Source organism: Sorex fumeus, unplaced genomic scaffold (assembly GCF_029834395.1).
Source record: "Sorex fumeus unplaced genomic scaffold, SorFum_2.1 ptg000007l, whole genome shotgun sequence".
Lineage (NCBI taxonomy): Eukaryota > Metazoa > Chordata > Mammalia > Eulipotyphla > Soricidae > Sorex > Sorex fumeus.
The window spans coordinates 49,105,355-49,244,374 of NW_026606064.1; the positions used below are offsets into that span (position 1 = coordinate 49,105,355).

At 50.4% G+C, this 139,020-nt stretch overlaps 3 protein-coding genes across 5 annotated transcripts; 2 read left to right on the top strand and 1 right to left on the bottom strand.

Annotated features, from left to right (window-relative positions):
- The first annotated feature begins 23,641 nt into the window (after positions 1-23,641).
- On the top strand, positions 23,642-27,225 carry LOC130045509 (left-right determination factor 1-like). The gene is made up of 4 exons (XM_056138443.1): positions 23,642-23,885; positions 25,220-25,466; positions 25,607-25,849; positions 26,671-27,225. Exons 1-4 carry the CDS (start codon positions 23,642-23,644, stop codon positions 27,035-27,037), a joined length of 1,101 nt encoding a protein of 366 aa, XP_055994418.1. The 3' UTR covers positions 27,038-27,225.
- A 5,965-nt stretch (positions 27,226-33,190) lies between these two features.
- TMEM63A (transmembrane protein 63A) lies at positions 33,191-67,873 on the top strand. The gene is made up of 23 exons (XM_056133179.1): positions 33,191-33,323; positions 35,437-35,636; positions 38,479-38,558; positions 41,013-41,079; positions 42,546-42,583; positions 46,261-46,403; positions 47,663-47,714; positions 48,065-48,173; positions 50,417-50,487; positions 53,560-53,640; positions 53,863-53,986; positions 54,083-54,216; positions 55,528-55,665; positions 57,875-58,028; positions 59,363-59,469; positions 59,622-59,708; positions 60,987-61,049; positions 61,790-61,952; positions 63,549-63,654; positions 63,776-63,943; positions 64,930-65,045; positions 65,375-65,437; positions 67,427-67,873. Exons 2-23 carry the CDS (start codon positions 35,442-35,444, stop codon positions 67,592-67,594), a joined length of 2,427 nt encoding a protein of 808 aa, XP_055989154.1. The 5' UTR covers positions 33,191-33,323; positions 35,437-35,441; the 3' UTR covers positions 67,595-67,873.
- A 742-nt stretch (positions 67,874-68,615) lies between these two features.
- On the bottom strand, positions 68,616-105,208 carry EPHX1 (epoxide hydrolase 1). Of its 3 annotated transcripts, none has more exons than XM_056138219.1 (9): positions 105,133-105,208; positions 85,807-85,994; positions 85,316-85,496; positions 75,461-75,688; positions 74,871-75,000; positions 74,284-74,492; positions 72,912-73,020; positions 70,009-70,134; positions 68,616-69,044 (listed from the first exon to the last, which is right to left on the bottom strand). In XM_056138219.1, the coding sequence occupies exons 2-9, from the start codon at positions 85,987-85,989 to the stop codon at positions 68,843-68,845; spliced, it is 1,368 nt and encodes a 455-aa protein (XP_055994194.1). In that variant the 5' UTR covers positions 85,990-85,994; positions 105,133-105,208; the 3' UTR covers positions 68,616-68,842. The 3 variants fall into 3 exon arrangements, with proteins under 3 accessions (XP_055994194.1, XP_055994202.1, XP_055994187.1); XM_056138227.1 differs by lacking the exon at positions 105,133-105,208 and adding an exon at positions 90,786-90,804; XM_056138212.1 differs by lacking the exon at positions 105,133-105,208 and adding an exon at positions 89,542-89,670.
- Positions 105,209-139,020: the final 33,812 nt, after the last annotated feature.

Here is a 139,020-nt window from a genome sequence, read left to right on the forward strand (position 1 = left end):
CATCACTTCCAATGGTACATAGTGGACATTGTGGTCAAGGGATAGAAATAGGGGTTACCTGCATTGTCCCCCAAGTAAGGCAAGCTTCTTTTTGGGAACTAGATGGGAAGGGCCCACATCTGGCAATGCTCAGGGGTTACTCCTGACTGCACTCAGGGATCACTCTTGGAAGACTCTGGGGACCATGTGAGACATTGGGGGTTGAACCATGTGGGATGTTGGGATTGAACCCAGGTCAGCTGTGTGCAAATGCCTTACTGGCTGTACTAAGTCTCTGACCTCAAAGCAAGTTCCTTAACCTCTGTACTTAACCTGGGCTCCTGGCCTATCCTCTTCCATTATTATAGCCAGAGGTCTTTCAGTTTGTTTGTTTTTTTTAAATACCTCACATTCCTTGAATTCCTGGGTGACAAGTTTCAGCAATGCATTGGTTCTCACACCTTGGCCTTCTCTGGTGGAGCAGGCTGGCACTTCCGCTAACCTAAGTCCCTCTCTCTTTGGCTTTCTTTTTGGTTTTTGGGCCACACCCAACTGTGCTCAGGGGTTACTCCTGGCTCTGAATTCAGGGAGCACTTTTGGTGGTGCTTGGGGGACCATCTGGGATGCTGGGATCAAACATGGATCAGCCATGTGCCAGGCAAGCGCCCTCCCCACAGTACTATTGCTCTGGTGTCTGGTTTCTTTTTCTTTATGTGTTCCAGGACAACTCTCTTGGCCCAGCCAGTGCTTCCTGTGCGCTGTGCAAACATTGATTCTCTTGGCAACAATCTTACCCTTCACCCCCCAGTTGCCAGTATGCTGGGTGAATCGGACTCCTTCAGTTCTGACATGGGAGTCAGAGCAGCAGCAGGAGATGTTTGTTAAACTCCTGGTCCATCCGCCTCCTATACTATGTGGCTACTAAACTGAATTCCACTGGAGTAACTTTTGGTGTTAAGGCACCATTATTTATATAAAATTTGGAAGGAGTGTGCCACACCCAGCAGTGCTCTGGGGTTATTCCTGATTCTGTGTTCGTGAGTGACCCTGATATCTCAGGGCACCATATATGGTACCTGGAGTCAGTGGGATGCAAGGTAAAAGCCTTCAACCCTGTAGTATCTCTCTAGCCCTCCACTGCTAGTGTCTTTCTCAGTTAAATCTTACTAAGGATTGCTTCCTGGGGCCAGAGCCATAGTACTCTGGGTAGGACATTTGCCTTGTATGCAGCTGACCTGGGTTCCATCCCTGGCACCATATAAGGTTCCTCCAAGCAGCGCCAGGAGTAATTCCTGAGTGCCAAGCGAAGAATAGCCCTGAGCATTGCCAGGTGTGATCCCAAACAAAACAAAAAGGATTGTTTCCTTGTGTTGGCCAAGTTCAGATGTTTCTGCCATAGGAAGAACAAAGACCTGGATGCTCCTTTCATTGACCAGGAAGATGGGCACTCATTCATGTTCGTTGATTCTTTTTTTTTCTTTTCTTTTTGAGTCACATCCAGCGATGCTCAGGGCTTACTCCTGGCTCTGCACTCAGGAATTACTCCTGGCAGTGCTTGGGGGACCATAATGGGATGCCAGGATTTGAACCCAGGTTGGCCACGTGCAAGGCAAACGCCCTACCCGCCGTACTTGTTCAGGCCCTGTCCATTGATTCTTTTTGTTTCTTTCCTTTTCTTGAGCCACATCTGTCAGTGCGGGGCGGAGGGGGGCTATTTCTGACTCCGTGCTCAGAAATAACCCTGGCGGTACCCATATGTGGTGCAGGGGCTTGGAACTGGGGTGAGCCCTATGCACGTGTGTGCCCCTTACCCCTGTACTATCCTTTCATTGAAACAGGAGCCCAACAGTAGACGGTCCTCCCCCCTCCCCCCAAAGGTCAGTGCACTGGGTAGAGACAGAGCCCCCCAGCAGGTGACCGAGGGGACCTGACAGCACGCCCCTACAAAGAACGGTCCACTTTCCTCTGCCCTGCTCTCTGCCTCACGGTGGGAGATTGTGTTTGCGGAGACTGCCCGGGTGGCTGTAATGCTCACAAGTGCTCGCTAGGGGGCGCTCTGCAGGCCGAGACGTTTACAAGTCGTTTTAGCTTCAGCGCTTGTCCAGGGTCGCTCCCCGCTTTTTGTGCCTGTGGTGTTAACACACACCTGATAATGCAGCTGGCAATGGTTTGTGGCACCAGGCATCAAAGAAAACAGAGCTGCTAGGATCGTGCTCAGAACATGGAATTTGAACTTGCAAGGCAGGTGCCCAGGTCCCAGACGCTCACGGCTCCCCAAGGCTCCTCCCTATCTTGTGTTCTAAGAGAAAAGAAGCAGAAACGCGCTTTCTCTGACTTCCTCTCGCACTGCCACTGCCCATCTCCCCCCAAGGTTTGTGTTTGCTGACCCCCTCACCCCCACCTCCTCTGCGTGTGGCGAGCACCAGCCCCTTACCGCATGCCTCCTCCCCTCCCGACCTCCCCCTGGCGGCGCTCCCCCGCTGCGGCCCTCCACCCCCCGGATTGCCCGTGGCAGTTTCTCAGGAACGGAGAACTTCGCTCTCCGCTAGCACAAGGGGCTGGAACTCGCGAGCGCGGGAAGATCTTGGGAGACGGCTGCGGAAATCCCTATTTGACACACAAAGAACTGAAGGCAAATTGGGGGACCCAGCCCCCGTATGCCTTTGGATTCCAAGTGTCTTTCCTCTCCAACTCCTCTCCGATGGGCTCTCGGGACAGTTAGAGCGTCCTAGAACGTACTTTAGGCGTAAATTCCCGGGCTCCAGACCCGCGCAGCTGAGGGGAGGCTGTTGGGCGCCGCTAGAGGGCGCCAGGTGCCAACCTCCAAGCAACCCCGAGGCCGAACTGGAACCAAGCCCGGGGTCCTTGGCCCTCAGCCTGCTCCCCTCCTGGGTCTGCTGTGGCAGGTGATTCCACATATTTTACAGGCAAAGCAAACTGAGGGTTGGTTCCAAAGGAAAACACTAGGTCAGTGATTGCCAAATATAAACGACCTATGGCCCTCTTTACACACACACACACACACACACACACACACACACACACACATACACACACCATCAATCCCACAGTTGCACCTGATGATACTTCCCGGAAACCACAGACCAGCTGCCATCCTTGGGTCCCTTCCTAGGGGTGGGGCCTCCTGAGTATCCACTGTGTCTACTGTGTCCAGCAGAGAACACATGTGCCACTGAACCCGAGAGATCGTACAGTATGTTGGGCACTTGTTTTGTTCGCAGGTGACCGTGGTTGGACAGTGGCACTGCATATGGTCCCCTGAGCACCGCTGAGAAGGACACAGAACCAGGAGTATGCTCCCCCCACCCCACCCCCGCCAATACCAGCAGGTGTGGCCCAACACCTCCTCCCCAGTGAAGAAACCTAGAATGGCAGATCACTGACTAAGAGGGAGGGGGGGAGAGGAAGGGAGGGAAGAGAAGGGAGGCAGACACTGGGGGAGCCCCCCATAGCCTGGGGGATTGAAGCTAAGAGGTTCAGAACCTTTTCTGAAACCCAGGGTTGGGGGGTGGGGGTGGTGAGGCCTGAAAGATCTGGGTGAAGGTCAGGGAGCCTCTGGGGGAGGGTAAGCCTCAGACTTCAGGAGACCCCTTATCCTAACAAGTCCCCCACATCATAATTGGTCGTTTAAGAATCAATTAGTTTCATTGATAAGTGCGCAGATAAAGGGAGCTCTGGGGATTGTAGAGCTAATGAGGCAAACAAATTCCCAGATCCTGGTCTGGGTGTGGGGGGTCTGGGACCCGTTGCTTGTGAAAGGCCCCAGGAGATTAGGTCTGAAAGAAGTAATAGAAGTAACAGCTGCCGGAGTGCCAAGGGCAGGGCAGGCCCTTTGTCCAGTTCTCTGAGTCCCCACAAAACGCTGTGCATGTCTTGATCCTCACTTTAAAAAAATGTGCCTGTTTTTGGGCTGGAGCAATAGCACAGCGGGTAGGGCATTTGCCTTGCACGTGGCCGACCCGGGTTCGATTCCCAGCATCCCATATAGTCCCCTGAGCACTGCCAGGGGTGATTCCTGAGTACAGAGCCAGGAGTAACCCCTGTGCATCGCCGGATGTGACCCCAAAAGCAAAAAAAAATTGTCTGTTTTTGTTTTCTGGCCACACCTAGTGGTGCTCAGGGCTTATTCCTGGCGCTTCACTCAGCCCCTATGGGGTCCCAAGGATTGAACCTGGGTTAGCCATGTGCAAAGCAAGTCCTTCCAGCCCTAATCCTTCCTTTTGAAAGGCAGGCTGGCTGTTCTACTGAGGGCTGGAATGAGTCTCAGGAGGGGACAGAACCTGCCATCAAGGACCCCCCCCCCCCCCCAGGCAAAGACTACTGTGAGGAGAGGGCCCGGGCAGGGCCTCAGGAGACACCCTCGGTCTGAGGGAGGACAGAGTGGGCAGTCCCAAGGCTGCATTTATTTCTCCTCAGCTTGGAGGCGGCTCTTCTCTGGAGCGGGCAGGGCTGTTTTCCTCTGAAACAGTTTCCTTGGCTTGTCAAGTGCCCACCAGCTTTGTCCTCACAGTGTCACCTCCGTGCAGGGGCCTCACCCCCTCCTCCAGGCCTTGCCTTCACACAGTACCATTCTGAGGTACCACAGGTCAGGGCTTCCACAAATGAATGGGGGGGGGGGCATAAGTCAATTCAAGCCAAGCAGAGAGTTTGAGGGAACCATGAAGATTCAAGAGTCATGGGGGAAGGAGTAGAGAGAGGAGCCCAGGAGACAGGAGGGGCTGTTGGGAGTACAAGCATGAGCAGAAGACCAGAGGTGGGCAAATGGCCTGGGAAGGAGGGTGCGGGCTGAGTTCCTGAGCCCAGAACTTGGGAGCTGGAGGAAGATCTGGTGGGGCTGCCCCTCTATGGGCGGAGGAGCGGAGGAGCGAGGAGCGGGCAGCTGAGAGCTGACAAACTTGCTCTGTATGTGGTAGACCTGGTTCCATCTCCAGGTCATGCACCAAGGGGAATAACTCCGGAGCACAGAGCTAGGGGGGTGCCCCTGAGTGCCGCTCTCTGTGGCTCCGAGTCCAAATGGAAACAAGCATCTGTGCAAGTGTTAGACCTGCTCAGAGTTAGACTGTGTAGCTGAGGGGGCGCCTTGCAGCGCTTCCCTTTTTTTTTTTTTTTTTGCCTTTTGGGTCACACCCAGCGATGCACAGATGTTACTCCTGGCTCTGCACTCAGGAGTCACCTCTGGCGGTGCTTAGGGGACCATATGGGATGCTGGGAATTGAACCCGGGGTCGGCCGCGTGCAAGGCAAACGCCTCACCCACTGTGCTGTCTCTCCAGCCCCTGCAGTGCTTCCCTTTCCATTCAGGTTTTTGTAATTGTGATGTTTGGGGTTACTTCTGGCTCTGTGCTCACTCAGGAGGACCATATGGGGTTCTGGGGATCAAACCTAGATTGGCTGTGTACAAGGCAAGTGTCCTACCTATTGTACTATCTCTCTGGCCTCAGTCTTTCTGGTGGTGCTCAGGGGTTACTCCTGACTCTGTGCTCAGGGATCACCCCGGCATGCTCGGAACTACATGGGATCCTGGAAATTGAACCTGGATCAGCTGAGTGTAAGACAAATGCCCCACTCACTGGACTATCTCTCCGGCCCCATAGATGACATCTATTTGAAAAAGACTTAATTTGGTAGGGGTGCAGGGGCAATGATAAGGGTGAGCCCCAAACCTTTTCCTGACAAGGCAAGTGCTCTTCCCACCCTGCCCTCATCCCCCAAGCCCAGGGCAGACTTTCAATTTTTAGATTTTTATTTATTTTCTTTTGGTTTGGTTGATAGTGCATCGCACCTGGTGTACCAAGTCTCCCACAGCACAAGGTTCACAGGCAGGCAGCAGCCTGGCTTCAGTCCCTGGCAACTCGGGGGCCCCTGAGCATCACTGGGTATGATCCCCCATGATGCTGATCTGTAGCCCCTGAGTACTGCTGGGCGTGGCCCCCCAAAACAAAACAAATAGGCCGAAGATCTAGACATTTTGCCAAATATAATATATAGATGACAAATAAGCTCATGAGAAGATTAGGGCTGGAGAGACAGCCCAGTGGGTAGGGAGCTTGCCTTGCACACAGCTGACTCGGGTTTGATCCCTGCTGCCACCTATGGTATCTCGAGCCTGCCAGTCCCGAGCACAGAGCTAGGAGTAAATCCTAACAACACCAGGCATGACGTACACCCTAAAAAAAAAAGGAAAAGAAAAAATATGCTCAACATCCTGTACGGTCAGCGAAATGCTTTGCACCCTGACAGTACGCCCAGGAGAAGGGCCCAGTTCTGCAAGTCTGCAGCCGGGGTGATAGCACAGTGGGCAGGGCTGGGTTTGATCCCTGGCATCTCATATGGTCCCTTGAACTTGCCAGGAGTGCTCCCTGAGCACAGAGCGGGGAGTAAGCCCCGAACACTGCTGGGTGTGCCCTGTCCCCACCCCGTCTACCCCCAGAGTAAAATAATCTGTGAGACTGACAGGACAAAATGGGGCAGCAGGAATTCTGGCTGATTGCTGGGGGAGCTCAGACCAGTCGAGCCACTCCGAAGACACGTGGCCCAGTTCTCACAAAGTTCAACACACTGACCACACAGTCCAGCAGTAAGGCTCCTTTGTATTTACCCAAAGGAGCTGAAGACATCTGTGCACACAAACACCCGCCTGTAGATGCTGATGGCAGGTTTGTTCATGATTATTCATAACTGCCCAAACGGATCGTCCTTCAGTGGAAGAGTGGAAAAACACAGTGGTTTTCTAGTATTCTAGACGATAGAATACCGTCAACTCAAAAAGGATGGTGAGCATGATGGGTGGGGGGAGGCGTGGAGGGCTGGAGCACAGACTGTGCACGCAGGAGGCCAGACTTCAGAGCTGCACCCCTTCAGAGTCTACCAATCACAACTGGGAACAACTTCCAAGTAGCCACTGAGCACCACAAGATATGGGCCAAAAGAATAAGAACAACAAGAAAAAGAAAGAAAGAAGGAAAGAAAGAGAGAGAGAGAAAGGAGGGAGGGAGGGAGGAAGGAAGGAAGGAAGGAAGGAAGGAAGGAAGGAAGGAAGGAAGGAAGTTAGGAAAGACAGATAGTTCTTTGGTCATGGAAGTCCATGGGATCCTGGAAAGGTACGTCACTAAGTAGAAGGGGATTTGAGAAGGCCTGGGAAAGGTCAGGCTATGGAGAGAAACAGCACATCAGTGTTCCCATAGGCAGGGCTCGGCAGAGGGGGTGCCCAGAGGAATCTGGGGGCAGGAGAATACTCTGAGACCCTAACAAAAGACAGGCCCGTCCATGTTGGTCCAAAGCAGAAATTATAGCAAGAGGGAGCAGCCCTGGGAATGGCGCTGAGCCTGTGTTCCTGCTAACATCCAGGACGGAGGTTTTGCTCTGGGGGCTTATGAGAGAAGCCGTGGGATGGCTGGGGACTACTGGAACTTGGGGCTCAGTACTCTGCTCAGAGGGTTTTTTTTTCTTTTGAGAGGAGGCCACACCCAATGGTGCTCAGGGCTTACTCCTGGCTCTGTGCTCAGGGATCATTCTTGGTGGTTCAGGGGACCACATGGGATTCCAGGGATTGAACCCAGCTCAACTGCATGCAGGGCAAGTGCTCTACCAGTGTCTGCACTATGGGTCTGAGCCCCCACCCCCAGCCCCTTTTGAGTCCTTTTTTGGAGGGTTTTCATGAACACAGAACACACCAACTGATAGTACAGCGGGAAGGGCTTTTGTCTTTCAAGTGGGCGATCAGGATTTGATCCCTGGCACCTCATAGTTCACCCAAGCCCATCAGGAGTGATCCCTGAACTCAAAAGCAGGAGTAAGCCCTGGGCACCTCCAGCTGTGGCCCTCAAACAAAAATAAAACAAAAAGAACACAACTGGTGATCATCTTGCAAAGATTCCTAACTAGGGGTTGAGGGGTGAGCATGGGGAGGGAGGTGGGGGGGGGACCAATGAGACTTGCTGAGCCAGTGGGGTGCTTCCTGCAGGTTTGGTCCAGGTGCTATACAGGTGAGAACAATGACTGAGCATGTGACCTCGCCACATGTGGGCAGCTGTGGAGAAGGTCCTGATGCCCAGGAGTTAGGCTGCAGAGGAAAGCTGGGACTTGGGGGTCATCAGTGAACCGGCAGCTCTCACAACAATCCAGTCACTCAGGAGAACCCAAAAGCGGCTCTTTTGTTTTGTTTTGTTTTGTTTCGGGGCCACACCTGGAGGTGCTCAGGGCTTACTCCTGGCTCTGTACTCAGAGATCACTCTTGGTGGGCTCGGGGAACCATAGGTGGTGTCAAGATTGAATCCAGGTCAGCTGCATGCGCAGCGAGCGCCCTGCCCACTGTGCTATCTCTCCAGTCCCCAAGAGCAGGGTCGTCCCAGGCCTTCCGGCTGTGTGCCACAGATGGGCCCAACTCAAGTCCTTGTGGGCTGAGACAGTGACACAGCACCACGTAGGGGACAGATGTGTGTGGGCCAGCACGGACAGAGGCAGATGGAGGCAAACCCTGCAGACTGATTATCCCTCTGCAAATATCAGCTCTTTCCAGAATGTGGATTCACTGTGGGGTTCAAGAGTTGGGCCTGGGAAATGAAATAATCGGGCCTTCCCCTGAAGAAAAAGGATGTGGATTGGGAACTTTTTACAATGGGCTGATTAGCGGTCCGGAGGGAGCACACCCCCGCCTTTGTCATGCAGAGGAAGGAACCGATGTCCCACAGCGGTGGATCTGAGGGAGAGAGTGGCCTTCCCCAGGTGTGATGGCGCTGAACGGCTCAGAGGTGGCCAGCTCCTCCTGAAGCCAGGAGGACTGGGAGGGGGACAAGAGAGTGGGGATCCCTCAACACGCTCAGAACCGGGCCCTTGGGTGCTGGGTGCCCTGCACTCACCAGTGCAACTTCTCTCCCCTCCAGGGGGCATCAGGAACTCTGGAGCAATTCTCAGCATAGTGGGTGCTCGGTAACTACTCAGACTCATGGTGCTGGCAGACTTGGTTCAGCGCTGGCGATCACACAGGCAGGGCTGGAACACACTTGGTGATGTGGGTGGTGGTGCCAGGGATGGAATCTAGGCCTGATGCTGGCATTCAGGGCAGGGGTTCTAGCACAGAGATGCTTCCTTGGGCCCCACAGCACTTGACTTAAAAAAAAAATTAAGTTAGCAACGTTCCTCAATTATTTTTTAATTTGAAATTTTTATTGTAGGGGCTGGAGAGATAGTTTGTGGGTAGGGTGCTTGCCTTGCACATGTCCAAACTGGGTTTGATCCTTGGCATCCCATAGGGTCCCCTGAACCCACCAGGAGTGATCCCTAAGTATAGAGCCAGGAGTAGACCCCGAGCACTGCTGGATGTGACTCCAAGCCCCCCAAATAAATAAATAACCAAAATAAAAGTTGCAGAGGCTGGAGTGATAGTACAGCAGGTGGGGCGTTTGCCTTGCATGCGGCCAACCCACGTTCGATTCCCAGCATCCCATATGGTCCCCCGAGCACCACCAGGAGTAATTCCTGAGTGCAGAGCCAGGAGTAACCCCTGTGCATTGCTGGGTGTGACACAAAAAGGAAAAAAAAAGAAATAAAAATGTTATTATAGTTTAGGTGACAATAGTTTCAATGTTTATGGTTTTGATGTAGAAATATGCACACTTTAACCACCCCCAAAGTACCCCAGATCCTCCATCACTGTTCTCTGTCATTTCTAAGCCCACTGTTTCTTCCCTCCCCCTCTCACTCTCTCTTCTACTACTGCTACTAGCAAAGTAGTCTTGGTCGTGTAATTCAAGACCAAGGCTTTGTCATTATTTGGTTCTGTCCTTTCCTTTGTTTCATTTCACAGTGTACCACAGATGAATAATAACATCTCATTCTTTGACCTCTGACTTATTCTACTTAACATGATCTTCTCTAGTTACATCCAAGTTGCTGCAAATCGCATGATTTCATCTTTTCTTATAGCTGCATAGTATTCTATGTATACTGACCACAGTTTATTTGCACGTAAGGAGTTTATGAACCACACCCAGTGATGCCTAGGGATTATTCCTGGCTCTGCACTCAGGATTTACTCCTGACAGTGCTCAGGAGTATATAATATGAGTGATCGATCCCAGATCGGTGGCATGCAAGGAAGCACCCTACTGACTGTACTATTGCTCCAGCCTGTTTCTATCACTTCTTTATCCAGTTGTGGTTGGACAGTTGGGTTGTTTCCGTACTCTGCCTATTGTAACTAGCCATAGGTGTGCACAGACCTTTTGAATTAAATGTGTTCTTGGAATAGATGCCAAGAACTGGAATCACTGGGTCCTATGTAAACCTTATTCCTTCTTTTTAAAGAAATCTCTGTTTTCCGTAGAGGCTGAACCAGGTGACATTCTCACCAACAATGAATGTTTGTGTCCCATCTTTTTGATATAATCATTCTCACCAGCGTGAGGTGATATTTCATGGTCATTTCATTTGCATTTCCTTGATAATAATGGACAGTATACTTTTCATATTCCTGTTGACCATCTGCTTATCATCTCAGGGATGTGTCCATTCATCTCCTCCCCACGGTTTTGGACGGGGTTACCGTTTTCCATGTTGTTCTGTTTTTTTTTTTTTTGGGTCACACCCGGGAATGCACAGGGGTTACTCCTGGCTCTGAACTCAGGAATTACTCCTAGCGGTGCTCAGGGGACCATATGGGATGCTGGGAATCGAACCCAGGTCGGTCGCGTGCAAGGCAAACGCCCTACCCACTGTGCTATCTTTCCAGCCCCTGTTGTTCTGTCTTTAAGGTTTTTTGAAGCTTGTTATATATGTGTGTGTGTGTGTGTGTGTGTGTGTGTGTGTGTGTGTGTATACCTGGTGTGTGTGACGCTTACCTACTGGAAGATGGGGGGTTTCTGGGTGGAGAAGGCCCAGTTCCTATCCGAGTAGGCTTGGAGACCTCAGCCCCGGGACCTGCATGCCTGGGTTCTTCTGCCAGTTCTTTCATGCATAAGGCCCGTCCGGATGTGTGGAGAGTGGTCCCAGCACGGCCATGGCTGGCTCCGGAGGTCCTCAGCTGCTGGGGCTCTGTTCGGGGCGGGGGGGGGGGGGAGAAACTCAACCCTCCCCCCTCCAAGGGGCCCCAGTGAGGACAGCCAGGCGCGGGGGCAAAAGACTCTGCGCTGTTCTCCTCCGGGAGCTGGGTTTTATAGTCTCTGCATCTTGGCCGTTGATGGGACCAACCTGGCACTGGCGGCAACTGGTGGGTGTGACACCTACCTACTGGAAGATGGGGGGGTCTGGGTGGAGAAGACCCAGTCCCTATCCAAGTAGGCTTGGAAACCTCAGCCCCGGGACCCACATGCCTGGGTTCCTCTGCCAGTTCTTTCATGCATGAGGCCAGTCCGGACGTGTGGAGAGTGGTCCCGGCATGGCCGTGGCTGGTTCCGGAGGTCCTCAGCTGCTGGGGCTCTCTTCGAGGTGGGGGGGGGGAGAGAAACTCAACCCTCCCACCTCCAAGGGGCCCCAGTGAGGACAGCCAGGTGCAAGGGCAGGAGACTCTGCCGTGTAATCCCATCAACAGCCAAGACCCAGAGACTATAAAACCCAGCTCCTGGAAGAGAACAGCGCAGAGTGTCCTGCCCCCGCGCCTGGCTGTCCTCGTCGGGGCCCCTTGGAGGGGTCAGGTTGAGTTTCCCTCCCCGCCCCGAGCAGAGTTCTGGCAGCCGAAGACCTCCAGAACCAGCCACAACCATGCTGAGACCACTCTCCACACGCATGAAGGTACCAGCAGAGGAACAAAGGCATGCGGGTCCCGGGGCTGAGATCTCCAAGCCTGCTCAGATCGGGGCTGAACAACCTCCACCCAGATCCTCCGTCTTCCAGTAGGCAGGAGTCACACCCACCAACTGGCCCCCTGGCACGGTGTAATCCCATCAACGGCCAAGACCCAGAGATTATTATTTTTTGTATGAAAATACATTTATTATTTTAAGGTTATTTTTAATTAATTAATTAATTTATTTTTATTTATTAGTGAGACACCATGAGACACCCAGCTCCCGGAAGTGTGCAGCTGCATTTGCGGCCACGCGACATCTTATTTTTTTCCTTTGGAGAACTGGCAGGCTACCAAAAGTATCCTGCCCGCACGGCAGAGGTCTGGCAAACTTCCCGTGTCATACTCAATATGCCAAATACCAGTAACAATGATGGGTCTCATTCTCCTAATCCTGAAAGAGCATTGAAATGGCTCTTTTAAAATCTCAGGGCTAGGAAGAAGGAGATGTTACTGGTGCCTGCTCGAGGAAATCGACGAACAACAGTATGATCGTGATCGTGATATATACCTAGGTCGAGAAATCAACATGATGAATAACCTGGCACCTAAGTTACGCAGGAGGAAGAGAGTGGCTTGAAATGCCTTCAAGAGCGTTGACGAAATAACTAAGAGGATAAAGAACCTCCAGTTACGAGCACATCTCTTCGATTCCACTGTTCTTCCTGCATTAACATATACCTCAGAGACCTGGGCCCTATGAAAACAGGATGAGAACGCTATTCAGGTTTCTCAAAGAGGAATCGAAAGAGCTATGCTTTGAATATCACGCTTCACTCAAATGAGAGATAGAATCCGGAGTTCTGATCTTCGTCAACGCTCAAGAATCAGGGACGCTGTCTCATTTGCCAAGGCATCAAAAATCAGATGGGCTGGACATGTAATGAGGTTTACAGACAACCGCTGGACTAGAGCCATTACTGACTGGATTCCACGGGAAATCAAAAGATCGCGTGGACTCCCACCTACAAGATGGTTAGACTTCTTCGTCAAGACTCTGAATAATCGGTTTGAGGCTCTGCATGTTCCTAGGAAGAACAGATGCCATTGGACTACGCTAGCACACACAGGGATGAATGGAGACGTTACTGGCACCCGCTCGAGTAAATCGATGAATAACGGGGGATCAAGTGATCAAGTGATGAAGCTTGTGCTTTATGAAGCTTGACTATTAGCCCTTTATCTGACGTAGGGTGTGTAAATACTTTTTTTTCCCATTCAGCATGGTGTTCTTTTTATTTTAGCCCAAGTGACTTTTGCCAGGTAAAAGTTTATTATTTTTATAATGGTCCAAATAAAACAAAAGGTACAGAAGGGTAGAACAGGAAAAATGTAAGATTCCCCTTTTTGGGAGGTTGCCAGAGACTGGACCCAGGGCCTCTTACAAAGCATGCAGCCTGCCTCCGAATTCCATCACTGACCTTGGAATTCCTTGTTTTATGTTCCATCTTTATTCCACCTCCCTCGAGAATCTGTATATTCTACCTCTTCGTGTTTAAGAGGAAACACATAAATATCTCCCAACAAATTTTACTAATCTACCCACATGATCTCTACCCACTTTTCAAACTTGAAATTTTATCTTTTTATTTTTTTTTTTATTTTATTTTTGCAGTGCCAAGGATTGATCTCAGGGCCTCACACAGACAGACAAGGCATGAGCTCTACCACTGAAGCACATCCCCAGCCCTCACATTTGTCATTTAATTTGTTTATTTATATATACGTATATTTTTGGTTTGGGTTCCACACCTGGTGGTGTTCAGAACTTCCTCCTGGCTCGGCGCTCAGGGATCACTCCTGGCTCTGCTCGGGGGGGCCACATGGAAAGCCTGGGATCAAATCCAGGTTAGCTGCGGGCAAGACAAATGCTGCTCTATTGCTCAGGACTTATTTTATTTTTTTCATATAGTACAACAGATGTCTCTCCCCACACCTCAGCAGTCAGAATGTCTCTCCCCATCACTGTCAGCCAGGGCCCTTGTTTGTGCTACACCCACCTACACACCCTGGCGAGTCTGCCTGCTCTCTCTGCCATATGAAATAACCACGTGCTCTGGGACCTAAAGCACAGTCCTGTGGGCTAGAAGAGCAAGATCAGTGTCCCAGGGGCTGGAGCAATAGCACAGCGGATAGGGCGTTTGCCTTGCAGGCGGCCGACCCGGGTTCGATTCCCAGAATCTCATATGGTCCCCTGAGCACCGCCAGGAGTAACTCCTGAGTGCAGAGCCAGGAGTAACCCCTGTGAATCGCCAGGTGTGACCCAAAAAGCAAAAAAAAAAAAAAAAAAAAAGATCCACTGGGGGGTTCTTGGGTGGGGCTCTCTGCTGGGTAAGTCAGTTGGGCTCCTGAGCTTTTTCTCTTTGCACCATCTCAGCTCTCTGTGTCAGCAGACAGCATTAGCCCATCTACCTATCAGGTAACCTAGTCACCTACTCAGAGATCTTATCTTCTTCTCTTCCGGTGGACTGGGGGAAGGGGGACACATTCATTCAGCTCTGGTGACATGAAGGAATTTCCAGTGGAAAAAAATTTTAAAAAATAAAAAATTTAAAGTAAAAACTATTTTAAAAAATTTAAGAGGCTGCCAAATTTTGGGGGTTCTTAGGAGATTCATTGCAAATGACAGCAAATGCAGTTTTCTTTTTCTTTCTTTTTTAACTCAAAGACTCTCATATCATACACGCTGCTTTATGTATGTTGTCCTTTCACTTAATCTCTCTTGGAGGATCTTCTACATAAAAATATAGCCATTTTTTAAAATTTTTATTTTACTGCTACATATTCATTAGTCTAGATGTAACATCATTTCTGTAACTAGATTTCTTCCAATGAATGTTAAGATTGTTTCTTACAACCATCCTTTCTTATTATAAGAAAAGTTGCAACAAATAGCCTAGTACAAATGTTGCTTTCCACCCATGCAACCTTATCTTTGGATTCCTCCAGTTACTCCAACCAACAGGACCACAGCTTCACCAAAACAGTATTCTTAAAGACCAGCCTTTTAAAATTAAAAAAAAAATAGGTGTCTCAGAGATAGTACAGGGACCAGGCACTTTCCTTGCAATGCAGCTGAGCCCAGTTTGATCCCCAGCACAGCATATGGTCCCAGTAGGGGTCATTTCTGAGCACAGAGCCAGGATAAGTCCTTGAGCATCTCCATGTGTGACCCAATGACCTGCCACAAAACAATAGATCAATCTAAGATACTACAAACGATGGCTGGGACTTTTGTTTGTTCTTGGACCACACCTGGTGGTGCTCAGGGGTCACTCCTCCTGGTACTGGGGGACCATTTTCAGTAGTTGGAATCAAATCCAGGCCTTTTGGATGCAAAGCCACACTCAGTCCCTTGAGTTCTCATCCCAGCCCTAAAAATGGAATTTCACTGATTTTAATTTGCACTAATTTTATTATGAATAAACTGAAGCATTTTCTCATATGTTTGAGGTCATTTCTAGGGCCAAAACAATAGTACAGTGGATACGGCATTTGCCTTGCACATGGCCAACCCGGGTTTGATCTCTGGCATTCCATATGGTCCCCTGAGCACTGCCAGGAGTGATTCTTCAGTGCAGACTCAGGTGTAACCCCTGAACATCGCCTGGATGGTCCCAAAACAAAAATCAAGTGGGAAACTTAAAAGAAGAAAATATAATGAAGTCATTTCTATTTCAGTTTCTGAGAATTGTCTTAACATTGTGTTTATTTTTCCACTGAGTTGTTTCTTCACATTGACTTGTAGATACTCTTTATGTATTTGGACCGTAGCCCTCTGTTGTAAATATCTGGTTACAAATATTTCCCCTGGGTTCATAACTTATTTATGATTTTTTTATATAAGGTGATGTCAACACTCTGTTTATAATGAGTGATGCTAAAGTCACATATTTGTTTGTTTCAGGGCCACATGCAGTGGTGCTCAGGAATTATTTCTGTTCTGTGTGCTTAGGGATCACTCCTAGAGATGCTCAGAGGATCATATGCAGTGTCAGAGATAGAACCTCAGTTGACTGTGCAAGTCTTACCTGCTGTGTTATCTCCAGAACCAAAATTCACTTTTTTTTTGGTTATTTTGGGGGGCTATACCTGGCAGTACTCAGGGTTTATTCCTGTCTATGTAGTCAGAGCGATAGCACAGCAGTAGAGCGTTTGCCTTGTACGCAGCCAACATGGCCGAACCGAGTTCGATTCCTCCGCCCCTCTCGGAGAGCCCGGCAAGCTACCGAGAGTATCTCGCCCGCACGGCAGAGCCTGGCAAGCTCCCCGTGACGTATTCGATATGCCAGACACAGTAACAACAAAGTCTCCAATGGAGACGTTACTGGGCCCGCTCGAGCAAATCGATGATCAATGGGAGGGCCTTTACTTTACTTTACTATGTAGTCAGAGATCACTCCTGTAGGCTCAGGGGACTGAATATGGGTTGTTCTTGTGCAAGGCAAGTGCCTTACCCAATGTACTATCTCTTCAGTCCCATAATTTTATATTTTAATTTAGGAAGTGTTGGCATCTTCCCATCCAAGAGTAAAGTTCGCCTCTTCTTCATTCATTAGGTTATTTTTTTTAGGGGGAACACATCTGGTAGAGCTCAGGGGTTACTCCTGGAGAGCTTGGGGGACTATATCACATAGCAGGGATCAAACCCCAGCAGGCTGCATGCAAGACAAATGCCCTACTTGTTATACTATTGCTCTGCATCCCCTCACCTTTTTAAACAATGTTGTGGCCTAAAGGAATAGTGCAGATACTTAGAACCTTACAGGCATGTGGTGAAGAGTTCAAATTTTCAGTGTCCCACATCTGGCAGCTCTTCCGTCTGTGATTCTGGGCACCCTGGTAGGGTAAGAGATTTTTGGCTGACCCACGGCAAGATGTGTGTGTGTGTGTGTGTGTGTGTGTGTGTACACTACAAAAATGGCTGGGTATGGCCCACAGACAAGCACAGGCATTAGAGAAATGGGTAAGCATCTCGACCAGGAAGTGTGACCCTGACAAGGACATGTGTGAGCACTGCAGTGGCCTCCCGGTGAGCACCACAACCAGAACTTGAGAGCCTTGATTAAGAGTGCAAGCCCTGGGCCAGATAGATGGTCCAGCAGGGCAGTTGTCTTGCTTGTGGCCAAGCTAGGTTTGATCCCCAGAATCCCATATGGTTCCCTGAGTTCTGCTAGGAGTAATTCCTGAGCCCAGAATCAGGAGTAAGCCCTGAGCCCCAATAGGTGGGGCCCAAAAAATGAACAAGCAAACAAAATCATATGAGTCCTGAGTAGCACATGTGTAGGCACCACAATTGAAGGAGCACAGACCTCTGTGAGCACTGTGGGCCAAGAGTCTGGAGACTCCCAATTGAATCCCAAAATAGATTAGTGCCCTACAGAGATGTCTCTGGAACCCAATCATCTACAATCTAGGATCCCAGAAGCATGTGGCCACACGAACTCTCATGATATTCAAAATGAGCAGTGGAAACAAATTATTTAGCATCTGCTCCTGGCAGGCAGGCTTGAATGGCAGTAGGAAAATTTGGGAAAAACATAATGCAGAAAAGTAGAGAGAGAGTATTGGGGAAATTGTCTGCCATAGGGGCAGGGTGAAGACTGGGATGGAGGGGTGGATATTGGGGACATTGGCGGTGGAAAATGTGCACTGGTGGAGGATGGGTGATCCGATCATAGTATGACTAAATCCCAAACATGAAAGCTTTGTAACTGTATCCCACGGTGATTCAATAAAATGATTTAAAAAAAAAAGTAATCCCTGACTGCAGAGTCAGAAACAAATGCTGAATACCATCAGATGTGGCCCCCAAAACCAAAAGAGTAAAGTAAATAAATTGGGCTGGGGAGATATCTCCCAGGGCAGGGTGTGTGCCCATCATGCAAGAGGCCCAGTTCATACTCAGCACTGCTCACTTCCTCACTGGAGTGACCACCCACCCACCCACCCATCGGAGCACTGCTGGGTGTCACCCAGGACAAACACCAAGAGATCAAATAAATAAATGAAAATGATTTTTGTTGCGCTTACACCTTCTTTGGTTTGTTTTTAGGTCATACCAAATGGTGCTTAGGGACTGCCCCTGGATAGGTAGCTGGGGGAGACTGCAGTGGCCAGAATTGGCCCAGAGCCTCACAAAGCCAAGGCCAATGCAATGCCACCGAGTCACGCCCATGGTATGGTCCCACATCTTGCCCAGAAATTGTGTTTTGTTTTCTTTGTTTTTGGTTTATTTTGTTGTTTTGTTCGTGGACCACATCTGGTGTTGCTACTCCAGGCTCAGGGCTCTAGGGTCACTTCCAGTGAGGGACCATGTGGTGTCAGGGATTGAACCTGAGCCTCCCACATGCAAAGTTCAGTCCATTGAACTATCTCCCCTGCCTTATATAGTAAGTTTTAAACCAGTTACCGGTAGTTTATGTTTTTATTGAAAATAGGATCTTTAATTCCATAGTTCTGCCTAATTATTATTTGTTTAATTGAAGACTATGGATTTTTATGGACCATGGGGGGGTATTGATTTGTTTTAGAGTGCTAATCTGTGGGTCAGACCCAGCCATTTTTATAGTGCACAAAAACATCTGACTGTGGGTCAGTCAAAAATCACTTATGCTGCTGGGGATCACAGATGAAAGAGCTGCCAGAAAACTCTAGCACATGTCTGCAAGGTTCTAAGTATCTGCATTATTCCTTTAGCCCATAACATTTAAAAACAAAAAATATCGATTTCCTGAGCAGAGTTAGACATGATTCTTGAGCGCCACCAGGCATAGTCCTTCCCTTTCCCAAAAATATCTGTAACTATAGTTCTTAGAAATTAAGGGACCAGTGAGGGAGTACAGTGAGTAAGGTTCATGCCTCTGCCTCGCATGACCACACAGGTCTTGGGCCCCAGTACCACATGTGGGGGAACCATATGATCCCTGCACAGAGCCAGGAATAAGCCCTAAGAACAGCCAGGTGTGTCCCCAAAACCAGAATCAAAACTACAACAAAATAAAACCACGAAGACTTAGAAATTAAAGCTGGTTGTTGGACCATAACAAATTGATGGGAGTATAAAGCGCTGCAACCACACCGGGGAACTCTGGCAGTATTCTACAGCTTAAGATACCAGTTATCCTAAAGACCCAGAAATTCCATCCAGCCAGAAAGAAGTTCATGCGCCAGATAACAGTAACACTGCATCTAAGAGTTCAAAGAGAAGAAACCCATCAGAAATAACCACCCACAGCAACATCAGTATAGTGCTGTCCTACCCAGGAATATTCTGTAGCTAAAGAAAAAGAAACAATACTGTATTCTTTGCTGGTAAATACCAAAAACTGAACATCAAGTTGAAAGCTGACACAGAAGATAAAGATTTATGTTTAAAAAAATAACTGCATATATGATTCCATTTCTTTAAATTCAAAACCAGAGGCCAGAGGACTGGTACAGGGTTCAAGGTGTTTGCCTTACCTGTGGCCTGTTACAGTTTGATCCCTGGCACTGCACAGTTCCTTGAGCACAGAGCTGGAAGTAGACCCTAAGCAGTGCTGGGGGTGCCCACCTCCCCCCAACAAAAACAATAAAGCCAAAACCATGTCAAACTATACGACATATTCCTATGCTTTCTTGGGAAAAGAAAAAGTGCTATTTTCAAATAATCATTTTGCTCCAGTTTCCAATATTTATATCTTTTGCTTCTTTCTGCAATCACTCATTTTGTGTATTTGTATTTGTAGCTTATGTAACATACCAGTTCCTTTGGAAACACCTTCAGGGTAGCAGTGATTTTGACTTATCAGTTTCCTGATGCTGTATGCCATAATTCTATATATAATCTCTGTCTCTGTCTCTGTCTCTGTCTCTGTCTCTGTCTCTGTCTCTGTCTCTGTCTCTCTCTCTCTCTCTCTCTCATTTGCTCCTCAAAAAAGCACCAAAAGACTGGGGGCTGGAGCAATAGTACAGAGGGTAAGGCATTTATCTTGCACATAGCCAACCCAGGTTCTATCCCCAGCATCTCATATGGTCTCATAGACCATGAAGAATAATTTCTGAGCATAGGGTTAAGAGTAGGCCCTGAGCATTACTGAGTGTGGCCCAAAAACAAAAGAAAGGAAGGAAGAAAATAAGGAAGGAAAAAAAAGAAGGAAGGAAGGAAGGAAGGAAGGAAGGATGGAAAGAAGGGAGGGAGGGAGGGAGGGAGGGAGGGAGGGAGGGAGGGAGGGAGGGAGAAAAGGAAACGAAAAACATAAGGGGAGAGTACCAAAGAAATAGTACAAGGGTTAAGGTGCTTGCCTTGCAGCCAACCAAGTTTGATCCCCAGCACCCCCCCCCAGCACCCCATATGGTCCCCCGAGCCCTGCTAGGAGTCTGGAGTCAGATCTCTGAATGCTGAGTCTGGAGTAAAGACAGGTGTTACCCCAAAACAAAAAGAAAAAAGCCGTTAGGGCTAGGGAGATAGCTGAAGGACTGGAGTGCTGGCATCCTGGGCTCACCTCTCCCCACTCTGCATTCATGGTCCGGCCCCCTGAGCTGGTAGTAGCCTCAGTCCCCAGCACTGTGTGGTGTGATCCAAAAACAGGGGGCCAGAGTGACAGCACAGTGAGGAAGGCATTTGCCTTGCACGTGGCCTGACCTGGATTCTATCCCCACCATCACTTATGGAAACCCCCCCCCCCCCCCCCCCCCCCCCGCCCAGCCCCGCCAGGATAATTCCTGAGTGCAGAGCCAGGAGCAACCCCTGAACATCGCTAGGTGTGACCACCCCCAAAAAGGGCAATAATAATAATAATAATAATAATAATAACCCATTTAGAAATAATTTTGCCCAAACCAAAAACCAGCAACGCAAACCAGTCTCTCTCCCAAAATCTTTCTGAAAGTTTCCATTAATGCTGCTTCTTGCCTCACTTTCTTCACACCCATGAATTAAGCAAATATTGATTAGTGACTTTGTTCCTTCTCTGAGTTCTGGGGGGCATCCCATAAAGCAGTATTCAGCAGCTCCAGGATTCCCTGAATGTCCAGGTCCCAGGAGGTGCCACAGCATGTTCCGGCAGTGGTCTTTGGGGTGGCCAAGGCACCAACAGACGGAAGCATCCTAATCTCCACTGAGGAGCCGGGAGCGACTGGGACTTGCCTCAGGCTCACTGATCGTTAATCAGAGCACAGAGGGTGATCGACCTGGCCTTGGTGACCTTGGACAAGTTCATCAGCTGCTCATTCCTAGAAGCCCTTATCTAGGAGCTGGGGCAGACATAATATAACATCTGAGACCAGAGGGTAATGTAGATGTCAGAATTCTCCAGATTTCTCTGGGCCTCACCCTGATGGCTGGCTAGTAGACTGTGGTGTGTGTGTGTGTGTGTGTGTGTGTGTGTGTGTGTGTGTGTGTTTCACTTGAGGCCACCCAGCTAGTGAGGGGTGTTGGCAAAGATTCAGCCCCAGATTCACTCAGGCCTAGAAGGGCTGGATGAAAGGAGCTTGAACTCCGGTTCCTGCCCTGCCCCTGGGGAACCCTGGAGAAGCAAGACTGGGCAGCGCTGAAGGCCCCCACCCACGTGTCTGACACTCCAAGGAGCCAGCTGGGCACTCAGCTGTGGGGGCAAACTGACGGGAATTGGGGGGCAGCTGAGGGCGTCTGGGTTGGAAACAGCCAGCCCTATGCTGGGCTCTAGCTCAGAAGCGAACATGGCCCACGTAGTTCAGATCCTTGATGTCCTTCCTACATTTTCTGTGGTCCTCGGAGGGCAGCCTAAACTCTGGGGTCAAATCCTGCTGAGCAGGGATAGGAGGGTAGTAATAGACTCCTCCTTTGGCCCCGCTGCCCTGTAGGATCCCCTCAGCTCTGCCCTGGGGCCCCAAGGGGTCAGGGCATCCTCCCCCAGCACCAGGATCCCCTTTGGGAGCCTGGGGGTGGGGTGGGGAGCCGCTGCTTCTCCCTGACAAAGGCTGGGTGCTCTCCTGCGGGGCACACTAATCAGCCCATTGTAAAAGCCTCCCAATCCACATCCACTTTCTTTGGGACTCCCGCTAGCCTTGCCAGATTTAGCAAATAAAATACAGGATTCCCGGGGAAATGTGAGTTTCAGTTTGACAAGCAACGCTGTGTGAGTGTGGCTAGTATGAGAGTCTGTCCCATGTTCAGGGCTTAGTTCATGCGAATTGCTCAGTAGGTGGGTGGCCACTGAGACTCTCTAAATCCACATTCAGGTCAGGGAAGTTCAGGAAATTGGGAGACTTGAGCCCCAGCCCTTCTCCCAAGTCTGAGTATCTGAAGCAGTCCACCTGGCTAGCTTCAGGGGAAGTAGTCTGCGGAAATAGTCTTCGGGTGTGGCAAAACTTTGGAGTGGGAGGGGCCAGCAGGCCTCAGACAGGTACCAACCTGAACTGGGGGCTTGTCTCTCCCTTGAGTCTCAACTTCTCTGACTACCATGGGGGATGGGGCAGCTGGAGGACCCTTTAAATGATCCAAATAAAGGAAAGATATTTTTCTCTCTTCTTTCTCTTCTTCTTTTCCTCCCTCCATCCTTCCCTCCCTTCCTTCCTCTTTCTTCCTTTCTTTCTTTCTTTTTTTTCTTTCCGCCTCTTCTTTCTTCTTTATTCTTATTTTGGTGTCACCTAGCAGTGCTTAGGGCTTTCTCCCAGTTCAGAGCTCAGGGATCTCTCCTGGCAGGCTTGGGGAACCCTATGTGTGCTGGGAATCAAACCACATGCAAGGCAAATGTTGTGGGGTTGCAACTAAAAGATGACCAGAGACCCAAACACTAGAACTTGGAGGCGTCTTTATTGATATCAGCTGGCCAGCTGTCCTGCTAGGCGAGAACAGCGACCTCACAGCAGAAGCACTGGCCTTTACTGGGAAAAACCACATCCTGGTGCCCAAGGGCTTTCGTAAGCATTTTCATAATTTGTTTGAGCACTCCCCCCCCTCCCCCCCCCCCGTGCTTCATAAGTTCACGCAAGCGCAACAACGCAATCATTGTTACAGAGCCCCAAAAAGCAGTTACAGCAGGAGTCCATGAAGCAAACAAATCAGTCACCTTAAGCCATATCCCTTTAGGACCCCAACCCATTATTCCTGTTTGCAACCTGTGACGGGCTTGCTGGCCCTTGTGGGAAGTTCAGGGGACTCATAGAATCACACAGTTAAATCAGCTACAAAAATAAACTTCTAAAAAACTAAACTTGTTCCTCCTCCTTTTAGTCTCCTTTTCCCACAAGCACCCTCGGGGCCTGCTGTATAGCTCTGGCTCCCTGGAGACATTTCGTATTACTAAAAAGCCATCCTTGCAAAGGGGCCCGCAGGCACCAGGATCTAGAACGGCTCCCCCCATGTCAGCCCCACCCAGAACAGTGGGAAAACACAGTGCTTCCGAAGGCTGTAAGCCCAGCACTGAAGCAGCCCCCTAGGACCCTCAGCACCAGCCCAGATTCTTGGCCCCACATTACAGGTCCCTGAGCACTGGGATAACGTGGCAACAAAGCCCCCCCCCCTTGCCCCAGCAAACAGCAACCCCCCCCCCCCCCCCCCGTGCTCTCAGTGGCTGGGAGGTGGGGATCCAGCAGAGAATGAGACCCCCACCTCTTCCCAGGAAAACAAGAGCTGAGAGCTGTGATTTGACCCGGTCCCCAGGCCAGACAGCCCTTAGAGCCTTGTCCAGACAGCCCCCTCCTCTCCTCACTCCCAGGGCCCTGTCTGGCCGCTGACTCCCAGGAGGTCCAAGGGGTGTGTCCTCCCTCCCTTCCCCCCAGGGGCTGCTATAAAGCTGGCCCAGCCTGGCTCTCTGCCGCGCCCTCACCCCGCTGGGACCCTCGCCACCCGCCCATGGGACTCTGCTCTGCTCCTCCTGCTCCCCAGAGCACTGCCATGAGGCTGTGGGGGCTCTGCTGGACCCTCTGGGTGCTGGCCAGCCCAGGGGCGCCGCTGACCGGGGAGCAGATCCTGGGCAGCCTGCTGCAGCAGCTGCACCTCAGCGAGGTGCCTGTCCTGGACCAGGCCGAAGTGGAGCGGCTGGTGACCCCGGCCCACGTGCGGGCCCAGTATGTGGCGCTGCTGCAGGGCAGCCACCAGGCCCACTCCCGCGGGAAAAGGTTCAGCCAGCACTTGCGAGGTGAGGATCCCTTGCTGCGCCAGGTCCTGGGGGCGGCCGAGCGGGACTGCCCATCTGGGGGGCGGCATCAGGGAACCACACTCATGGGGTGGCAGGAGGGCTGGGCCAGGGTCCTTGTGTCATCTGCATGGAGACCCCCTCCCCCCAGGCCAGGCTGTGCTCCTGCCAAGGCAAGAACAGAGTTGCATGGAGTAGCTGAGAGGGAGAAGGAGGAGAAAATACGGTGCAGGGGAACTGCCTGTCGGGGGGGCAAAAGGCTGGTCACCTCAGAAAGCAGGACCCTAGAGACGGGGTGTCTGGGGTTCTCGGTGCTGACAATTGTGGTCTAACGTTGAATAGAGTTTCTTGGCATCTGTTGACTTCTCTAGAAAAGAGGTCGAATGAATTAGCTCTGGTTTCTTCCCAGAGTTATAGGCATATGAAAAGTGCTTTTATAAAGTTCTCTGGACCAAAACAAACAGGAAAACCAGCCTGTGGGAAGTGAGGTAGTCATGGCTCCTGACCGGCCTCTCACCTCCCTGGGGCAAGTTTCGAGTTAGGCCCTACCCAAGGGCACCTAGACCCTGACGGTGTGAGGCATCACCTCCACAGGTGACTTCAGGGGGGTCTGGGGGTAGATGTGCAGGAGACTAGGCTCTCCAGTGCAGGCTGAGGTGTTGCCTGAAGTCACTGAGGCAGAAGTTGGCCAGTCTCTGCCTCTCCACACCTGGGGCCCTTTCGAGCTGCTTCCAGGGCGCTGCAGTCTCTCTTCTTTCCTGTTTTGGGACTTTTCACTGAGCATAAGTTTCCTCACCAGAGCAGGGGAAATTGGGTGGATTCAGCACTTTCTCTGCACCTGAGGGAGCTCCTCTGCTCTCTTCTCCTCCCCTCTTTTCTCCCCTCCTCTCCCCTCTCCCCTCCCCTCCCTTTCTCTTCTCTTTCCTCTCCCCTCCCTGCCCCTCCCCTCCCCTCCTTTCCCTTCCTTCCCTCCCTCCCTCCCTCTGTTCCTTGTTTGCGGACCACACCCAGCTGTGCTGTGGGTTTACTCCTGGTTCTGTGCTCAGGATCACTCCTGATAGTGCTCTGGGGTCCATGTCTGGTGCTGGATCACACCCTGGTGTGCCACACGCCAGGCAAGCACCTTAACCCTTGCTCTATCTCTCCCGTCCCTGAAAACAATTTTAAGGTATGGGGTCAGGTGTGCTTCTGTTCTGACCCAACGGGTTCCCAGCTCCCCAGTTTTCCTTATAGAATCCTGGGTAAATGCTGGTCATTAGCTCCGAGCTGCCACTCGGGGCTCCCCTGGCGCCCGGGAGCCCCCTGACCCTCCCGTGTCCCCTTTCCCCGCCCTCCAGAGGTGGCAGGCAGGTTCCTGGTGTCCGAGGCCACCAGCTACCTGCTGGTGTTCGGCATGGAGCAGCGGCTGCCGCCCCACAGCGAGCTGGTGCAGGCCGTGCTGCGCCTCTTCCAGGAGCCCGCGGCCAGGCCGGCGCTGCGCAGGCACGAGCGCCTGTCCCCGCGCGCCGCCCGCGCGCGCGTCACCGTCGAGTGGCTGCACGTCCGCGCCGACGGCTCCAACCGCACCTCCCTCATCGACTCCAGGTGGGCAGGGGCGGCCCCGGGCTGCGGCCGGCGGGGGCGGGGCGGGCGGCTGGGCCCCGCAGGGCGCGGGCAGAGGCCGGCCGGGCCCCGTGGATGGACGCCCCGACCCTGAGCCGCCCCTCCTTGTGCGCGCCCCGCAGGCTGGTGTCGGTCCACGAGAGCGGCTGGAAGGCCTTCGACGTGACCGAGGCCGTGAACTTCTGGCAGCAGCTGAGCCGGCCGCGGACGCCGCTGCTGCTGCAGGTGTCGGTGCAGCGGGAGCACCTGGGCCCGCACGCTTCGGGCGCGCACAGGCTGGTCCGCTTTGCTGCCCAGGGCCAGGGCGCGTCGGGCCAGGCCGAGCCGCAGCTGGAGCTGCACACGCTGGACCTCAAAGATTACGGGTAAGCATTGTGGGTCCCAATTTTATGGAGAACCAAACCGATATGCAGCAACATTTCAGGGTGCTGACCCCTAGAATTAATACCTGTTGTCTGTTGGTTGGTTATTTGTAGTTATCCTTCTTACAAAAGCCAACCTTCCTGTGTGATTGGGGGGAGGGTTAGAGCCACACCAGATATTGAACCTCCTACCTGCGAAGCATGCCCTCAGTTCCCCTTAGCTACCTCCCTGGCCCCCTTTTTATTGTTTTTCGTTTGGTTTTGTTTTCTGGCCACATCTGGTGATGCTCAGGGCTTACTTCTGGCTCTGTGCTTAGGCATCACTCCTGGTGTGATTCAGGGGACCATAATGGGGTGCCTGGGATCAAACACAGCTCACCCATAGCCTTACCTGCTGTACTATCTCTTCAGGCTCTGTATTTTGTTTTCAGTGCCAGGGATCTATCCCAGCATCTCCCATGATGCAAGACAGATGCTTCACCACTGAGCCTTTGTTTGTTTGTTGAGGCGGGGGCACACCTGGTGGTGCTTTGCTCCCAGTTCAGTACTGAGGGCTGCTCCCAGAGGTACTCTTGAGACCGTGTGGTAACAGGGATTGAACCCGGACTTCTGCATGGAAATCACATGCTCCAGTCTTTGAGCTGTCTCCCTGCTATATTTATTCATGGTTTAGACTTATTTTTTCATTCACCATTTATCACAGATAGCCAGCTTCTAGAATACAGAGATGGATTCTAAATCTCCCTCCAGATCTCCCTCTCAACACATCCCCTGACCACGGGCCTCCCAGCTGACCTCACACCCCACTTTTTTTGTCTCCACAGGGCCCAAGGCAACTGTGACCCCAAGGCGCCCGTGAGTGGGGGCACCCAACGCTGCTGCCGCCAGGAGATGTACATTGACCTGCAGGGGCTGAAGTGGGCCGAGAATTGGGTCCTGGAGCCCCCTGGCTTCCTGGCCTATGAGTGCGTGGGCACCTGCCTGCAGCCCCCGGACCCCCTGACCTTCAAGTGGCCATTTCTGGGGCCCCGACAGTGTATAGCTTCAGAGACGACCTCCCTGCCCATGATTGTGAGCACCAAGGAGGGGGGCCAGCTCCGGTCCCGGGTGGTCAGCCTGCCCAACATGAGGGTGCAGAAGTGCAGCTGTGCCTCGGACGGGGCGCTCGTGCCCAGGAAACTGGAGCCGTAGGCTTGGGGGGCAGCCACCGTGGGACATGGCTGTGTGTGAGAGAAATGTTGCAGGGCTCCAGGAGAGATGTGGACAATGCAACCACACATGCCCAGCGCTCCGCCCTCTCCCCTTTGCTCTGAATTTGTCTTCTTGACCTCTGGACTCATCTACCATCCTAATTTCCCATGTCCAGGAGTCCCTGGCACTGGGTACCTTCGGTCCCATCTCCTCCTGATGTTTTTCGCTGCACTGTCTCCTAAGCACTTAGCTGGGTAGATTCTGGGACCCAGGACCAGAAACCCCAGTTTGCCTCTGTTTCCTTGACCTGCCCCAGATCTGGATTGAGCTCTGAGACAGAGCTGCCACTTGAGGTGAGGGTCAAGTATGGATCGTTTGTTCCCAAATCCAGATAATAAGGACATTTTGGTAAGAAATGAATAAAACATGTTTTATTCTGTATTTCTCTATTTTACTCAGAATCCTGAAAATTGGGAGGGAACAGAAAGTTCTAGGGATTGTGTTAACCTGATTAGAAAAGTAAGAGGTAAAAACATGTTGGTTAAGGCCGTGGTATAGGAAGTTAAGATTCTAGGGTGCCTATCTCCTTAATATTGAAGTTGAAGGGCCTGAGAGATCGTACGGTGGGCAGGGCACTTGACTTGCACACTACTGACCTGGGTTCAATCCCTGGCATCCCATATGTCCCCCAAGTCCTCCAGGAGTGATATCTGAGTGTAGAGCTAGGAGGTATATATTTTTTTAATTCTTATTAGTGAAACACCATGAGGTACAGTTGTAGATTTACAAATTTTTGTGCTTGGGTTTCTATTATACAATGATCAAATACCCATCCCTCCACCAGTGCCCATTTTCCACCATCATGGATCCCAGTATCCCTCCCACACCCATCCCCCTCATCCCACCCTGCCTCTGGCAGGGCATTTCCTTTTGTTCTCTCTCTAGGAGGTATATTCTGAGCACAGCAGGTATATCCCACCCCCCAAAAAAAGATTGAAATATAAATCTTTTGTATTTCTTTTGTTTGATTTTTGGTCAGACCCAGCAGTGCTCAGGGCTTACTCCTGGCTCTGGGCTCAGGAATCTCTCCTGGCAAGCTTGGGGGACTGTATGGGTGCCAGGGATTAAACCTGTGTCAGCCATGTGCAAGGCAAACACCCTACTCACTGTACAATTGCTCTGTCCTGGAAGTATAAAACTTACAATCATTGTTGACATTTAACTTTTGTGGTGACGTGTTTAACCACAACCAGTGGTACTCGGAGCCTATTCCCTTCTCTGAACTCAGAAGGCATTACTAATGGGGCTCAGGAGACCATAGTAAGTGCAGGGGATCTAACAGTGGTCAGCCTTACCTCCTGTCTCTCTCTCTCTGACCTCAACAATTGACTTCTGGTCAGCAAGTTATGTTTTCTGAAGTAAAAACAAGTTGTCACTTCTTTTAATCTATGAGTAGATGAAGGAAGCAAATATTTAAAATATTAGCTTTGGGCCAGAGAGATAGTACAGAGGGTAAGGCAGTCACCTTGTATGCAGCCCTCCCCGATTTGATTCTTAGCACCACAAATGGTCCCCTGAGCACTGCCAGATGTGGTCCAAAAAACAAAGATAAAGAAAAACATTTAAATGTTGGCTCTAACATCTCAGAATAGCAAGGTTACAGGGATTCTGTTGTGACTTGGGATAGGGTCCTGGTTAGGATACAGAAGCCCTGGAGTCCTTGCCAGTCTGAGGCTCTTACTGGCTGTGAGCTCTGTCTTCTATAAATGGCCATTTTTCTTCTATCCAATAGGAACATGACTTGGACACATGTTTTAGAGATGTGTAAGGAAATGGTGTTTTTACGAGTGCTCTGTGTGCTGCGGGATAACTAAGAAGGGCCCTACCTGGTTATCTCAATTTACAATTTGCTCCATCTTAAACTTGATTCTGAAATAAACTTATTGAAATCAAATTTAGAAATCCCTTGTCTTTTCTGAAATCAATAACCTCAGTCCCTCCCCTCACTTCTCCCACTTCCCCTCCTCCCCCCCACCACCCACTGCCCTTCCTCACCGCCTCCCCCCCTCCCCCCACCCTTGCCCCTGTCTGGTCCCCATTCTGATCTTAGCTGCAACATTACACTTCCCTGGACCCTGTGACAGAGACCAGCCTAGAGCAGGCAGGTGCAGGCCCTGTTGACTGAGGCTGGGGAGGACTCATTTAGGGACCCTGAGAGGTGGTGTGTGGCTCCCTGCAGCAGGGGTGCAGCAGGAGGGAGGGAAGCAGGGCAGTGGGAGGTAGGGCTAAGGGCCAGCTACAGGGGCTGGAGGAGAGGAGGAGTCCGAAACTATGAGAAGAAGGGAACCTCCAGCCCATTCCAGAGAGCCTCGGTTGAGCTGTGAGGAAAACCCCTTTCTTCATCACAGAGCAGATAAAAGGGGGGAGGGGAGGAGGGGGAACTACAAGGCTGGATGCAGGGAGAGAACTGTGGGGAGCTTGCCTTGCACATGGGAGGGGGGGCATCTGGGTTGATCCCCAGAATCCCATATTGCCTTCAGAGTCCCGGCAGGAGTGATTCCTGAGTGCAGGGCCAGGAATAACCCCTGAACACGCTGGGTGTGATTCCCTGCTGCCTCTCTCCCCCGAAAAATGTCTTCGTGGAGAAAGAACAGCAGAGGAAACTCTGGTTAACCTCCTCGTTTCACAAAAGGGGAGTGTTGCCTTCCGCGGAGATGGCAGACACTAGCTTCCCTGTTGCGGGCTCTCTGCTTCCTAGGGTGAAGGGGCCCCCTGAACCGCACCCTGCGTCAGGCCCCCGAACACGATGGGCCAGCTGCTGATTTTAATGGCTCAAAGGAACCGAGGAACCGTCCTAGAGCGTCGTGCTGAGCTGTTGGACCCAGAGGTCTCCGTTTGGGGTGAAAGTACGGAGCCTCGGAGTTTTCACGTGTGGTTGCCGCCAGCAGCAGGGGCCCGCTGCCAGCTCCAGGGGCATCAAAGGCTGCAGGCTGAGCCCAGCGGAGCTCCCAAACTCCGCACCCCAGGGCGGGCCCATAGCGGGCGCTTGTTTCAATTAGAGTTGATCACAAACGTTTGCAGACGCTCTCCCAGCGCGTCCCAGTGCCGCGACCACCCCGTGCTCGGCCCGGGTCTCCACTAGGTGGCCAAAGTATGGAAACGGGCCGGCGGGCTGATGAACTACCCCAGGCGGCGCCTTCCTCGGCTCCGGGGTGCTCACTGCCTGGACGGGGGCTCTGCGGATCGCAGGGACAGATAACCGGGCCAAGCCGCGACCCTTATCCCCATGGGCGGCCAGGCCCGGGCGCCCTATGCTGCGGGGCGCACGGCGCGCGGGGGGCCAGGGCGGCGGCCTGGGCCGGGTGCCCGCGCGCCAGCGGTGGGGAGTCTCCAAATTGGGCAAGCGGTGTCCGCGGCTCTGCGCATGTGCAGGCGGCTCCGGAGTTTCACTTTGTAACTTTTAAGTGGCCGAGAAGCCTCTCCGCCCGCGCGCTGGAGCCAGCCGAGTCCTGGAGCCGCGCCCGCGCCGCAGGTCAGTGCCCTGGGGGAGTGGAGGGGGTGGGCGCCGGGGGGCGGGGCGGGGGTCGCCTTTCCCGGGACTCGCGGGCCACGTCGAGGGACAGGCTCTGGGGCTTCCCTCAGCGCCCGCAGCCCCGGGGAGGGGAGCGTCAGCACCCCCACTTCCCCGCAGCTGTGTAGACCCTGCGACTCCAGTACGGCTTCACCCTTCTCGGGGCTGAAGAACAACTTTTTGCCCCGGCTTTGAGCGCCGACCCGCCCCGCTCCCCTACTTACCTTAGGGATTTGGGGAAGCTGGAGCCGGACCTACCAGCCTACGCCCCACACCCCACCCCTCGGATTGTGGGGAACTGGGTGGGGAAAAGGCGCCCAGCCTGCAGGCGCGGAAACACCTTTAAGCTGAGACCACCACGCCCCGGGGCCTCGGGGCCCCGGGGTCGGGGAGTCCCAAGGAGGGAAGCTGGGGAACGGCCACCAGAAACAGGGGCTGGGGGAACGGGGACTTGGCCTTCAACTGCGAGACCCTAAGACTTCTTCTGCCCTCTCAACCCATCTGGATGGCTCCGCCTCAGCTGTGCGATGTGGAGGTTTGGGATGCCGTCCCGGAGTGCCCTGGCAGCTCCCAGGCCCAGTGTGGGAGGCACCCTAGCGCCCTCATGGAGGGGTACAGACACTCTCATCCGATGAGGAAACTCTCCAGGCCAGGCTTCAGGGGAGAAATTCTCTTTGGTTCTCTTCTCTCCACCTGGCTGTTGCTGCTGGCGGAGATGGGGCTCCTTCCCACAACAGCTTGTCTGCGTTGGGAGCAAAGGTCTCTCTGCTCACTGGCTCAGCTGGGAAGTCTTCAGTGGGGGGTCTGGCTCCTGTCTCCTTTTGGCTTGGAGAAGAGAGAGACTTTAAAGCAATCGACTTGCACTAGATACCACCTCCTCGCCTCTCCCACCACTTTTATAATAATAATAACAATAATAATTAATAATAGTAGTATTTTTTTTGGTCACATTCGGTGATGCTCAGGGGTTACTCCTGGCTCTGCACTCAGGAATTACTCCTGGTGCCGCTCCAGGGACCATATGAAATGCCGAAGATTGAACCCTGGTCTGCCAAATGCAAGGCAAGCACCCTCCCCGCTGTATTAGCACTCTGCACCCTCCCGCCACTTTTAGGGGGAAGGAAGCCAGTGGGGAAGCACCTTGCTAAGCATCAGAGTACAGAGACCCTCACTTAAGAACTTGTGAGACCATAGACTGGAGTGATAACAGTTCCCATGGTTCTACCAGGAGTGATCCCTGAGTGCAGAGCCAGGAGTAAGCCTGGAGCTCCTCAGGGTGTAGCCCCAAAACAAACAACAATTAAAAAAGAAAAAAAGAAGAAGAAGGAAGAGAAGAAGAGGCTGCCTGAGGGACTGCCTGTAGGAAGCATTTCTGGCTCGAAGGTAGAACTAGGCTGGAGGTCAATGGTAGGGCTGCTTCCTTAACTGCATACCAGCAGGGTCTCTGGAAGGGGAGGATGGTGTTTGCTCTACCTTTGGAAGGTGTGTTAGCATCCTGTCTGCCCACTGAGTCTGCTCCTATCTGTTCCTGTTGCTGGTCCTCTCTCCCCTCACTTCTTATCCCTGGGATCAGGGTGGGGGTTCCTCCCTGCCCTCCCAGAGGAGGCCCCTCTGGGGAGATACTGAGGGAACAGGGTTTCTCAGCAGAAGCTGAACTTGTTCAGGTGGGCAGGAAGGGACAACTATGACTAAGCCCAAAAGTGTGCTGTTACCTGGGGCCTTTCCTGGAGGTAGCAGATGGGACAGGCTGCCTGACTGGGGATTTCCTCACTGGGGTGGCCAATCTCAATGGGTTCCTCATTAGACTTTGTATAATTCAGGGAGGCTGCTTGTCTAGGGGGAGTAACTTAGAATGCACTGGGGCTGAAGGTGGACGACAAGCTGTGGAGTCCTGTGTGTGTGTGGGGGGGTGGGTCCTCCCTGGGGAACCTCTGCTCTCCTAATCTGGGCTAAAGCCCCAGGAGCACCCCCTACCCCCCCCCCCCCCACTACCTCCAGCACCATTCCTGCCTCCCCTTCCCAGGACAGTGCTTCCTCTGTGAACACGTCAAGTCAAGAGGATGTTTCTTCTTCTTTCAAGCCTGTTTGTTTGATTCTTTTGTTTTGGGGGCCACACCTGCAGTACTCAGGGCTTACTCCAGTACTCCTGGCTCCGAACTTAAGGACTGCTCTTGGCAAGCTCAGGGTAACATATGGGAAGCTGGGGATCAAACCTGGCTCAGCTGTGTGCAAGTACCCTACCTGCCGTACTGTGGCTCAAGCCCCTGGTTCTCCTGATTCTCACCCTTGGTGTGTGTGTGTGTGTTGGGCAGTGCAGTGCTTGGGAAGCCCCCCCAGTGGAGTCCACAATTGTCAGTGCTTCTGTGCGGGGAGCCCCCTCATAGCAGCAGGGTCCTGAGCTCCCAGAGAGGTTGGGGAGGGGGAGCAGGGAGAAGGCCTTGGGAACCAGTAACAGAAATAAATCTGAGCCTGTGAGGGAAAGTTGTGAATGCAGAGGTGTACCCAAGGGATTCAGGCTGGAACCCCACAAACAGAAAAGGGCCCCTCATATGACTGGCTATCTGTGTTTCTTCAGCTGAGTCAAGAAGACCCATGTGAGAGCCCAGTGAGGGGAGAGCCAACCCCGCAGGACATGAGCAGACCAGAGGCTGTTGGGGAGGAGACCAGCTCCCTCTGAGGAGCCTAGGGGCCCTGCTTCTGCGGCCTTTCCTGGCGGTGAGTGTGGGAACAGGAAGTGAGTCCTGCTGTTGGGGTGGTGCCCAGGGTGGGGCTTAAAGGAGGGAGGCCACGCCCAGCTGTCTCCGAAGGAAGCTTGCCTGGTTCCAGTCACTGTCTCTGGGGAATCTTCCCTGATCCTGGACCTGCTCCCACTTCCTACACCTGTGTATGGGTATGTGTATATGTGTGTGAGAATGTGAATGTGAGAGTGTGAATGTGTGTGTAGGAGTATGTAAGAGTGAGTGTGAGTGTATGTGAGTGAATGTGTGTATGAGAAGGAGTGAATATGTGTGTGAGAGTGTTTTGAGTGTGAGTCTGTGTGAGTGAATGTGTGTATATGTGAGTGTGTATGTGAGTGAATGTGAGTGTGTATGTAGTGAATATGTAGTGAATGTGTATGTGTGTGAGAGTGAAAGTGTGAGGGTGTGAATGTGTTTGTATGGGGTGTGAATGTGTGTGTATATGTGTGAGAGTGAGTGTATTTGTATGTGTGTGGAAGTCAATGTTTATGACTATCAGCTTGTGTGAGTGAATGTGTGTGAGATTGTGAATGTGTGTGTGTGTGTAAGCATAGCGTGCCCAACCCAGAAGTTCCAGGACTTAGAATGGGAAATCACATCACCCCTCTGTCCACTTTTAAAAACCTTTTATTTTTTAAAAATCCTTTATTTATTTATTTAGATTTTTTGTTTGTTTTTTTGGGTCACACCCTGCAGTGCTTAGGATTTACTCCTGGCTCTGTACTCAGGAATCCCTCCTGGTGGTGCTAGGAGGACTATATAGGGTGCTGGGGATTGAACAGGGTGAGCTGCATGCAAGGCAAACACCTTACCAGCTGTACCATCACTCTAGCCCCATTTAGATACTTTTTAAATTTTGATCACCATGAGTAACAGAGTTACAAAGTTATTCATTAATAAGTTTCAGGCATACAATGTTCTAACACCAGTGTCCACTCCCCGACTCCCCAGTTTCCTTTCTGTACCCCAGTCTATCCTAGAGCTGGCACTTCCCCTCCCCCATTGTCCTAGTGTTACCTTTCCTAATTTACCACCCCCCTGCGCCCCCAATCCAGCGGCAAGCTTCCTACTGAATAGTCCTCCTGTTCGTCCTCTCTAAGGAAGAGCATTCCCAGGGAGTTGGGGGTCTCTGTACTGCTTCTTTTCTAGTTTGGGTTTGGTTTGGATCCTTGCAACGGGTAGAAAGGCCAGCCCTAACAGAATCCTTGGTCATCCGGTCTAGCCAGACAGGGGAGCTGAGCTTGTCCCCTGGTCCCGCCACCAGCGTCTAGGGAGTAGGCCCAGCCCAGGCCTCTGACTCAGGGGCCTTGGCCTCGAAGAGAAAAACACTGGAGATTTCCATGAACTTCTAAAGGTCAACAGCTGGCCTGGGGCCATGTTTGCTTTGGAAAAGCTGCACCTTCCAGGGAGACTGAAGGCACCCAAGGATGCAAAGCGAGCCAGTGGAACTGGGGGAGCGCCCTGGGATGAGGGAGTGGCTCAGGGGTTGAGATGCCCTCCTCACCCTGACCAGCCTTCTCTTGGCCGACTGTGTCTCAGTCCCTGCTGCCCCTTCCTGGGACTCTCACTGAGTGAATGTGTGTTAGCTGACAGAAGGCGGGGTGTGGACCAAAGAAAGAAGGGCTTGGGGGGCCTGGAATTGGCTCCCTCACCCTGGGCAGATGGTTTGTTCTCTGAGGCAGGTTCTTCGGGGCAGGTGCCTCCTCTTCCTCACTTGCTTATTCCTGTCCTCGCCTGTCCCATGTTTTGTCCCCCATAATCCCCCATAGTTCCTTGCACTCTAGAAGGCCCTCATGAAAATAACTACCCAGGAGCAGAGCCCCTGGAGGGGGGGGTCCTATCCCATCCTTTGTTCCCCCCTCCCCACTCTGGGGAGGCTGCCAGTTGTGTCCCGGACGAGCCATCTGCTCCATCCATCTGACCCCGAGGACTGTCCCCACAATGGAGCTATTCTCCACACACTGCCTGGCACGCGGGGGACGGGTCTGGCCATCCCAATGGCTGGCTCCTGCCCCCTCCCCCCCCAGTCCCTGGGGGAGAGCACCAGCTGGGGAGACTGACCCCTCCCCCCTGCCCGGTCTATTCTCCAGGGAAGATGGCCGTGCCTACCACCTCCTCGTTCCTGGATCTGTGGTCGTCCCAGGCCGTGTCCACCCACGAGCCACTGGGCCCTGGGAAGCGGCCCAGTGACGTCTACTGCTACAACTCGGCCCAGAACAGCACCGTGCTCCAGGGGGTCACCTTTGGGGGTGTCCCCACCGTCCTCCTCATAGATGTCAGCTGCTTCCTGGTGAGCACCCTGGGACTCATGTCCCCCTACCTTCACTCATCAGCATGTGACTCCCATCTCCAGGAGCAGGGCCAGCCCCATCTGGGGTCCAGTCCCAGCTCTGCTGCTTCTCAGCCAGGCAGGGGAGCCGGGGCCCATGTTGGCTCCGAGCACTTTCTGGCTTCTCCCTGTGAGGGCGAGAGAGGGGTTGGGGAGAGCAAGGGCGATTGCATAGTCCCTCATACTCCTACCGCTACATGGGTCTGTCCCTGGGGTTGAGTGAAGAGTGCGGATTAGAACAAGAGCAGATGGGACTCACAGTTGTGTTTTCTTTTTCTTTTTTTTTTTTTTTTTTGCTGTTTGGGTCACACGCAGTGATGCTCAGGGGTTACGCCTGGCTCTTCACTCAGGAATTACTCCTGGAGATGCTTGGGGGACCATATGTGATGCTGGGAATTGAAGTCGGGTCAGCTACGTGCAAGGCAAATGCCCTACCAGCTCTACTGTTCCTCCAGCCTCAGACTCCCAGTTTATATGATAACTACCCTCCCAAGAGAGAACGTTGGACCTCTGAGACACCAGACTCGAGATGGGCTGGAAAAGGCAGACCCTAGAGGCCAGGGCCATAGTACAGGGGATAGGGCACTTGCTTTCATGGGGCAGACCCAGGTTCAATCCCCAGCATCCCATAGGGTTTCCCATGCACCATCAGAAGTAATTCCTGAGTTCAGAGTCAGGAGAATCCCTTGACCATTGCCAAGTGTGCACTAGAAAGAAGAAAGAAAAGAAAAAGAAAAAGTACCCTCTAGCCATCCGACCTTCCTTTCCTGTAGACTTTTGTTTCCAGGCACCCCCCCAATTTGAAATGTGCCACTTTTGGGGTGCTCATGCAACTTGGATTAAGAGAGTCTTCCTGGGTCAACGTGTCTTCTTCCTTTTACAAATGCTCATGGGACGGGATGGGGCTGGGGTGTTCTTGGTACTTGCTCTAGAGCAGAGTTCATGCTGGTGGGGTGGAAGAATTAGATGCTCTTGGTTTTTTTTAGGGTTTGGGAGTTTGAAACACAGCAGCAGTGCTAGGGATTGCTCCTGCTAGGGACTGAACCAGGGTTGGCTACTGTAAGGCAAGCACTCTAGCCCCTGTACCATCTCTCCAGCCCAGGGGCAGACTCTCACGCTACTAGCCTTTAGTGGGGAGACTGGTAGAGGGGGGGTCTTAGGGTAACATGAGGGTCTCTTTGGGGCTGGATTGATAGGGCAGTGGGGAGGGTGCTTGCCTTGAATGCAGGCAACCCAGTTTCAATTTCCAGTATCCCATATAGTCCCTTGAATACCTGCAGGAATCCTGAGTGCAGATCCAGGGGTTACCCCTGAGCACTCGCAGGTGTAGCCCCAAAACATAACAACACAAAACACAAAACCAAACATAAGAGTCCCCACAGAAAGAAGGAGATCTCATAAACTCAAGATTACTTGACCAAAAAAAAAAAAAAAAAAGTTTATCAGAAGCAATAAGGGACTTCTTCCACCCCTCTGCTGGGATTGAGACTTAAATGACTTCACTTTCTCCCTGGTATTGTTGGGCCTTTATCGGCCAATGTGGGAACTCATATGGGGCTGGTTTGCTTTAGTGAGTTTGCTTTTTGAGGACCAGATCACCCGTGTCTCAGCGCTAAAACCCATTTGCAGGAGAACATGCCCATGGCTGCAACCCCCAAAGCAGAGTGGGGTTCCATGGGGCACCTCTGGTAGCTCCCCATCCTCACAGGTGAGGGTGAGAGCCTGTGGCCGAGCAGCCTGTCTGGGAAGGGCGGCAGGAGTGTGGCAAGTGAGGCAGGTGTCATGGAAGTGTCATGAAGGAGGGAGGGGAGAGCTGGGGCCCAGTGGGAGGTGTGGGAGGATGGGTCCAGAGCATGGAGTTAGGGGAGTCGCTTCCCAGTGGAGGGTTATTGCAGAAAATTACTTGGGGGCACACAAGCAGGTGTGGGCTTGGAAAACACTGACAGGTTGGAAACATTTACAGCCCAGGAACGGGGAGAGCAGCTGCCAGGGCAGACACCAGCTACTCGCTGAGCCACCTGTGCGGTTACCCCAGGACGTGACTCACCAGCCTTAGACAACATGGCACTGACTCTCCCTGGGACCTCCCCTCTGGGCCAGGCCTCTTATTGCCTTTAGGGGAATCCAGCCCACACTAAAAGCCTGGTTCCAGTTGGAGGGGAGGGAGAGGACAGGGCGCAAGGGTAGGACTTTGGCTGCTCACAGGGATTGGACAGCCCCAGGTCCTTGTTGCTCTGCAGGACGCATGTCTGCTGAGACCTTGTACGAGTAGCAGGTACTGGGTGGGCATCCTGATACCCCACTGTAGGCAGGCAGGGGCTCAGTTAACTCGGTCCATTGAGGTCGGGGGGAAGGGAGGAGTTGGGTCACAGCAGGTCATGCTCAGCCTTGTTCAGGCTGTTAATGACTCTGTGCTCAGCAGTGACTCCTGGCATTGCTCAGGGGACCATATGCGGCATCAGAGGTCTAACCAGGGTTGGTTGAATGCAAGGCCAGTGCCTTAAGCCCTGTCTCTTCAGCCCTGGCTCTGTTGGTTATGTCATGAATAAAATATCACATAAAGGCTCCCCGGCAGGGGCAAGTCAAAGCCAAGGAGAGACGGACCTCCAGATCCAGTGCCGGAGAAGGGGGTGTACAAAGCATGGGGCCATGGGGCCACATGGCGGTCGGCAGGCTGGTTCCCTCTGGGCTCAATGACTGCTGAGGCCCTTTAGGTCCCGCTGACTCACCTGGTGGTTTTGCCCCGAAAATATCTATCTCCTCTCAATGGCTTTTTTTGACCTGATCTCATTTCTACTTTCAGCTTTTAATATTGGTGTTTTCCATCATAAGAAGAAGATTCTGGGATTATGGCCGTATTGCTCTGGTATCAGAAAGAGACAGGTAACAAATACCCAGCACCTTGAATCTGTGTGTGTGTGTGTGTGTGTGTGTGTGTGTGTGTGTGTGTGTGAGAGAGAGAGAGAGAGAGAGAGAAAGAGAGAGAGAGAGAGAGAGAGAGAGAGAGAGAGAGAGAGAGAGAATGTGTATGCACATACTTGTATGCCAGCTGGACTGGGGCTCATGAATCCACCAGGGGCCCCATGCATGACCTGACACAACCCCATGCATGACCTGACATGTTCACCGAGAGTGCTAGCCAGACCTGTACTTGAAGCCATATTCTCCCTGTCTGGACCCCAGGCCCACAAGCCCAGCCCTTACACCCTCGCTGTGCCTGAGAAAACCAGCACCCACATGCCAGCTCCTGCCAGGGATTCTGGCTATAAACCTTGGTTTCAGGCTCAAAGAAAATCCATTGCTTTAGATTTCTTTGTTTGTTTTGGGCCCACACCCAGTAATACTCAGGGGTTACTCCTGGCTCTGCACTCAGGAATTACTCTTGGTGGTGCCTGGGGGACTATATGGAATGCCAGGAGTTGAACCTGATCAGCTTCATGCAAGGCAAGTGCCCTACCCTCTGTATTGCTCCATCCCCTGCTATAAGTTCTTGGAACTTTCATGATCAAAGAGAAGGACACTCTCTCCTTTCCCAGGCGGAAGAGCAGTTTTTTATGAATCCAGTGAGCATGACAATGTGGCAGGGTCAAGTGGACGGAGCAGGGCACAGGGCTGTGGGGGGCTCTGCCTTCATCCCCGGCCAGCACTGACTAGTGACCCTTACCTCCATAAGGGCCAAACAAGCCTGTTCAAAGCACAGTCCCGTGGCCAGACTGTATGTCCTTCCCGCCCCACCCTGGGCTCCTGGGGCACCAGGTTCAGTTGGCTGAAGGGGAAATGTAATTCTAGATCTGCACAACTGGAATTTCCAGCTGTAGCGCACCAGGATCTTGTGTCGGATGTGGCAATAGGAAGTGAGTGCCAGTGGACTGCCTTGATGGCCCTGCCGCACGCTTCCCCCTACCACAGCACAAGCTGCTCTGTAGTGAGGAGTGCCTGTGTGGAAGGAGGGGTGTACCTCCCCGACCACCCCCCCACATACACACACAGAGTCACCGATCCAGCAATTGCCAAGTGTAGGGGTAGGTATTCTCTGTGGGAGAGGAAGTGGGGCCCCTTAGCTTCAGCTGAGCTTGGGCTTTAGACTGCATATGAGGGAAATTTTGAGGGGACGAGCCACATTTTGGGCACAGTTACACACACCCCATCCCCACTCCACCTCAGAGGCTCTTTCTCCTGCAGGGGGAAAGAGCTTAGATTTCAGGATTTCAGGAGAATGACCTGCTCCTCAGATATGTGATCACAGTCGGGGACCCAAACTTGCTGGGGTTGCTTTCCCCACTGCCCTGTCATCCTGGGGGCTGGGTACCAGGAACTTCAAATAAGACAGTGACGACTTGTCAGGTTAAAATTTACTGTGTCTCTTGGGTTTTGTTTGTTTGCTTGTTTATGGAACCCACATTGCAGTGTTCAGGGCTTACTCTTGGCTCTGCACTCATGAATTACTCTTGGTAGTGTTCGGGGGACCATGTGGGATGGACAGTGATTGAACCTGGTCAGCCATGTGAAAGGCAAATGCCCTGTCTTCTGTATTATTGCTCGGGTCATAAAATTCAGTGTGTCTCTTGCTATGAGAAGTGAAGCCAGTGGAAGAAAACAAGCAGAAGAGAACAAATCACAAACATCTAGATGATTTTCTGTGTGTGGGCTGGGTTTACGGGCTGCTGAAGAAGCTGATGAAAATGCCATTGTCCTTCCAATCTAAAATGCACATGTGATGTTTTCTCAGATTTGGAATTGGGATGCCACTTATTAATGGTGGCCCACTGGCTGTGGAGTCTCCTTATAGCAATAATTTGTAGTTGCTAATGTTGTTTTTTTTGTTTCTTTGTTTGGGTGGGCCATGCCCCATGTTGCTTGTAGGGTCTTATCCTGGCTTGGTGGACTATTTACTGGCCCTGAACTCAAACCTCTGGCATGCAAAGCTGTGTTCTGCCCACTGGGATCTCTCTCTAGCTCCAGTCTTTTTCTGTGTTAGTGGCACACAAAACCCTTATATCCTGTGAGGCCTTGGGTTTGACAAAATACAGAACTTATTCCAAGTTTTACTTGCTGTGTTGGGAAGTATGTTGCACACACAGGAGACACTTTAAGTCCCCTTAAGTAGACTGGTTCTGGTGCTGGTTTGGGGGCTCAGAATCCAAAGGTAGTCTTCCCTGGATGTTTCAAGGCTCAGAATGGTCATTGCCTTGGTCTATATTTCTCACAGGGTTACTACCATATCACAACTGCTGAGAACTCCTAACGTTAGTCCCAATTCTAAGAAGCAGCAGGATACCTGGAGATAAAATTTTCAACTTCTAAAGAGAATTTCTGTTTCCCCTTCTGTGTTTCTAGCGAGTCCAGATTCCAGAGATTGTCATCTTCTTCCTCCTCTGGGCAACAGGACTTTGAAAGCGAGCTGGTTGGTATCTAAGAGACAGTTGTGGCTGGGACTGGGTGTGTGTGTGTGTCGGCGGGGGGGAGGTAGCAGTAATGCATGAGGTGATAATGCACTTCAGTTCCATCACTGCCCCAGAAACTTCATCTTGAGTCACAAGTGCTGGCAAGGACTGTTCTTTCCATGTGAACTTGGCAAATTCCACAGGGAGGATGGCAGCTGGGTGCAAGGGCTCCTGAGATGCGTGAACTCCCAGACCACACTTTCCTTATTTCTGTCTCATGGGCAGCTTTGTGGGAGAGTTAATTATTGATTGTCCTGCTGACTTAGGAGCCATTGTGGGCAGGAGCCAGACCTTGTCCAGCGTGTTCTCACCTGATATCAGTAGGTGCCTAGTAATTGTTGAATGAATGACGTATAAATGTTTGTCTTTGGGCTGGAGTGATAGCACATTGGGTAGGGTGTTTGCCTTGCACACGGCCGACCCAGGTTCGATCCCCAGCATCCCATGTGGTCCCCTGAGCACTGCCAGGAGTAATTCCTGAGTGCAGAGCCAGGAGTAACCCCTGTGCATCGTCGGGTGTGACCCAAAAAGCAATAAATAAATAAATAAATAAATAAATGTTTGTCTTTCCCAGTGTGTAACCTTCCAGCTTTAGGGTGTATAAAGTTAAAAGATGCCATCAGGAAGGTAGGGCACAGAGATAGTGAGCAGGTAGACCTCTTGCTTGCATGCAGTTGACCCAGGTTCAACCCCTAGCACCCCATTTAGTCTTCTGAATTCCACCTGAAGTAATTCCTGAGAGCACTGCTAGGTATGCCCCCCAAAACATAAACAAACAAAAGAGATGTGATTGGGGTAGAGCTGGAGAGATAGCTCCACAGACGGAGGAGTCCATGCTTTGCATGGATGAGGCCCAGGTTTGATTCCTGGCACCGCATGGTCCCCTGAGCACCACCAGAGGTAACCCCCAGCACTGAAATGAGGATAAGCCCTGTATACTGCCAAAACTCAGAGAGAGAGAAAGAGAGACAGACAGACAGACAGAGAGGGGATAGGCTATCAAACTTTCAGCCCTCCTTACCCCTGTAAGCCCCATAGCAGGGCTGGTCCCATTACTGCTCTGGTTCCTCTTCTGTCCCGCGTCTCAGTCAGGCATCTTAAGACAAGTGATCAGGAACCCACATCTACCTGCTTCTTCAGATCTGACCTGAGCTTTCTTCAGCTCCACATTTGAATTTCATGATTTGTCCCTGGAGCTTGTGTAATTCCACAAAATGGTCCAAATTTGAGACACAAGGTGTGTATTTGGGGGGTCTGGGAGACATGCAGACTCGAGAGCACATGTGGGGCAAAGGGCTAGCCCTCTGAATTTGGGGCAGAAGAGCTGTTTCTCTGAAACAGAACGGAGCTGAATGGTTAATGCTTACGGTGAGGATTCAGTGTGCCTGGTGTCTGTGGGAAGGTAACCCCCATCTCTCTTTTCCAGGGATGCTGTCCTTGGCTGACTGCCATCTTCCGTCTGCAGTGAGTAGAGGCCTGGCTGGTGTGTTGGGGTGTGTGTGGGAGGGTTTGCCCAAGTATTTGGCCAATCAGGAAGGAAGAGCCCAGGTACCTGATCCTGAGGTGGGGTCTCCCGAAGCCTTTTCAGTTCTGGTCCAGATCAGTGAGTAGCTGAAAATAAAGGTGCCCAGGCACCCCTGCACATGTCCACACGAACTAATTCAAGCTCGTCTTTAGCTTTAAGCAAATAGTCTATTGCCTTGTTATTGAACACTGATATAATAAGATGTAAGCTCTTCATTTTACAGTGAAACACAAAGAAAATCATGGCTGTTGTTTCTTGCATGGGCTCATTTGGTTCAAAGTTTTCTGCTTTGCAAATATTAGGGCCTGTCCAGAGAGATTACTCACCTGGCTAGGTGCGTACTGTGCAGCATGCGAAAAGTCTGGGTTCGATCTCTGGCACCACAAGGTCTCCTGAGATTTTCTGGCAGCAAACCCCCATCACAGAACTGGGACAAAGCCCTGAACCAAAACAACAACTGAAAAAGTGGGGACCTCTGGAAAGAAATGCTGCAAGGGGTGCTAGGCGATTAGAAGCTCTGAGCACCCAGTTGGTGTTGCTGAGTTCCATGGCACCCAAGAAGTTATCCTTTTTGTTTTTGAGAAGCATCTTGAGCAGATGCAATTACTCACAAAGTGTGAAGACAAGGACAGGGCTGGTCAGAACGCTATGATCACGCCATGCTTCATAGATGCTGAGATTTGGAAAGGAAATCTTACAAATGATGAAACATGCTAGTCAGAGGATACTGGGTTTGCTTTCCCAAGTGCAAATAGGGTCAAAAATTGCAGCTGCTGAGGCCAGAGAGATATTGAAGCAGGTAGGGTGCTTGCCTTGCACGCAGCTGACCTGAGTTCAATTCCCGGCACCACGCCAGGCCTGATTCCTGAGTACTGCTGGGTGTGCTTCCTCCGTTGCAAAAGAAAATTTCTCTGCCAAATTCATATGAATCAACAATATGCGTGAAATGCCAGGAGTGGCCTTTGAGCACCTCTGGGTGTGGGTGCTCCCCTTCTCCCCCAATGCCTGCAGAAGTGTGACTTTTAGGGAGGTTGTTTCCAGAAGAATTGGCAAGAGGCAGAGTGTCTGTAGAACTCTGGTGAGGAGCAGGGGGTTGGGGGTGGGTTTAAAGGAAGGGAGGGAAGAGAGGCAGGGGAAGAAGCCTATCAACCAACCTCATCTCTTCCTGCTCTCACAAAGTCCTGTCACTGGGACAAATGATCTATTGATACAGAAGTCAGACAGAGGAAAGAATCTCTTCTGAAGGGGCGAGAGAGATGGCTCACTGGGCAGGCACACAGACTTTACCTGTGGGAGCCCTGCGTTGGACCCTCAGCATACACGGTTCCCTGAGCACTGCCAGGAATGACCCCCCATGAGCACTGATCTGGAGGGAGCTCCTGAACACTGCGAGGCATAGACAGAAAAGAAACAAAAATCAGTAAGAGATGAAGCCACTGTCCTCTGATCCCTGAGAGACGCTTGTGGCGTGTTTTGCTTTGACTGGCGGCTGCTATCCCTGGGCACTCGCCACTAACCAGGACACAGGGGACAAAAGCAGAAGCATGAACCTGTCATCTGTCATTTTTAGGCACAGCAGAGCCTAGCAAGTGTGCTCTGTGCTTCTGGCTCCGTGCCCCGTGTGTGCCTGTCGGCTGCGGGCTCTGTCCCACCTCCCTCTTCTGCATCCCCATGTGGGGCTGCCCAATGTCCTGGAGTGAAGCCACCTGGGCATTCTAGCACCAGTGCAGTCGGCTGGCGGTGCTTTGGCTCTTCTCGCCCCCAAAAGGTCTCCCCTTCGACTTTCTAAAGCTGCAATGAAATATTAACAGCTGCTCAGGGCCAACATGGCGACTGACATTTCAGCCGGCTTCTCCTTTTTCTTCCTAGTAGCCTTCCCCAGCAAGAGAGGAAGTCACAGAGAAAGATTGGTTCAAAGTTGAGCATCTGTTGGTTTTGACATTTTTTGGGGGGAGGGTCACACCCGGCGATTCACGGGGGTTACTCCTAGCTTTTCATTCAAGAATTACTCCTGGCAGTACTCGGGGGACGATATGGGATACTGGGATCTGAACCCAGGTCGGCCGCAAGAAGACAAACTTCCTACCCGCTGTGCTATCGCTCCAGCCCTGGTTTCAACCTTTGTAAAAAAAAATTTTTGTTTGTTTTGGAGCCATACCTGATGGTGCTCAGGACTTCCTCCTGGCTCTGTGCTTAGGGATCACTCCTGACGGTGCTCAGGGGGCCCTACAAGGTGTTGGGAACCAAACCTGGGCCCAGCATGCGTGAGGCACACAGTTTACTTGCGGTCTGCACATTGCTCTGGCCCTGTGAGTAATTCTCATAGCATGTTCTGTGGCCCTGTTCTCTGTCCTTTGATAGTTTCCCTAGACATGAGAACAGTAACGTGAGGGCACAGCTTTGCCCTGCAGATAAGCAGCCAGGAGCGCTAATACCAGGAAGCTTGGCCATCGCCCAGGCCCAGGCCTTTGCCAGCTCTGCTGAGGCTGCCACGGCAGCTGACATGGGGCGGCTTCGTGCATGCCCTGGATGCTTCCTGAGCAGGCAAAATGGGGCCCACCATGGGCAGCTGGTTTCCAGCCTGCGCTCTGCCTCCCACCTCCCCCTCTCTCGGGCTCGGCTCTCTATGCAGGGAGCCCCTTCTGCTGGCAGTACAGAAATCTGCCTCTCAGAATCCAGAATTTCTGACTAAGTGACTCAGAGTCTCCAAATATAGCTCAGAGGATGGGAAAGGGCGGTGCAGGGCCTCATGGGCAGGGACCCAGGGCACAGTGGGGTTCTGGCCTGTCACTGAGAGGCTAAGGGGATCAGGGTTGAGCCCTGAGCGAGGACTCTCCCAACTGTCCTCCGAACCTCCTTTTTGGGGGCCTCCCAAGCAGTCTTAGGGAATCAGGGTCCACAATCAGTGGCAGACAATGGGCATTTTAATGCTTGGGCTCTTCGGTGACCACCAGGGCAACCCTGGCTTGGCTTGGGAGCCTCTAGGGTAACACCTAGTGGTGCTTGGGGCCATGTGGTTCCAGAGTTTGGAAGTCAGGTGCCCCCAATGACTGAGTGGTCATCCCAGCCCCAAGAGCAACCTTCTATTTTGAGGTTTTTTGGGCTTGCAGGAAGGAGTCATCACTTTATGTGCAGGAAGGGATCACTGTCTTTATGTATTCCCCACCCCTGCCCCCCCCCCCCCCACACACACATACACACGCAACAAAAGGGGCCTGGATGCTTTTAGAGACTGATGGTGCATTAGGGGCCGATTCTGTGGCTCCTGGTGGTGGAAGGGCTGAAGCCCCCCTCCCGGCTCTGGTTTAGGTGGTGGAACTGTTGGTAGGTGCAGGGATGAGGGCCTGCTTTGCACATGACTGACCCCAGCTCCATCCCTGGAATCCCTTGAGGGATCCCTGAGTTCAGAGCCAGGAGTAAGCCCTAAGCACTGCCAGCTGTTCCTCATACATATAAAGTAGACAGGCGTTCTGTCCTGTGTCTTCATCACTTGTCAAAGCCAGGGAGCACTACTCCAGACTCCTTGGGAGGGCTGTGAGGAATGAAGGAGGTGAGGGTTAGGGGGATAGGGTGGGGGGCTCCCCTGCTCACCAGCCTGCACGTGTGTCTTCGGCAGCGATGAGCAGATCCTGGAGTGGTGCGGGGAGGACGCCATCCACTACCTGTCCTTCCAGAGACACCTCATCTTCCTGTTGGTGGCCGTCAGCTGCTTGTCCCTGGCTGTCATCCTGCCTGTCAACCTCTCAGGAAACTTGCTGAGTAATGACCCCTCATACTGGCTAAGTGGGGCCCAAGTGGGTCAGCAGCCCCAGGAGAAGGTGCTTGTTATGGAGCACCTCAGAACTCCTGCAAAATCAGATATGAGAGTACTGCAGGCAGGGTGCTTGCAACTGATTTGCATGCAACATGCATGCAACTGATCTGGGTTTGAGCCATGGTACCACAGGGTCCCCTGAGCCCCACCAGGAGTGAATCCTGAGTGCAGAGCCAGGAGTAAGACCTGACTACTGCCAGGTGTGAACCTCACCTAGAAACAACCCAAAAAGTCAGATGTGAGAAAGACTCCTGGGGCTTTGAGTAAAGATCTGGGGAAGTCATCCTGGCTAAGGTGGAGAGCTGGGGTCCCTAATATTTATTTCTGGTTCTGAGTAGAAGGGGGGAATGAACCCCAAGACTGAGCCAGAGCAGTAGTATAGAGGGTAGGACATTTGCCTTGCATTTGGCCGACCCCGGTTCGATCCCCAGCATCCCATATGGTCCCCCAAGCATTGCCAGGAGTGATTCCTTAGTGCAGAGCCAGGAGTAGTCCCTGAAGATCGATGGGTGTGACCCCCCCAAAAAATACCCGTGATTGATTTATTCCAGGGATTTTAGAGATTGTTTTGTGTTTTCCTACCCTCACCCATCTCAGGGCACAGTTAGGGTGCCTATAAGAAGTTGGAGTGATCCAGGTCAAAACCATATCATGGAATACTATTTCTAAGCTAACCAGGTTTCAGCTTCCAAAGCATGAATCCTCTTGCTGGGCTCATGAGTCCCAGTCTTGTTTTTTTTGTTGTTGTTGTTGTTGTTTGTTTGTTTGTTTTTTTGGTCACACCTGGAGATGCTTAGTGGTTACTCCTGGCTCTGTACTCAGGAATTACTCCTGGTGGTGCTGAGGGAATCATAGGGGATGCCGGGGATCTAACCTGGGTAGGCTGCATGCAAGGCAAACGCCCTACCCGACGTACTATTGCTCCAGTCTCTCAGATTTACTTTTGAGCCCAGCTCAAGATGATTCTAAATCTCTCATGGCAGTGGCACAAGAATCTTTTAGCAAGATGGATTGAAGTTTTGGCTTTACCCTGATGCAGGGGAAGCTGCTTCTCCTGCTGGGGAGCAGCGACTTTGGCTGGCCACTCTGAGCTGCCTGTCCCTGCAACCTCCTCCTCCAAGCCCCACGAACTGAGGCTGCTGCACCCTCCTCTCTCTTGGTCCCGGCGTGAGCCCTGGGACTAAACACTTGTGCTTCTTTGTAGACAAGGACCCTTACAGTTTTGGGAGGACAACCATAGCAAACCTACAGACCAAGTGAGTTGGGGCAGGAGGGCACTGTTGGGGACACCCGAAAACCCCAGAGTCTCACAGGGCAGGCGAATGCCTGATGCCCCTTAGCAGCTGGGCCGTGGCCGCAGAGAAGCCCTGACAGCTACTACTCTGCAGTAGGCTTGGGGGCGGCGGGGAGTGTGCCTCTGGGTTCCTCCTACAGGAAAGGGCTGGGGACCGCTTTAAAGTTGTCCCTTTGGGTTGAGGGACATCAACTGGGGGGGACGCCACCGGTCCTCAGCTCTGCCAGGAGGGTACTCCTGCTTAGTGTCCAGCCCCGTACCGCTTCGTGGGAGCATGGCCCTGACAGCAGGCGTGTTCCCTGCTCCCCCCAGCAACGACCTCCTTTGGCTGCACACCATCTTCGCCATCATCTACCTCTTCCTCACCGTGGGATTCATGCGCCACCACACCCAGTCCATCAAGTACACAGAGGAGAACCCGGTGAGTTGGGGTTGGAGCTGTGGGGAGTTTGAGTCTCTGCACCTTCTCTCCCAGCAGGGCCTTGTGGAACCCAGGCCTGCCTTCCCTTTGTTACTTACTGTTTGGGGCTAATCTGGTAGTGCTCAGGCCTCACTCCTGACTCTGGGATGCCTCTGGCGGGCTGGGGGTGGGGGCGGGGTGGGCAGAGGGGACTATATCTGGCATTATTGTCTACTTTCCGCAGGTTCTTTGTTTTTGTTTGGGGGTCTCCCAAGCAAGACTCAGGGGGGCCTAGGGACCACGCCAGGCAATTCTTGATCACCTGATCCAGATGGTTTGATGCTTGGGCCCAGCAGTGCTGGGGGCCTCCAGGGCTACACCTAGTGGTGCTTGGGGGACCCTGGGGTTCCAGGGTTTGGACAGGGGTCCTGACATGGTGCCACACATATACCTCTGACATCTGAGCCATCTCTTCTCCTTAAATGTTCTGTTTTGACATTTTCCTTCCAGTCTGCCAACGAGGCTTCAGATTTGTGGGTTCGGGCTTGTAGCTATTGATTCTAATAACATCTCCTAAGTTGGACTGAGAGCTACCCCCTCTCTCTGAAAACCACTTTCATGTCAGACACCTGTAGCCTGAAGGTAGAGATGCGGTGGCTGATCTGGGACCAGGGCTTCAAGTGTTTTGGGGCCCAGGCCTGTGCCCTCTGGGGTGGGCTGCGGGGACCTCCTAACCAACAAGATGGACCCTTGGTTGGGGGTGAGATGCGTGTTTCTGCTGTGCTTTTGCTTGGGAGGGCCCCATGTCTGAAGCTCATTTTCACCACTGTCATTTCTGGGGCAGGTTCACTCTGATCTCCAGAGCTGATTGTTCCAATCTGTCTAGAGGGAAAGTGGACCAAACCTTCATTTTTTTTTTTTTTTTTTGGCTCACACCTAGCCATGCACAGGGGTTACTCCTGGTGGTGCTCAGGGGACCATATGGGATGCTGGGAATCGAACCCAAGTCGGCTGCATGCAAGGCAAGCACCCTACCCACTGTGCTATCACTCCAGCCCCATAAACCTTCATTTGAGGGAATGGCTGGAGAGCACCTTACTGGTCGCTCCAAGAAACTGACTGCCTTGTATTAAGTGCGTTTTATGTATTTCTTTTTTTACTTTTTCTTTTTTTCTGGTTTTTGAATCACACTCGGAGATGCACGGGGTTACTCCTGGCTCTGCACTCAGGAATTACTCCTGGCAGTGCTCGAGGGATCATATGGGATGTTGGGAATTGAACACAGGTTGGCCGCATGCAAGGCAAACGTTCTACCTGCTGTGCTATCGCTCCAGCCCCTCACGTATTTCTAATAAGACAACTTTCCAGACAGTAAAATTTGTTATGTTCTGGCTTTTAAAAGGTGAAATATAAATAAAAATTCATAATTTATCAAAAAGAAATGTGTGGGTGTTTCGGTGACAGCAAGTCCTCGCTTAACTGTCCCCAGAACTTCAACTTGCAGTAAAAATGATATCTGAGCAGGCTTGCTCCCTAATATTACAGTGACAGGGGTTATATTTCCTTATAATGAGGGCATTACCTGAGGGCCTGCTGTCCCTGGTTTCTGGGCTGGGTTCTCCAACCTGCTTTAGACCCCTCCACCCCCTTCGGGTCTGTCTCAGTCTCCTGACGTGCAGAGACTCCTGGAACTGTTCTGGGAATGTGTCCAGGAGCCCCTGGAATAAGTTGCTTTTTTTTTTTTGTGAGGTTTTTGGTTTTTGGCCACACCTGGCTGTGCTCAGGGCTTTCTCCTGGCTCTGTGCTCAGGAATCACTCCTGGTGGCTTTCCTTGAATCATGTGTCTTGCCTGGTATCAATTTGGGGTTGACCGTATGCCAGAGAAGTGCCTTAAGCCCTGTATAAAGTCTCTGTAAATGGCTTGCCTCGGCTACTTTGGGCTCAGGAGGGGGAGCACCTGAGCCTTCTTTTTTTTTTTCTTTTTGGGTCACACCTGGCAATGCATAGGAGTTACTCCTGGTTCATGCACTCAGGAATTACTCCTGGCGGTACTTGGGGGACCATATGGGATGCTGGGAATTGAACCTGGATTGGCTGCGTGCAAGGCAAACGCCCTACCCACTGTGCTATTGCTCCAGTCCCAGCACCCGAGCCTTATGAATCACCTGTTTTCTTTCAGGCAGGGAGTCTGGAGGCATATGCCAAAGTCGCCTCCTACAGACCTAATTGCCTTTGATAACTTTTTCAATATGCTTCTACAGCAGGTGAGGCGGACTCTGTTCATCACAGGACTCCCCAAAGATGCCAGGAAGGAGACTGTGGAGAGCCACTTCCGGTATGGATGTGGGGGAGGAGGGGCCACAACCTGCCCCAGGCAGGACCAGTGTCATCTTGGGGGGAGCCCAGGGTCTTAGTGCACACCTGTCTTCCTTTTGCATTCCCGCTGAGATCTGAGAAGCACCTGAGTATCAGATGACTGCACATCTGACCCCCCACTGGTGCTGAGGACACACGTGGGATGGGGTGGCCTGTGTCCTACAGGTGGCCACGGCATCCTCATAGCCACGTACAGGCCAGGGTGTGGGTGCAAATGAAAGTGTGGGGAGCACAGGGGCAAAGAAAGGGATCCCAAGACTTAACTGTCCAAGCCCCGTTCTCCCTTAAACATGTGTCTCACCTGCTTGTCCCTGAATCTTTGCTTGCTTATTCTCCACTCTGGAGAAGATGGTGTTCTCACTCAAACACATTCTTCTTTTTCTTCTCTCACATCTTTCTAAATAAGGTTTAACAAAAACTATCTTGCTTCACCAAAAAAAGAGAAAGAAAAAAAGAGAGAAAGAGAGAAAGAAAGGAAGGAAGGAAGGAAGGAAGGAAGGAAGAAAGAAAGAAAGAAAGAAAAGAAAAGAAAGAAAAGAAAGGCAATCCTGTGTTGGAGAGGCAGTAATAAGGCGTAATGCCTTGCATGTGGCCAACACTGGTTCAATACCTGCCACTCTATATGGTTCCCTGAACACTATTAGGAGTGATCCCTGAGAACAGAGCCCTGAGCACCACAAGATATGGCCCCATCACAGAGAGAGAGAGGGAGAGAGCGAGAGCGCAGCCAGGCAGGCAGGCAGGCAGGCAGGCAGGAAGGAAGGAAGGAAGGAAGGAAGGAAGGAAGGAAGGAAAGAAAAGGAAAAGGAAACGGGAGGAGAGCAGCCAGGAGAGCAGAGGGTAGCCAGGCCGGCTGGCAGTGTGGGTGCAGAGTCCCCCCAGCAGATCTCCTGATTGTGCACTGTCCTCCCAGAGCCCAGGGTTGCCCTGCAGAGGGGCGCCCACTCCAGGATCCTCCCCTGGGAGAAGGGTGCTGTGTGGACTGGCCCCGATATGCAGCCTCGGAGGAGCATCAAAAGGCAGTTTGGGGCAAGTAGGACCAGGAACCAGTTTCCTCAGAGTCCCTTTCTCAGCAACTCAGCAGGCACTGATTTGTGCTGTGGGCCATGGCAGGGCTGCACATCCAGTCAGCTCGGACTGTTTACAGAGAACAGGTGTCATGGTAAGCGAGCACGGCATGGTGACTACAGATGTGGGTGCCTTTTCCTGGCTCAGACAGTCCTGGCTGTGTGACCCTGGATCCAGTGCATTTTACCTCCCCAGCCCTTGTTTTCCTCCATGTCCAGTGGGGACAACACTCGCGGGGGGGGGGGGGGGGGGGGGTCACACAGGACAGCACTTGGATGCTGCGTGGGCACAGTGAGTCCAGATGCCATGTGTGCCCCGGGACTGTGATACATGTGGCCAGTTTCGTTTCTTTTCTTTTTTTTTTTCTTTTTGGGTCACACCCGGCATTGCACAGGGGTTAGTCCTGTCTTTGCACTCAGGAATTACTCCTGGCGGTGCTCAGGGGACCATATGGGATGCTGGGAATTGAACCCAGGTTGGCCACGTGCAAGGCACTACCTGCTGTGCTATTACTCCAGTCCCACATGTGGCCAGTTTCTAACTGAGGGTCCTCGGTCTCTTTTGAGCTAAAAAGGTCAGTGACCTTCAAACTGGTCACAAAATGGGGACAGAGAGATAGTTGTGGATAAGGTGCTTGTATTGCACATGGCTGAACCAGGTTTGATCCTTGGGAGCCCATATGGACCCCCAAATGTTGCAGGAGTCATTCCTGAGTGCAAAGTCAGGAGAAGCCCTGAGCACTGCAGGATATAGTGTCCAAACAAACAAACCAAAAAAAAAAAAAAAGCCCAAAACAAAAGGGTCATAAACTGCCTGGCATTCCAGTGAGGGCCCCAGACAATAAGGCTGTTCTATTGGGCGTAGGAGAGAACAACACAGGCTTCTGTGCATGCAGAAACCCTGGGTTTAATCCAGAACATCACTTGGTACCCTGAACACTGTGCCAGGCACCATCTGGTATGGCCCCAAATCATCAGGTATGGCCCCCAAATCAAGCCATCCAACAACAAAAAAGAAATCTGTTCCTTTGGGGGGGGGGGGGATAGTACACCATGTTCATTTTTCCACATGAGAAGTGCCCACTGATTAGAGCCTGGGGGTATCAACTTGTCAGTTGCAGGCAGTTCCTTGGATGCTATTTAAAAAGGCTCCTAGGGATTAGAGGGATAGTATAGCAGACAGGACTCTTGCCTTACATGCAGCCGACCTGGGTTTGTTCCCTGAGACCCTATATGGCCTTTAAGCCCTTCCAGTAGTGATCCCTGAATATAGCCAGGTGTGACACCAAAATTGAACAAACCAACAACAACAAAAAAGACCAAAAAAAAAAAAAAAAGAAAAACCAAAACAAAAGAAAAGGCTCTTTTGGAGCGAGATGGCGGCCAGGCAGGAGCACATGCTTTGCACATAGGAGCCCTGGATTCAAACCCTAGAACCACATGGTCCCCTGAGCACTCTTTTTTTTTTTTTTCTTTTTTGGGTCACACCCGCCAATGCACAGGAGTTACTCCTGGTTTATACACTCAGGAATCACTCCTGGCAGTGCTCGGGGGACTATATGGGATGCTGGGAATCGAACCCGGGTCGGTCGTGTACAAGGCAAATGCCCTACCTGCTGTCTGCTGTGCTATTGCTCCAGCCCCCCCCGCCCCCCCCCCCCCCCCCCAGCACTCTTAGGAGCGACCTCTCAGCACAGAACCTGGAGCAATCCTTGAGTACTGCTGGGTGTAGCACCCAATACACACACACACACACACACACACACACACACACACACATACACACGGCCTCTTTGTGTTGAACTTCAAAATGTTTCCCCTTTGGTGAAAGGCAAAGAGAAAGAAGAGAAAGGAAGTTTGCTCTGGCACAAGAGACCATCATGATTCACTCGCTTGGAGGCTTGGGGAGTCTCTCCCCTGGGGCGTCTTGCCAATGGCTGTCTTTCGTCTCCCCCCTGGGACAGGGACGCATATCCCACGTGTGAGGTGGTGGAGGCCCAGCTATGCTACGACGTGGCCAAGCTGATAGACCTGTGCAAGGAGAGGTGAGGGGACTGTGCCCCTCCTACCCGTTCCCCCTCTAACTCCCCTTCCCTCCCCGCCCCCCCAGCCTTCCTGCCCTTGGGCCTCCCAGTTGGGAAGGGAGAGGCTCATTCAGAAAGTCCAACTCCAGGTTCTGAGGGTGACTGATGATGGGACATGGGTGTAGGGGGGTTCAGCACTGGAGTATGATTCTGATCTTTGTCCTCTGGGGCTCCTCACTGCAGAAAGAAGACTGAGAAGAACTTGACCTATTACACAAACCTGCAGGCCAGGACAGGCCACCGGAGCCTCATCAACCCCAAGCCCTGCGGCCACTTCTGCTGCTGTGAAGTGCCGGGCTGTGAGCGGGTGAGACCCCCAGGCAGTCAGGGAGTGTGGGGGGTGTTGGAAATTCCTGGGCTCCCCATTGCTCAGAGCTGCCTCACAGCAGCACATTCCCTGCAGGAAGATGCCATCTCCTACTACACGCGAATGAAGGACCAGCTGGTGGCACGGACGGCCGAGGAGGAGCTCAGGGTCCAATCCCAGCCCCTGGGGATGGCCTTTGTCACTTTCCGGGAGAAATCCATGGCCACCTTGTGAGTGTGGGCATGCTCCATATAGCCTCCCCTGCTGGGGGCAGCTTGAGAGCTTTCCATGACCCTTCCCTGGGGGTGGGAGGGGAAAGAGTCTGGGAAGGCAGTCCCCAGACTCAGCATTTCGGTTTGTGCTACCGTAGGGTGTGGGGTTTCCACCTAAGCCCCAGAAATCCCAGGGACTCTGCGTCCCACATTCCCCCTTCCCGGATGGGTGCCATTGTCCTCCAGACACCCACTGCAGAGCCGTGGAGCCTTCTGGGCATGAGCAGTTTCTTCTTCTTTTTGGGGAGGCCACACTGGTGATATTCAGGGTAACTCCTGTCTCTATACTCGATATTACTCCTGGTGGTGCGTGGGACAATGTGGGATGCTGGGGATGGAGCCCGGTGAGCTGCATGCAAGACAAGTGCCCTACCCGCTGTCCAATCTCTTCAGCCCTCCGGGCGTGCGCTTCTGTCTTGCTGTGGAGCAGGCCTCTGCAGCCAGACCCCTGGTCATGCCAAGTGCCCAGGGTCCGGGGTGCCCAGGATCCCAGTCACCTCACCACAGGGACGGCAGGGGACAAGGAAGGAACAGGGCTGTGGGGGGAGGGTACTGAGCATAGGACCTTGGCCCTGTCTGGTCTGCCTGGGCATTGCAGCTGGGCACAGGCTCGGGTGTGTCCCACAGGCCTGGACATGGGGGCATGCGACTGAGAGGAGGCCTGGGGACAGGGAAGGGGTGGTTGGAGATAGGAGTGGGGGCTGGGGAGATGGAGTGGGAGCTGAGGAGATGGTGGGGGTACGTGTGAGTCTTGAGGAGGAAATGGGTTGCTGGGAGGGTCGTGTGAGGTATCATGGGGAGAAGTGAGGGAAGGTTGAGGCCTGGGCTGACAGGAGCTCCAGTCTCTGGCAGGGCAGAGGGGCTGGCCCATGGTGTAGTGGGGTGTTGGGCATGCAAGCAGTGTGTGCGTGTGTGTGTGTGTATTGTGTGTTTGTGTTGTGTGTTAGTGTGTGTTTGTATGTTAGTGTGTGTTGTGTGTATGTTAGTGTGTGGTGTGTGTGCTGTGTGTGTGGTGGGGGGGGGTGTCTCAGAGCAAATGCAGGGTGAACCCTAGCTTGGAGCATCCCAGTCTCCTTCCCTGTAAAATCTGAGTGGTCCCTACTGGCCTGCAGGGCCATTCTGAGGATAAAACAGTTTCCCCATCGCTTTCAGGATGTTCCCAAGAGGGTACTCACTCCTCAGCACCGCTGGTGAGATAGTCAGCAGCATCTGTGTGTGGGGTGGGACCTGGGCCAGCCTGGGTGCTCACGCTGTCTGTGCTCCTGACAGCATTCTGAAAGACTTCAATGCTTGCAAGTGCCAGGGCCTCCGGTGCCGTGGGGACACCCAGCCGTCCTCCTACAGCAGCGAGCTCTGCACCTCCAGGTGGACCGTGGCCTTTGCCACCTACCCTGAGGACATCTGCTGGTGAGCCCCAGGCCTGGAGGGCGGGATGAGGCTGGGCCCCCTGCTGGCTGCTTTCCTCCCACACCCCCAAACACAGCTGGGACCTGCGACTGGGGAGATGCTCACCCCTCTGGGGCTCTGGGGGCCCAGGGTGGGGTCTGCCTGTGAGCCTGTGAGTCTTCACCCAGTGCTGCATCCAGGGCACCTCCCAGATGTATAGAAGGTGACCTGCAGTGCTGTCTAAACTTTCTCAGAGGCTGGAGAGAGCGCATAGGGATTCAGGCATATGGCCAACCCCGGTTCGATCCCTGGTACCTCCTAGGGTTCCCCAAGCACCTCCAGGAGTGAGCCCTGAGTTTGACCCCACGCTCAGAGAAAACAAACAGATCTGTATTATAGCCGTTTTAAGAAAGTAAAAGAAACTGGAAAGTTTGGAGCCAGAGTAATAGTACAGGGGCAGAGTTCTTGCCTTGCACATAAGGGTTTGATCACTGGCACCCCCGTGGGTCCCGCACGCCCACCAGGAGTGATCCCTGAGCTCAGCCAGGAGTAAGCCTTGAACACTGCTAGGTAAGGTAAGGTAAAGGTAAAGGCCCTCCCGTTGATCGTCGATTTGCTCGAGCGGGCCCAGTAACGTCTCCATTGGAGACTTGGTTGTTACTGTGTCTGGCATATCGAATACTCTAGGTAGCTTGCCGGGCTCTCCGAGAGGGGCGGAGGAATCGAACTCGGGTCGGCCATGTTGGCCGCTTGTAAGGCGAACGCCCTACCCGCTGTGCTATTGCGAGCACTGCTAGGTATGGATCAAAAACCCAAACCAAAAACAACAGGAAAATTAAGTCATACTTTAAAGTTTTTTAAAAAATTTTTTGATAAAGCAGGAAAATTTTTATTGACACTTATTTAGAAAGATGTGAGGGGAAAGGAAGGAAGGAGTACATGTTTGAATACAGGCTTCCCCAGAATGGAAATAAGCAAGAAAAGACATATAGAAATAAGCAAGTGAGATATGTGTTCAAGGGGAGTACATGGGCTTGAAGAGCAAGCCAAGTCATACTTTACATTTGAGATATTATTTCAACACTAGTTTTTTTTTTTCTTTTTGGGTCACACCCGGTGATGCACAGGGGTTACTCCTGGTTCATGCACTCAGGAATTACTCCTGGCCATGCTTGGGGGACCATACGGGATGCTGGGAATCGAACCCAGGTTGGGCTGTGTGCAAGGCAAACACCCTACCAGCTGTGCTATCACTCCAGCCCTGTTTTTTTAATTTAATTTAATTTTTTTTTTTTATTGAGGTGTGGCGCTTTTGTGCCAAGGAGTCTTGGAAAGTGACTGGTGCCACTCCTAGTGCACAGCTTGACTTTCACCAGCCATTCTGGCATTTATTACTTTTCTTTTTGGGTCACACCTGGCAATGCTCAGGGGTTATTCTTGGCCCTGCTCTCAGGAATCACTCCTGACAATGCTCAGAAGACCATCTGGGATGTCAGGGATCGAACCGGGTTGGCTTTGTGCAAGGCAGACGCCCTACCTGCTGTGCTGTCACTCCAGCCCCAACACACCAGCCACTCTGTAGAGCTCAGCAGCCTTGGGTGGTTTGTGACCGCTGTATTGGGTGCGCTAGCCTGGAGACCTGCTAGCGAGCGTGGCTGTATCCCTGTTGACATGTAGCAAGTGCTAAGCACTGGTGCTGAGCTGAGGACAGCTGGGCAGTGGCCCTGAGTCATCAGTCTGGCCTCTGATCCTCATCCAGGACTAATGCTAGTGCTCGTTGCCACTGGCTTTAGTTCCGTCTCTGATGGTTCTGCCCTTGGTGAACTGGTGAACTTGGCGATGGCTGGTTCACATCACTAAACCCATTCATGTGCTGAATGTGAGTGACCATTCTGCACGGCTATGCGCTCTGAGCTCACAAGGGGCCCAAAGTTGATCTTGTAGCTGAAGGTCAGTACACCAAGCTTGTCTTTTTGTTTGTTTTTGGTGGGCTTTGCACACCGATCCCTCCTGACGGTGCTCGAGGGACCAAATGGGGTACCAGGGATTGAAGCCGGGTCAGCCGTGTTCAAGGCAAAAGTCCTCCTCTCTGTGCTGTGTCTCTGGCTTTTGTCCATCCTCCAGAGACTGAGATGAGGCCTCAGCCTGCCTGCAGCTTGCCCTCTGACCCCCCTGTGCCTCAGGCACTGCTGGGGTGCTGAGCCCCTCCTCTCTGTACCCCCCTCTGCAGGAAGAACCTCTCGATCCAGGGTTACCGTTGGTGGCTGCAGTGGTTGGGCATCAACTTCATCCTCTTCGTGGGGTTGTTTTTCCTCACCACTCCTTCCATCATCCTGTCCACCATGGACAAGTTCAATGTCACCAAACCCATTCATGCACTGAATGTGAGTGACCATTCTATACAGCTATCCCTGGCTGTAAGAGGGCATTGTGGGGGGGGTGGGGGTGAAGATATGGGGGCCAAGGGATATGAGGGGCACTGAGGCAGGAGCTGTGTCCCTCTGGCTGTACTGTTGAATTGGAGCAGGGAGGGTTGGCCAGGCTTGTATTAGTACCTTTAGAGCAATGCTCTAGACCGGTTTCCCCAATGATCTGAAAGTAGACTGTTTCATTTGGGGAGGGGGGAAGTTTGGGCCCATTCCCAGAAGCAACTCCAGGCTCTGTGCTCAGGGGAACATAGTGGTATTGGGGACAGAACGAGGACTGGCTTCATGCGAGGCTTTACCCCCTGTCCTATCTCTCCAGCCTCTCAAAGTAGAGTATTTTTTATTTGTTTTGGACCACAACTCATGGTGCTCAGGACTTTCTCCTGGCTCTGTGCTCAGGGATCATACCTGGCAGTGCTCGGAAGACCATATATGGTGCTGGGGGTCGAACTCAGGTCAGCTGCATGCAAAGCAAGCGCCGTACCCACTATTCCATTGCTCTGGCCCAAAAGTAGAGTATTTCTACAAAACATTCATGAGCCAAAGATATGCTTCCATTAATGTACACCGAAAAAAAAAATGTGTTCTCAGGCCCCAAACTAACCTTTGAGTCATACCAAACCACACATAAAGCCTAAGAACACATGAACACACATGGAAGCAGGAGTATCATAATAGAGGCATGTCCTGCATGGAGCCCCGGGAGGTCCCTGCAGCTGCCTCTCAGCCCTCAGGGACCTGCAGCCACCAGGACAGAGGCTGATGCTACTTTTGCTTTTTGCCATAAAAACAAACTCCTCTTTGAATTTCTTCCCATCAGAGGAGATGGAGTCTAATGTTAAAGATGGGTCTTTTGTTAAAGCGGCATCATACAAGGTTCTAAAAAGTAGGAGCTCCTGCCCAATATGTGTGTGTTGCTTGCTGCTGTTGTGGGGGCCATGCCCAGCAGTGCTCAAGAGCCACCAGAGTCACCCCCAGGGTGCCACTATCACACCTACTGGTGCTGGGGTGGGGAACAGCTAGGAATCACTCATGGCTGACCAAATGGGGTTCCAGGTGTCAAACCCAGGTTGGCTGTGTATGCAAGGCAAGTGCCTTACCACTTATCCCTGAGGTGAAGAAGTCATGGATAAGAAGGACCAACTGTGTTTGTTTGACAACAGTCATGCGTCAGTGGCCCTGGAGTCTGTATCTGCGCTGTTTGCATCAGCCCTTTAAGGTGCCAGCGTCCTGCTCTCCCTCCCATGAACAGGGCAGCACCTCCTGACCCTGCTCCGCACACTGTTTCCTAGGACCCCATCATCAGCCAGTTCTTCCCCACTCTCCTCCTATGGTCCTTCTCCGCTCTGCTGCCCACCATCGTCTATTACTCAACGCTGCTGGAGTCTCACTGGACCAAGTGAGTGCCAGGCCATGGCCCTGCCCCAGCGAGAGGTCTTTTCTGCCCCTGCACTGGGACAGCACGGGGAGAGCAGGAGCCTGACTGGGGGATACCTGAAGGACTGGGTCCAGGAGCAGGGCTCTGGACCTCTCACCTCTGACTTTTTGCAGGTCAGGGGAGAACCGGATCATGGTGACCAAAGTCTACATCTTCTTGATCTTCATGGTGTTGATCCTGCCCTCCCTCGGCCTCACCAGGTAGCTCGCCCTCTCTTGCTTGGAACCGAATCCAGGTCACAGCTGGAGAACCTAGAGCCGGGAAGGGATGGTCTGGGGGTGGATGCGAACCCCTCCCATTTCGGCCACTAACACATGTGGAAGGCATTGAGCTGGCCCATTTGCATTGATCTATTTTCTTCTTTGAGAAAAATCCTGTGGCGGGGGGTGGGGTGGGGGTGATAGTACAGCAGGATGGGCATTTGCCTTGTATATGGCTCACCTGGGTTTGATCTCTGGCACCCCGAATGGTCTTCTGAGCACTTCCAGGAGTGATCTATGAGCACAGAGTCAAGAGTAAGTCCTGAGCACTGATGGGTGTGGCACAAAACCAAACCAAAAAACCTGTTTTTTGTTAATACTGTGGGCAGGAAAGATAGTTTAGTGGATTGGGTGTTTGCCTTGCATGCAGCTGACTCTGGTTCAAACCCTGATACCACACATGGTTCCTTGGGCACCGCCAGGACTGATTCCTGAGCACAGACTAAGAAGTAAGCCCTGAACACTGCCAGATGTAGGCCCAAACCAAAATAAATTTTTAAAAAAATGGTGTGGGTGGGACCAGAATGGATTCAAGGGTAAAGCACCTGCCTCGAAGGTATGAGTCCTTGAGTTCAATTCCTGGCACTGCACAGTTCCACAGCACAAGTGGGTAAGCCCCCGCCCCCCCCCAATAAAGAACAAAAAGAAGAAAAACAATTTTGTGAGGCCTGGGGATGTAGCCTAATGTTGCAGTGGATGCCTTATGTGGTGAGGACCTGGGTTTGATCTAAGCACACATAGACAAAAAAACCTTTAAATTTTTTTTTTAAAAAAACAAAACTTTCACAACCCTTGTCCGGGAGGGTCTGATCCTGGCTTTGCCTGGGGAATCAATTCAGGCTGTTGAATAAAAGCAGAGAGCACAGGGGTTAACGTGAACATCTCAAAAGTGGCCAAGCCCAGTTTGTTCACAGCATCACATAGTCTCCCGAACACTGCAAGTGCGGCCCTAGAGGCCTTGAGTACCACCAGGTGGTCTAGTCTGGAGCAGCATGGCATCATGGGGCCCTTGCATTACACTGTTGGCTTCTTGGCGAGAATCACAACTGGGGGCCCAGGCCTCTGCTTAGTAGCCCTGCAAAGTTACAGGACAGTAGCTGTCTTAGAGAACAAATGTCAACCTTGAGATTTGACCTACTGAGCGCAGGAAAACATTGGAAAGGTGTGTAGTGATCCCCGGTTGAAAATAAATTCCTGTGGAATTCATTTGTTTTTCAGTCTGGATTTTTTCTTCCGATGGCTCTTCGACAAAAAGTCTGCAGATGCTGCTATCAGGTTGGAGTAAGTATCGATCAGGCTGAGTCTGGACCATCTCGGTGCCTGTGCCCCCTGGAGTTTGGGCTGGAGCCACACTGGAGGTGGGGGGGCTTGGGGGTGTAGGCTGGCGCTTCAGGACAGACATCTTCCTCCTGGAGACCAATCCTGGGCCTTCAGGTTCCTGACTGAGCCGTTGCATGCCTGGGGCTGCACCCTGGAGGCTGACCCATTCTGCTCTCTACCCAGAAATGTGGCTAATCTTCTAGGCATTAGAGAGCTGCACCTCATTCATCCTGTGAAATTTACTGAGGATGGAGCCTATGGGGAGAAGGAGCAGCTAATCTCGGTAGTGCCATGGAGAAGGACAGAAAAAAAATATTTAAACATTCATCGCAACCAGAAAGACCACCTGGTCTATTTTTGCCAGGAGACTGGGGTTGACTGTTGATTGTGCCCGTTCAGTATTTTAAACTTGTACCATCCACTTACTGGTAATAGCTCTGATTTAAGAAGCCATTCATGCCGGTTCTCACCTGATCTGTACAAGAAGCTATGAGGTCATTGAGTTGTCTCCACTTTATAGATGAGGAGCCTAAGGCTCAGATTATCTCGCTGCTGTTCTGCCTTGGTCCCTGATGTTCCCGCTGCAGGCCCTGAGGCTCGGATTGACTTTCCAAAGGGATGTTTGTAGGCACGGCTACCCCGCCCACCTGGAGGATAGGGGAATTATTTCAAATGGGTTCCACTTCTGCCTGGCCCCCCAGGTGCGTCTTCCTGCCCGACCAGGGGGCCTTCTTTGTTAACTACGTCATTGCCTCAGCCTTCATTGGCAACGGAATGGAGCTGCTGCGCCTGCCAGGCCTCATCCTCTACACCATCCGCATGATCTTGGCCAAGTCTGCTGCAGAGCGCAGGAACGTCAAGCAGGTCAGGGAGGGGCGGGACCCCGGAGGGAGTGGGCAGGGCCCGGGGGCGGGGAGTGGGCGGGGCTAGTAGGCGGAGTGGGGCGGGGCTGTAAGTAGCGGGCGGGGGAAAAAGGCGGGGCAGGGCCAGGGCAACCCACCTGAAACTTTCCTGAGCATTTGCCCAGTTCTCTGCTAAGCGCTGGCACTGTGCACAATCAGTGAATAAAGGCCAAGGTGCTCTTGCAGGAACCAAGTGTCTTTGATCCCTCTGCAGGCTAACCCTCATGGAGGGAGTGCTTCGGCTTTTCACATTTTAACAATCTGATCACATTTTTCTGGAATCAACACTTCTTCCACCAGCATCCACGTGCATAGATTTTTGCGGGCAGGAGGTTCGGGGGTCTCCCAAACTGCGCTTGGGGTCCCGGGGACACTCCCAGAGATACTTGAGCGGCTGTGTGTGTCAGAAGACCTGGTACTTGGTGATGTACTGCACAGGACTAGCGGATGCCAGGGGCCACCAGGGCCACCCATGGTAGTACTTTGGGGTTACCAGGGCAGAACCCAGAGGTGTTGGGGCAGGGAAAGAGGAGGGTGCAGGAACCAGACTCAGGCCTCTTGCATACTGGCCATGTTTTCCAACCCTTCGATATATCTTCCCAGCTCCATTTGCCTGACTTAGTTTGGTTTTGGCACCTGGCTGTGCTCAGGGATCACTCCTGGTGAGTCTCAGGAGAACCATATGAGGTGCAGGTGATTGAACCCAGCTGTGTGCAAGGCACACACCCTACCTGCTGCACTATCTCACTTTCTTAAGATGACCACACAGGGCCTTTCTCTGCGATTCCCTGAACTGCTTGCCAAAGGTTCACTCTCCTCCACTGAGCAGATCCACGAGAGGCAAGCTGGGAATGATGTGTTTTCTCTTTCTGAAGCTGTGCTGTTGGTGGCACAGCTCAGAGGCATGCCATGCTGGGGGTGGAACCTGGGCCTCACCCAGGTGGAACTCTGGAGCTCCAGCCCATCACCTGCTTTTATTCTGAGCTCAGCACTGCCTCTGAGGGGCTGCTGCTATTCCACCTGTGCAGGCTCATCCTCTAAGCTGTGGGAAGTCACACATATGTGTGCCCATGACACTTGGACAGAAGGAGCAGAACTGGGCCAACTGCAGCCAGAGTCTGTGGGGGAATCACTGTCTTCTCCCCTCAGATGCATCAACTGTCCCCCACTCCTCTCCCTGCAGCGGTTTCTAGGCCTAGAGGGAGAAATGACTCCAGACACAAGAAATGCTAGAAAAGAGTGACTCGCTGTCTCAGGAGGTCTGATTGGCTCTGAGTAAAGTGAGGAGTTTGTGGAGGGACAGAGAACACAGGCAGTGGGCGTGGGGGCTGTAGAGAAAGTACAGTGGGATGGTAGGGCATTTGCCTTGCAGATGGCTGACCAGGTTCGACTCCCAAACCCATATGGTCCCCCGAGCCTTGCCAGGAGTGATTCCTAAATGCAGGGCCAGGAGTAATCCCTGAGTATTTCTGAATATGGCTCCAAAACTAAACAAAAGAAAAAAAGAAGTGGGAGCAACCAAATCCCCTGTGTCTGAAGTCCTTGCCCCTCCTCCCAGAACCAGGCATTTGAGTATGAATTCGGAGCCATGTATGCCTGGATGCTGTGTGTCTTCACCGTCATCATGGCCTACAGCATCACCTGCCCCATCATCGCACCCTTTGGTGAGTGGTCCCAGAGCCGCGTTTCCCCCAAATCACTCCTAGCCACTGCCCCAAGCCCCCAGGAGGGAGCAGAGGTTCTTGTGGCCAGCTAGGGCTCTCTGCTCCTGACCCACTTCCACAGGTCTCATCTACATCTTGCTCAAGCACATGGTAGACCGGCACAACCTCTACTTTGCCTACCTCCCCACCAAGCTGGAGAAGAGGATTCACTTTGCAGCTGTGAGCCAGGCCTTGGCCGCTCCCATTCTGTGTCTCTTCTGGCTCTACTTCTTCTCCTTCCTACGCCTCGGTGAGCGCCCTTCTCCTTCCTACAGTCCAGAGGGAGGCGGGGAAGGCAATCTTTGGCCTCAAAATCGGGCAACCACAGCAGCCAACCAACCCGCTCAATGCTTTAATAGCTTTCACTCAGTGACCAATCCATAGATAGTATCCCAGCCTGGGTGTCCAAGCAGAAGATGGAACCTCAGAGTAAAATCTGATTGGGGGTGGGGCTGGAGAGATAGCACAGTGGGTAGGGTGTTTGCCTTGCACGTGGCCGACCCGGGTTCGATTCCCAGTGTCCCATATGGTCCCCCGAACACCACCAGGAGTAATTCCTGAGTGCATGAGCCAGGAGTAACCATGGTGCATCGTTGGGTGTGACCCAAAAAATATGATTGGGGGGTATAGTAGGGAATTCAGAGTGAATGCTGAGTATTCAATCAGAAGGGAACATCCCAGAGTGAAGGCTGGTCCAGTGCAAGATTGACAAGGTGGCTTTGGAGCTGTAGTAGTGACTGCCGGGTCCATTCCCCTTTATCATCTCTGGGGCTGCTGAGCTGAGAGGTGGGGTAGCTGGTCCTGGCTGCAGATTGGGGTGGCTGATGGGCCTGGTCTCATATCTCGCAGTGTGGAAGAGGTGAGAACATATAGGAAGAAAACAGATACTCTTGAGTGATAGCAGAAGGTGAAAGAGGTGTTGTCTCTGATGTGCCCCAGCCTAGTAGGGCGAACCATGAGCCCCCTGACTCAGGGCCCCAAAACCTGGAGCCAGCAAGGAAATGGGCAAGTTGTGCTGGACTTGGGCACTAAGTCGGTGCCAGGAAGGCGACAGCTACCCATGGGTCACTGTGCTCTAGGCTGGGGATGTGGTTCCAAAGGGCCACTGCTCCGGGCCGGGGAACTGGGTTAGGGGAATCCTGGTTCCCACCTTCACTCATGATGCTTGCCTGCTCCGGCAGAGGTGAGCCGTGCCCTCTCTCCTTCCTGTGGTGGCTGACATGCCTCTGTCCCCAGGTCTGAAGGCCCCACTCACGCTCTTCACCTTCCTGGTGCTGCTGCTCACCATCCTGGTCTGCCTGGGCTACACCTGCTTTGGCTGCTTCAAACACCTCAGCCCCCTGAACTACAAGGTAAAGGTGCCTCCTGCCCGGACCCCAGTGTGTGAGGTGGAGGGCTCATGCCCACATTTTCCCCACCTCTTCACAAGGCTGTACAGCCTCCTCCAGATATGTCCCCCTGCAGGAAGGGTGCCCAGGGTGCTTCCCTGTGCACCCCTTGCCTTGTTCTGACCTCTGTCCCTCTGAGGGGTTGGGGTAGGCTCTGAGGGGTTGGGGTGGACAGCTGTGCGTGGTGCCCACCGTTGCGCCTGCCAGGGTCCTGCATGCTAACAACCTGCTTGGAGAGCGAGTCAGGAAGATCCGTTATGCGGATCACTGTAAGTTGTTGCTGTTTTCTGCAGACAGAGGAAACGGCGAGCGACAAAGGAAGTGAGACTGAGGTGCCCGTGCCTGCACCACTGACAGTGAGTGATGGTCCCTCCCCACCAAGCCCAGCACCCCAACCCACGGGCCCTGCAGACGTGTTCCCGCCATCCTGTTAGACTGAGATCCCTGTAACGTTTCTGAATGTCCTTTGAGATGTGTCCCCCATACATGGAGGCCACCTAGGAGAGCTGGTGTGACCACTGCTGTGTGCCCAGCCTTGGGGTCTCGGGGTCCTGCTGGCTGTCCTCTGCTCAGTGCCTGGTGATGGGAGAGGCTTCAGTGAGGCCCTGCCTTTCAGGCCTGTGATTCCTTGTCTTTTTTTTTTTTTTTTTTTTTTTTTGCTTTTTGGGTCATACCTGGCGATGCACAGGGGTTACTCCTGGCTCTGCACTCAGGAATTACTCCTGGCGGTGCTCAGGGGACCATATGGGATGCTGGGAATCAAACCCGGGTCGGCCGCATGCAAGGCAAACGCCCTAGCTGCTGTGCTATCACTCCAGCTCCCCTTGCCATTTTTTCATGAGGCTGAGTAGTTATTTGGATTTGCTTATGGACCTGGCGGGACTCAAGGGCTACTCCTGGCTTAGTGCTCAGAGCTCACTTCCGGCAGTGCTCTCAACACCATGTCGGGCTGGGGATCTGCAAGCAAAACATGACATGAGTCTTTTGAGTTGTCTCCAGACCCTTATCCTGGTTTTTGGTTTGGGTTTTGAAGCACCGTAATTTCCAGTACTGTTCATGATAGGGCTTTTGATGATAAGTTTTATCAGGGGCACCTGTCTGCATGACTCCCTCTGCTGGTCACACAAAGCAGTCCCAGCTCAGTTCCCTCCAAATTCAACCAACAGATATGACCCTTGCTTTGTGGCAGGTCCTGGGCGTCTTGTCTCTCCTTCTGGCCTGCTTCCATGATGCTGCTGTGAGACAGGACCCCTATGTTGTGGTGGAGCTGACCTCTGGCCTCTAGATAGACAGGGTGGGCTGGGCGCGGGGCTCTCTAGGCCAGGCTCCTGCAGGGTTGGGGCGGAGTCAGGCACCTCCAGATGTCCCTCCTGGGCTGTCCCAGCCCCCAGGAGAGGGTTCTGATTCTTTAACCTGGTACCCTGTGATGATGCCTGGTAGGTTGGCAGGTGATGTACATGCCTTGTCTTCACGCGTGTATGATCGGGGAGGAACAGTGCCAGATTCTGCCTGGGGGCTGTAGCTGCTCTTAGCTTTGGGGTTAAGATACCTACCCGGGTTCCTTCATGTTGCGGAAACCCTGGCCAGCATGCTCAGCCAAGCCAAGGAGATAGGCCTGTTGGGTGCTCAGGTAGGTGTGCTTCCCTCTGAGACAGGCAAGCTGCTGTCCCCGAGCCTGCAGTTCAGCATCAGAGAGGACAGCACTGTTCTCGCAGCAGAAGCAGACCTACGGCGCCGTCCACCACATAACGCTGCCAAATGCTGCTTGTGCCCTCCACTTTTTTTTTTTGGCTGCATGGCAGGCAAACGCCTTACCCCTGTCTTCTTGCTCTATTCTTCTCCTTATTATATTTTTTTTGCTTTTTGGGTCACACCTGGTGATGCTCAGGGGTTACTTCTGGCTTTGCACTCAGGAATTATTCCTGGCGGTGCTCAGAGAGCCATATGGGATTCTGGAGATCAAACCTGGGTTGGCTGTGTGCAAGGCAAATGCCCTTCCGGTTGTACTATCACTCCAGCCTCCTTAATTTTTTTTTTTTTTTTGGTGGGAGAGGAGGGTGGCACACCAGCAATGCTCAGGGATTACTCCTGGCTCTCTGCTCAGGAATTATTCCTGGTGGGGCTAAGGGGATCATCAGGGTGCTAGGGATTGAACCTTGGTCAGCATATACAAACAAAGAGTCTTACCCACTGTACTATCTCTCCAGCCCCACTGTCCTTAATTTTTAAAAGGTGTCGTTTCTGTATGTTCTGTGGGAGGAGGGGATGGGGGGTGGGGGACTATGGGATCTGGAGGCTCGTGCCCAGCCCACCACAGCACTGACAGATGTCCTGTTTGCTGGCAGCCCTACGTGCCTCGGATCCTGAACAGTTCAGCGTCAGAGAGGACAGCACTGTCCCCGCAGCAGCAGCAGACCTACGGCGCTGTCCGCCACATCAGCGGGACCCTCCCGGGGCCCAGTGTGGCCCAGAGCCCAGAGCCCAGTGGGGCCGAGGCCTACCCAGAGGTCTGAGGGCAGAGCACTGTGAGGCAGGAGACGCAGATGGAGAAGATATTTGGTACCAACCCAGCCAAGTCCAGGACTGACTTCTCCCCACCTACAGGCAATGGTGGACAAAAACGGAGGTAGAATGACTCCAGCTTGGCTCAGGGGCCCACAGTGTGTCCTGGTCCCAGCAGCAGGATGGCACGTGCAGGATGGACTCTTCTTACCCATTCTGGCACTATGATCATCATAAAGCCTGGCCATCCTGGCCCCCTTGGTGACAGTGATGCTCTCAGGTCACAGGAGGGTGTACGGAACCCCCTTCCTTTGGTACCCAGCCCCCTCCACACACACACACACACACACACACACACACACACACACACACGTGCGTGCACGCACGTGCACAGCTGGGAACCAAAGTGCCCGTCATGGGCCGGAACAGGGGGCCATGGCCCAGGGTGACTTCTGCCTTCTCTCTGCGGAAGCACAGCTGGCTGCCTCCAGGGAGTGCAGGTCCCCACCGGCCTGCCTGGACCTGGCACTGCCATGTCTGCTGGGGTCCTGCACCAGTGAGGATGCCAGGTCTGGCCCTTCTCCATCTGCTCATCTTCTTCCTGTGTAACTTGCCTCAGAGCCAGGGGAGATGGTGTGGCGGGGCAGGGAGTGGAGGGTTCCGGGCAGGGTGCGTGGCTGTAACCTTGGCAGGAAGGATGGCAGTCCTGACCCTCCGCTCTCCCCGGGGTTGCAGGGCTGGCCTGCAAATTTGGGTCTCTCAGATCAGCCCGGTGGGCCTACAGGCACAAGTGACATGGTGTGCCAGTGTGTGTGTGTGGGGGGAGGATGGGGGGTATGGCGACGGCCCCTGTCCCCAGTCATGGCCCAGCCTTGCAGGTCTGTGCTGAGCTGCCCCAGGCTGCTGGAGGGCTGGACTCCATCCTGCTGGCCCTCCTGCCTTCCCCCGTGAGGGTCACTGAGCTCCTGTCCCCGATGCAGACCTTTGACTCTCCTGGAGTGAGCCCCGGGCAGGACACACACAGGCTCCTGCTGTTCTTAAGAGTAAAGTCATTTATTATCAAAGCCGTGTTGCTTACGGTGTGGGGGTGCTTACGGTGTGGGGGTGCACAGGGGGCTGGGGGGTGAGCACAGGGAGCCGGCACAGGCAGGGGTTGGAGCAAACTTGTTCCTTGGAAAGGGGAGGCTGCCTCCCCTGGAGAACTCCCTGCCGGCCCCTTTCCCACGGGGTGGGTGTCAGCAGGAGCGGGGCCCGCCGGGTCACTGCCGCTCCCGCAGCTTCACAAACTTGCAGATGTCCTTGGCCAGCAGCTCCGGCTCCTCGAAGGCAGCGAAGTGGCCCCCGCGGGCCATGTAGGAGTAGGAGATGAGTTTCGGGAACTTGACCCTCACCCACTTTTCGGGCACATGCAATAGCTCGCAGGGGAAGGCCGCAAAGCCCGTGGGCACAAAGACCTTCATCCTGCAGGGGTGGCGGGGAAGAGACCCCACTGAGAGGTGAGGCTGGCATCCTGCTCCCCGCCCACCCCCCACAGCATTCAGGGCTGGGGGAGGCTGCCCGCCCATTGGAGCCCTGAAGGACAGAGCCACGGTTTAAAATGACCCCACCAGCCCTCTTCTCGGGAAGGACCACTGAGGCAGCCAGCACCTGTCCACCTGCCCCCTTTCCCTGCTGCCCCGAGGCCTCTGTGACATGGGGAAATGGGGAAAGGGTGTGTGTGTGGGGGGGGGGTCCAGCCTCCTGACCCTTGGGGAGGGCCCTGAGGATATCTGGGACCTGGCTGTGTGCCCTCTATGAGCTCTTTTGTTTATTTTGGGGTTAACCCAGTGATATTTAGAGGTTACTCATGGCTCTACTCAGTATTTACTCCTGGCAGGCCCAGTGATACTTAGGGGTTACTCCTGGTTCTACTCAGTATTTACTCCTAGCAGCCTCAGGGGACCATATAGATGCTGGGGATCAAACCTGGGTCAGCCAGGTGCAAGGCAAAAACCCTCCCCGCTGTACTCTAGCTACTCCACGAGCTAATTCTAAAGGCATAAGGATTTCTCCAAACACCCCAACCTTCTAACCTTCTTTATGGTCAGGTTGGGGGGAGCTTCCATGCAGTGCTCAGGGAATCCTCAGCCCAGCTGAGTCCGCTGTTTGGCTCCCAGCAGAAATAGGGAGCCACTGGGCTGCCCCACCCTTGCTCAGGGGCAGGGGGCGGCATGTAGGCCCTTGGATGAACTTGGTGCTGGGTGGGCACTGAGGGCATAGCATGCAGTGCTGGCAACCAAAGCTCAGCCCTTTGGGATGTCTCCCAGCCCCCTCCATTGAACCCGGTCTTGTCCCACACACCCTGCATGTCTTGGCCCTCCCAGTTCAGCATCAGTGCCCCCGCCTCCAGGGTCCCCCCTCAAAGACCACACTTAGCCAGGCTTACGTCTCATGCTTTTGGGTCAAGATGCCCTGGCCCAGGTTCTCCTTGTAGTAGCGCTGGGAGGAAGTGATGGAGGCTGTGGTCCAGTAGAGCATGATGTTGGTCAGCAGATCATCCAGGGTGTACTTCCTGGGAGAGCAGAACCGAAGGACCACCCTCAGCACCGGTGCAGGGGTGAGAGGCAGGGGCCACCACACTCTGTGCTTCCCCAGTCCCCTGTGGTCCCCTGAGTACCCCCAGGAGCCACCTCTGAACCACCACAGGGTGGGGCCCCCAAAGAAAAGCAACAACAAGCAGCAGCTGTCCCTCCCAGCTGTGTCTGTCCCACCATGCCCAGCTGGCCCTCAGGTCTCACTTAGCTGCCAGGTGTGGGTGGGAGGTGCCACACCTCCCCTGCCCCCCCAGCCACGGGCAGCTCAGCCCAGGGCCACCAGGACCCACAGTGGCTGCATGCCAGGAGAGTTCTGTGCGTGCTCAATGCCATTCTGGGCAGCGTATGCTGCCCCCAGGTACAACGGAGACGGCAAAGGCAGGTGAGGGGAACTGGACTGAAGCACTTTGACTGGACCTTCCTCATGGCCTTGGAAGGTGCCTAAGCACAAGCCTCTTTTGTTCAGGAACCTGTTCTCAGCCCTCAATCCCTCCCGCCCCAAATCCTGGACCGCTTGCAACAGCAACCTGGAACAGGCACGCAGAAAAACTGAATAGCTTTGGAAATAGGATTTGGGGGCCGGTGGGATGGCTCAAAGGGTTGAGCATGTACTTTGAATGTGGGGAGACCTGGGGTCAAGACTCACCACCACCAGGTCCCCAGAGCACTGCCTGATGCAGCCCCAAAGCAAAAATGAATAAATGCAATTTTTCATATGAAATGAAGAGCTTTGGTTTTTGTTATTTATTTTTGTTTGTTTGGTGGTGGCGGGAATCCAGCCCAGGGCTTCCTCATACCTGCAAGGTGCTCTGCACCTTGGCCACGTCCCAGCACATGGCACAAAATGAGCCAAGGAGAACCAAGCAGTTTCAATCAAGTTAAACCCTGTGGCTGCCTTCAGTGTGCTGGCCAGGGGCTGCCTTCTCCCTGCAGCTCCAACCACAGCCGGAAGACGGGCATAACCCTCTGGGGTCAGAGATCTTTCTAGATCTCTGATCACGTCTGTCCCTGAGCAAAGCCTTGCTGCCCCTGTAGCTGGGCGGGGAGGGGGAGGAGGGGACCAAGGGGAGGGTGTAGCGGAGCCTCACCTCTGTGCAAGGTGCAGGGCCCGACCCCGAACCAAGGGGTGCCCAGTGCAGTGTCACTCGGTCCTGGGGACAGACCCCAGGGGAGGGCTGGAGCACTCTTGTCTGTAGGACTGCGTTCCAAGCATGACCCCAATATATCTGAAACAGGTATCCTGAGGCCTCTAGCCTCAGACACCCTTTCTGAGCACACCACTTTTTTTTTTTTTAACAACTTTAGCCTTTGATTTTTGTTTTGCCTAAATTCCTCGCTCTCCACTCTTTTATTTATTTATTGGTTTTTGGGTCACATCAGGCGATGTTCTCCAGCAGTTACTCCTGGCTCTGCACTCAGGGATCACTCCTCACCTTGCTTGGGGGACCATATGGGGTGCTGGGGATCACATGGGGGTCGGCTGCATGCCAGGCAAACACCCTCCCTGCTGTACTATTGCTCTGACCCTCTCCACTCTGTTCCATCTGATAAACTTACTTGTCCCTCAAAACTGGCTCAAATAGATTCCTCTAGCTATTTCCCCTTCCTGCCCTTCAGACAGGTGAGTTCTCCTTCCTCTGAACTTCCAAGGTCCTCTGCATGTGATTTCAGAGCTCATCCACCGTGATGTGTTTGTCCCTCTCATATGTCCCAGCTGCTCCAGCACTGGGACCAGGGCGGGGCCTAGACCAAGCCCCACCTGCAACAGGTGTAGCCCCTCCCCCCACAGTACCTGCTGCCTGTGTCTCGGAAGGGCTAGAGGGTAGGGTGCTTGTTTTGCGCACAGCCAACCCGTAATTTCAATTCTAGTCCCCCAAGCCTCGCCAGAAGTGATTCCTGAGAGCAAGCTGAGATTAAACCCTGAGTACTACTGTTTCTTTCTCCAAAACACCCACAAAATTTGGTTTTTGGTACTACTGTGTTTTTTTTCCTCCAAAAAGGAAAAAAAGACAAAAGGCAAAAAAAGAACTGAAGAAGAGGCAACAGGGCGGACCTTAACTTGAAGCCCAAGCCTGGGTCTGGAGTCATGCAGAGCAGGCCATAGTCTCTGTGCCTCCTCTCCCCAAGCCCTATCCCAGGTTCTCTGCAGCCACTGTCCGGGTCAGCCTCGAAGGGCAGTCTGCTGATGATGCTGCCAGGGTTCGGGAGAGGTTTGGCAGTCCAGGGGTGCTTACTGCCCTGTGCACCATCTGACCCCAGGAGTGGGCTGTTTGCCACCTACACTGCACCCCATTCTGATGGGCTACCCACAGTGGAGCTCAGAGTCTTTGGTGGGTGCTGGGGACTGAACTGGGGCCAGCCCTGTGCAGGGCAAGTGCCTGAATCCCTATCCAAGCTCTCTAGGGCCTGCACCTTATATTTTTGTTTTGTTTTTTTTTTTTGGTTTTATTTTTGAGCTATACTGGCTATGCTCAGGGCTTACTCCTGGCTCTGTGCTCAGGGATCACCCCTGGCCTTATGGCTCAGGAGGCCATATGGGGTGCTGGGGATCAAACCAGGTTTGGCCATGCATCTTACCTGCTATACTATGGCCCTAGACCCTGTGCCCAATTTTTGACCCACAAGGCTTGGACTCATCCAGAAACTGGGGTCAGTATCCCCGAGTGAGACTTTCGGGGTCACCCAATAGTTGAGGGGATGAGGCAGCAGTATGGGTGGGTGTTGGCCGGGGCTGGAGCAGAGAAGACACACTCACCTTTCCAGTCCTCCATCTTCCAGGTCTTGGAAGTCTGGATTGGTCCAGGTGGAGAACTTCTCCAGGATATAGGCAGCCAGGCCCACGGGAGAGTCGTTCAGAGCACAACCTGGCAAGGGGAGGGGTAGGCACGTGGCTCAGGCCCAGGTCAGGGAGCAGACTCTCAGATCTACGGTGGTGCTGGTCTCACGTGTGCTATTATTTTTGGTTTTGAGGGGCCACATCTGGCAGTGCTCGGGGTTAACTCCTGGCTCTGCACTCAGGGGGTCATTCCTGGTAATGTTTGGGGGATCATAGACGGTACTGGGGATTGAACCTGGGTCTGCTACATGCAAAGCAAGTGCCTCACCTCCTGCACTACCTCTTGGGCCCTTAGACTGTGATTCTGAAGGAGTCTCCTATCTCCCTGGCTGGCACTACTTTTTCTTGTGCTTTGGCTACACCTTGTGGTGTCAGGGCTTACTCCTAGCAGTGCTCAGGGGCTTGAACTAGGGCTACCTGGAAGGAAGGGAAGTATCTCAACCCTGTGCTATTACTCAGTGCCAAGACTTATTTTCTTTCAAGGATCCTCATTGCCTTGGCACTGCTTTTTGTTTTGGGCCACACCTGGCAATTCTGGGGTATATGTGGGGGGCATTCTCCTGGCACCATGACTGGGGGGCAATCTCTAGTAGTGCGGTGCCTGGGATTGAACCTCAAACCTGCTGCATGCAAAAGCATGGAATCCAGCCTGCTAAGCTGTCTGCAGGCCTCAGCACTGATTTACCAAACATTTTACCATTTTACTGGTTCTGCTACAGGAAACAGAATCTTCGATGTGTGTTCACTTATACATACCTAGGATTTTGTTTATCTTGTCTGGGGGGACCGCACCTGGGGGTGCTCAGAGCTAACTCTGGCTTTGTGCTCAGGGATCACTCATGGCAGTGCTTAGGGGCCATATAGGATGTTGGGGGTTGAATCTGGGTCAGCCATGTACAAGGCACACGCCCTACCCACTGTACTATCACTTTAGCCCCACATTTTAATATTTTGTAAAATGACAGAAATGGGGTTTAGGGTCTCCTATACTCTGTGTGTGTGTCTGTGTATGTGTCTACTACCCAGACACCCCTGCCACTGTACCAATTCCAGAGGCCCCACCCTGCAAAGCCTCCCCAACCCCTCTACTTATCCTCCGGAAGACATTGGCTCTGGCATGGCAGAATCATGGGGTGAAGGTCAGGTTGAATGCTGAGCCCCTAAGTGCCTCATGGCCACGTAGAACTATAGCTCAAAGGGCTGTAGAGCTCCGGGCTCCTGCGAGAGCTTAACCCCCCCCCCCCGGACCCTATTTAGGGGCTCCGGGAGGCCCCCCCCCATTGGTGCTTACCCACAGTGTCGGGTTTGGTGCACTGGATGTGCATGTAGCCGCTCTCCCGCATGATGCTATAGAAAACCTTCTCCTTGAAGGGGGTCATCAGCTCCATGTCTCTCTCAGTGTAGCCGAAAAACTTCGGGAAACGTAAGGCCAAGGGAAGAGTGAAGAAGTGGATGTTTTTGGAAACGAACGCCATGTTCAAGTGCAGGCCTCTCACGTGCCTGTGGGCAGAGAAGGGCAGGTGAGGAGGGGCTGGTGAAGTGAGGAGGTAGGAAGGGGGAACCCTGTCCCAGCCCCCTTCATCATCTGCCCCTCTGGGGTAGCCACATGGTGTAGAGATGGCTGGAAGTAAAAACAAACAATGTTTCTAGAAAGTTCCAGTCATGTCTGTCCCATCAGTGAAGTCCAGTCCCTGATTGTCCTGCCTCCACCCAGCCCTGCCCTCTCAACCTGGGCTCCCAGCTCAGAATGTGACGTGAATAGCAGGAGGACAAACGTCAAAGTGCCTGGGGCTTGGCCAAGGCCTGGCCAGGCATTGCTCCCTTGGTGCAGACCCGTCCACACACAGGCCCGAGTCAGACCTCTGCAGAAGCCCTCACCTGGGCACCAACTGGGCTATGTTGGTGCAGATTAGGGATCCCCAGTCCCCGCCTTGGATATAGAATTCCTGGAAGCCCAGCCGCATCATCAGTTTGTAAAAGATCCTAGCAGTGGCCACGGAGTTCATGCCTGTGATGAAAGGGAGAGATACCTGGTAACTCGAGGGGGCTGTTGGGGCTCAAGGGAGCTCCTCAACACCCCAACTCAGGGCTGAGGTAGGAAAAACTCAGGGGAGCAGGAATCCAGGAGCCCCAGCATGGCCAGCCCAGGGTGTATCTTAGAAGAAAAGGGACCCGGAGAGATCAGCTAAGCCAGAAGGGTGTTAGAAGGGTGCTAAGAAGGGGTCCTGTGGACCTCAGACCTCCTGAGGTCCTGAGGTCCTGTTTTCTCAGCAGCCTGAGCAACTGACTCTTGCCCCCATGTGTGTCAAACTGAGCAGATACCCGGCCCCTGCACAGAACTGAGAGCCCCAAACCCAGCTCCTCCTCCCCTTCCCCCAGGCTCTGGGAGAGGCTGCGTCAGGGACTCCCTGCTTCAACCTCGGACAAACACAGCCCCCCACAACCTTCCCTTGTGGGGATCCCCATACCCTTCTTGGAGGATGCCTCGGAGAAGCAGTAGCCGGGGATGGACGGGCAGATGACCTCAAACACCAGGTCATCACTCATGCCGTGGCTCTTGGGGTCCGTCAGGAAAGGGATGATCTTATAGAACTCGTAAAAGGAACCAGGCCAGCCGTGTACCATCAGCAAGACCTTTGGGGTGCAGCCCGATGGGGGTTTGGGGGGCTTCACGTGGATGAAGTGGATGTCCAGTCCTGCGGGTAGCGGGGGGACCAGAGAAGAGACAGTGTTGGGGGAGGCTGTAGTCCCAGGGTTGGGCCCAGTGCCCCCTGCCCCGTCTGCCCACAGCCCAGATCACAGAGCCTGCAGACAGGCTGGCTGTGCACCAGAACCAGAGCCCTGGGAGCCCAGGGCAGGTCTGCACCTTGCACTTCCTGGCTCATGGTAGGGCTCCAGAAGTGCACAAATGGGAGCTGGAGTGATAGCACAGCAGGTAGCGTGTTTGCCTTGCATGTGGCCGACCCAGGTTCAATTCCCAGCATCCCATATGGTTCCCTGAGCACTGCCAGGGGTAATTCCTGAGTGCAGAGCCAGGAGTAACCTCTGTGCATCGCCGGGTGTCACCCAAATGCATCATCGGATGTGACCCAAAAAGCAAAACAAAACAAAACAAAAATAAAAACAGAAGTGCACAGATAAGGAGTTCAAATCTGCAGGAGGTGGGGAAGCCCACTCTGGGCAGCAACAATGAATGAAAAAGGGTTTCATATTTTCCTGGGATCCAACAGAGATGGGCCTTTGAAAGGACAGCAGAGGGAGCTGGAGAGAGAGTTTGGGGGGTAAGGTGCTTGTCTTGCACGAGGAGGAGCCTGGTGTGACTATCTGGCACCACAGATGGTCTTCTGAGCAGTGCCTGGAGTAAGCTCTGAGCTCAGAGCCATAAGCAACACAGCATCGCCAGGAAAATCCCCCAAATTAAAAATAAAAAGAAAGACAAGACAAGGTAGGAAATGGGGTGACAACTCAAGTGGTAGGGCACTTGTCCAGTACATGGCAGGTCCTGAGTGTTATTCTGCTACCACACAGCCCTGAGTACTGCTATCTCCAAACCGGCTACCAGGCCCACAGTGCTGGGGGTACCCCAGTGCCCCAAGTACTACCCAGGGTTGGGGGGGCTCTTACAGGAAATATAATAAAAGCACAATATAGATATGTACTTGTTCATTGACTTATTGATATGTGACCCACACCTGGCAGTGCTCAGAACTTACTCCTGTTCCTGGGCTTAGGAATCACTCCTGGCAGTGCTCAGGAGGCCACATGGGGTGCTGAGGATCAAGCCCAGGTCTGTCACGTGCAATGAAAATGTTTTACCCACTGAAATATCTCTCTGGATCTGGTTTATTGATTTTTTAAAAAATTGCAGGGAGGGGGGCATTTTTGGCAGTGCTCAAGGGTGACTTCTGACTTGGTGCTCCTGGGTTGTTCCCAGCAGTACTCAGGGGATAGTTTAGTGTCAGCCTTTTGAGTTATCCCTGCAGCCCAAGATATGTGTGTGTGTGTGTATGTGTGTATACAGTGTTTATATATTTATATACGTGTGTATATGTATATACACATACACACACACACACACATATATTTAACAGAGAAAACAGCTCAGTATACCTTGCTAAGGGGTAAAGATCCATTGTAGGATCCTGTTGTGCAAACACAGTAATCCATCTCTTATGACATTTTTAGGTCACTGATGACCTTCAGCTAGCGGGGCCTATAGAGTCCAGGCTGACAGACTGACCCTTCAAGATCTGTGTAAGTATGCTCTCTGAAGGCCACACAATGGTGGTGTCCCCTAAGATGTATCCCCATCACTAAGTGAAGCACTACCCTATTTATACTGTGTGTGTGCGTTTTAAATCTAAAAGAATAAATTAGGGGTGAAAGTGATCGTACAGTGGGTAGGGTGCTTGCCTTACATGCAACCAACCAGATTCAATCCCAACACTCCTTATGGTTCCCCTGAGCCTGCCAGGAGTGATCCCTATCACAGAGCCAGAGTTAGCCCTGAGCACCACTGGGTATGGCCCCCAAACAAACAAACAAAAGAATAAACTACAAAACGTCATTCTCTCTGAGCAGAATTCAAGTAAATTTTTCCCTTTTTCATCTGTTTCATGGCTACACCCAGCAGTGCTCAGGGACCCATACATAGGGCCAGGAATGGAATCTGGGTCAGTTAACTGCGAGTAAGGCAAGTGCCTTAACCCTTGTACTCTCCCTCCAGCTCCTAAGTGAATTTTCTCTTTCTTTATTTTTTTAAATGGTTAATTTCAGAAGAGATTTTATTCAAAGGATAGAACGAAGGGGAAGTGAGGAGGAAGACTCTAGCGTATGGGAGGGGTTTCCTAAACAAGATCCCCAATCTTTTTTTTTGTTTGTTTTTTGGGTCACACCCGGCAATGCACAGGGGTTACTCCTGGCTCTGCATTCAGGAATTATCCCTGGTGGTGCTCAGGGGACCATATGGGATGCTGGAAATTGAACTCGGGTTAGCTGCGTGCAAGGCAACGCCCTACCCGCTGTACTATCGTTCCAGTCCCAAGATCCCCAATCTTTACTCTTTGAGTTTCTTATACTGTTTTTTCCCTAAAATACTGAATGTCTAACTTTTTTTTTTTTTGCTTTTTTGGGTCACACCTGGAGATGCACAGGGGTTACTCCTGGTTCTGCACTCAGGAGTTACTCCTGAGGTGCTCAGGGAACCATATGGGATGCTGGGAATCAAACCTGGGTAGGCCGTGTGCGAGGCAAACACCCTACCCGCTGTGCTATCTTTCCAGCCCCCCTGAATGTCTAACTTTTTAAAGCAAAAACTGAATGTCCAAAATAGATAGCTGGGCACATGGAAAACAACCTATCAAGGGCAAAGGGACAGATCCTTGGCCCCTCCAGAGTCCTTCTACAAGCTATATCTTTTGGGACAGGAGGCTGAAGGCGTGTGAGCCTCCCCAGCTAGTGCAGTCAAGGCCACTGAACCCCACCGGGAGGTCACTTTTGCCAGCATGCCTGAGCTGGGCATTTTCCACACTTTTGGAACTGCAGACAGTCTGGTCCACAGATGGGCAATTAGAAACCCCAGGCTTAGCTAATGTGCTGGTCTGTTGTTGATCTGGGACCCAAATGATTCCGACACATTCACTGGTGGAAGGAAAAGGGGCTCGGGTGGTATCTGGCTGTCTGTAACCAGCTAGTTCCACTCTGCATCCCCATCTCAGGGTTCTCCCACGAGTCTGCACCGTGAGCGGTACCAACCATACACACAGAGACTGGAATCTCTTCAGATGCTTGCATGGCTCCCGAGTGTCAGTTTCTGCCCCAAGATCCCACTCAGAAAGCTGTGGCACAATGATATGTCACGTCCCCTTAGGATCCTGGGGGCTTGAGACAGTTCAGGCTTTCAAGAAATACTCGGAGAACAAGTTTTTTTTTAAGCAAAAATAGAAGCCAGCATGCATTCTATTTTGGAACCTCAGTTCCTCCCCGCACAATAACAATACATCCTGGGTGTCCTTCACTATTGCTAAATTTACTCCCATTCCGACGTTTATTCCAGTAGGTAATCTCATCTCCCTTGGAATGCACTGGCACGATGTGCGATTCTTTCTCATTCAAATTCTATCACATTATCATTGAAGCTTAAAATTAGCCCAAACCTCACTTCTCCCCAGCTTACATGCTGGCTCTCCTGGGGACGGAACTGGAGTGAGGTTGTGTGAGCCTTTCCACTGAGAAATCTTTTGAACTTTTGAAATTTTTAACATTTAAATTTTTCAAAAAAAAAAAGCAGTGTTATGAGCCCAAACTTCACAATATGCCCACTGGACACCCCCCCCCTTTGCATTAAGGAATAAAAATGCTTCCTGCCCTCCCTCCCCCAACCCACAATCCACAATGTCTGGGCAGAACTGAGGGGCCAAACTGGGCACTAAAGGTGGCACTGGGCCTGGTGGAACAGAAGGTGCCCCAGCTGGACAGTGGCCAGAGATGAAGGAAAGAGGACAGGTGGCAGTGCAGGGAGAGGAGTCTCCACTCTCCCGTGCATGGGGAACCCCCTCCTCCCTATCGTCATGGGCCATTACCCAACTCCTAGGTCGAGGTTTCTGGGGCCCCAAAGATTGCAACTCACTGACAGACTCAGTTCCTGAGGAGGCCCAGAATGAGGTGAGAGCCAGATGCTCCTCACAGAACAGGGAAGTGATAGGGACAGTCAGGAGACAGAAACTGACTCCTGAGGCTTCAGCAGACACAGGGGCCAGAGCGGGACCAAGAAGACAGTGTTCAGAGGGAGGCGCGATGGGCCAAGGTCAGGTTGGGGGGTTCAGGAAGAGATGCAGGAAGGTTGGGAGGCCTGCGACCAAGAAGGGTTTGCTTGACCCAGGAACTTGGACAGAGTGTGAGGTACTCATGGACTTGGTCACAGCAGGATGCTGTCCAGGGTGGACTCTATGCTGGACACAGGGATCACTCGCACCCTGGGAGAGTTTTGTGCTGCAAAGGAATCCTGCAATGTCCCCAAGAATCCTGGGATGGCCGCTGGGGAAAAGCTTTGCCAAAATATACAGCTTCTGGGAGGGAAAAGCCCTTTAGTGCCTCTGGGTTTGAACAAGTGGCTTCTCCCTTCTGAATCACCTTCCCCACTCACCCGAAAAACTCCTATTCATCCTTTCAGTCCCAGTTTAGATTGTCACTTCCTCCAGGAAGCCTTCCCTCACACTCATGGGGGGGGGGGGAGGTAGACGGACCTCCTCCAATGCTCCTATAGTCTCCTTCCTCATACCTCTTAACATATGCTCCTCAGTGCCAAGTGGCCTGTGAGCTCTCAAGGCAGGGATTCTGTTCTCTTTGACTGTGTCAGCAGTATAATGCTGGGGTTGGGGTACCCCTGCCAGATGGACCCTGGACAGCAGGGGCAGCATATGAGCTGGTGTCCATTCAAGGAAGAAGGTGTAATCTGGTACCAGGAATGCAGGTAGAAACCTTGGACAATTAGAGTTGGCGGTGGCTGCCATCCTCCAGAGGCCATTGAAAGCAGAACAACTCAGGGCAGAAAACTAATAGACGGCTAACTGAGCAAGTGGAAGGAAAATCTGAATTGAGGGTAGGTAGGTACAAGGCACAACAAGTAGGGCGCTTGCCTTGTACACGGCCAACCTGGGCTTGACCCCCGGAATCCCTCAAGGTCCTTCAAGCTCACCAGGAATGATTCCTGGATGCAGAGCCAGGAGTAAGCCTTGAGCATCACCAGGTTGGCTCCCAAACAAAGTGCGGCATCTATACTGACCATGGAGTATTCTGGTGTAACTTTTATGTTCAAAAGAGAATATTACAAATTGCTTTGGCTTTCAAAATTATGATACTTAATTTAAAAAAAAATCTAGCTCCATGGGTATGGTGCCGCCAGCAGGTCAATCTGTACCTGTGAGGCGAGTGCATCAGCAGCCTGATGGCGCCTTCAGACTTCCAGGTTCCCCAAAATTGCCGCTGTGCCTTTGGCCAGACCCCAAAAACTTGAAGCAAAGTTTACCAAGAAAGTAAACGGCCAAAAGTTAGGTATGTGGGAGACACACCCACAAACCACCTCCAGCTCAGCTATATAATTGGAGGCATGGCCTCTCTGGTTCCTGATTGAACTGCTTGATGGCCATGATCCCAGAGACTCAGAAACAATTCTTGAAACACAACAGCTTTTGGCAGAAATGTGTCTGGTCCCTGCAGTAGGTTACTGGCACTGGGCCACCCAAGGTGGGAATAGGTTTCGTGCCTTGGCCTGTTCCCCCTGGTGGCTCGGTGGCCGCCATCCTCCAGAGGCCACTGACAGTCAGGTTTGGGCCCTCACAGGATGGGGGTGGAGCCAGCCCTTTCCGCCTTGTTCCAACAAGACCCTGAGTTGCCGCCCACAAACGGCCTCTCTGGCTCCTGATCAAGCTGCTAAACGGCCATGATCCCAGAGACTCAGGAGCAAATCTTGGAACCCAGTAGGTTTTGGCAGAAATCCCTCCTGATTTAATTGTTAAAATTTTGGAATTTCAAAATCGTGCAGATGCTACTGCAGCCATGCAACATCATATGTTATTCATAACCAGCAATAGAAAACAAATTGTCTACTAATGGCTTTTGGGCACATCTGAGTGTTGGGGTAAAATCCCAAATAATAATGGTGGGTCAGGTGTCAAAATACTGAATGTAATCAAAGTAGAGAGAGAGTAATGTGGAAATCAACTGCCCCACAGGTAGGGGGAGGGTGTGGGATGGGAGTATACTGGGGTTTTTGGTGGTGGAGAATGGGCACTGGTGAAAGTACGGGTGTTTCACTGTATGACCAAGACTTAAACCCAAAAGCTTTGTAACTGCTCTCACAGTGATTCAATACATAAAATTATAAAAAATGAAAAAAAAAAGTAAGGTGGAGTTCATGCCCAATTCAATCAGCCTAATCAGTGGCTGAATAAATAGCAGTACTCCTACATTTAAAAAAAAAAAATCTAGCTCTTCACTGGGCATTTGAGTTCAGTTTACCAAAAAAAATTTCTTTTGCGGAGGAGTCACACCTGCTATACTCAGAGGTTACTCCTGGCTTTGCACTCAGGTATCACTGCTGGCTGCGCCTGGGGAACCATATGGGTTGCTGGGGATTAAACCTGGGTCGGCTGCATGCAAGGCAAGTGTTGTACCTGCTGTATTATTGCTCCAGCCCTCAGTTTACAAGTCCTGTTGACTCATCTAATGCATGCTGACAGTCATTCTCCAGGGATCTTTGATTAATGGGTGGTTAGATTTCTAAACTTGCTCAAGGACAATCCTTTAAACATTTTATAATTTCAAAATTTTTTAATTTTTTTAAAATTTATTTTCATGTTTGGCCTTTCATGTTTCATTTATGTTTGGCCTAAATCAAGTGATGCTCAGGGGTTACTCCTGACTGCACTCAGGAATCACTCCTGGTAGTCCTCAGTGGACCATATGAGATACTGAGGGCTGAATCTGGGTCGGCTATTTGCAAGACAAGCACCCTACCTCCTGTACTATCTCTCCATCCCGTAATTACAGAAACTTTTTAAAGAACTCCAGTTGACCTGACTTATATGTCTCCACACATTTTAGGAATTCTTAGAATTTTCTGTTTGATTATTTTGGGAAAACACAAAGGTGCTCAGTGGCTCGGTGCTCAGGGGTGACTCCCAAGGGCGCCTGAGAGACATGTGGTGCCATAGACTGAACCAAGGCCTCCCACATGTGAAGCGTGAACTCAGTCCTTTAAGGATTTTAATAAATGTTAGGCATGGTGTCCAAGTATATACTACCCGCATCTCTCCTTGAGATGTGCACTTTCCTGATGCTGGTACATGTAACTGGGGTGCTCCCTCTCCATGCTGGAGAAGCCAGTGTTCTCTCTTGAGCACATCACGCTCTCTCTTCCTCTCTTTCCTCAACATGTCTAATAAAACATGTTTTTACTTCACACACAAAAAATAGTTATAAAAATACATTTTGGGCTTAGAAATAGTTCAGGGTGTAGAATGCTTGCCTTGCATGCACCAAACGCAGGTTGGATCCCCTATATCCCATTCAGTCCCCCAAGTACCACCAGGAATGATTCCTGAGTGTAGAGTCAGGATTAAACCCTGAGCATCGCCATGTATGACCCAAAAAATAACGAAAAAAGAATTTCAGTGAATAAAATTTATGACTATGATAATCTTTCAGCACTGCATATAAGCTCAAAAAGATTCCCATATAAAATCACAGGCCTGGTGGCTGGAGTGATAGTACAGCAGGTAGGGGGCTTGCCTTACATGCAGTCAACCTAAGTTGGATCCCGGGCATTTCATATGGTTCCCCAAGCACCTCCAGGTGTGATTCCTGAGTGCAGAGCCAGGAATAAGCCCTGAGCATTGCCAGGTGTGGCCCCCAACTCCCCCACCCCTGCCAATTTACAGGCCTAAATCTATTACTTGTTTTAAATTAGAACTCAAAAAGTCTTATCTGTTACTCGAAAGGGCCAAATTCTGTCCAATGTTACAAATACTTAAAATTCTAAGCATGCATCATTTTCTCAACATAAAAAATTAATAGTATGACAATATAAAATATTTGCAAATTACATATTCCATAAGGGATAAATATATGAATATATAGCAAATGTATATAATTGGACATTAAAAATACAAAATAAAACCAGCGTCAGAAAGATAGTACAGGGGGGGACTTGCACGCAGCTAACCCCGGCTCAATCCCCGGTAAACACAAGTCTCCTGAATAGCACCAGGAGTGGCCCCTAGGCACAGAGCCAAGGTAGGCCCCAAACACCACCCTGAAAACAGAAACAATTCCATCAAAAAATAAAATAAAAATAAACCACCTGAAAAGACATTTCTCCAAATAAGAGACACAAGTGGCAATAAACGCACGAAGAGATGTTCAACATCATTAATTAAGAGAAATACAGATCAAAACCACAATGAGGGCTGAAGTGATAGTACAGCAGGTAGGCATTTGCCTTGCACATGGCTGACCTGGGTTTGATCCCCACATCTCCTATGGTCCACCCCAAGCACTGCAAGAGTGATTCCTGAGTGCAGAGCCAGGTGTAACTTCTGAGCATCATTGGGTGTGGCCCCAAAACAAAACAAAACAAAAAACCCTAAACAAAACAACCAGAACGAGCTACTCCTTTCTACCCCATTATGCTGGTTACTATAAAACCAGCACCACAAAGTAATGAGTCCTGGCATAGATGTGGAGAAACAGGAACTCTTGCACACTGCGGAATGGAATGTAAAACAACACAGCTACTTGGGAAACAGTAGTGTTTCCTCAAGCATGTCAACAGAGGATTATTCGACCCAGCAATTCTTCTTCTCGGTGGATGTGCAGAGAGCTGAGAGCAGAGCCAAGCAGCTCTCATGCACACATCTTCCCTGCAGTATTGCTCACAACAGCCAAAGGGCAGAAGCGATGGAGGGGTCATGGCCAGTTCCAAAGTGGATGATACCATCCATGGGATGGGTGGGGGTGGAACAATAGCAGCCTCGAGCGCCATTCAGGGGCACTTTCTGTTTGTGGGTTTAAAGAAGGTAGATTTCCAGCAGTGATTTCCGCCCCCCCCCCCCTCAGAAAAGGGGGCCGTAGGCCAAATAAGTTTGGGAACTCCATGAGGTCAACAGAATGTACTAGACTATACAATGGATGGTGACTTAACTTGAAAAACAAAGAACATCTTGGCCAGTGCTAAAACAGGATGCTGGACTCCCTGTGACATGTGGCCTGGTGGCTGTTCAATTCCTGGGCAGCAACGGTAGAATTGAGTCACCAGGGCCACACCTAGTAGTGCCCCCCTTTGAGCTATCTCGCTGATCCCATGAAGACTGTTCCATTGACTGGATACTACCTTCCTTTAGTTTTAAAAACCTGGATGTTGATATTTTCCTATCTCTAAAGGCAGCTGGATCTTTTGGGACTTGGGGCTTAGATCCATGATAATGGTGATAATAAAATGATGCCACACCCAGAGGTGCTCAGGGCTTTCTCCTGGCCCTGTGCTTAGGGATCACTCCAGGCAGCGCTTGGAGGACCCTATATGGTGCCAGGGATTCGAATCAGAGTTGGCTACATGCGAACTAAGTGGTACAATCTCTCTGGCTCTGGAATTATATTTGCAGACCCTTGAGGTTAAACCTACAAGGACACTGTAATGACTAACAATCAGATCCTGCATATCCCCAGGTTTTGTCATGTCATTCTGGGGCGCATGTGTGTGTGTGTGTGTGTGTGTGTGTGTGTGTGTGTGTGTGTGTGTCCCACTGGAGAAGAGGGAAACCTACCTTCAATCTTGGTCTTGAAGTGCGGGTATTTGTTGAGAATCTCCACCTGCTTCCTCCAGTCAAACTCATTCTTCCAGTAGGTGATGACTTTCTTCAGATAATTGATGTTGAAGCCGTAGTGGAAGCGACTGTCCTCCAGAGGGGCCGTTAAGCGGACGTTCTCCAGCCTCCTGTGTAAATCCTGGGGCCCAACGAGAGAGGCCATGGGGAATTGCTCAGGAGAATGTTTCCAGAATTGAGCAGCTGTTTTCTGTGACCTTGACCTCTGAGGCCAGAGGAGGCCCTACCTGGCACCCTGTCTCTCACTGGACAGTGAGGAGGGCCTTGAGTAGGGATAACAAGGGGACCTGGACGAGAAACGAAGGTAGAAGGGGTAGGGCGGGGAGCTAGGGAATGTTCCTTATTTCTGCCCCCGTTCCGTTCCTGTCCCCAGTCCCCCCAAATCTGGGATAGGGGTCCTGCCCTGCCCTGCTTGGGAAGGGGTGCCTCACCTTGATCTCCTCCTCCGACGTTTCCACCTTGAAGGGCCGGATGCTCTCGTCCTCACCAGCTGTGGGCCTCACCCCAGGCCCCCACCACCCATCCTCCATCGGCAAAGACTCCTCTTTATCCCCGCAGAGGAACCAGTAGATGGCATAGCCCAGCACAAAGGTGAGGAGTATTTCCAGCAACATGGTTCCTGGGAAGGGGAGACACCATGAGTCAGGGGTCACTCTGCAAGACCCCTGAAAACACCTAGTACGAAAAACTATAGGAGACAAACATCTGTATCAGTGAGCTACGAGATTCCTTCCCAACACTGGGAAAGGGGAACCACGTTGACTTCTGCCCAGCCCTGGGTGTTGGGGCTGCAGTTCTGAGCCCCTGGTTTCCCTGAGGGGCTTCTGTTCCAGGGGCTTCAGAAGCTTTTCTCCAACCCCCCCCCACCCCCGACTCTCTCCCCTAAGGGGTGACAAGGGACTTCTCTGAGCTGTGGGCTCAGGAGAGAAGGCAGCTTCTTACTCAGTTCTTGGGGAGAGGGTGCCTGTCAGGGTGTAAAAGGGGAGTAAGGGGGTAGGGGGTCGAGGGTGCAAACCAATAATACAGCTGGTAGGGTGCTTGCCTTACATGTGGCCGACCCAGGTTTAAGCCCTCGCATCCCAATGGTCCCAGGAGTGATTCCTGAATGCAGACCAGGAGCACAGCCAGGTGTGCCCCCACTGCCAACCAGAAAAAGAAAGAAAGAAAGAAAGAAAGAAAGAAAGAAAGAAAGAAAGAAAGGAAGGAGGGAGGGAGGGAGGGAGGGAGGAGGGAGGGAGGGAGGGAGGAAAGAAGGAAGGAAGGGAGAGAGAAGGAAAGAGAGAGAGAAGGAAAGAGAGAAAAAGCAAGCAAGCAAGCAAGAGAGAAAGAAAGAAAAAGGAGGGAGGGGGTAAACTCTAAATAATAGTGGTGAATCTTTTACTGAAACAATGAATCTAACCAAAGCAGATAGAGTGTTAACTAGAATTCATCTGCCTCACAGGGACTGGGAGGGGTGGGGGGTGGGGTTTTATTGAGGTTCTTCATGGTAAAAAAATAAGTATTGGTAAAGGGAAATGTGTTTGATATTTGCATGACTGAGACCTAAACCTGAAAGCTTTGTAACCTTTCCCACAGTGATTCAATAAATAAATAAATTAATTTAAAAAAAAAAGAAAGAAAAAGGAGTAAGGGGGTCTGAAGAGCTGGGTGGGTTAAGTTCAGTTGTGGGGGAAGAGCAGGAGGCAAGGTAGCCCCAACAGGTTTTTTTCCCCCTTGGATTTGTGTTTTGGGTCATACCTGGCAGTGTTCAGAGGTTACTCATAGCTCAGTGCTCAGAAACCAGGTGACATCAAGGAGTGTGCCCCCTGCATTAAACCACTGAGTTATCCCTTCTCTTTTGAGGGGATGAATTGGAGTCACATTCCATGGTGCTCAGGGGCTGCTCCTAGTTCTGTGCTCAGGGATCACTAATATGTGGAGCCAAGGATGCACTAGTGTTGGCCACATGCAAGGCAAGTGCCTTAACCTCTGTCCTATCTCTCCAGCCCTGTAATTTTTCTCACATCATTAAAAAAAAAATTTAGATGAGCGGGCCAGGGTGAGAGTATAGTGGGCAGGCATCTGCATTACACACAGTTGACCTGGGTTTGATCCCCAGCATCATATATGGTCTCCTCACTCCAATCACCACCATGAGTGTTCCCTGAGCTCAGATCAAGGAGAAAGTCCTGAGAACCCCTGGATATGGCCCCAAAACCAAAAGATGAAATAATGAAATAAAATCGATTAAATTCACATATTCTACAATTTACACCTTTAAAGAATACAAGCCGTAGAGTTCATGCCCAATTCTATCAGCCTAATAAGTGGCTGATTAAAATAGCAGTACTCCTACATAAAAAATAAAATAAAATAAAAATAAAAAAGAGAGACTGACAAAAAAAAAAAGAATACAAGCCATGATTCCTAGAACAGTCATTGACCTCCAGCACAAAGAGACGCCTCTCAACTAGCACCTCTCTGTGGTCCCCCTGCCCCAGGCTCTGCACCGACTAATCTGCTCTGCCTCTGTAGACGGGTCGATTCCATGTCCCATAAACTCAGCATTCTCAAACCCATTTGTGACTGCCCCATCTTCTTCCAGCAAGGGAACACAGAAGAGCTTAGGCCTGCAAACCCAGAGCAGATGACGTTCTCAGAGCACTGTTCCTGAGCTCCTCATTTTCCACATTCCCAGAATGGTGACCCTGAAATCAGGAAAGCGCACAAATCCAGCCTCGTGCTGGAGCCCACGGGGTTTGTGGGAGGCAGGGTGAGGACCCAAGGGGAAGGAGACAGAACGGTGTCTCCGAGGAGCCTGGGCAGCCTGCCCAGCAGCCCCTTCCCAGACGGAGGCAGGGTGGAAGTCCTTGTTGTCGAGGCCCATCCCAGAGACCTCTAAATTCCCCACACTGGGGCCTTCTTGAGGCCTTGAGGTTTGCTCCTCCAAGAACTGCTCCCCTGAACTGAGAACTTCAGTCACTTGGGGGGAGAGCATGCCCTGAGAGTCTCAGGGTGCAGAGAGCCTATAGGCACCCACCCTTTTCTGCAGCAAAGTTAAACACCCTGCTTCTGCCTGTAACCTCACTGGCCCTCCCAGCCCCCACATTCATCCATGAAACCCTCTTCAACTCCTCCCTCCAATCCTGATGCCCCTCATCAGCTGTGGGCGCCTGGGTCTTGGCACTTGGATCATTGCCACCCTGTGGGCTCTGGTCCATACATGACTGAATGTCTCTCTGACATGCCAGGTTGCAGGTGTCTGCCCTCGGAGTCAGAGGCAGGGCACTGGCATGTGATATGTGCCCTCTCCTAGGTTGGGTTCCACCATTGCCACTGTCCAGCCCTCCTCCCTGGGTCAGCTGAACTGAATGGTGGCTGGTATCCGTGCTGCTACAGTTTAAAGAAGGCCAGGGAGAGGGGTGCTAGAGTGATAGCACAGCAGGTAGGGCGTTTGCCTGTCACGCACTAGACCCAGGTTTGATTCCCAGCATCCCATAGGGTCCCCCAAGCACCGCCAGGAGTAATTCCTGATTGCAGAGCCAGGAGTAACCCCTGCACATCACCGGGTGTGACCCCCCCACCGCAAAAAAAAAAAAGGCAGCCAGGGAGGGCTGGAGTGAGTCTCTCCCTGTTCAAAGAATTTGGAGGAGAAAACTCGGAACTGGTTTCATTTTTTCAAGATAGATCCTTTGTATGCAGCAGAGAACATGGAGAAGAGCGAGCTTCTCCCCACTGTGGTATGTTTTTGTTATTTGGGCAACACCTGTGCGTGCTGAGGGGCTAGTCCCAACTAGGCGCTTGGGGAACCACACAGTGCCAGGGAGGGCACCTGGGGCTCTGACATGCAAAGTATGCATGCACTCAGCCGTGGAGCTCTCTGTCCCGCCCAGCCACAGTGGCGTTTGAAGGCAGAACTAGGCTAAGGGCTGGGGAGCATGCATGCGGGGAACCCTTGGCAAGAGTGCGGCAAAGTGAGCTACCCCACTGGGTTTGTCCTAGTCACCGCCCGGCATAACACCTTGCCCAGCAAGGTATGCTGTGGTATTTGTGCAGTGCATGCAGGACAAACAAAGGAGACCAATCTTGCACTATGACTTCAAGAGAGCTAGCTGCAAGCACAATCAACAATAACAAGCATCAATTTCTCTAGCCTCCCTCTAGAATGAGACAGACCTCCTCCTTACCTGACTTCAGCAGACGCCTAGAGGACCCCTGTCACTCACTTCTGGGATACAAATAAATGTTCAGTCTCCGTTTTTCTGGGCGAGATGATTGATCCCCGTGCTTTAACCATACACATGGGCTCCCTCATACTGCCCTTTGATCGCCTCATGGCCTGCAGGCGGGGCGGGGCTAGTGGGGCACGGCTAGCTGGGCACCATCCACCAGGGGCACAGTGGCAGGTTCTGCCGACTCAGCTGATCCTATGTATGTACAACATGGTTCTCTTCCTCTGGACTTCAAGCAGCAAAATAAACTTGCCTGACCCAGAGAGAGTGTTGAAATGACTGGTGCTGGAGAATACCATCTACATGCAGGGAATCCAGGACAAAGGGCACCGCAATGCCATGTCAGCAACAGCAGGGTACTGCAGCGAAATACTGATTCAAGGAGAAATGCCAAAGTCCTTTCTCTCACATAGTAATTAAGGTCAAGGGAATATTAGAATTTGGCTCAGCAGTGGTGGTTTAGAGTCACCAAAATGCAAACTTTGCCATAGTGTGTTCATTTGCCACTTATTTAATAGTGGGGAGTAAATGCAGGGGAAAGGAAGGTGTTCGAGGTTGGCAGGGTTACCGATTTCACCTGGTTATCATGGTCTCCACTGACCACCGTGGGTTTCACTGTCTGAGGTGGGCTTTTATAACATATATATATATATATATATATATATATATATATGCACAAGTTACCCACTCAAGGTGCCACACTTCGTCAAACTAGCTTTTCCTTTTCCGTGAGGGTGGAGCGGTGGGGTGGTACACGTTGCAGTGCTCGGGGCTTAGTCCCGGTGCTTGGGGTCCATATGCGATGCCCAGAACAGAACCTGTTTTGGACGCGTGCAAGGCAAATACCCTGCCCGCTGTACAATCGCTCCCATTCCTCCACTTACTCAGGCAAGAATTGGAGTAGCCAGAGTCTCGCCCTAAATCACAACTCAACAATGAGGGCTAGAATTTGTAATCACGAAGCTGGAAAGGGAGTATATCGCATGGTTTGCAGGGAGGAGACCTGGTTCTATCCGGAGCCCTGCCCGAGCGGGTAGTAGCCTCTGAGCACCGCAGGATATGGTGTCAAAGCAAACAAACAAACAAACAAAAAAAAAACAAAAACAAAAACAAAAGTAACTACAACCAACCAAAAATAACTAAAACTTCATTTCCCATCCTGGGTCATTTCACGCCAACAGCTTATCTCCTCTCCGCACCTGTTCTCGGAGTCGACTTTTACACCGGCTTTGCACAGGCGCACCACGGATGCGCTGGGGTGGGGCAGAGGGCGGCGGCGGCGTTTCCCACCGCTGCACATCCCATGAAAACTGAAATAAACAAGAGCTCCCGCTTCCGGCACGAGGAGGAGCTGCGGCCCAAAGCGGAAGCAGGTGCCGGAACAGCAACCACGAAAAGAGGCGGGGCCTCCTCTCACGGCCAATCAGAACTCAGAGGGCCGCTCCGCCCTCCCTCCTCCTAATCCCGCCCCCGCGGGCAGAGAGCCGGGGGTCGCCCAGGTGCCCTGCGGCTGGGCCCACCGAGTCGGGCGTGCCCTCGGACTCGGGAGCTCACTACCGCTTCTTAGCCAGTCAGGGCTGCTGCTTTGTTTAGAGTAGGAGGAAAGAGAAGATGTGAGGCTCAGCAGATAGAACTCAACTTCTTAGTACCCGCGAGGGGGTGGGCCCCACTGGGCGCTCATTCCCTGCCCCTCCCACATTGAACTAACTCCATCTTGTGTTTCAAAGTCCCTCTACTGAAGTACTGACTAGCAAACGTCCGTTTCCTGCTAGGCACGACCTCTGAGAACTGTGAAAAGACCGTTCTTGTTTTCTCTCCATGAGACTATTTTAACTGAAAGCCTGTCCTGTCCTCCCCTTGTTCATCGATTTGTTCCCACGGGCCCAGTAACGTCTCCATTGTGAAACTTCTTGTTACTGTGTTTGGCATATTGAATACTCTCGGTAGCTTGCCAGGCTCTCCGAGAGGGGCGGAGGAATCGAACCCGCCTTGGCCGTGCTCGCTGCGTGCAAGGCAGGCGCCCTAAGCTGTGCTATCCGCTCCAGCCCACTGAAAGCCAATGGGTAAAAAGTAATCCTTAAACTAACAAAGGAGAGGAGGTGCTCAGGTGCTACACCTGGCTCTGTGCTTACTCCTGGCGGTCCACAGGAGTGAGGTTGCAGGGGATCATATGGCTGCAGGGGGTCAAACTGGTGTTGGACACATGCAAGGCAAATGCCCTGTCTGATCTCTGGCCCCAGATCTAAGATTTTTCACATTTCCTGTGTGTGTGTGTGGGGGGGGGGGGGGGTTGCTGGGGTAGAAGGGGGATGCTTGAGCCACACCTAGGTATATGCAGGGCTTACTCCTGGCTTTGCACCCAGGGGTCACTCTTTGGGGATTTGCAGAGAGTTGGGGAGGAGTAGTCAGAACCTCAGCTAAGAACCCCTGTGATCAGTTATTCAACTTTAGATGGGTTAATCACCTAGAAGTGCATTAAAGTCGATTTGAGACTTAAGAGGTTTGGGGCCTTCAGGGAATCTGCATTTCTAACCATTTACAGGTGGTCTCAGACTACACTCAGAAAACCTTTGCTTCAGTCTAGATAAATCTTTCCCCATAAAGCCAGTGACTTCCCCATGCACCCACCCCGTCCTGCAGCACTGGACCGATTTCCCCTTGGTTATCATGGTCTCCACTGACCACGTGGACATAGAGGTGCTTGGTCTGCATATGGTGAAGCAAAGCCAGACTCGGGCGGGAGCACCGATTTAGGAGGGCTGCGCTGGGCAGTCACCACCCAGATGTTCTGTTAGGAACTTGGAGGGACCTCATCACAGGCTCCCCCACAGTCTTTATGCTGCTCCCCAGCTGTCCCAAGGTACCTGGGCTTAGCTTCCTAACTCAGTTGCTGCCAATTCAGAAGTTAATACAGGGCTGCGCAGACAGGTGCATGCTTTCCTGCAGCCTACCTAGGTTCCATTCCCGGCACCACATAGGGTCCCAGAGCCCCACCAAGAGTGATCCCTGAGCATAGAACCAGGAGTGAGCCCTGAGCACCGCTAGATATGGTCCCTCCTCTGATCCCCTCCCCATCTACAATTTAATGAATATAACACACTAATTTGGAAAACAACCCAAGCATGCAGGCTCTGAAGGGAAGACCACAAGGCCCCTGGAAACATACGATCATCACCCACTTTTGGTGTGAAGTGAGTCAAATCCATTATCTTGTGAGTTTAGGGAAGCACCTGTTGCTCTGGGCTCTATGCTTAGGGAATACTTACTTCTGGTGGGGTGCGGGGGAGTATATGTGATCCTGGGGATTGAACCCAGGTCAGCCCAGTGCAAGGCAGGCACCCTACCTGCTCCAGCCCCTTGTTTCCCTCTTTGAGTCATTCAAATCCCAGCTCCACCATCTGTGAGCTGAAGACCACTGTGGTAAGTCATCACAGACTCTGTCTGGCCTGGTGTGTCTAATGATAATAATGCCAAACGGGTCTCATTCCCCTGACCCTGAAAGAGCCCCGAGCACGCCACTGGGCTACGCTAGCACACTTCAGGGACAAATGGACTCGTTCGTTACTGGTGCCCGCTAGAGCAAATTGATGATCAATGGAATGACAAGTGACAAGTGACAATGATCCTAAGTTTTGCCTTGCTCGGTGCTATGCTTAGCTAAGATGTGTTCTTTTTCCTTCCCCTAATTCCCTTCTGACTGCAAAGAACCTTCATTCTGGAAGAGCCCCTAGAGGAACCAGTGTCCCCATCAGATTACTGAGCCCAGGCCCCAGCTCCCTAGCTCCCTCTTTGCGCGTGTAAATGGGCTGGAAGCAGGAAAGTACACGGTGTGCCCAGCTATGGTTTGGGTGCATCTGCTGGCTAAGATGTGACTCTGTGACTCAGAGGGAAAAAAGCACAAGGCTTTACATGTGTCTAGCTACCGGCTTTCTCTACCCCTGGGGCAGCCACTGTGCCTCTTTTCTCTAAGATGAAAAGCTGCATTCTCAGCATTAGGGGGCAGAATTCTCTTTGCTAAGCCTTCATGTTTCCAAGAAGAGTGGTATTTATCTCTTCTAGGTGGTCAGCTCTTGCTGGGCTAGGAAATATTCTAACCACTTCAAAATATCAACAGGAGTGGGGACACTGAAAAATCCAGAGGTAATGCAATATATATATAAAAAAAGAAAGAGTTCTGAGCTCTGTGGATCCTGGTGATACTGCTGCTGCTGATCTCTGGCACATCACAGCTAAAAAGTGCACAACCCCTGGTCACTGAGACAATAAAATGGGATGGGCCACTTGCCTTGCACATGGTGAGTGCAGAGCCAGGAGCAAGCCCTGAGCACTGTCAGGTGTGGCCCCAAAATTTAAAAAAAAAGCAAATAAAGAATAAAATGGGAAAGGAAGTGGGGTAGAGGAAAATACATACATACATATACATACACATACACAGACACACACACACACACACACACACACACATATATACATATTGGGTTTTTAAGGCTTTACTATTTATGTTTTTCAGGGGAGGTTCTACCTGGTGGAGCGCAAGGCTTACTCTTGATTCTGTGCTCATTGTTGGAAATGCTAGGGATTCGAACTGGGGTTAGCACTATGGAGGGCAAGTGCCTTACCCCCTGTACTATCTCTCCAGCCCCTATATGAGTTTTTTTTGGGTGGTATTTTGTCTTTGTTTTTGTTTTCTCATAATGCAGTACTGTGGGATACTGACAAAATATTTTGCTGGAAGAACTGGGAGCTTTAAAAGGGCCTTCCTTTCTTCTGGAGCGATAGCACAACAGGTAGGGCATTTGCCTTGTATGCAGCCGACCTGGGTTCGATTCCCAGCATCCCATATGGTCCCCTAAGCACTGGCAGGAGTAACCCCTGTGCATCACCAGGTGTGACCCAAAAAGAAAAAAGAAGAGGGCCTTTCTGAATAAGGACATTTTTCTTTTTTCTTAGAGATGCAATTTCTCTTTCTAAAAATAATGATTAGCTTGCTTTGTGAGGAAAATGAAACTTTGGTTGTAAAGTAGGCTGATTTTATTTAAAAACAAAACCCCCACTGTAACTGAAGGCTAGCTGTCATTAATGGTTAGGGGCTGCATTTAGAGGGAGCCTGAGGAGCAGAAGGGCTGACTCTAAGGAGAAAATCAGATTCTAGACACTCTAATCCCTAATTCCATCAAGAAGTTAAGATCAAAGCATGCATGAATCTTGGGGGGAAATCAGGAATTAGTCAAATCAATTGGTGAGTTTTCTGAAGACCTTCACCCTTAGAGAATGACTGAAAGGTAAAACCTTTGACAAGTGACAAGTGAAAGTGAAATGAACAAGTGGTTTTCTTGCATTCATTAGTTTTCTTTTGTCTTTCAGGGTCTGACTTACAAAGGACAATTTTAAATATAGTAGTCAAATCAAGACGGTACTTTGTTCTTCAGGAACTGTTCAAAGGAAAATCAGTCTCATAATTTAACTGAATGTAATAGTTCTGCTACATCTGAGGCAAAAAGGCAAGTTTTAAAACACAGTTCATTTTAAGATTGATATTAAAAGTTCAAAGCAGCGCGTTATAACTTGAATTTTGTTTGGAAAGTATTAAGAAGTTACTTGGGGGATCAGAGCGATAGTACAGTGGGTAGGGCGCTTGCCTTGCACATGACCGATTGCAGTTCAATTCCCTGGCACCCCATATGATCCCCCAGGCCAGGCAGGAGTGATCCCTGAGTACAAAGCCAGGAATAGGTCCTGAGAAGCACTGAATGTAAAGGTAAAGGTAAAGGCCCTCCCGTTGATCTTCGATTTGCTCGAGCGGGCCCAGTAACGTCTCCATTGGAGACTTTGTTGTTACTGTGTCTGGCATATCAAATACTCTCGGTAGCTTGCCGGGTGTAACCCCGCCCAAAAAATTACTTGGTTTGATTAATAAAAGGAAAGGGGCCAAAGAGATAGTACAGCAGGTAGAGCACTTGCTTTGCATCAACTGACCTGGGTTTGATCCCCAGCACCACAAATGGTCCCTCAAATCCTACCAGGAATGATCCCTGTGAGCTCAGAGCCAGGAGTAAGCCCTGAGCATTGCTTGGAATGGGTTCCCCCAAAAAGGAGGGAACAGTGACTGGATAGTACAGAATACTTTAAATGAAGAATTGGATGGTGGGAAACAGACAGGAGACAAGTCATATGCCTCCAGCCCAGGGTTCAATTTGATTCAATCCTCAGCACTGCTGGGGGCCCCTGAGCACCACAGGGTGTAGCCTGGAGATCCCCTGGCCCTGCAAGACCAGAGTGGTCCTGCATTCTGAATGAATGAATGAACTTTACAATCTTTGCATAACCATGGAGAAAACTGTGAGCACTTGTGAATAAAAAGTCTGGCTCAATTCTCCTTATGGAAGAACACCCCCACCACCCCCACACACCCCCTACTCAGACCAGCTTGCAGAGAAGGACTGGAAGCTGCAGGAATGTGGGCAAGGTGCATGTGGTATCATGGCAAGTCCCCTCCTAAAACACGACAGAGAAGCCAACAGCCTACGAGCGCCACCAATGTTAGATTCACACACTAGAAGGGGGAGGGTCAGATTTAGAATCATGCTCAACAAAATGAGGGAAAGTCTCTCTCAAAGACAGGGCTGATGGTGAGATGTAGCAAAAAATGCTGCTAGCATTGCAGAAAGGTACTGGGGCCCTACCGTGAGCCTGACCCAGACCCAAAGACCCTCTGGGTAGAGCGCGGAGCTGATCCTCAAGAACAGAGGCCGAGAAGGTGCAGCTGTATGACAGTCTGCCCTGCTCCTGAACTCTCCTCCCTCCGCTCTGCAAGTTGATGCTTCCCTGATAGGGGCTCAGCTCACACACATCTGGCATCCTTCTGAGGTAGAAAAACATGGGGCCACTGTGTGCCCATCGATGTCAGACCAGGAAGAAGGGGGCGTGGGGCCCGGTGTGCTTCGTGTGCACCCTCCATGCATGCCACCCTTCCCTGGAGAGAAACACCTAGAGCAAAAGGGGAAACAGACGGTTCCCCCCTATTCCAGCGCTGACCACAGTGCCACAGGCCATGAAAGTTCTAGTACTCCACGCTACAGCAGAGACCACTCAGGGTGGGCAGGCTGGCCTTGGACAGACAGGGGACCCCCTGAGGGTGCACTGCCCAGAGTGTGTGTGGTCAGCTTCTCCACCCACAGCCACAGTCCTGGGACCCCCTGTCCACCGGAGATGCGGTCTGGGTGAGACTGACCGGCAGCCAGCTGGACTGTGCAGGGCAGGACTTTGTTTACTTTTGGGCCCCGTCTTGGAGCTAAGCCCAGGGCACAAAGCCAAGAGCAGTACTCCAGGGAAAAGTAACATGTCGTTTCTAGGCAAAAAACAAAGGTGAGTAAAAGCAAAGGAAGAACAGAGAGAGTGGGTGTTGGGGCTGGGGGAAGGGTGAGCCCTAGTGGTCTGTCCTGGGCACCTCCCCAATCCTTTTTAGTTATTTTGGTTTGGGGGCACACCCAGTTGTGCTCAGGGCTTATATCTGGCTCTGCGCCTGGTAATCATTCCTGGCGGGGCCCGGGGGACTATATGAAATGCCCAGGACTGAACCCAGCTCAGCTGCATGCAATCTCTGCCCCAGGCCTCCCTATCTATTTTTACCCACAGAGATGCATGATTTCTTTTCTTTCATTCTTTTTCTTTCTTTCTTTCTTTCTTTCTTTCCTTCTTTCTTTTTTTTTTTTTTTTTTTTTTGCTTTTTGGGTCACACCCGAATTTGCTTTGCATCCAGGAATTACTCCTGGCGGTGCTCGGGAGACCAGATGGGATGCTGGGAATCAAACCCAAGTTGGCTGCGTGCAAGGCAAACACCTTACCCACTGTACTATCGCTCCAGCCCCCAGTTCTAGTCTAACAAAAAAATGAGGCCAGCCTGGCTGAGGCTTCTTTGACTCCTGGCCCTGCCACTTGCTCATCCTGTGACCTGAGGTCAGGGACTTGGCTTCTCCAGGCCTCAGTCTCTCCATCTGCAAGAAAGGCACCTGAAGAACCTTTTTTAGCTGGGTGTGAGGAGCTGCCATTAACCCAGAGAAAGAGGTCTATTGGGCACTGCCTCCACTGCTTGCTTGTAAATGCTGAGAACACTGAAAAGGGGGAGCAGGGCTTCCTTTGAAGCAGAGGGAATCTGCCTTGAATCCAGGGGGCCATTCACAAGTGACTTCATAGGGCTGGAGCAATAGCACAGCAAGCAGGGTGCTTGCCTTGCACACGGCTGTCTCAGGTTCAATCCCTGGCATCCCACTGGTCCCCTGGGCACCACCAAGAGTGATTCCTGAGTGCAGAGTCAGGAGTAAACCCCGAGCATCACCGGGTGAGATCTAAAAAGTTAAATGAAAAAAGTGACCTCCTAAGAGACAGATGCTGAGGGTCGCTTCAGGGAGATGGAGATGTCTGTGGTTGAACACCGGGCAGTATGGGAAAGAGTGGCATGGGACAAGGAGCAAGCCCTCGGAGAGGTGGCTGGGTGACAGGAGGGCCCTGTGGCGCAGTCAGCCCAGAGTGTCTCAGGGGCTGCCAGCTCCCTAAATCATAAACACCACACCCCAAACTCATTTGCACAGCCTGCCCCGCGGGCCGTGGGCAGTGTGCCCCGGCTCTCCCCCTGCCGTCTTTACCCAACCCGAGGCTCATGTCCTATTCCGCCTCACACGCTGCCAGGGAAAACAAGAGTCATCCAGTTTTCCACTGGGCCCAGGCCAGAGAATGAGCTCAATGGGATGAGCACAAGCTTGGCATGTAGGAGACTGGGTGCGACTCCCGAGCTCCCCCGAGCACGGCCCCAGAGACAGTTTCCCACTGGAGCTCCATGATCTCCATGGACCACCGTGTGGAGAAAACTCTTGTGCAGTGTCAGCACTGGAGAGAGACCCCAGGTTCAGGGGAAAACAGGTGCGGGCAGGTTCTGCACCTCTGTTCTTCCCACCATTCACGACTCTTGGTCCTGCCCTTCCTCAGGGCTGCTCTTCCTCCCAGTGTGCTCCTAAGTCTGGAAACTTCCTCCTTGTCCCTAGCTGGGTAACCTGAGCCTCCTTTCTTGGCTGAAAGGGCTTGAAAGGGCCAGAGCAATCCTAAGAACAGGGGTCAGGGAGACAGAGGTCAGCAGAGGTTGGGGGTTAGTGACATCCTGGCAGAGGTTAGTTTGCCAAAAGATTGCCAAAAAAAAAAAAAAAATCCTTCTGGAAAGATCCTGGAGGTAGATAGCTCTGATTCATGCAGGAGCAGCTTGTCCCAGGGCTCGGCGGGACCACCTGCTTCCACTTCATGCCTAGGCTTGCCCACTCCCAACCCCTCACAAGGACAACAGGCCAAGCAAGTAGGTCCTACCACAGGCAAAACAACAAAACAAACATACAACAAAACTGGCAAGTGGGGAGGACCATCTTTTCTCCCCGGGGTAGGTGAGAGCCAGACTTCACTGAACTTGTCCTTGTCTTTTCCTTGCCATGACAGGGGTCACTCATGGGGTTGGCACTAGGCCTCAAATATTTCTCTTCTTTCCAGAAGGCCCAACTGCCTCCAGCTCTAACGAGAAGAGGAATGCACCAGGAGAGTCACACCCAGGGGAGCAAAGGGCGCTCACTGCGAAGGCTAAGCCAAGTCCCAGGCCGGCTGTGGGGAAGCCAACCTCCCTGGGGTCCTGGGGAACAGGGCCTGCTCCCCAGTCCTCAGAGGAGCCCTGCATGGCTATCTGATGCCTCTGGAAGCACCTAGGCCTTCTGCTCCTGGTCCTTGGCCTCTTGCAGCCCTCAGAGGACCACAGTGTAGGCCACGGGCTGAGCTAACGCCAGTGGGATGGAACACAGTGAAGAAGTCTGGAACGCTTCCGGGTCACTGTGGGGAAACCAGAGAAGCCCTGGTGGAAACCAGGGTGGGAAGATTCTGCCACACATCCGTTAGGCACTACAATAATCTTGACAAAGTCGCTCTCTCTGTTCTTAAAGAGACCTTTAAAACAAAGAAGGGAAGGGGAGTGGGGGAGCACTTGCCTTGCGTGCAGCTGACTGGATTCTACCCTGGCACCCTATATGGTTCCCTGAGCACCACCAGGAGTGATTCCTGACTGCAGAGCCAGGAGCAAGCTCTGAAAACCACCAGGTGTGGTCCCCGCACCCAAAGAAAAAAAGAAAAAGAAAATGGTGGGAGAAATAAGAGAAAGCTAAAAGGGCCAGAGCACACACTTTTCATGTGGGAGTCCTGGGTCCTGTCCCTAGCATCCTGAGGCTCCTCAGCACAGGAGTGACTCCTGAGCACTGAGCTAGGGGTAGCCCCTAAGTCCTATTGAGGGAGATTCCTCACAAAAAAAAAAAGAGAAAGAAAAAACAAACCAAAAAAACCACCCCAAATTTAAACAACAACAACAAAGACAGGCTAAGTCGTTTACTTAAGTTGCATAACCCAGCAAGTACGTGCCAAGAGAACATACGAATTCAATCTGCTTAGCAATCTTCCCAGGCACTGATGGCAGCCAAGATGCTTGCTCCCGACCAGGACAGGCACATGGTTCTCACTTGTGAGTGAGCTAGAGAATTTTCTGGAACATCATATAGCCCTGCTGCAACCACCAGAGAGGAACACTGGGGCCAGAAGCCACAGACTTCCCAGAGCCACCCCCATGGGGAGGGATGAACTCTGGCCAGTCCCAGGAAAATACACAAGGCCGAGGGAGGGAGAGCCTGCTGCAGCCGGAGCTTGGGTTGAGCAGCCATGAGCCTAATCATGGAGCCAGACAAGGCCTCTTATGCCCCTCTTATGCTGTGAGCTCTTCGGGGGGCACCCACTGCTCCTCCCTCCTTGGGCTAAAGCCTTGGCAAAACTCTGGTTCCCTCCTAGGGGAGCGTCTGGGGCACCTCCTCCCTGTTGCAGTCTCCCCACACTCCCAACCTCTCCTCCTACATTGCCAGCTGCAGGCCAAGAATCAGCCCCAGGTATGACATGCAGCCAGACAGGCAGGACCCCTTCTGCCTCAGCCCTGGGTCTCTGATGCCCTGGGGTCAAGGCCTTCAGTCTCCTGACACTGCCCTTGGTGGATATTGGCTCACTTGCGTCCTATCCAACTCTATGCACACGTCCCCTCTCCTGGAGGTTCCTTGCTGAAGCCACAGGAAATCTTAGATTGTGTAACTTGACCATTCATTTGACACACAGTCTCCAAAGGGAGTCACATTAGCTGCTCCAACTGGCACACAGTGGGGCTTCTTTCTAGACCAATTCCCTTTACCTATCACCAGCTCACTTCTCAAGGGAACCACTTGGCTGGAGAGAGTACAGCAGGGAAGGCACTTGCCTCGCATGTGGCTGACCCGAGTTAAATCTCCAGCACCCCACATCGTCCCCTGAGCCCTGCCAGGAGTAATCCCTTGGCACAGAGCCAGGAATCATCCCTGAGCACTGCTGGGTGTCTGCCCCAACACCAAAGTATAAAAACCAAAGCAATCAAGTGAATGATGAGTCACTTTAGGGTGCCATCAAAGATGAGTCTTTTTTGGGGGGCGGGGGCTGTCTTATATATACCTGTGTTTCTCAGGGGTCACTGCTGGCTCTGTAATCAAGACCACACGTAGTAGTGTTTGTGGGGACCCTATGTGTGCCAGTCATGGCTGCAGCCACAGACAAGGCAAGTGCCTTACCCTCTGTTAAGGCTCTTTCTCCACAGAGGCAGGCTGTGCGCGAGGGGTGAGGGGCCCTGAAAGTCACCCACTGCCTGCTCTGCCCGTGCCCACTCCAGCCTGTGCCAGTGCTCTGGGCTCCTTCTCCCACAGTGGAGAACTGCTTGCATTTAGCCTCACTGCAGCTTGGAGGCCACAGAAACCACGTCCTCGTCTAACTCAGCAGGAAGGGTGGGGGAAGGGAATCCACAGCCCAACATCAGAGCCAGGCAAAGGGGCTGGAGCGATAGTACAGAGAATAGGGCAACTGCCTTGCATGTGCTGACCTGGGTTTGATCCCTGACACCCCATGTGGTCCTCCGAGCACAGCCAGAGTGCAGAACCAGGAACAGCCCCTGAGCGTCGCTGGGTACGGCCTCCAAACCAAACCAAAAACCAGAGCTGGGCAAGGCTGGGGTGCAGGGCAAGGCTGGGGTGCAGGAAGCATCAAGGTTCAGGGAGCAGTCACAGAACCTGGGCATGGGGTGCTCTTCCATGCATTAGAGACACGTCAACTCCCCCTGGTTCTAGAGTTAGACATCAGGCGTGAATCAGGACACCCCAGGAGGAGACAGGGGAGGCACCTCACTTTCTCTGAGGTGCTAACCCCAACGAACACACATCAATTGCTTTTCACAGACAGCTGCTCCCAGGAGGCGGTGCTAGCCTGGGTCCGGCTCACGCAGAGACTGTGGGTTGTTGGACCAGATGGTGTTGAGGTTCATCCGGAGGCCCCGCTGCTCAGTTATTTTCTGAGAAAGTCCTTTCCTGGAACTGGTGTGCGTGCGTGTGTGCATGTGTGTGTTTGTGTGTGTGTGAGGGGGAGAGAGAGAGAGAGAGAGAGAGAAAGAGAGAGAGAGAGAGAGAGAGAGAGAGAGAGAGAGAGAGAGAAAGGAGAAAGAGTCTCTCCTGTGAGTATGTGTGTATGTGAAAGAGGAGAGAGGAGGAAAAAGAGAGAAGTCTTTCTGTGAGTGTGTGTGTGTGTGTGTGTATGAGAGAGAGAGAGAGAGAGAGACAGAGACAGAGACAGAGAGACAGAGACAGAGAGAGATAGAGAAGACTTTCCTGAGTATGTGTGAGTCTTTCCTGTGTGTCTTAGAGAAGTCTTTCCTCTGTGTGTGTGTGTGTGTGTGTGTGTGAGAGAGAGAGAGAGAGAGAAAGAGAGAGAAGAGAAAGAGTCTCTCCTGTGAGTATGTGTATACATGGTATGTGAGAGAGGAGAGAGGAGGAAAAAGAGAGAAGTCTTTCCTGTATGTGTATGTGTGAAAAAGAGAAAGTCTTTCCTGAGTATGTGTGAGAGTCTTTCCTGTGTGTCTGAGGGAGAAGTCTTTCCTCTGAGAGAGAGAGAGAGAAAGAGAGAGAGAGAGAGAGAGAGAGAGAGAGAGAGAGAGAGAGAGAGAGGAGAAAGAGTCTCTCCTGTGTGGTATGTGAGAGAAGAAAGAGGAGAAAGAAAAGTCTTTCCTATATGTGTGTGTGAAAGAGAGAGAGAGACAGAGAGCGAGAGAGAGACAGAAAGAGAGAGAGAGGTATTTTTCTCAGCATGTGTGAGAGTGTTTCCTGTGTGTGTGTGAGAGAGATGCGTTAGGGGGACTTGGCTACTGCAAGTCTCACACCACAGGGCAGCCACTTGCTCAGGCCCCAGCTCCTCCCTGCCCACCACAACACATCCGGGTACTCTCCCTTGGCCAGCATATGGGTGCTCCGTAGCATCTCCTGCCATGTCACCTCTTGGGAGGCCGTGTCCTCTCACAGACACCTCTTTACTCAGTGTTGTTTCTCCACAGCACACTTTCCTCTATCATGCTCTATCTTTGACAGCCTCTTCAGTTTTTTGTCCATCTTTCCCCCAACAGAACTGCAACCCCCGTGGGGGCATGCTGTCTCTCAACTGGGGCAGAGCATACACATAGGCCTATGCTGCCACAGATACACAGGGGTCGGCCCAGGGACACTGGGAAAGTCACACTGTCACACAATGCTCCCACTCCTCTTGCAAATCTAGGTCCTGTGTGAGGTCTCCTAAGTCCTGAGTACTCAAGGAAGCAACCCTCGTGCCAGCAGGCAGTGCCACTCTCTGAAGCACCAAAGCTTCCAGAAATGTTCCTGTTTGCCTGGGCACCACACCTGATGAGGGGGGAAAGGGCAGTACTCCCTGTGCGGTGCTTGAGCATGCTCAGGCTTGTCCTGACATGCTCAGGAGACCATGTGATGCTGGGGAGCAAACCAGATCCTCCTGATGAAGCCATCTCCCTGGCCCCTAGACATGTTTATTTTCTCTTATTATTTTGAGAGGAGTTTGGGCCGCACCCGGCTATGCACATGGTTGACTGCTAGCTCTGTATTCATGGGATGACTCGGGGCTCTGGTGACTGTATGGGGTGCTGGGGACTGAACCCCAAGTTGACTCTATGTAAGACAAGGCTTTACCTGCTTCACTATCTTCCTGGTCCCTGGAAATGCTTTTTTTTTCTTTGCTTTTTGGGTCACACCCGGCGATGCACAGGGGTTACTCCTGGTCCTAGCGGTGCTCGGCGGACCATATGGGATGCTGGGAATCAAACCCGGGTCGGCTGCGTGCAAGGCAAACGCCCTACCTGCTGTGCTATCACTCCAGCCCCGGAAATGCTCATTTAAAATTAACAAACACTCAGTGGCTCGAGAGACAGTATAGCGGGTAGAGTACTTGCCTTGCACAAGGCTGAGCCGGGTTCAATTCCAGGCACCCAGACACCCCTGATGGTCCCCTGAACACACCAGGAGTGATCCCTGAGCACAAAGCCAGGAGTAAACCCTGAGCACCGCTGGATGTGGTTCAATCCAACCTCTGTCACCCTCCACCCTCCAAAAAAAATTAACCATCAGAGGAGACTGCAGAGAGGCACCTAACCAGGTTTAAATGTAGCTGTCCTCAGGGGCTATCCTGGGGCCTGAGAGGCCAAATGCCAAGGACTCTCTGACTTCCCACCTCTCCACTGCTTGCTGAGCCCTCAGGAGGAGCAGCCTGGGCAGAGAAAGGTGTCAGGGAAAGAGGGGGTTTTGGTCTGCCCACACAGGAGCCAGCCAGAGGCGGATCCTGGTTTCCAAAAGTCTGAAGTTTATCTAAAGGACGGGGGAGAAGCAGAGGGTGGGAAAGCGCGGGCGAGGCACACCGCTTTAAGAAAAAGAAATCAAAATTGGGATTCCAACATTGCTAGGACCAGCAAGGCTTCCGCAGGGACCAGAGTCAGGGCTGGGGGCAGAAGTTCAAGTTCGAGGGCCTGGCGCATAGGACAGGGGGTAAGGCGCTTGCCTGGCATGGGGCTGGGGGTGGGGTGTAGAGGGTGTAGGTGGGTGGGTGGGTGGGGGTGTTCAATCCCCGTCACCACACAATGGTACCCCGGGGGGCTGTCAGGAGTGATTCCTGCGTGCAGAGCCAGGAGTGGCCCCCAACCCTACCTCTCCCCCAGAAAATAAGTTCAAATCCCACGGCTGCTGGGCAAACCCGCTCCGGGAGGCTGGGCGGTCGCGGCCCTTGCTTTCCCCCGGGGCTCGCATTTCACCGCGAACTCTTAACCCGGGCCAGTTTCCTACCGTTTCCTCCTCTCCCCGGTGCGGGGTTTTAGGGGGCGGAGCGGCCAGGAAAGCCCTTCTCAACTGAGACTTGAGCAGCTTCTCGGGCTTCGGGGGGAGGGGGCGGTGCGAGAGGCATCCCCGGCACCGACCGTAAGCAATCCGCAAGGGGAGGCCCGGGTACCCGAACCCCGCTACACCCCGCCGGCCTCCGCGGCTCTGGAGCTCCCCCCAGGGATGGAGCTGCACGGATCCGGGGCAGAGGGCGTCCCCGAAGCGTGCCCTGACGTCAGCCTGGAGCCCCGACACGGCCCCGAGCGCTTACGGTGTAGGCTGCAGGCTCCGGGCTCCGGGCTCCGACGTGCTGCCTCCTGCTCCGCTCTCTGCAGCTCTGCAGGACTCGGCGCTACCCCAGCCGGGCGCGGCCGCGAGGGGCGGGGCGGGACCGGCCTCCCCCACCCCCCCCCACCCCCCTCCCCCCCCCCCCCCCCCGGGCCGCCTCCAAGGCCGCCCCGCTCAGGGCCCGACGGAAGCCTTTGAAGAACTTTCCAGTTAGGGTTTGGTGGTTTTTGATCTCGACCGAGCGAGGCTCAGGACTTACTCCTGGTTCTGTACTCAGGGATCGCTCCTAGCTGTGCGCCGGGGACCCCCTGTGCGGTGCCGGGCATCGAACTCAGGTCAACCATGTGCAATATTGAGTAGTACAGCGAGTAGGGCTGTACAGTTTCTCTAGCCTGACAACACTTGCCTTGCATGTGAGAGACCCTATGTGGTGCCGGGGATCGAACCCTGGTAGGCGGCTTGCAAGGCAGGAGCCCGGCCTGCTCTTGTCTTTTGCACAAAACAGGGAGAAATGCTAGGTGATTCTAATGAGATCCATTTCTTTAATTTTTTTAAAAATTGAATCACTGTGAGATAGACCCTTACAAAGTGGTTCATGATTAATTTTCAGCCATACAGTGTTCCAACACCCGACCCTCCACCAGTGTACATTTCCCAGCAGCAGTGTCCCCAGTTTCCCTCCCATCATCCCCCCACCCCCCAGCCTGCCTCTATGGCAGGTTCTCTCTCTCTCTCTCTCTCTCTATCTCTCTCTCTCTTTCTCTCCCCCCCCCCTTTTGGGCATTGTGGTTTGCAATACAGATACTGAAAGATTATCAGGAATATCCCTTTACCTACTTTTGCCACTCAGTTCTTATCCAATGTGATCATTTCCAGCTATTATTGTCATACTGTTCCCTTCTCTATCTTACCTACCCTCTGCTCCACAGACAAATGTGGTTGATTCCAACCACTGACCAGTCCTCCTAGGCCCTGTTTTCCCTGGCCATGGATATTAGTCTTATATCACAATTTTTTTTTGTCTTGTGCAAAAATTCTATGGCTCCAGACTGAACTTGAGGAAGTCTTAGCAGTTCTTGAATAATTTTGTCAATTGAATCCAAATGAAATCCAAAATCCAAGTTTGCACACTATCTATCTTTTATTCTTTATAATAATTTGTTATGAGTGTATGTCACACACAGAGAGAATGAGGACAGATTAGCAAAGAGGAAAATAAACATGAGCAGTCTCTCAGCCTCTCAGTTAAAGGCTGATGTACTTGGAGCCTGGGATGTGACTTGCCTTGCATGAGAGGGGTCCTAGATTTGATTCCCAGCACCGGGAGAGAGGGAGAGGGAGAGGGAGAACGAGAGAGAGAGAGAGAAAGAGAGAGGGGGGGGGAAAGGCCTTGAGAATCAACAACCTGGGCATTACCAATTGGCTGAGTGAAAGAGGACCCCCCGATAATCCTGCTTAGAAGATCTCTCACATACTATATAGAACTCTTTCTGCCCTCTTTTCCCTTCCTTCTATCCTTTCAAATAAAATATCTCTAGAATTTTAAAAAGAAAAAGAGAGGCCCCCGAACGCCAGTTCTACCCCTCTACTGGAAGATGAGCAGAGAAAAGAGCATCAGACTAGGGCCAGAGCTAGCACAGTGGGGTGGGGCATTTACCTTCACAGCAACCCAGTTTGGGTCCCCGGCACCCCTTAATGGTCACCTGAGCCCACCAGGAGTGATCCCTGAATGCAGAGCCAGGAGTAAGCCCTGAATACTGCTGGGTGTGGCCCCCAAACAGAACAAAACAAAATAAACCTAATTTCAGTTTTCTCCTCAGTAGGTCTAGGGGCTGGAGCGATAGCACAGTGGGTAGGGCGTTTGCCTTGCACGAGGCCGACCCAGGTCAAATCCTCCATCCCTCTCGGAGAGCCCTGCAAGCTACCGAGAGTATTCCACCCACATGGCAGAGCCTGGCAAGCTCCCCGTGGCTATTTGATATGCCAAAAACAGTTTCACTGTTTTTAATAACAAGTTTCACTTCTTCTTCCTGGAGCGAGCAGATGCCATTGGGCTACACTAGCACACGACAGGGACGAATGGCGACATTACTGGTGCCCGTTCAAGCAAATTGAACAATGGGACGACAGTGCTACAGTGTGACAGGTCTAAGTCCACCACTCAGTGCCCCTAGCTAAATAACATAAGGTGACAGTGACAAAGATAAGGAATGAGGGGTGCATAGAGCTGAACTAGGGCAGGGAAGCTACCTGGAGGAGAGGCTTCTGGTCTGAAATCTAAAGAATGATTAGGAGTCAAGGAGGACAGAGCACTGGGCGCAGAGGGGCCACACTGGCAAAGTTCTGCAGGAAGACAGAGCATGGGGAGCACAAGGTGAGATGGGGCGGGGGTCTGTGGAAAATAGCTATGAAGAGAAAAGGGCAACCTTGTGTGACCGAAGCAAGAAAGGCCTTAAGACCCAGAACTCAACAGCCTTGGCACTCTCAATGGACTGAAAAAGGGGAACTGAAACCCAGGCCTATGCAGAGAGCAGAGCCCAGAGCCTGACCTCACATTCCTCCTAGTTGGAGCCAAGATCCATAGGAACTAACATGGCTGCATTGTAGACACACCGACTCACATGAGCTATGAGCAAGCATGCATCTGCATACATCTAGTATTTATTTTATTTTTTGGTTTGGGGGTCACACCTGGTGTGTTCAGAGGTGACGCCTGGCTCTGGATCCAGGAATTACTCCTAGCTGTTTTTGGGAGACCCATTGGAGAGCTAGGGATCAATTCTGGGTTGGCCGTCTGCACGGCTAATGCCCTACTCTCTGTACTATCTCTCCAGCCTGGTCTTTAGAAACATTTCTTTGTATTAATTTTTATTAGTGAAACACCATGAGGTACATCTGTAGACTTACAAATTTTTGTGCTTGCGTTTCGATTATACAATGATCAAATACCCATCCCTCCACCAGTGCCCATTTTCCACCACCATGGATCCCAGTATCCCTCCCACCCCCATTCCCTCCATCCCACCCTGTCTCTGTGGCAGGGCATTCCCTTTTGTTCTCTCTCTCCTTTTGGGTGTTGTGGTTTGCAAAAGAGGCATTGAGTGGCAATCATGTTCCGTCCATACTCTACTTTCAACATGCATCTCCCATCCTGGGAGGATCCTCCAAACACCCTTTATTTGATGATCCCTTCTCTATCTGAGCTGCCCTTTCCCCTAGCATGCCCGGCTGGCCTCTAAGCCATGGAGTAATCCTCCTGGTACTGATCTCGGCTATTCTTGGGTATTAATCTCCTATTTTGTTACTTTATGTCCCCCAGATGAATGCAATCTTTTTATGTCTATTCCTCTTTTTCTGACTCATTTTGCTTAGCATGATACTTTCCATGTAGTACCACTTGTATGCAAATTTCATGACTTCATCTTTTCTAACAGCTACATAGTACTCCATTGTGTAGATGTACCAAAGTTTCTTTAACCAGTCATCTGTTCTTGGGCACTCAGGTTTTTTCCAGATTCTGGCTATTGTAAAGAGTGCTGCAATGGACAAACAAGTGCAGATGTCACTTCAACTATACATTTTTGCCTCTCTGGGATATATTCCCAGAAGTGGTATTGCTGGGTCAAATGGGAGCTCAATTTCTAATTTTTTAAGAATCGTCCATACTGTTTTCCCAAAAGGCTGAACCAGTCTGCATTCCCACCAGCAGTGAAGGAGTGTCCCTTTCTCACCACATCCTCGCCAGCATTGGTTGCTTTTGTTCTTTTGGATGTGGGCAGTCTCTGAGGTGTGAGATGGTATCTCATTGTGGTTTTGATCTGCATCTCCCGATGATTAATGATGTAGAGCATTTTCTCATGTGCCTTTTTGCCATTAGAATTTCTTCTTTGAGAAAGTTTCTGTTCATTTCATTGTCCCATTTTTTGATGGGGTTGGATGTTTTCTTCTTGTGGAGTTGAAGCAGTACTTTATATATCCTTGATATCAAACCCTTGTCATATGTGTATTTGGCAAATATCCTTTCCCATTCTGTAGACTGTCTTTGTATTTTGGTCACTGTTTCTTTTGAGGTGCAGAAGCTTCTTAGTTTAAGATAGTCCCATTTATCTATCTCTGTTTTCACTTGCTCGGCCAGTGGCATGACATCTTTGAAGATACCATTAACTTCAATGTCATGGAGGGTTTTGCCAACTTTGTCTTCAATGTACCTTATGGTTTCTGGTCTGATGTTGAGGCCTTTAATTCATTTTGATCTTACTTTTGTACATGGTGTTAGGCAGAGTTCTGAGGCCATTTTTTTTTTTGCATGTAGCCGTCCAGTTTTGCCAGCACAATTTGTTAAAGAGGCTTTCCTTACTCCACTTGATATTTCTTGATCCTTTATCAAAGATTATATGATCTTATGATAGAGAAGCGATGTCAGTATATTCAACCCTGTTCCATTGGTCTGCAGCTCTGTCTTTGTTCCAGTACCATGCTGTTTTAATTATTACTGCTTTGTAGTAGAGTTTGAAGTTAGGGAGGTTGATTCCTCCCATTTTCTTTTTCCCAAGAATTGCTTTAGCTATTCATGGGGGCTTATTGTTCCATATGAATTTCAGGAGTGTTTGCTCCATTTCTTTGAAGAATGTCATGGGTATCCTTATAGGGATTGCATTGAATTTCTACAATGCTTTGGGAAGTATTGCCATTTTAACAATGTTAATTCTCCCTACCCATGGGCAGGGGATATCTTTCCATTTTCTCATGTCCTCTTTTATTTCCTGAAGTACCTTTTTGTAGTTTTCTTTGTACAGGTCGTTTACTTCCTTAGTTAAGCTGATTCCTAGGTACTTGATTTTCTGGGGCACAATTGTGAATGGGATTGTTTTTTCATGTCGCTTTCTTCTCTCTCACTGTTTGCTTATAGGAAAACCATGGACTTTTGGGTATTGATTTTATAGCCTGCAAATTTACTATACAAGTCTATTGTTTCTAGAAGTTTCTTGGTGGAGGTTAAAGGGTTCTCTAAGTATAGTATCATATCATCTGTGAATAGTGAGAGCTTGATTTCTTCCTTTCCTACCTGAATGCCCTTAATATCTTTTTCTTGCCTAATCGCTATTGCAAGTACTTCAGGTACTATATTAAACAGCAGTGGAGAGAGTGGGCATCCTTGTCTCGTCCCTGATCTTAGAGGGAAGGCTCTCAGTTTTTCCCCATTGAGGATGTTGCTTGCTGTAGGCTTGTGGTAGATGGCTTTAACTATATTGAGGAAAGTCCCCTCTATTCCCATTTTGGCTAAGGTTTTCATCATAAAGCGGTGCTGGATCTTGTCAAATGCTTTCTCTGCATCTTTTGATATGATCATATGGTTTTTCTCTTTTCTTTTGTTGATATGATGGATTATGTTGATTGATTTCCGAACGTTAAACCATCCTTGCATCCCTGGGATGAATCCTATTGGTCATGGTGTATGATCTTTTTGATGAGTCGTTGGATTCTATTTGCTAATAATTTGTTGAGGATCTTTGCATCTGTGTTCATCAAGGATATTGGCCTGTAATTCTCTTTCTTTGTGGTATCTCTGTCTGCTTTTGGTATCAGGGTTATATTTGCTTCGTAGAAACTGTTCAGAAGTGTTTTTGATATTTCAATTTCATGGAAAAGCTTAAAGAGGATTGGGAGTAAGTCCTCTTTAAAGATTTGGAAGAATTCACTAGTGAATTCATCCGAGCTGGGACTTTTGTGCTTGGGGAGACTTTTTATTACCATTTCAATTTCCTTGATGGTGATAGGACTGTTCAGGTATTCCAGGTCTTCTTGGTTCAGCTTTGGGAGTCTGTAGGAGTCTAGGAATTTATCCATTTCCTTGAGGTTTGCATGTTCCGTGGCATAAAGCTTCTCAAAGTACTCCCTGAGGATCCTTTGAATTTCTGTAGTTTCTGTTGTAATGACCCCCTTTTCATTTCTGATTCGGTTTATTAGGGTTTTCTCTCTCCCTTTCTTTGTGAGTTTTGCTAGAGGCTTATCGATCTTGTTAATTTTCTTGAAGAACCAGCTCTTAGTTTCATTGATCTTAAGGATTGTTTTTTGGGTTTTCATCTCGTTAATCTCTGCTTTAGAAACATTTTAATCATGCTTTTTCATCGGCCTGTCGGCCCCAAACACCCAGTGAGACGACTCTCCCTGGACAGAAGCTGCACCCATGTCTTCGGTGCCTGCTCTAGCTTTGGTCAATCTTTATGCACTGTCTTGTCCTTCAATTCTTTCTCACAGGCAGATGAGAGCCTGCATTTGAGGTGAGCCAGGTTCGCTTCTCTCTTTATTACTCAACCGAAAGCGAGAGCTCACCCACAACTGAGCTCTATGGCTGCCTGCACTTCAAGTGTCAGGGACTTGGCCCCAAACCATGTGGACCAAGTGACACATGGGGGACAGTCTGATGGCTGTTCAAATACAGTAGGCTGGGATATATCCTGACCTGTGAGAGACTTCACCCCAGGTCTCTGAATTTCTTTGCTTTCCTCTGTTTCTGCCCTCTCTGGGAAGGACACTAGCAAGATCAATTTGGATTGAGGTCTCTTTCCTTATTTCTCCCTTTTTTTTTGATTTGGAGCCATACCTGGTAGTGCTCAGGGCTTACTCCTTATTATGTGCTCAGGGATAACTCCTGATAGAGTTTGGGGGGACTATAGGTTGTGCAAGGGCTAGAACAGGGTTGGTTGCATGCAAGGCAAGCCCCTTACCCACTGTACTATCTCTCGGGCTCCTCTCTCTTTATGCAGCAGTAAAAGGCTAACTCTCATGTCAGCCAGTCTGGGTTTCTAGGCTTCCCTGAGACTCAGGGTGGCAAGAGTTAATTCCCAGGCCATGCGGCTCAAGAGGACCCAAGTGGTGCCTGATGGACACTCACAAAGATTGACAGGTCATTGCCTCTGAAGAGCAGAGAGTTCCTGATCTCTGTAACTTCCCCAAGGCTGAGCTCCAGCAACAGATGGAGATACACAATTTGGGGATTATGGCTTGGAGAATAGCTGCTTAGGAAGTTCTCTCCCTTTCAGAGGGAGCTCAGGGCCCCAAACCAGTAGACACAGGGGCTCTCGATATCTGCTACAAGCGTTAGTCCCTAGACATTGCTCCTTAGAAAAACTACTCTGCCATCACTCCTCCTAGCCCTCTGTCACTGCTTTCAATTACCTGGAAATACAGTTGTTTCAACAACCAGCATCCTTAAGATCTCTGCCGGCAGAGGCAAACAAGGTCACACATAGGATTTGAAATTTGTCACTTGTAAATCTCCTACAATTTCAGGAGAAAGTCCTGACCTCCTTGGGCCGAAACCTTGGAGTTCCCCATGTCCTAAGAACCGTCCATTTGCAGAGGGGAGAAAATCAATTTACTCAACCTCCATGCTCATATGTCCTATTGCATCCAAACATATGGACCAGAGATAGAATGGGGTTTAAGATGCATATTGCCAACCCTGCACCACATGAACCCCCATGTATCAGTAGGTGCATCCCTGGAGGCCCCCGATTACCACTGGGGTTGTCCTAGTAATCCTGGGCACCACAGGGCCCAAGCAGCATCTTATCCTCAGGCTCTTGCAACTGTTGGCCTGCTTGGGCATGAATCACTGGAATAGAGGCGGAGCATTAGAACAAAAGGTAGGGTGCTTACTTGTATGTGGCTGACCAGGGACTTTATCCCCAGCATCCCATTTGGTCCCCTAAGCACTGCCAGTGTAATTATTATTATTATTATTATTATTATTATTATTATTTTAATGTAGGAGTACTGCTATTTATTCAGCCACTGATTAGGCTGATTGAATTGGGCATGAACTTCACCTTACTTTTTTTTTTCATTTTTTATAATTTTATTTATTGAATCACCGTGAGAGCAGTTACAAAGCTTTTGGGTCTAAGTCTCGGTCATACAATGAAACACCAGTACCTTCACCAGTGCCCATTCTCCACCACCAAAAACCCCAGTATACCCCCCATCCCACACCCTCCCCCTACCTTTGGGGCAGATGATTTCCACATTACTCTCTCTCTACTTTGATTACATTCAATATTTTGACACCAGACCCACCATTATTATTTGGGATTTAACCCCAACACTCGGATGTGCCAAAAAGGCAACAGTAGACAATTTGTTTTCTATTGCTGGTTATGAATAATATATGATGTCGCGTGGCTGCAGTAGTGGCCACGCGATTTTGAAATTCCAAAATTTTAACACTTAAATCTGGAGGGATTTCTGCCAAAATCTGCTGGGTTCCAAGATTTGTTCCTGAGTCTCTGGAATCATGGTCGTTAAGCAGCTTGATCAGGAGGCAGAAAGGCCGTTCATGGGTGGTCACTCGGTGTCTTATTGGAACAGAGAGGAAAAGGCCGGCTCCACCACCATCCTGTGAGGCCCCACGTGTCTCGTCACTGAGGGCCCAAACCTGACTGCCCAATGGCCTCTGGAAGATGGCGGCCACCGAGCCACCTAGGGGGAGCAGGCGGAGGGACAATACCCTTTCCCCCCTGGGGTGGCCCGGTGACAGTAACCTACTGCGGGGTCTGGACGCATTTCTGCCAAAAGCCATTGGGTTTCGAGATTTGTTTCTGAGTCTCTGGGATCATGGCCATCAAGCAGTTCGATCAGGAACCAGAGAGGCCATGCCTCCAATTATATAGCTGAGCCGGGGGTGGTTTGTGGGTTGTCTCGCACATACCTAACTTTTGGCCGTTTACTTTCTTGGTAAAACTTTGCCCCAAGTTTTGGGGTCTCGCCAAAGGCACAGCAGCAATTTTGGGGTATCTGGAAGTGTGACGGCGCCATCAGGCTGCTGATGCACTTGCCTCACAGGTACAGATTGATCTGCTGGAGGCACCATACCATACCCCCTCAGAGTAATTCTTGAGTGCAGAGCCAGGAGTAACCCCTGAGCACCACCAGGTGTGGCCCCAAAATAACAATGTTTTTTATTGGGAATAATTCTGGGAATAATTCCCAGGTCATTTAGTACTTCTTGGGAGCCCCCTTCCTCACCCCACACATCACTTCCTGCCAAAGATTTAAAAAAGAAAAAATAAACTTCTGTTCCTATAATTCCACATTAACCTACAAGAGACTTTTCTCATTTTACAGTCTTTGGCATCTCTGTAATCAAAATTTGTAGTTCACAATATTTTCTGGCTGCGCAACATCTTATCAGGACATCTTTTTATGACATCTTATTATCTCATTCCTACTTTGGACAAACTTGCAGGCTATCGAATGTAGCCTGCCCACAGGGCAGAGTCTGGCAAACTCCCCATGGCGTACCAAATATGCCAAATACCAGTAACAATGATGGGTCTCATTCTCCTAAAGAGCCTTGAATATAATCTCAGGGCTAGGATGAAGGAGACGTTACTGGGGTCTGCTCGAGGCAATCGACGAATAACAGGATGATGAATGAATGAATGAATGAATATTTTCCATTATCCCTCTCCCCACTCATCTCGCACACAAACATTCTGCCTCTGAGTCCCCTTTGAGAGGGGACTCAAAACTGCTCCTATGGGGCTGGATTGATAGCACAGCAGGTAGGGCATTTGCCTTGCACGCGGCTGACCTGGGTTCGATTCCCAGCATCCCATATGGTCTCCCGAGCACTGCCAGGAGTAATTCATGAGCTCATGAGCAGGAGTAACCCCTGTGCATCACAGGATGAGACCCAAAAAGAAAAAAAAACTGCTCCTATTAGAACTTTGGAGAGATAGGATGTGACTCAGTGGTAGAGGCCCGTTCCTTATTTGTGTGAGGCCCTGGCCTGGTCCCCTGTGCAACACAAAACAACTTTTCAAAGAAGACAGACAAAACCTGCATGATGGAAGATTTGATGTGAAAATGGAGACATTCTCAAATTAGATCCGCCACAGTTCTGGAACTAACCTTTCTTGGCATGAAGAGGTAGTTTGATGCACTGAGCAAATAAGACGCCCTGGTGTAGCAATGAGTAATGACCCCTGAACATGGAATGCTAGATAACCCTGAGCACCACCAGGTATAGTCTGAGCAAACAAGCAAAAAAACCCTTTGAACACTTTGTTGTTATTTGTTTTGTATCCACAGTCAAAGGGGCTCTTCAGAGAGCAGGAAGTACTCTCAGTAGTGTCTGGGGAAACCTTTGGTACTGGGGATGGATACTGGGGCTTCTGTGTGTGTACTCCAGCCCTTGGCTTCATCTCCCAAATCCACTCTGTACATTTTAAAAGGGTAAATCTTATGATATGTGGATTATTCAATAAAGTATTTTTGTATTTAAAAGCTGCAGAGAGGGCCTGGAGCTATAGTACAGCAGGTAGAACATTTGCCTTGCACATGGTTAGCCCTGGTTCAATCCCTGGCATCCCATATGGTGTCCCAAGCACTTCCAGGAGTGATTCCTGAGTGCAGATCCAGGGGTAACCCCTGAGTATCACTGGGTGTAAACCAAAAAGATAAAAAAAAAACTGCAGAGATATTATAAATTTATTTCTCACTGATATAGTGTAATGTCTCCCTCCTTGTTTAGACCATCCGCCCAGAACTAGAGTATGAAATCTAGAGCAGTGTGAGGCATTTCAAAGTACAATCTACATCTGGATATTCTGTGAATGCATCACTTAAAGTTCAATTCAACAGGGTAAAGTTTAGAAAGTCAGATTTTCATTGCTTTCAGTCAAAACCACTGAAATGTGTTATGGAGTGTAAGAATGGGTACACTGGGATCTCTTAATAAGTAACATAATTTTAAAAAATCACATCAAAGACTTTCTCCCTATACAAACTTTTGTACATTTTCAGGCACATCAGGTAAAAAGAAAAAATAATGTATGTATTTGGCAGAAAATTTTGAATAAAATTATCTATTAGCTCCTGATTCACCTCAATGGAAGCAACATCTTTTATGCCAAAAATACAAAATATGAAGCTGATTATGAGAAAACATCAGAAAACTCCCAATTGGGTAACAATTGCATAATAACTGAATTGTACTATGCAAAATTGTGAAGGTTAAAAAACAATCTGGGCTGGAGAGACAGTACAGTGGGTAAATCACTTACTTTGCTTGCGTCTGAACTTGTTCTGACCTTGATCTTCCCTTGCACCACATATGATTCCCTGAGCTTTGCCAAAAGTGATCCCTGATCACAGAGCCAGGAGTAAGATCTGAGCACTTTTGGGTATGGCTCAAAAAAAACAAAAACAAAATTAAATAAAACATAAAGGAGGAATGCACTTCCTTTTAACAAAATGATAAAGTCAAAGTCATGAAAGATAAGGCAAGGCTGAAGAACTGATCCTGTGCAAAGAAGATTCATGGAATCGAACTAATGTTCTCTTCCAGACTGCATTCTTTAGAGTAGTGAGTACTCTAAAACATCAATAAGGAATATCATGGGACTACTGGGAAAATTCAGTGATTTGTAAATTAACAGTGTTAAATTAATATGAAGCATACTTATTTTCAGAGTTGAGGTTTTTGTTCTGTTTTGCTTTAGGGCCACACCTGCTGTGCTCCAGGCTTATTCCTGTTGCTGCACTCAGGGATCACTACTGGTGGGCTCAGGGAACCATATGGGATGCTGGGGATCAAAGTCAGGTTAGTTATGTGCAAGGTAAACGCCCTACCCACTGTACTATCACTGTGGCCCCTGAAATTGAGTTGTTTTATAAATAAACACTTTGATTAGAGTCTCCTGCCCCCGTGCCTGGCTGTCCTCACTGAGGCCCCTTGGAGGGAGGCAGGTTGAGTTTCCTTCCCCCCCACCCAGCAGAGCCCCAGCAGCCGAAGACCTCCAGAACCAGCCACAGCCATGCTGAGACCACTCTCCACACGTCCGGACAAGCCTCAGGCATGAAGGAACTGGCAGAGGAATCCAGGAATGTGTGTCCTGGGGCTGAGATCTCCAAGCCTGCTTAGATTGGGACTGGGCCTTTTCCACCCAGATCCCCCATCTTCCAGTAGGTAGGCTTCACACCCACCAGCTGCCGCCAGTGCCAGGTTGGTCCCAATCAACGGCCAAGACACAGAGACTACAAACCCCAGCTCCTGGAAGTGCACGGCCGCATTTGCAGCCATGCAACATCTTATTATCTCATTTTTCCTTTGGAGAACCCGGCAGGCTACCAAAAGTATCCTGCCCACACAGCAGAGTCTGGCAAACTTCCCTTGTCGTACTCAATATGCCAAATACCAGTAACAATGATGGGTCTCATTCTCTTAACCCTGAAAGAGCATTGAATATGCTCTTTTAAAATCTCAGTGCTAGGAAGAAGTAGACATTACTGGTGCCTGCTCGAGGCAATCAACAAACAACAGGATGATCATGATTCTGATCATGATCTGAGGAAAAAAAAACATTGGGCCTCGGGCAATTACTCAGAGGGCTGGTGCTTATGCTTTGCATGAGGGAAGCCTGATTTGATCCGCAGCATTGCTTGGTTTCACAAGAACCATAAGGAGCGGCCCATGTCCCCTTCTCCCATCGATCTACAGAACACTGGCCCTGAGCACTTCTGGCAGGACTCAAAAGCAAGAGATGAAAAGATACACTGAATGAAGTATGTAAGGAGAAATCACCTGCCTGGAATTACTTTGAAGTGTGCACTCTTCCTCTGTCTATAGATGGATACATATATTCTTTGGGAGGGGGGTTGGACCATTGCTAGAGAAGTTTGGGGCCTACTCCTAGTTCTGTGACCCTGAGTGATACTTGGGGACCATACATGCTGCTGGCAATAGAACTGAGGTCAGTTTTATGATGGCATGCAAGGCAAGTGCCTTATCCTCTGTACTGTTACTCTAGCCCTATTATATATATTCTGCCAACCTCTCTATTAATCCTTTGATCAATCCATCAGGAAAGGCACTGTCTGCCTACTTCTCAGATTCTGCAGAGAAAGAATGTTCTCTAAACACGGACTTGTTTAAAGGGCTGCCTGAGGGTTTTACTGTTTCTTGCTTTTAATGAGTAAAATTGACCTGTCTGTAAAGTTCATATGGATCGAACTCATTGTTGGAGCAGGTCACCCAGGCACAATCACGATTAATTGTCTGTTCAAGGGTTGAAGTCCAGGGTGATCTGAGTTCAGGCAGTGTGGGAAATGACCCAGTGAATGTAGGCCCTGAGATATGGGCAGCAGACTTAAGGGAGAGTTCCTGGCTTCATCGGCAAGATTAAAGGAAAAGTTGAGGCCTGCACAGGAAACATCCCGCTAGGGAAAACACATCCTGAGTGGAAACCATCCTGCTCGGGAGCTACAGGCTTGGACAAATGTAAGAGACAGGGAGTCTAGCAGGAGAACTGCGAGAAAATGGGGCATTCCTATAACCTCAAGGCCATATGTCAAGAGTGTGGGGTGACTGCTTATCTAACACACACGCCGCCATGTTTACAGCTGTGCTTATATCTTATCCTTTATCACACTGATATGCAGTAACTCATAAAGAATTGGATACGTGGTGGAACCAGAGAAAGAATGGCGGTTGTGCTTGATAAATATGCCAGAAAGCCTTTTGTTAGCTGTTGTTTGGACAGCTTGCTACCTGGACAAGCCACTGTATCTAATTAATTCCTTAAGATAACTCTGCAGGACAGAACTGAAGGAGCCGGCCTCACCAGCTTTTGTGAGTGGTGATGTATCACAAAACTGGAGTAATCCAAGTCAGATCTTCTTTTTATTTTCTCTTTTTCCTTTCTTTTTTTTCCTATAGGTGCTAGGAATCCAATCAGGGCCCTGCAAGAGAAGTGTTCCACCACTGTACCATTGGTACATCGCTGACCCCAAATTCTATCTAGTTTATATTACTTCCAGTAAAAAAGAGGAAAAAAAAGGCCTATTCACAAAACCACCTTTAAGCAAGTAGATGACATAATCTTTATCCAGTTTGTTTTTTGTATTGGGTCCACACCTAGCTGTGTTTACTCCTGACTCTATGCTCAGTGATCACTCCCAGTGGTGCTTGAAGAATCATATGAGATGCTAGAGATTTAAGAGATTTAACCTGGACTGTTCACATGCAAGTTAATTACCCTACCTGCTGTACTCTCTCTGTCCCAAGATGCTACAATTTTAATTGAAGTGGCTTATAGTACTCTTCTCTTGGGGAGAATGACAGAACCTAAAATAAACCTTTATGAGCAGAAATCTGAGTCATCTTCCTAACAACCTGTTCATAATTTTCCTTGTCATCAATTTCCCCTATTTTACTGATGGCAGCATTTCTTATACAAATTGAAGCGAAAGTGTTCCATAACAAAATAGAACATGTTGGTCTTCATCCATGGTTCTTTGCAACTTATTGCTAATGCTAGATTGTACTCAGTAGGTGGGGTGGTACTGGGGACCAAACTCATGATCTCACACTCCACTACTATCTCTAGACCCTAAATTATTTTATCACAGGCTATTGTATCCATATGTCTTAAAATAGCTATCAACAGTAACCTAATGCATGACAACCAATGAGCAATAACAAGCACTATTTTTTTTTATTTTGGGGCCACATCCATTGGTGCTCAGGATTTACTCCTGGCTCTGTGCTCAGGAATCACACCTGGTGGGCTCAGGGACCATATGTGAAGCCGGGGATCAAACCCAGATCAGTTGCATGCAAAGCAAATGCACTACCCATTGTACTCATTTTTTTTTTCTTTTTGGGTTACACCCAGCAATGCTCAGGGGTTACTCCTAGCTCTACAATCAGAAATCACTCCTGGAAGTGCTGGGGGCCCATATGGGATGCCGGAGATCACATCCGGGTTGGCCGCATGCAAGACAAATGCATCGCTCTGTACTATCGCTTTGGCCCCTGCTATACTATCTCTTTGGCCCTCAGTTCTATTTCTTGCAGTTGGAGGAGGGGTTGGTTCAAGCTGAACATTATATCTGCCTCTTGCTGGCTATCTGTCTCATGCTTCTGTGGGGCCTAACCATTTCCCCCTTCATTTTAGTAGTTAATTTACTATTACAATATGAGATATAAAATTCCCAACTATATCAAATTTTATTATTTGTTTGGTATGTTCTACCATCTCCCAACTTTTCCCAAATCTTAGCAGCTGGAATCACTGTGCTATTGACAGACCAATCTAAACCTCACTTTCTTCTACCTATCTGGAAGAGGAAATCTAATATTACACCAACACTTTCCTTGATTCTTCAATCAATCATTCTTACTCCACCAAATCAGGTATTCAACATACTGTTTCATATTATTCATGAAGGAAAGAAAGAACCTTTGGATGTAGTGCAGGAACAGCCTGATCCAAAGAGTCTGTTGATTTCTTTGGCTTGATTATGGGAACGCAGCACAAGTTTTCAGTTACAGTTGAAATGAATATTGATTCACGATGACATTATATAAAGCATTACAATTACTGCTGTTCATAAAGGAATCAAATTATTTCACTGACTAGCAACCCTCACAGAGGCAATATTAAATAATGAGTCTTAGGAGTTTTGAAATTTTATTTACTTATTTATTTTTGGTTTGGGGACCACACCTAGCTGTGCTCAGGGCTTACTCCAGAGACCATCTGAGGTGCTGGGGATGGAAGCCCCAATCCTTAAGTTTAATTTTCCTATTTAGGGTTGGAGAGATAATACTGGGTTGCATGCTACCAACCTGGGTTCAATCCCCAGCAACCCATATCGTCCCCTGTTGGATATGAACCCTAAGTATTTTAGACTTCATCAGTGAATTGCCTCTTTTCCTCCTCCCAGAGATTACAGTGCTCTTTTGAGCATCCCTAATCTCCTGAATTTATCTTTAATCCTTTTGTGTTTTACATCTCATATTCACAGTTCACCAAGTTAATCTTGGTTACTTATAAGCCAAAACTTTCTGGTAATTCTGGATTTTGTATTTGCAGTGAATTATTTGCTTTTCTATTTCCCCTATAGCCTTTTCATATTTTCTATAGAGCAATGTTCTTCGCTTAAACTCAGAAAGGCCATTAATGCTGTGCTCCTAATTTTGGGGATTTGATTGACTCTGAACTATTCTACTCCTTGGCATTGGTCATAATTGCTTTGGTTGCTTTAGTTCCTAACACACTGAAAGGGAGGTACTATTGTGGGATTGGAATGGACCTGGAGCAAGTGCCAAAGCTACCCGGCATCAGAATGGGACAGAAAGCATAAATGCATGGTTTTGATGCAAGTTGTCATGACAAGATCCCCATGGGGAAGGATAAGCTGAACTGACCTGAGGACTTACTGAGGATTTCAGTAAAAGTCTCACTTGCTCTCAGATTCCAGAGAACTAAGTTTTGGGATCTTTATCTCTTACTGTGTTTATCCAAATGACTGCAAGAATTGGTAAGACGGTAAGACGTAGAATTAATTGTTTGACTGATCGTTTGACTTAATTCTTTAATATAATGACTAGAGGGGAAGAGAAAAGCAATATAGATATCCCTGGGAGACAGAGCACCTCCTTGAGTTAATCTCTCCCAGAGAATTGCTTCTGCTGGAATGTATTACCTCTGTAAATCACACGGACAAGCAACCCTATACCTCTGACCCCTTCAGATGTTCTATAAGTATGCTAGCAGCTCTGAATTAAATGGGTCATTTTCACCATTAGGCTATGGTCCCCGTCTCTCTGTCTCTCTGCTGGGGAGGCCTGGGGAGGACAGGAGGCAGCTCTAGGACACCGAATGCACGTGGAGCACAGCACCTCCACATGCTTTATGAACTCACAGTCCCCCAAGCACTGCCAGAAGTAATTCCTGAGTGCACAGACAGGAGTAACCACTGAGCATCATATGGGCCCCAAATCAAAAAAGTAAATAATTTTTCTATTTATAGCAGAGGCTTTCAGAGGAATCATTTAAGCCAGTTCATCCTTAGATACTGTTCTTAATGCTATGTAGTTTCATATTTTCATTCTCTTCTAGCAATAGGAACAGCATATGCCATCATAGGAGGATTCATTGATTCTCCTTATTTTCAAATTATACACTCAACTCAACCCAAGCAAAAATTAATTTCATAATTATATTTGTAGGTGTTAGTATAATCTCTTTCCACAATACTTTCTAGATCTTTCAAAGAATACCAGGATATTATTCAAATTATCCAGGTACATATGCAACATTCATAGGCTAATTTATTTCATCAATATCAGTGATACTCAGGGCTGGAGCAATAGTACAATGGGTAGGGCTTTTGTCTTGCATATGACTGATCCAGGTTTGATTCCCGCCATCCCATATGGTCCCCTGAGAACTGCCAGGAGTAATTCCTGAGTGCAGAGCCAGGATAAACCTCTGAGCACCGCCAGGAGTGACCCAAAAAGAAAAAAAAAAGTCAGTAATACTCATGATTTGGGGGTGGGTGTTGGGCCATATCTGGCAGTTTTCAGGGTTTACTTCTGGCTCTGAGCTCAAGGATCGCTCCTGGTGGTGCCTAGCAGACAATATAGGGTGCAATAAGGATTCAAACCTGGGTTAGCTGCATGCAAGGCAAGCTCCCTGACAATGTATACATATATATGTACATATATATATGACCCTCCTATAACTAGGTTGAAACAAATAACTACTTTGAAACAATTTCATAACTACTTTCTATGAAGCAAGATTTTAGTAAAATATTGCATAACTTTGCCAAAGCTAAATTATGAATTCAAACCTTTTGTATATTCGTGGCAACCTAATACCTAGACTTTTTAAATATAATAAAAATTTTAAAAAATCCTTATAGGATTTTGGGTCTCACAGCATGGTAATCAGAAGCTACTCTCAGCTTTGTGCTCAGGGGGTGCTCCTGCAATGTTCAGGGGATCTTGGAGAGTTGAGGATCAAACCCAGACTCCTGCATGCAAAGCATTACCTCCAACCTGTTGCGTTGTCTCCCTAGTCAGGGTCACTGTCCTCTCATTGTTCATCGATTTGCTCGAGCGGGCCCAGTAACGTCTCCATCATGAGACTTGTTGTTACTGTGTTTGACATATCGAATACATCACGGGGAGCTTGCCAGGCTCTGCCGGGCGGGCGAGATACTCTCGGTAGCTTTCAGGGCTCTCCGAGAGGGGCGGAGGAATCGAACTCGGGTTGGTCATGTTGGCCGCTTGTAAGGTGTGCTATCGCTCCAGCCCCATCTCCCTAGTCAAGAACTTAAATTTGTTTTAGCACCACGCCTGGTGGTGCTCAGGAATCTATACTTTGGGGACAAATTGCAGTACCAGGAATCTCACTGGGCCTAGCTGCATGCAAGGCTAGCACCTTAACCCCTGTATTATCTCTGATCCCAATAATTTAATTTTTTTATGACCCTACACTGAAATTTGATTTTTTGTTTAGTTTCCTAGTCCTCCATATCCTAGCTTCATTTTTTTTTTTTTTTGGTCTTAGGGGCAACACCGAGCAGTGCCCAGGGATTATTCCTGGCTCTGTGCTCAGGGATCACTTCTGGTGGGCTTGAGGAACCATATCTATGGGATGCTGGGGATCAAACCCAGGTCAGCCGCTTACTGTCTCCCTAGCCCCTAGTGTCTTAAACTACGGGCTGTGACCTCATATGGGATCATGGAACTGAATATAGGGGTCATAAAAAGAAAAAAAAATTATGATTTATTATCATTAGATGTTTGATTAGTATACCTATTTTATATGCTTTTCTCAGGCTAAAAGAGGTCACGAGTGGCAAAAATTTAAGATGACCTGCTGTGTGATATTTCATAAATATTAATGACTAAGCACACACAAGGACAAAATGCACAGAATCAGCTTGGTCAATTCTACCTACTGTGGCAATAATTTTAATCTTAATTGTGTGTGGAGTTGGGAAGTGGGGGGGATTTTGGAGTGTTTTTCCTCCAGGAGAGTTCAGAACTTACTCCTGGTGGTGCTTGAGGGACCATATGTGGCTCCAGTCAGATGCAAGGCCTTACACCCTGTCCTATCTCTCCAGCCTCATTACGGTCCTAATTTAGATGGTTCTAACATTAAGACAGGGCTAAGAAGCTAATGGGGCCAAAGCCATGGAAAAATTACCGCCGACACAGACAGGACAGAACTGCTGATGGCGATAAGAAACCACCATCAGAGAGCCTGTCTCCAGCGTCCAGCTGAAGCTGCAGGACAGAGACCACAGCCTGCCCTGCCATTATCTAAGAGCTTAGGACAGAAAAAAAGTGCGCCCTCTAGAGATGGCTCAGAAGAGAACTACACCAAATAAGGATGGAAGAGATCAGCTGCTTCTTCCCAGAAAAATATTGAATATACCACCACTATATTAGGAAAAACCCATGTCTTAACGCACATAATCCTGTAAACATGAAAAGGGAGGCGGGTCAGGGGTAATTTTCCCTTCTGGATAGCTAGCTTGCAACCACTTGATTATCTTTCTCTCCTCTCTTTCTCATTGGAGGGATGGCCACGCCTGGTGATGCTCAGGGGTTACTCCTGGCTCTGCACTCAGGAATCACTCCTGGCGATGCTCAGGGGAACATATGGGATGCCGGGGATTAACCCCGGCTGGCCACATGCAAGTCAAGCTCCCTACCTGCTATACTATTGCTCCCGCCCCTCACTTGATTTTTGTAATAAACTTGCTTTGCTTTCTGGTTTTTATTCTTTATATTTTTAAATTTGGGGGTTTTTTTGTCTTTAAGTCTAACAATCCTCCTTTAGGGGGGTATCTTCAGACTCCAACAGGGACTCCCCCTGGCAATAACATGATTACAAATTCATTATATAATATAAGCATATGCTAATATAGATCACTCCTAGCAGGACGTGGGGACTGTCTGTAGTGTCAGGATCAAACCCAGTGGGACTTGGGGCTGGAGCGATAGCACAGCGGATGGGGTGTTTGCCTTGTAAACAGCCAACCTGGGTTTGATTCCCGGTATCCTATATGGTCCCCCGAGGACCGCCAGGAGTAATTCCTGAGTGCATAAGCCTTGAGTAACCCCTGTGCATCTCCAGGAATGATCCCAAAATTAAAAAAAGAAAACAAAAACAAACAAGCTCAGTGGGACTCATGCAAGGTAAGCGCCTTACCTGCTGTAGGTCTCTCCAGCCAACACTGGGGATCTGAAGTCATCAGAAGCTTACTAGGCATGTGATCTATGTTGCTGCTTCATTTCTCCAGGTCTGTCTTATCTTTTTCCCTTTCTTTCAAAATTTTTATTTAGTTACTTTTTTTTTTTTTTTTTGTGGAGGGAAACACCTGACAGCGCTGGGAACTACTTCATGTGGTGCAAGAGATCAAATCCTGGGCTCCTGCATACAAAGCATGTGATTCAGCCCTTTGAGCCAACAACTCCTCAGTGATGCTCCAGGATCAGGGGGTTTCTGAAAACAATGTTCAGCCCAGCACAGACCTAAAAGTTCAGTGGTTAGGGCAAGGGTGCTGGAGCCTCTAGTCACGTGTGCAGAGCTAGGGTGCAGGCAGTGCTGGGGAATGGAATGTGGAAGACACACAATGCACTCCTCACGACAAATTCCTGGGCCCCTGGCACAGAGAATTTTATTACCTATGGCCAAAGTATCAGCCTGAGTTTCTGGTTTCTATAGTTTCTCTTGCCTTCCAGGTCCCACGGGGCTGACACAAAGGGACCACAATGGATCCTTGACACAGCAGATAGGGTTACACGAGAGGTATTTTCTTTCTGGAGATCAGGGACCTGGGTAGCATTACCCTAGCTCTCAAGTTGCTTGTTGTGAACCAGCCAAGTCAGTGCTTTGCATTCTTGGCATACCCAGAGCAATCAGGGAGACCTGGGGTGGGTGATAGGTGCCACTTCCTACAGTGTCCACACCCCTGCTCCGGACACTGCAGACCATGTGAACTGACATTTCTGCATGGCTCTATAGCAGGTCCAGAAACTTTCCCTTAAGGGAAGAGAAACATTTGATGCTTTCTATGGACTGAAAGGGAACTGTGTGCAAAAAAAGCAAACGCATGACAGGCAAATGAGCCAGTAAGGCTTCATGGACGACTCCAAGCTCTGGGTTAGGTCTGCTCCAGAGGCTGGATGTGACTAGCTAGGGTCAGAAGAATCTCCTTTTTCCTAGTTTCTCTCGATTTGTTCAGCCAAATCCATTGTCCTCCCTTCAGGTTTTACCTAGAGCCACTAATGGCTCATGTTTTGTTGCATTTGCTTTATTTTTTTTTTAAATTATTTTTATAAAGTAGTTCACAATATTTGATTACATTTAATATTCGAACACCAATCCCACCACCATTACACCTTCCCATCATCATATAAAGATGATTTATTTCTTTTTTTCTTTTTGCATTTGCTTTAGAATTCCCCTCTGTGTGGGTCTCTGTTTCTTTCGTTTCTTCTTTTCTTTTCTTTTTTTTCTTTTTGGGTCACAGCCAGCGTTGCACAGGGGTTATTCCTGGCTCTGCACTCAGTAATTACTACTGGCTGGTGCTCAGGGATGCTGGGAATTGAACACAGGTGGGCCGCGTGCAAGGCAAACGCCCTACCCGCTGTGCTATCATTCTAGCCCCGGTCTCTGTCTTTTCTACTACCCCTGGGAAATTTTAATAAATAATGCTTAAATGATATGTTTGCAATACCCCTGGTTTTTTGTTTTTTGTGTGTGTGTGTGTGTGTGTGTGTGGGGAAGGAGGTTGGAACCACACCTGGCGGTGCTCAGGGCTTACTCCTGGCTCTATGCTCATGGAACAGTCCTGGTGGGCCCAGAGGACAATATGGAATGTTGGGGGTCAAACCTGGGCCAGCCAGGTACAAGGCAAAACCCTCCCTGCTGTACTATGACTCTGGCTGCATTGCTCTGATTTTTAGGTGGCTCAGATCTGTGCCCCCTCGGGCTGTGCGGGTGGTGTGGTAGCAGGACAGAGCTCCCCAAATGGGCATTTCTTCAAGAGAACCAAGAGGGGTGCCCCATCCCATATCCTGAGCGTGCTGTGGGCCGAGATCTCAGCTGAAAGCAGGGTTGGAGCAGGTCGGCAGACCAAAGTTGGCCGCCAGTAAGTGACTCCTCCAACCTCCCAGCCCAGGGCACTTTGGAAGCCTCAGGCGGGGGGGGGGGGGGGGGGGGGGGGGGGGGGGGGCATTGCCTGCCCTTTCTTGCTGGGGATGACCTGGGTGTGGGCCTGTGGCACTAGTGGTGACCCGTTCACTGACCAGACCACAATCTGTTATGAGGTCTGGGCAGGAAGAAAGGTGCTGCTGAGCTCACCCGCAGGGGTCAGTTTACAACATTGCACCAACACCACCAGGGAAACAGTGGAATCTGCTGAGGATACCCTTATCACTTGCCTTTTACTGCAGGAAATGAAGCAGGAAGGTGTGAATTTGCTGTACAATTAACAACTGTTAGAATACACATTCAGGCCCAGACAATCTGTTTTTCAAGCCTGTGATCTCAGCATTTGCAAGCCTACCTTCGTGTGTGTGTGTGTGTGTGTGTGTGTGTGTGTGTGTGTGTGTGTGTGTGTGTTGTGTACTGGGTCACAGGTTTCTGTTACTTTATATGACTAGAAATTATACCAGGCTAAGGGAGGGTGTAGAGGCTGATCCACATGAAACTCCCTAGTTTTTATTTATTTATTCTTTGAATCACCTTGAATTACAGAATCACAAAGTTAAGGTACAATCAATCCAACATCAATCCCTTCACCACTGTCCAATTCCTTCCATCACTGTCCTCATTTCCCTCCTGCCCCTGGCCTTCCTTTTTCCAAGCACTAATTTCTTTTTCACCTCCTTTTTAAGCATTGTGATGTATCCATTACTCATAGGGTGCTATGCTTGTTCTTCTAGCTCCTTTCAGCACCTGGTCCTGGTCCAAGAAGCCCCTTAGGTGTCCTTCTGTCTGTCCAAGCTAAGCTATGCCAGCGACTCACTGAGCATGGTGTCCATGGAGCTTGGAAGGAGCCTTTCCCATTCCACGGTCACTCTTGCCCCTGTCAAGAGGCAGTTGGGTCACCAGGAGGAAGAGAGAGAAGTTCTAAGGGTTGGAGAGGCCATGTAGGGGTGAAGACACTGTCTCGCAGAGAATGGAGAGCCTGGGTTCGGTGCCCACCATGTGGTGTTTGCTGAAGGGGTGATTCTCAGCGCAGAGCCACGTCCTTCCCCACACCAGCTTCAGTCCTTTCCCTAGCAGTTTTTTTTTTTTAATTTTTATTAGTGAGGCACCATGAGGTACAGTTGTAGACTTACAAATTTTGTGCTTGGGTTTCAATTATACAATGATCAAATACCCATCCCTCCACCAGTGCCCATTTCCCACCACCACGGATCCCAGTATCCCTCCCACCCCCCATACCTCCCATCCCACCCTGCCTCTGTGGTAGGGCATTCCCTTTTGTTCTCTCTCTCCTTTTGGGTGTTGTGGTTTGCAAAAGAGACATTGAGTGGGAATCATGTTTGATCTATAGTCTACTTTCAGCATGCTTCTCCCATCCTGGGAGGATCCTCCCAACACCCTTTATTTGGTGCTCCCTTCTCTGTCTGAGCTGCCTTTCCCCCTAGCATGTGAAGTGACATCTGCACTTGTTGTTCATTGCAGCACTCTTTACAATAGCCAGAATCTGGAAAAAACCTGAGTGCCCAAGAACAGATGACTGGTTAAAGAAACTTTGGTACATTTACACAATGGAGTACTATGTAGTGGTTAGAAAAGATGAAGTCATGAAATTTACATACAAGTGGTACTACATGGAAAATATCATGAGTTAAGCGAAATGAGTCAGAGAGAGAGGGATAGACATAGAAAGATTGCATTCCCTGGCAATTTTAGGCTCTCAGTAGGTGTTATTAGCATCACACGAACTAATCCTTCACCCAATAAGGTAGAGCTAGTCAGAGTTTTATTAGTCTCACATAGTGTGGAGCTTCGGGTATTAGATTTTTAAAAAGTATTTATAGGGCTGGAGCGATAGCACAGCAGGTAGGGCGTTTGCCTTGCACGCAGCCGACCCGGGTTCGATTCCCAGCATCCCATATGGTCTCCTTAGCACCGCCAGAAGTAATTCCTGAGTGCAGAACCAGGAGTAACCCCTGTGCATCGCTGGGTGTGAACCAAAAAGAAAAAAATATATATAGTATAAATGGGAAGTATTAGACTCTTCTACACTAAGCACAGTCAGGTCTTTGACCTGCATGTTTGGGGACCAGGACTGAGTGCCTTGTTTAGGCAATACCTTGGGAATGGGGCCCAGAGAAAACACTGAGACTTTGAATACTTTCGCACGCATGTACCTCTGTTTTGGCACAGTGCCGGCTTTGTTCTGTTTCCCTATAAAAGAGAGTTCTCCGAGACTGGGGTGGGAGGGGCAGGGCCTTGAGAGAAGGGGCATTGCAGGAATGCGGTTAGTTGAGAGGTGCTGCAGAATGGGGTGGAGAGCGTGAGAGCAGCGAGCTGCCAGGTGTCACTACCAGAGAGGCCTGCTCTGAGGAATTCTGCAAGCAGAGAGTCTGGGAGGGTGTATGTGGTTCCAATACAAAAGGTTCAGTTCCTGCCCCAAGACTGGTCTCCTCTGCCTGCCTGACTCCCGGGGTCCAAAGAGTCCAGGAAGGGCCAGGTACCCCCCACAAGGAGTAAAGGGTGGCAGAACCCATGAACCCACACTTAGCCCCCACAGGTCTGGTAGGGGGAGGGTGCTGAAGTGCCACATTTGATGTACAATTTGTGGCTTGGCAGATGAGCCCTGAGGTACCTGACATGTAGAAATAGAAAAGATCTGTCCCTAGAAAAATTCGACAGACAACAAATGATCCATGCCAACAAAAACTGCATGATATGGGCCAGAGAGAAAGTGCAAAGGAGAAGATTCTCCCCTTGCATGCAGCCAACCCTGGTTCAATCCCTAGCCCCACATGGAGTCCTCTGAAAGCCACTAGGAGTGATCCCTGAGCACAGACCCAGGAGTGAGCCCTGTGCACAGTCTGACACGGCCTCCAAACCCATACCGAGGTCTCTGTCCCTTGTTCTTGCTCCAAACCAGAGACCAGTCCTCCCTCCTCTTGGCCAGCGGGGAGTTATTTTCTGGAAACTGAACTGTAAAGCTTCTAGGGCCAGTGTAAAGAGGGCAGGGAGGTGGCACCAGGCTGAAAACTGTACCAAGGAAAATCTTCACTCTGAACTGTGGTCTCTGCCGCAGTCCCTGGATGCTCTAGCTGTAGGCAACATAGCCTGCAGCTGACATCAGCACAGGAGGGAGTGGGATCTTTCTGAAATAAGCGGCCAGTTCCCCAGGAAAGGACCTCAGAGAATGGCAGAACAAGACAGTTGGCTCCCCTTCTAGCCAGACTTCCCTAAGGCCTGCCAGGCGTAGAACTTATAATTGGCATTTGGGGTGCAATTGGACCAGCCACCTGGGGGAACTCTTTCCCCTAGCCACTTGGGGGAAAGCAGAGCCTGAGGGGCTGGAATGGTAGTACAGGGGGTAGGGCGTTTGTCTTGCATGCGGCCAACCGGGGTTTGATTCCCAGCATCCCATATGCTTCCCTGAGCATGGCCAGGAGTACTTCCTGACTGCAGAGCCAGGAGTAACCCCTGTGTATGGCCAGGTATGACCCCTCCCAAAAAAAAGTAAAAAAAAAAAAAAAAAAAAAAAAGAAAGCAGAGCCTGAGATAAAGTTTCCATAGGCAAGCCGAAAGAACTAAAAATAATATCTTCCATACAGACAGGAAATAAAATGTACCTATAAACAAAAACAAGTCGTAATAAGAAAAAAAAGATTCATTGACTTGAGATTACCTGTTTTGTTTTGGGGCCACACCAAGTGGCGCTCAGGAATTACTCCTGGTGATGCTTGGGGAATGATATGGAACATTGGGGATCAAACCAGGGTAGGCTGCATGCAAGGCAAGTGCCCTACTCGCTGTACTATCTCTCTCTGACTCCAAGAAGAAATCATTTCAGGGGAGGGGAGCATGGGCTACTCCAAGCTTATGCTTGGGGGTCACTGTTGGCAATATTTGGGGGATCACACAGTGCCAGGGATTTAGGTGAGATTCCATATAGTCCATCAAGCCATCTTGCTGGCTCCTGGAAAGCACTTTTTGAGGCCAGGGACTGGTGGACTCATTGGCGGACTATGTGTTCCCTGGAATTGCAAAAGAAATGGGCGGGGGGAAAGAGAGAGAGGGGGAGAGAGAGAAAGAGAGAGAGTGGGGGGGAGAGAGAGAAAGAGAGAGAGAGACAGAGAGAGAGCACTTTTTCAAAGATAAGTTTTATTGAGGAGCTGGTTAAGTAGTAGAGTGGGTAAGGTAATTGCTTTGCATGCAGCTGATCCAGATTCAATCCCTGGCATTCCAAATGATTCCTGCCCCCCTCCCCCGCCCCAGGAGTGCTCCCTGAGGACAGAATCAGGAATAAACCCTGAACACAGCTGGTTGAAGCCCCCAAACAAACAAATAAAAACTTTAGCAGATAGATGAGGAGCTAGTTGAGGAATTCTCCCAGAAAACCAAGAACACAGAGAGATGAACAGAGAGTGGAGGAAAAAAATAAATATGAAACCAGGAGATCATTCCAGATAGTCCCCAGGCTAATTTGAGTTCCAGGAGAGAGAAAAGATATCATAGAGGAGATTCTTAAAGAAACATGCCAGAAGTACTTCCTAAACTCAAGGAGAGGCGTTTCTAGATTGAAAAGCTATAAAGGTAAAGGTAAAGGTAAAGGCCCTCCCGTTGATCGTCGATTTGCTCGAGCGGGCCCAGTAACGTCTCCATTGGAGACTTTGTTGTTACTGTGTCTGGCATATCGACTACTCTCGGTAGCTTGCCGGGCTCTCCGAGAGGGGCGGAGGAATCGAACTCGGGTCGGCCATGTTGGCTGCTTGTAAGGCGAACGCCCTACCTCTGTGCTATCACTCCAGCCCTGAAAAGCTATAAGGTGTAAAAAATAAAATAAAAATCCTTAAAATCCAGCAATGCAGGTTGTCATGGATTTTCAGAATACTAAAGAAAAGGGAAAAAATCCAGGAGTGGGGAGAAAGCTCAAAGGACTGGAATGCAGGCTGGTACTCAGGCTTGATCCTGGCTGGGTGAGGTCCTGGGGGCGCTGCAGGCTCACTGGGTTTAGCAAAGTGTCACCAGGCCTGAGCATTAAACATTCAGACCCACACAGGCCAAGTGTCAAGTATTCACATAATTCTATTATATATTGCAAGCAGAATTTACAATTTTGTAAACACGAACTATTTAACAAAAATTCTTTCTTTCCAAGGGAGAATGCATTGAAGCGGTAGGAGTGTAATATTTAAGTCTTTCCTCTATGAGAAAGTCAATTAGGCACTTAGCCTGACAATCAAGAAATATGCATTTCTGATCTAGATATGCAGAGATGAATGCCAAATGACTCAAAAGTACAAAAAATGGGCAGGGGATTGTTATTCTATTATTCTAATTTTGTTTTGTTTTGTTGTGAGGCCACAACTGGCAAAACTCAGGGGTTACTCCTGGCTCTGTGCTCAGGAATCACTTTTGGCAGTGCTCAGGGGACTATACGGGATGCTGAGAATCAAACTCAGGTCAGCTACATGCAAGGCGAATGCCCTACCCACTGTACTATCTCTCCAGCCCTGGGATTGATATTTTAAGCCTTAATTGACCTCCCTCCCTCCCTCCCTCCCTCCCTTCCTTCCTTCCTTCCTTCCTTCCTTCCTTCCTTCCTTCCTTCCTCCTTTCCTTCCCCCTCCCTCCTTCCTTTCTTTCTTTTTTAATTTTAATTTTTTAATCAGTGTTCAAGGGCTTATCCCTGGCTTTGCATTCAGAGATCACTCCTGGAGGTGCTTGTGGGACCATATGTGGTACAGGGAACTGAACCTTGGGTTTGCTGTGGGCAAGGACAACACTTTACTCACCATACTATGGCTCTGGCACTGATTATTTGATTTTTTTTTCTTTTTTTTTTGGGTCACACCCAGCTATGCCTAGGAGTTACTCCTCACTTTGCACTCAGGAATTATTCCTGGTGGTGCTCAGGGGACCATATGGGATGCTGGGAATTGAACCTGGGTCAGCTGCATGCAAGGCAAACGCCCTACCCACTGTGCTATCGCTCCAGCCCCTGATTATTTGATTTCTTAAAAACCATGTACACACTCAATACCTCTATTGCAAACCACAACACTCAAAAGGAGTGAGAGAGAGCAAAAGGGAATGCCCTGCTACAGAGGCAGGGTGGGGTGGGGGGATGGGGTGGGGGTGGTGGGAGCGATACTGGAATCATTGGTGGCGGAGAATGGGCACTGGTGGAGGCATGGGTACTTGAACATTGTATGACTGAAACGTAAACATGAAAATTTGCAAGTCTGTAACTATTCCTCACAGTGATTCATTTAAAAAAAAAAAAAAGAAAGCATGTACAGGGCTGGAGAGATAGTATGAGAGGTGAGGTATTTGCTTGGCATCACACTTACTGGTCCCAATTTCTGATACTACATATGGTTTCCCACACTGCCCCTCTCCCCCCAGCTCCACCAGGGGATCATTCCTGATCAGAGCCAGGAATAACTCCTGAAGAACTGAGTAACCCCTGAATAACTGCTGGGTGGGGTCTCCAAAGCCAAAACCAAAAAACAATGTACCTGGACTAAGAATTTAATAGTAATATTTCTGAGGCCAGCAGGCATGTCACATTTATTGCTCCTTCTTTCTATCCTAAAGCATCTCTTCCTTTCTTCCAGAATCCAGGCCAGATCGTTCTAATAAACTGCTGTTTCCATCTGCTCCCCAGATCAAGAGTTTCCTTCATTCCTCCCGGGCCTCCTGCCCCTCACGCTCTGGCTGGGTACCAATGAATTTTGTGACCAGATGCTACCTAAAAGACCTGTGATTGTACCAGAGCCTTTATAATGCAGAGTACTTTATAATGCGTAAACTGCTTCTCAGAAGGGCTTATCACCCACGACTCATTATGAAAGTATGATGTACTTCAAGATCAACATTACAAATCCGCAGGGACATCACAGGAATGCTGTGGGAACACCAAATAGCTATTCTACAAAATGTCCTAAAGAGAGAACATTGTGTAAAAACTAATTATATAGAATTTCGTACTTGTGTCTCCTCATTTTTATAACCAAATATACTTACTAACCATCTGTTAACATTATGCGGCTAGCAGTGAACCAACCAATTAATATAACAAATAATTCTCCGTTTCTAGAAACATGTTCAGTTCAATGGACAGGATGATCTATAATAAGATCTGCTGGGGAGGGGGGCTGGAAAAATGGCCCAGAGGTTAAGGTACTTGCCTTGCCTGAGGCTGACCTCAGTTCAATCCCAACATCGTATATGGTCCCCTGAGCACTGCCAAAGGAGAGAGTGGCCCTTGAGCATCTCTAGATACAGCCCCCCAAAGTCCCCATCCCTGCGAAAGATAAATCACCCATGCACAATGATATTCACTGAATAAAACTGAAAATACAAAAATAATAAAATATATTGTATGAATTTCATAGTTTAGAAAATGATGTAAATAAAGAGGCAAAATGCTTGATTTGTTTTTGCATCACACTCAACTGGTTCCTAAGGGCTACCGGTGGGTTGCTTGGGTGGGGATCAACCTAAGCTTCACACCAAAAGCCTGTCCACTTGCCCTGTGAGCTGTCTCCCTGCTTCCTGTGAGCTTTGGGGTTTGAAGCACTTTTTCTTCATCCACAGCAATTAGGAAGGAGACATTCTTACTCATCAATCCTGAAAATCCTTTGAAATGATTCACATTGACTCTCTAAACCACTTTCTCCTGGGTTTCTTGAGACTTCTCATTCTACTACATTCCCAAGGCTTTGAGGGCAAAAGTCAACAAAGAAATGGTGAAGATCAAAGGTCAACAGAACTGCCATAAAAACTACAAACATAAAGGCCCACGGGGGCCCCCTAGGGGCTGCCCTGGACAGTGCCTTGTTTTAGATTTTGTTTTTTCAAAAATCGTATTTCAAGCACAATGTCATAAATCCCAAGAGTCACAGAAATAATCTCTTCAACTGATCTCACTACATAGATTTCCCATCCTCCCCATAGTCCTAAATTCATTTTACTTATATCAATGTTTAATGTTTTTATTATCATGGAAGCAATCCAGGGCTTTTATCATTCATTTTCTTTCTGGTGATAACAGGTTTTTGCCCCAAACATGTTGTTTCCAACTTGGCCACTGCTCCAGGCAACTGGTATATGATTCTATGTGACCACCTTAGGAATTTCACGCAATGAATCTCAGAAACTGCCCAGAGGACAAAAAGTGGAAGTAGGGGCCGGAGGCATAGTACCTGGGCTAACATGCTTGCAGTTCATGCAGCCAACCTGGGTTCAATACCTGGCACTGTATTCGATCCCCCAAGTCTCTGCAGGAGAGATCCCTGAGCAGAGAGACAGGATTAAGCCCTGAGTACTGCCAAGTATGACTCCAAAAACAATACCAAAAAAAACAGAATTAAACACTGCCATTCTTGTCACTGACCACGGGTTATCTTAGGGGCTTTTATTTATTTTATTTTCGGGATTTTAGTACTTACAACTTTCTATTTTATTAATATTATTTTGAATCACCATGAGATACACAATTCAAAGTTGTTTATGATTGGGTCATATAATGTTCCAACACCTGTCCCTTCACCAGTGTGCTTTTCTCACCAGGAATATCCCCCATTTCCCTCCTGCTGCTCCACCTCTCCCCAGTCTGCCTCTACGGCAGGCACTTTTCTTCTCTTTCCTTCTGGCCATTATGATTTGCAATATAGGTAGAGAAAGGTTATCATGTGTATTCTCAGGGGCTTTTAAATCTGTGCATTTCTGGGCTATGTGTGCCTGTAGGCTAAGATGCCAAGGACTAAACGTGTAAATGACTATTCCCAGAACCTGAAACTTCTAGTGAGAAAAGGAATCTGTTGTAGAAAGAACAATTCTTCCCCCCAAACATCCACATATAATCCTCAGAATCTATGACTATGTTCCCTTATATGGCAGAAGCCACTGATCCTTCATTATCTGGGTGGACACTACACTCAACCATGTGAGTGCTTACAAGAAGGATGAGAGAAAGGTTCAAAGAGGGAGGAGATCTCCGTGATAAGAGAAGTAGGACTAAAGGCAATAAAGTGTGAGCCATGAGGCTACCTTTGGAGAACAAGAAATATGGATTTCTCCCCAGTGCCTCCGAAAGGAACAAACTCTTATTTTTAAAAATTTTATTTTTATAAAGTTGTTCACATTTATTAATTTAATATTCCAACACCAATCCCACCACCATTACACCTTCCCACCATCATATTTTGAATGTTTCCACCATGACTCCCAAAGCCTGTCCCTAAAGCAGGACCTAAATAATTTATTTTGTACTGCTTGTTATGAATAATCTGCTAAAAATGATCCAAAAGTTTCCTTAGAGGAAAGTGTGTGAAGATTGTTGTATTTCACCCTGGAGCCATTAAGTCCTTGTACAAGCAGTAACTACCATGTTGTTAAAGTTGAGTCTTGTGTGCTGATACATATATACTCCTTCCTCACCCCACCACCAAGAGATTGGTTGACTTCACTTTACACCCTGTCAAATGTGGTGTGCTTCTAGGTATATCCAGTGGTGTCCGAGTAAGAGATGTCATGTGGATTTGCGGGCACAAGCTCTGGGAATTCTAAATTTTAAGTACGATGATACAGCTGAGGTTAATTTTTTTTTTTTAAATTGGATGGTGACTTTGGGATCTGCAGGCATCTCTCTGGTGTATTGCTCTTGTGTTGCTCTCTTCCGAGATTTGTATCTCTAGATCATAGCTGTTAAGCTTATATGGTGCCAGAGGCAGTTTGTGGGCATGACTGTCAGGCTACCAAAATTACAGGGAGATGAAGGAAGGTCACTCACTTCCAACTCCATGTGAGCCTGGAGATTTCTGTCACAGATCCAGCATACCTGGGTTTTTCAACAGATTCACTCATGGATGAGGCTCATTTGAGCCTGTGGATACTGGCTGTGAGCATAGTGGTGATTGAGTTCTGAGGTTTTTGGCTGCCCGGGGGCTCTGCTGGGGTGGGTGGGTGGGAATCACTTGGCGTGCTTCAGGGCACCCACAATTAGACAGCCTGGAGCAGGGTCCGGAGCCGTATCTGCAGTGTGTTGCCCAACTCTTTGATTTTAGACCTGCAAGGTTCATCTCAGGGATCAGGGAAATGGTTCAATGTGTCGGGCAATGCTTTGCATGCAGGGCCCTGGGTTTTGGTCCTTGTACCACACGGCTCCGTAATCACCTCTGGGCATCCTTGAGCACAGAGCTATGAGCACCCTGAGCACCCCTGGGTGTATACCCCCTCCAAAAATGATTCATTTCAGACTTCTAATATCCCACAAGAAATCAAGGTTGTCTTAGGTCAGTGAATGCATCCTAATTTGTTATAGCAATAATGAGAAACAAATGAGTTTCCAAGGAACCCAAAACTGTATCCACATACAAAGATTAAAAAGTGACAAAATGGGCAAAATGTAACATATTTAACAAATGATATTCTCAGCATGGGGAATTTCTATTTCTAAATTTAGCTAACACATAAAAATCCTCATTTGCAAGGCACTTAAGTGCTTCACACACAGTCATTCAATATTCCTTACAGTCCCAGGAAGGAAATACTATTATTATCATCTCTACTCTTATGAGAAACTCAAGTGCCTCTGAGGTTCAGTAACGTGTCCAAAGTCCTAAGAATCTCTAAAGAAATTACAACAATCCAACAGGAAATTAGTCCCCAAATTCAAATTTATATAACACACACTTAAAGACACATTGCAAAGGTGCAGCTCCACTGCACACTGGGAACTAGTCATACAAGACAAAGTGCTGGACCCAGAAGGAGCTTTACTGGCCACATGCTGGCAGGTTGGACAGTGGTGGCTGCATGGTCTCAAAGCCACCATCTTGCCTTCAGGTCCACAAGAAAGGCTTTTACAGAGATAGAGAATAGGGGGGCATGTTTCTAGGGTCAGTGGCAGAACAATGGGCTAATTCCCCTCATGAGCTGGTCCCATGAACTATCTATAAACCTAACAATGTTAGTCCTTTGGGGAAGGACAAAGTGAGGAAGACAGTTGTTTTATTTAGGCTTTGGAGGCTAGGACAGTTGTGTAACTGATCTTTGGTTGGTTTCAAAGACTTAGTGTTAACTTAAATCCTGCAGAGGACATGTGGCCAGGAGGAGGAAGTGTAGAGATTGGCAGGAAGTACAGTGATGGGTGCAGGTGGAAGGGCTGGTGAGATTCTCGGGGCACAGTGCTGATCAATCAGGTGAAGGAAGACTAGGAAGTGCCTCCTGCTGCAGGGCAGCTCTACTGGGCACAGGCTACTGGGCAGAGTTCGCCCAGAGCTGCTATTCTCTCCATGTGCATTCACAGGCTGGGCAGAGCCCAGGAGGTAGCAGTATTGGTGGAACCTTGGAACACATCTCACAGGTGTGACCACCGGAAACTGGTGGCTTGAATGCAGCTATTTTAGTTTTGGGGGCTTACCTGGTATTGCTCAGGCCTTCTCCTGGCTCTGTGGCTCAGGGATCAGTCCTGGCAGGCTCAGGGCACCGTATGCAGGGCACTGTATGCAGTGCCAGGTATTTGAAACAGTTGGCCATGTGTAAGGTAAGTGCTTTAACCCCTGTACTAGCAATTCGGCCTAGTAAGTGCAGTTTCTGTTGCAAATTGTCTTGGGAGGCCACATAGGCAGTGCTCAGGGATTACCCTGGCTCTATGGTCAGGAGTCACTCCTGGCGGTGTACTTTGTCTAGATCATCTTTCAGTCTTAAATATCTTAATTTTCCTTATGGGTGTCATTTCCCTTCTACCTTAAGCACTTCCTTTAGTAACTATAACTACAGATCAGGCCTCCCAGGAATGAATTCTCATTTTCCTTCTCCAAACAATGATTATTTCCTAA

Coding starts and splice junctions, on each gene's coding strand:
- TMEM63A (XM_056133179.1), top strand. CDS start 35,442: ATGGCCGTGCCTACCACCTCCTCGTTCCTGGATCTGTGGTCGTCCCAG. Junction 59,470..59,621: donor CTGGAGTCTCACTGGACCAA/GTGAGTGCCAGG, acceptor GACTTTTTGCAG/GTCAGGGGAGAACCGGATCA. Junction 63,655..63,775: donor CCCCATCATCGCACCCTTTG/GTGAGTGGTCCC, acceptor CCACTTCCACAG/GTCTCATCTACATCTTGCTC.
- EPHX1 (XM_056138219.1), bottom strand. CDS start 85,989: ATGTTGCTGGAAATACTCCTCACCTTTGTGCTGGGCTATGCCATCTAC. Junction 74,493..74,870: donor ATAGCCCAGTTGGTGCCCAG/GTGAGGGCTTCT, acceptor CTCTGCCCACAG/GCACGTGAGAGGCCTGCACT. Junction 70,135..72,911: donor GAAGATGGAGGACTGGAAAG/GTGAGTGTGTCT, acceptor CTGCTCTCCCAG/GAAGTACACCCTGGATGATC.
- LOC130045509 (XM_056138443.1), top strand. CDS start 23,642: ATGAGGCTGTGGGGGCTCTGCTGGACCCTCTGGGTGCTGGCCAGCCCA. Junction 23,886..25,219: donor GTTCAGCCAGCACTTGCGAG/GTGAGGATCCCT, acceptor CCCGCCCTCCAG/AGGTGGCAGGCAGGTTCCTG. Junction 25,850..26,670: donor CTGGACCTCAAAGATTACGG/GTAAGCATTGTG, acceptor TTGTCTCCACAG/GGCCCAAGGCAACTGTGACC.